Raw genomic sequence first — 141323 nt, forward strand, 5'->3', positions numbered from 1 at the left:
AATAAAAAAATGTGTATGTCTATCCATCCTATTACCCGGTCGTAAGGGGCTATATTTAACAAATGCATATAATTAGACTACCATCTGGAAACATCAGAGTTGTGTTCTAGTTAGATGAAATTATCTACTGATACTTTTGTTTTTATGGTGGAGCTTTTTTTTTATTTGTGTGACTATGCATTACTGCTTGATTTTATTTTGTTGATATATCTGTCCCAAGTTATAGGTACTGAATTGACTGATTCAGTGAAAATTTCAGGCAGTTACCTTTAATAGCTGTTTAGATATGCTGGAAGTCGATGAAAAATCTATCTTAAATAGTATTTTATACATCATATTGTATTTGTACCAAATTTCTGGGTAAATCCAAGATTGTCAAAAAGAAAATGTTCTAAAATTTTTGATGATTTAAGGTGTTGTGAGCCGATAAGCTCACATTAGTCTAAAGATATTTGTTTTATTGTGTCACAAAATAATTAATCCAAATATACTTAACGCTTAATAATGTGTCAGCTGTGTCATCTTATCATTGTAGGATGAACAAAACATATACTAACATACTAACACAACAAGGCATACAATATAAATCTTGCGATATATGTAAGGCAACAATATCAGCAAATTGCCCGTATAGAAAAAAAATGGACAAGCCTGCATCACAGTAGTAAGTTTTTTTGTTTTTCTTTGCACATTATGTAGAAAGTCGTCTCCTCCTCTATCTGTAACTGATTAATCCATTATTTGGTTAAGTCGCTGCTGCCCACTCCCTTCAGCCTCCCACCGGTGTTTTTCTCAGCTAACGGTGGGCCAGCTTGATGCTGCTGCTGCTGGGAGACTATTGGGATTAATGCTGCCGACTGACACTAATCTCATTGTGGTTAAGGCTTTGGAGAGACTGCATAGCCTACACCCACTTCACTCTCACTCCCAAACACGTATTTATGGCACCAATCCACTGGGATATTCATGCCCAGGGAGGGATTTGTGTAGTGGATTCTTTCACTCACTGCTCATCTAATGGATGGCTTGATTTAATTCCTAAATGACTGATTCTGAAGTCTTGAAAAACTAAACTTAAAAGATACAAAGAAACACAGAAATCACAAACCTATTGTGTGCTTTTATTATCAAACACTATGTCATGATTTTTACTCTTATTATTTATCACTACAGTAAAGCCTTGACTTTGAACTACATATCAAAAAATTCACCTGAGCGGTGAGTCCTTCCACTTATCTGAATAATTATTGAAAGCTCTTTGTTCATGGTGAATGATATCTGCTGCTTTTATCAACTTCAGGAGCTGCTGTCACTATATTTAGCTTATATAGCCTGTGTTTCCATGGCTACTACAGTTAAACTGTGGTGGTTAAAGGCAGGAAACCTATACAATCCACATCCTCGTAAATCATGTCAGCAATCACAGCGTTTGTATCAGAATACTAAATCATTTCCACCTGAGTCCTGTAGTAAACATTAACAGAACTTAAAATCATTAAGTCCATAACACTGGCATTGCTCTGTTATATGAATTCATGTACCCAATTTTTATGTTTGAAAAACTGTTTCAGTAAAAAAGTATTTTAGTTTGATTTTTCAGTTTCATCTTCACAAAAATTGTGCTGATTAAATTCTGCAAAGCTTGTCTTGAGTTAAGTTGGAGTAACGTGACATGCTCTTCCCTAGAAATGTAACTACACACTGCATCAACCCAACCCTAAACAATTACCATCTCAATATAAGGAATAATAATCATAGCATAATGACTCACAAATGTCTCACTCGAGGGACAAATATGACAAATATACCCCCACACCAAATTAAAAAAAAAAAAACCTGACCAGAACAAAGAACATAGAAAAAAGTCCCAGCATTTTATTTGTTTGTATCGGCTGGCACTGCATATAAAACATGACCACAATGTAACTGAACACATAACACACCAGGTAAAGGTGCTGGTTTACACACCGAACAAACGTAAGAAGCATGCCAGGAAGAGTAACTGGTGTAGAAAATGAGTAAATAAATCTACAAAATCAATCATGCAGCGCTACCTGCAGTGACAACCCATTGTGACTAAAAGAGGAACAGAAAGTACCTTTATGATGCTTTCTGCTTTTATTCCCTGTGAGATTATTATATTAGATTATTATATATCAATGCAATTATTGTGGTTTGTACTTCGAGCTATTCATTTTAAAGCTGTAGGTACTTTTTTTGCAGAATTGCAATATTAAAGACCAAACTTTATACCCATCAATCAATCAGTTATTACAATTGAGCAAATCTAAATATTTTTCATTATACAAAATATAACATAGCAGTTTTATTTATATAGCATATGTCATTATCATAAACCTTGGAGATTAAAAACATAAAAGTCTGTGTAGATTTTACAATGCCTCAAGGCAGTGAAAAGCATCAATTTAAAAAAAAAAAAAAACGCACACAGCTATTGACTGTAAGCCTGTGTGAACCAGACGGTTTTGAATCTGTTTTTGAATGTGAGCACAAATGCTTGTTACAAAGAACAGGACCACAGTAACTGAAAGCACCCTCAGCATACTTGAATCTGATTCTAGGAATATTCAAAAGATCTGCACCTGATGACCTGAGAGGTCTGATTTGGTTATAAACAGTGAGCTAAGTCAGAGATGTCCCAGGAGGGCCAAACCACTGAGAGCTTTGTGACCTAATAGAAGGATTTTAAAGGTAATTCTATATTGCACTGGGAGCCAATGAAGAGAGTTTAATACTGGGGTAATATGGTCAAATTTCCACGTACCTTTAAGGACTCCATCTGCTGCATATTGAATGAGTTGAAGTCACCCTACTGATGCAAACAGAGCATTACAATAATCTAACCGGCTTGATATGGGACACATTTCTCAGAGTCCGTATGAGATAAGCATTTTCACATCTTTTAAGGGATTTCAAAAACATTATTTATCAGAACATTATGTTTAAATTCTTTATGCAGACTACTTATAACATAATGAATGTGTAAACACAGGACTGCACATGAGCCTGAAAAACGTGTTTTCTATCCCAGGTTTCCACAATGATTTTATTTCTGTTTAAATATTAATTTGTCTGGGTTCTCCATCCTGTGCTCTCAGTCTCCTCTGTCTCACCTTATTTAAAAAAAAATCCTGGAAATACCCTTTGTTTTGAGTTGTTTCATGTTGGAAGTATTTCTTTTACGTAGTAAAATTTGATGTATGTTTTTGTGCTTTTTATGGTTTTTGGTCCATTATAACAATCAGAAGGCAGACATCTCTATAGTTCATTTTGTAAAAAGGGCAATTTGCACTGAAGCAATCTAGAAAATATCACATATGGGAGAAAAAAACATGTTTATTTGATTTTGTGTGACTTCTTCATTTAAATTATAAAACTCAAAGCTAACCTCAAACCTTAGTGTGTACTCCATTAAGATAAGGTAAAACTGACCTCGACCCCCTCCTTGAGATTATGATGTTCTCAGACAAGGTGAGTTTTGATGACGGCACATTCTCTGTAGTCTGCGGCATGCTAAACAACTCCAGATGGTTCATGTTGCCACTGTAATCGTCAAAAGGCCAAGTCAGTGCTGGTACAGTGCTGTTTGTAGTAAACACCATGAAGTCAGAGAAAGAAAAGACAGGTTCCAAAACAGAACATAAGGGAAAGCATTGTTAAGGTAGACAGATACGGGGCATTTTGCTCCAATGAAGTCCAAATTTCAAGAGTTGAATCAGATGTCTGAATTTTCCTTTCAACCAAATATCATGGATTATCTAAACTATGTTTCACCTTCTTTAATTAAAATAACTGGACTTTTATTAAATTGGTTTGTATGAAGAACTTCTTAAAATGTTAACCTATACATTCTTCAGGTTTCATTAAAGAAACACTTTTTTTTATAGCTTGACCTCTCGAGGTCATTTCCTTCACCTGCAACTGAAGAAAATGGAAAATCCAGAGAGACTCGCATCTGCTGACGGATTTTTTTCTGAATCACTTTTGTGCAGGTCACCCGTGACTTCCTTAAATGAGGTCTTTCAGGTGTGACTAAGAAGTATCCTGTATACAGCCAGGCAGTGAACCTGTACCTCTGAGGAGCAGGTCATAAATCTGCCGTCTTCTGGTGTAACTGTCGATGTCAATGTCAGTCTACTCCAACACACTGGCCTCCTTTCAATTAAATCAGGATTTATGATACATTTACGATAAAGCCCAGGTGGACGTCAAATATAAGCTTCGTTGAGTAGTAGATATGGTCCGGCCTTCCTGATCATCATCCAGCTAAACAGGATCAGACAAATATGACTGACTGCATACACATGTCGTATATAACGACTGAGTCATAGTATACAAAATGTGAAGTCCAAACCATTTCACCTGATGTACTCCCAGTTCTGTTATTTCTCTGCCTATAAGACAGGCTTGGTGTAGTGAAATGTAAAACTGTCAAGGCTTCAAATTACAGCATGTGTTACCTTAGACAATTAGTGGCTTCCTTTTCCTTCCTTCACTCTCTGTGGTCTAAAACAGTAAAAGTGGACACTTGATGACTTTACATCTTGTCCACAGAAGTTTAACCTGGGAAGAAAAAAGGAAGAAGCAGAAGAGATTTCTGATTCCACTTTGTTATCCAAACTATTCTACTTCAAAGATAACTCCAAAAATGTACGACCGGAGTTAAAATTGCTGTTATGGTCTGGTTGAACAAAGAAGCAGATTCCTGTCATAGCAAAATTATATTATGTCAATTTAGTTGAGTCTATATTTTTTTTAGATTAGCACCCATTGAAGTTTAAACCCACTTCATCTACCCACAAAAAGTTTAAAATATAAATAGTTTCAAGGTAGTACAAATGGTAGTGTGCATACTTATAACTCCCTTGTAAGAGATCTGCGGCCCTAAAAACTTTAATAGCCTTCTGTATGTTAAGCCATGTGTGGCAAATAAAACTGTATAAATTAATTTGATATAGAGTGACAAAGGAGCAGCATATTAGAAAAATATCTGTCTTCTCATATTTCCAAGTTTCAAGTATCATTACAGATGCGCCTATACTGTAGCGCTTGCCCTTCGTTTTCAGATTACTCGTGTGATAAATGGAGAGGCTGACATCATCTTGCTTGCTCCATTAATACAGCATTCTTCACATTCCACTGACAACAATAGATATTTTCTTGGCCGCTCTCTGACCGATCAACCTGTTTACACTTCCTTGTCAGATCACAATTATTCATGAGAATTGTCCAGAATGGTGAGAACAGGAAACGCGGTTTTCTCCGCAGCGTTCCTCAAATCCACAAACAGCCAGGAAAGCATCGCGGAACGATCTGAAGCGCACCAGCAAAACCCACGAGGGGGGTTTGCTCGCTGTGGAGTAGAGGGACGCAAGAGGAAGCAGAGGAGACATGAGCTTGTACGCTTTCTTCAGCTTCCACGACACCCACATACAAGCTCGTAGACACAGACACACACACATCCAAACATCAAAGCGCTCGGATGAAGGCTACAGCATGAACTGAAGCCTGGTCAGTCAGATCCTGCTGTGTTGCTGGAAAGCAGCGAGCTTTGATGCAACATCTTAATAAATGCAGGGTCCCAGCTTGTGGTTTAGAGAATGGGTCCAAATAGCTTAAGAATGAGCTGCACCAAAGCAGTTGGCTTGTTGTGGGCTCCAGTTGCTGCCTGGCATTGCATAAGAGCTCAAGAATACAATGGTTTTTCAGCAACGCATGTTATAAATAAAACCACAGAGAGCATTTGATGACAGCGGCTTAACTCTATCTCAGATCCTCTACTGGAAATGTTTCTGACTGCAGACATCGTGCGACGTGTTTTGATTTTTGCCTACCATGCTTTACAGCTTCAATGCTTTCCCTTTAAAGAGTTTTCAACTTTTGCCAAATATAATCAGTAAGTAAGCATGAATAGGCCATCTGCAAGTATATAAAAGTGTAATATCTGCTATCTTGTACAAGCACTATAATAAAAGAAAGGGTCTGATATTGCCGACATTAACAGTGTTGTATAAAAAAAGCAAAGCTGTTTGGTTTAGTTCAGCTTTATGAAAAAAAAAACAAAGCCCATATGGCATTGTCTTCATAGTAAAGACAGTTTTGTGTTATCAGCTGCACTCACCTGTTAAACTGCAACTGTCACACTTTTTATGGTGGTGACATTTTAGCTGGACTGGAGACATAGGGCCATAAAGCAGATAAGCGGGGGAATATTGAAGATGATTAGAAACCATTATTGGCAGAAAAACTGATGTGCTAATGTGGATCAGTAATCCTGAACCAACTCAAAATGCGTGAATTGAATAAATAGGTGCAGCTCCTATAGAGCGCACACACAGATTCTGTTTAAAAACACCTCATTAAATCAGAAAGAGTCATCAACATCGCAGTGTCAACAAGTTACAGAATTAGCATCCGAGAGTCAAAAAAAAGGGGGGGGGGAAGAGCTGCACGGCATATGGCTCAGTCAAGCCAATGCCATTGTGTCTCTGCGGACCCACTAGAGACACAACAGGTGTGTCAATATGACAAGCATTCAACCAATCCATCGTGTCTCCCTCATATAAACACTGAATAAATATAGATGCTCTCCATTTTCACTCTCAGCAGTGCACAGAAACAACAGATGAAATGCAAACACTTTGAGATCGTGCCGAGGTCAAGGGAAAATCACAGACTATTTAAGCGTGTCATCATCCGTTAAGTCATAAATATACACTTTTAGGAGGGGGGGAAAGCAGCTTTTGTTGATTCTAGGTGACTAAGATTTTAAGATTAATCAGACTCTAGTCACATGTACTTGGACACATTTGTTCCCTTTTCATAAGCATAGCATGCACACCTACAAGAAAAAAACGGGGGGGAAATAAAAGAGTTGATGGAGGAGTGCACAGTTCATATGCTCAGCACTGACTACAGTATTCAGTGTTTTGTCTTCAACAACCTGATTATCATATTTTCCAGAAGCCTCCTCCTCACGTGGGCAAATGGTGTTGCTGCACAGCAACAAGTTTTGTCATATCCCCAGCGTTCACGTAGGAAGTCATTTTATTACACTATTACTGTAGTTTCCTCTTAACAAACGCTCACATGATGCCAAACAGAATTTAGATGAACAGGTTGGAGAAAACTGGCTCGTGCCCTCCGCGAACAGACGATAGAAAAACGGTGCGTCGGACTGCCAGTCTCCCACCAGATGGTAAATGAGAGAGACACGGGCGATCGAACAACAAATACAACCGATGAGATTAATCAAAAAAACAGCCAATGGATATGAGGGGGGAAACTGAGGTAAAGAGTGGGTTCCAAAAATTCAAATAGGGATTCTTTTTCTTTTAAATATCCCCCGGAAGTCTTTTCAATACAAATTCAATAAATAACATGTATAAATTTTATGTGATTGACATTCTTTGTGCATTACACTGGCGTCTACGTCATCCTTAGTGGGTAAACCTGGAAGTTATTTATTTATTATTTGCGTCAAACGGATTTAAGATAAGACAAATTGTCAGTTTAATAGTTGGACGCATCACCGCTGCCAATTTCAGGCCATCAAATCAAATATTTTATCTCGAAAATGCGGGGCTCAGATTCCTATTAGATGTAAAAGGCCGCGTGGAGAATAAATCAGTTTTACGCACGCGGGTGAAACCACGCGCAGTCTCTCCGTGTGTGTTTGTAGGGTATCACAGAGAGAGAGAGAGAGAGAGAGAGAGAGAGCTCATTTGCATACAGCTGAATAGTTAAGTCCCCCAGTCCTGTACACCCGCATGAGGGCGAGAGAGGGACACGCGCCGCAACAATAGGAGGCACGCTGCCATTAACCGTAAAAATACTTGGGTGGGCATGAAGGGGCGCACGCGCTGCAACATTAAACACAACTAGAATAAGATGTTCAGAAAGGAGAAAAAACAGAATGGAAACATAATACGAAATGTAGGTGGGTGTGCGTAAAATACATTTTTTATTGGAGCTGAGCAAAGGCCCTTTTTCTAAATTAAAGCAAGCGTGCGTTTTAGTGGGATCATTTGGGTTTGGGAGTTGTAAGATATTGGCTCTTGTGCTTCTGGGTTTAGTCTGAAAAAAAGTAACATTCTGAAAACTCAAAAACAACTCAAAAGATTGTCTCCCCCCCTGTAATCGCATTTCTGCTTTCATTGTTTGTCTTACATCCCGAGGGAGGCGCACATGTGACCCCACAGAGAGTGGAGGGTCCTGGAAGGATAGCCCAAGTGTGCGAGGCTCCAGTGCTGCAGTAAGGGCTAATTAGGCGTGCAATTGAGTGGAACCGGGGGTTAAGGAAGGTACAAGGAGAGTAGGACAGTAATTGAATTTCTGCTCTCCATTCTCGAAGTTTCGGCTCTCCTGCGCTGTCCCCTCTCATTGTGCAAAAAAAAAAAAGTCTAAATGTGCGCCCCGCATATTGTGCGCTAAAAATAAGTCAGCAGATGTTGGGGGCTTGTTAATAATCGCCCGGTATCCATGGTGGTCAGTCATCTCTCTGCCAGTGGGTATTAAATCTGGATAATTGTTGGGGTGGAAAGAGAAGGGGGTTGAATATGTAAAGTGGGCGGTGCCAGTTGGGTGAGTGGCAGTTTATGTAATGAGCAGCGCAGTGGTAGTCTATATATCTGGGAGGAGACACACTAGGGTTCATTCAGTAGTAATAAGACGAGTGATGAACGTCCGTGGCGCACTGACGCACCGACTTGAGCACCAAAACAAGGTCTGAGCCGCGCGCACACAGAGGAGTTGACCATTGTGGAGTACAATATCATGCAAGGAGAGGACGCCTGCTGACGGAGTGGGACACAGCTGTGGATATTGGTCTTCCCTCACCTTTGGATAACTTGGAGATTGGAAACGCTTCCTCTGGACGCTTTTGACGCACGGCAACAAGGAGCTATTGAGGACTAATCGGGAGTGGAGGATTTATAGTGTTTCGTGGAAGGGTTTTTTTCAATACCCTATTTGTTTACCTCGGCGTCAATACTTCGGAATAAGAAGGTTTTGCTGCGTGAGTGGCTGGTGACGCGGCTGCCCTGGAGAAACAAGAAGGATGGCAGCCTGGTTCACCTTTACCATCGCATTTAGCACCACGTTAATATCACAGGTATGAAAGAGGATCTACATCTCCTTGGTGGTCCTGAGACCTCGGCGAAACCAGATGGAGAGCCGACTGTTTAATTTTTACCCCCCTCCTTTTTTTAAATAACAGAATAAGCTTCATGTAGCTGCACGGCGTTTTCTTAAATAATATTTCCTTCTCTTTTAGGTATTTGGATCCGGAGTTTTTGAGCTGGATCTCCACGAATTTAAAAACCACAAAGGTCTGCTTGCAAACGGAGATGCATGCAAACCCAACTGCAGGACTTATTTTAGAATTTGCTTGAAGAACTATCAGGCTGTGGTCTCTCCAGGTGACTGCATCTTTGGAAGTACAATGACACCAGTGCTGGGGACAAACTCTTTCAGCGCCAAGGACAGTGGCACTTTACCTACACCGATTCAAATACCCTTCAACTTTGGCTGGCCGGTAAGGGCGTGGAGCAGCACATCCACTTTATTTGTTTCACTACAGCGATTGCTATTATGTTGATTTCGGGGAACTGCTATGCATTTTGGGAGCGCACCAATTATTGGTCAGCTAGTCTAATCCATATCATTAGGTAATACTCTTTCGACTAACAGATTGGACTGCTGCCATGTCGTTCATTTCAAAATCCAGAAAGGCTCTCGTGATCACTGTGACACATATTTCCTCGTGCAGTCTTAAGTCTGATTTAAATTTCTCTTCTCAATTAGCAGGAGCCTATGAAATACAAAAATAAGCAAGATTTAGGCTCTCGTCTAAATTGCGAGCACTCTTTTTTTAATCGCTATAGTATTTGTAGCATGTATTAACGGCATATGTTTTCTCTTTAGGGGTCCTTTTCATTAATAATTGAAGCCTGGCATTCACCTTATGGAAACCTACCTGTAGGTAAGTGCAGCCTTTTTTGCCACAGGAGGGAGCTCTGTCTGTAGGTTTAACACACTCCAGTCGGTTTACAATTTTTGCACACTTAACATGCACGAAAGCAGAAAATAAATTGGGCTATTAAATGCAGTTTAGTCACTGAAGTGTTCCCCCTCCACCTCCCGTTAATTGTTCATCATTTCAGACAATTTTCACGCCTATTCATGCCTTTGTTATGAACTTCAGAACACCTTTTTCATTCTTATACCCAATACAATTGAACTTCCTCTAGTTTATTTTTGGCGTGGGAAAGAGCTGTGGGCTTTGGTGAGAATACTCAGTGCTTGCCAAAAGCCCCTGACTACATCTTCCTGTATTTTACACCTTACTCTGTTCTGCCCTTTGGAAGAGGGGACTGGGCCTGGGAATGTTTTTGCTGACGGAAAGAAAGAGGAAATTTCAACCTGAGTTTATCTTTCATCTAAGCTGTATGGGATTTGATAAGGGATGCAGCTTGGCACTGGGCAGATTATTAAAGCAAAAGTGGATGACTTTTGACCTCGCAAGCCATTTATGATGCATAAGTGACATAAAACCATAATCAATCCAGGACATGGGCAGGTTTAAACTCTAAACTTCCTCCATTAGTTCTGACTTCCTCTTCCTTCTCCTCTTTTTTCTTTTTCTTCATCTTCTTTCAGAAACCAACAACCAAGACGCTTTGATTAGCCTCTTTACCATCCAAAGACAACTTGGTGTAGGAACTGACTGGTCTCAGGATACACTGGCCAATGTGCAGACAGAGCTGAAGTATTCGTACCGATTCATCTGCAATGAAAGTTACTACGGAGAAAGTTGTTCCAAAAAGTGCACGCCCAGGGATGACCGATTCGGCCACTACACCTGTACCCGTGATGGACAGCTATCCTGTCTGCCCGGCTGGAAGGGGAAATACTGCGAAGAACGTAAGCAACCAGCTACATAATCTTTATGTTTTACAACTGTCTGGCTCACTTGCTATCAGTAGTCTATTCTTGGTGATCACAGTCTGTAGTTGCTTCAACTCAATCTGATTGTAATGAGTTTTTGGATAGTGTTCTGCAGGATTTGGTGGACAGGCCTTACCTTAAAGTGGTTAACTGTCCAATACTCTGATGAATCTGTTTCTGTACATCGTCCTTTGCTCTTCATAATCATTATAATGGTTTCTGCCTATAGAGAGAAATGCATAAGTTTGATATCAGCTGTTGCTAGTATGTGAGTTGTGTAACCCATAGGTCATCATCCTCAAGGCCACAGGATGTTTGAGTGCTATAACTAGACATGACCTCATGATATCTGGCAAGTCTGATAGGCAATTTTGGTGTGGAATGCATTTTTCATAGCTGTTTGCTTCATATAATTTGTAATCATGTAATTCTGACGTGCAATTGGTGGGTTTGTGGGTACTCATTGAATATGGGTTTTCTTGGCAGGGGCAGGCTTAGCACGACAACAGGCACATTATACTTGTGCAAACCCACTTGGCCAGATCGTGCACCAGCACTCCCAAGATTTGGAAAGTTCTGAATGAGCCTATGAGGAGGCTCGATGCCATTTGGCTCCACAATACCAAGGGCCCCCTTTCACCAAAACAAATTAATCAAAGAGTAGATTGGAAGGAGGCACCGTGAGAGTAATAGTTACCATGTGCTGGATATGTGGCCACACGGGTGACAGCGGATCTGTCATCCATGTCACTTGGCGGTGAAAGAGAAATTGGCATGTGCTATTTTGACTGTGGCGCCAAATTCTAACCAGATGGGCTCACGTGTTGCAATTACACACACATCAATCGCCACTGACTACAGAAAATATACATGAGAAAGACAGATTGGGCATCTTTCAGAGGCCATAATTTGCCTTCTCGCTCACACGCTCCCATACATAAATTTTAACAAGCCCGGCCGTTCGGGGCCATAGTGTAGAGTTTGAAGGAGCTTAGTAGCAAACACATTAATGCAGAAACACACACTGTGGACACTTGCGCACAGTGGTAGTAGTAGTAGTCACGTGACACAAATGGCTGGCTAACTTAAGCTAAATCTAGCGAACATTTACCTGCCGTTTCTGTCCAGGTAAGTTAAAGGAAGAGCTGTTAATTTCTGTTTACTACTGTACCTTCAGAAAGCGCGTGCCCGGTAACTTAATCTGCAGGAGAGAGGGGAGGGCGCGAGGGGGTGCGCGCGGGCATTGATAGAAGGAGCCCGGGCGACTGCACGCGCCAAGGTTAATCGCAGCATTATTATCCGCCACGCGCCACCGATGTTTAGTCCCCTTCCATTGTTGGGCGCGCGGTAGTGGCAGCTGCAAATATGGTTCTGGCAGACCACAAACAACAATAGTGACAGCTGTCTGCTATTGAGAGCGAGCATCTGTTCTGGACTAAACCGGCCGCTTACTGTCAGTCGCCTGATATGTTGCCCCGGCGAATCAGTGTCATGACCGGTACACTTAAAACAGGACAAACAAACTCTCACCCACACACACACACACACAAACGACCCACCCAGTGGCAGCTGTGGGTGTGGCGGACAGGTTTAGATCAAATGGAGGCTTCTGAGGAAAGTTGAGCCTCACCAAGGCCCCGTGTACTTTAATATACAGAGCTTACAGTTGGCTATTTCAAGGAAAGCCTTGGTTGTTGTGTGCCTAATGGCAGTGCAAGGGGCTTGTGTGACATTTTAGCTTATGGTTTATTTTTAACAGTATGGAAAATGTGAAATTGTCACACCTGATGTATTGTGTCAGGAGGAACAGGTGGACAACAGGCAAAGAACAGTAAAAGAGCAGCACCCTTACTGTAAGTTTCATTTTTTTTCTCTCTCTTCTTTCTGCTTGTAGCTATCTGTCTGGAGGGTTGCAGCGAGAGGAATGGAAACTGCACCAAACCTGGCGAGTGTGTGTAAGTATTAATAATTGCAAGTGTTGAAATATGCGTTGGCTGTTAGGAAAGGAGCACATATGGGCACAGCGTCAGCTCCTTTCATGTGGAAGGCCTGGGTTGTTTTTCACTCAGCTGCCTCCCAGTTTATGCGCAACAAAAGCACTTTTATCATCCGAGGATCCACATGAGCTGAAATATTTCCATATGATTCATTAAGTGAGGCTGAAGTTCACGTCAGCGTTTTGGTCCGCGCCCTCTCTTCACAGCATCACTCACTGAGTTCTCCGCTTCCCATGTTCCCTCCTTGTCACTGCCCTATCTCACTCACCAGCGTGGATAATTCACACACACACACACTCACCCACTTGCTGTGGGAAATTCCTCCTGATTTTTTATTTTTGCCCTCTTTTTAGGCACAAATCCACCGTTCCCACCACTAAAACCATTCCAGATTAAGGTTAAATCCTTTAGATACCAGTAAAGCTGCTCCCATGTCTCTGCGCACTAAGTAACAGAAAAATGTTTTAACCTTTAAAAGAGCATCTTAAGTCCCACGATCTTAGGAACCTTTAGGAAGCATCTTAATCTTTAAAAAATATTTTTGCTTGGGTATTATTATATTATAATTAGTAATCTTTAAACACAATAAAGATCCCTGCTTCCAGCCCCACTCTTAGCATTAACGTCTACACATGCTGTACATACATTGTATAACCTACCTGTACAAATAAAGTGCAGTTTCACTGAGTGATGAGCGATGAACTAACAAGATTTTACTACTACAAGATCTCACTTTTAGCCAAGTGAAAGTTTGTTTGTTTGTTTGTTTTTTTCAGATTTCTGTGATGCATTAATTAATCATCTAATGATTGTGTCCAACTGTGGTATGACGCAGTTACTGATGTTAACCGATTTCTTAATATTAACATCCAATTAATCTGTTACAGGGATATTTAATCTGAGTTATTTGATGGCTTAAGACTGCAATCACAACACTTTTAGCATGAGAAAAAAAACAAAGACTAATGTTTTAAATGTCTTTCGTTTTTGTTTTAATTTTTCAGATGCAGAGATGGCTGGCAGGGCACGTTCTGTGACGAGTGCAGGAAGTACCCGGCCTGCAAGCACGGTACCTGCCAGCTGCCGTGGCAGTGTAACTGTCAGGAGGGCTGGGGAGGCCTATTATGTGACCAAGGTACGCCAGACAACTTGGCTCACTGCTGCTATTCCTTTTTAAAAAGATGCTCTCATATTACTTGCACCCTGTTTTCATTTGAATTAACTTGAAAGCATTAGTAAATTAGGTTTCCTCTGAAGTGTTCTATTCATAGCTTTCTACACATCCGGGGGTAGATTGGTTGTGTGTGTGTGTCTCCTGCAGACACCCTGTAAACAAACACTCTTCTCCTCTCTCCCCCAATCCAGACCTGAACTTCTGCACCCATCACCATCCCTGCTTGAATGGCGCCACTTGCATGAACACTGGCCAGGGAAGCTATACGTGTACATGCTTGCCAGGCTTCACGGGGGTCAAATGTGAGCTGGAGATGAAGGAGTGTGACAGCAACCCCTGCAGGAATGGGGGGACATGCACAGTAAGTAGGAAACTGAGCGGTGCATGCCCACCTTTAGGTTTCAACATTCACTGCTGATCATACTTACTCACTGACTTGTTTTTATTTCCATTTCTCAAGAATCTGGAGAGTGGCTACATGTGCACCTGTCCCCAGGGCTTTGAGGGTTCCCACTGTGAGCACAGCCTGCTGACCTGTGCCGACTCTCCCTGCTTCCACAAGGGGAAATGTAAGGAAAAGGACAACGGGCGCAGCTACATGTGCGAGTGTCCCAGAGGCTACACCGGGCTCAACTGCGAGAAGAAAGTGGACAAGTGCACGTCGCTTCCCTGCGCTAATGGTACAGTCTTCCTTTCCTCTTTGCCCCCCCCCCCCCTTTTTTTCTGAACTTCCCTTTCCCCCCCCACTCCAATTCCTGCCACTGGAACAACAGGAATTGGTGGGAACTTGGTGTCTATTGTCCTCCATGTAAACACTCAGCAGCTTCGAGCAGCAGCTTGTAAATGTCACCACAGCTTGCTGTGGTTGTTGATGAAAGGGGACAAATAGCCAGCGCAGTTCAATTTCTGTCCTCATGTAAACACAGAGGGCTCTGGGATTGTTCTGCGCTGGGAGAACAATATGCAGCACTGCGGTCACACTGTGGATTCAGTGGAAATGTGTGAACTCAAGCAGCCTCGCGGGAGGGATTACGGAGATTGTGTTCTCTGTCTTTGATTTTGAAACGCCTCAGTGTCGAAACGTCTCTCACTCTGTTTGCTAATGGTAGCTTCTGAGTTTCCTCCGAACCTGTATTCGTTGATGCTTATGATCTACATCCGCTTTCTCTTTTTTTCATAGGAGGTCTGTGTCAGCTCCATGGTGGCATCCGTGTGTGCAGCTGCCGCGCAGGGTTTACCGGCCAGCGCTGCGAAATCAACATCAACGAGTGTGCTGGAAACCCCTGCCTTAATGGAGGCACCTGCCAGGACCGAATCAACGACTACACCTGCATCTGTCCTGCCGGCTACGGAGGGCGAAACTGCGACCGGATCCTGAACGAGTGTTCCCTTCGGGCCTGCCTCAATGGGGGTACTTGCAGTGGGGGAGGTGGGCCGGGCAAGTCTCCAGCAACTTGCAGCTGCCCCGCTGGATTCACTGGACCCCAATGCGAATATTTCGCCGTCACCTCTCCTGTGACCACCGGAGAGAACAAAGATGGTTTCCAGTGGGCGGCGGTTTCTCTGGCTGTTGGGCTGGTGGCACTACTGGTGGTGCTGTGCATGGTGGTCTTGGCCTTGAGGCACATCCACAGGCAAGCCCAGAGGCAGCGAAGAGAATCAGAGACTATGAACAACTTGTCCAGCAGTCAGAGGGATAACCTGATCCCAGTGTCCCAGCTCAAAAACACCAACCAGAAAATCAGCCTGGAAGTAGACTGTGACTCAGAGAAATCAAACTTTATTCATAAAAACTATCACTTGGACCCTTACAACTCGAAATCAAAGGAGTTCAAGGACGAAAAGTCACAAGAGGATAAAAGTCTTATTTATGACAAGGGTTTAGATGATAAAATGCCTTTGAGTAGAGTGTACAGGTAAGAGAAAACATCTTTGCATGTCTTTATACTCTCGTCTTGGCTGCGATAATGTCTGTTAAAGAACTATTTATTCCACTCACATAGATAGTGTGTATATATACAGGGCTCTGCTGAGTAGAAATGACTGTTATGTATGAGAAGCCTCTGTCATGTAATCCTCATTTGCACCCAACAGTGGGCCCCCAACCATACATTGCTCTTCATCCACAGAGTTTATATTGAACAAGTGCTTAGCTATGTACTCTTCTTTGCTGCTTCGCCGCATGTGTATACACCTAACGCATAGTTCTGCCATGTGCTTCTAGTTTGCATTAACACAAAGTGTGATTTGTGTTTTGCAGCGAAAAGCCAGAGTGTAGAATATCTACAATATGCTCCTCGAGAGACTCCATGTACCAGTCGGTATTTGTTATAGCGGAAGAGAGGAAGGAATGCGTCATAGCGACTGAGGTAAGGCAAATAAATAAATAAATGAAATGAAATAAAATCACGTCTTCATCAGCATTGCCTTAGATCCTCTATTTGACATCCATTAGGTTGTCTCAAGTGCACGATTCCTCACTAGTACACCAACATTCATAGGAGAAGATGAGACTTGCTGTTTTTCCCTGTTTTTTTTGGTATTCTGACCTAAGCTGGGGGGGAAACGCAATCACGTGCATTATTGGTTTCTATAAATTATGCTAGCTACACTTTATCTTGGCCATATGAAGACCTAAAGTGAGAACCTATAATGATTTCTCGCACATGTTTGGCTCTGCTCAGTCTCAAAGGTGCTATGTTTTAGTGCTGTGGCTTTTAGTGGAATTTTTAGGATGTTTACTTCCAAGCAAAACATAACAGTGATACCGGTGCGTTTGAGCTAAAGGAGTGCTTGGAAACTGTTTTTAATTTGCTGTTTTTATGTTGTTCAAATTATTTGGTGTAACTCCATTTTTTTCTCTCTTTTATCCCACAGGTATAAACTGTGAGTGTCAGAAGGCAAGGGAACGAGGGGGGGAGACACAATCAAGGCAGAATGTAATATTCTGGATTGTTTACAAATGCTGAGAAGAGACTGGAGATCATTTTAGATGTTCACTGCTGCTCTGGAACACTTGAGAACTGGAGAGGGCAGAAAAGTCTGCTCTGCAAAAAGGAAAGAAAAACAAAAACAACAAAAAAAAGGACAGAATTGAAAAACTTTGACCGAGTGTTTGTATGCAACACATGTACAGTGAAGGACCTCTCTCAGTCGCGACAATGGTTAAATGGACTGGCAAAAAAATAGACTGACTGCACGAGGTGTGACGACAGCATCAGTGAAATTATTAAACTTCTAACCTTGGCCATCCTGGACAGTAAAAAAAAAGAGAGAGAGATAAAGGGTGGATTGTCGCCCTGTGTATCTAACCTGGCCTTGTGTGATAATCATGATGACTTTGACAGCCAACCAATCAGTAAAAAAGAAAAGGTGCCTAAAGATTTGACCACTCCAAATCCGCCCCCCCACCTTTCTCCTTCTTTCCAGCCAGCTTCGCCTGCTATGCAAGACTCAGGGTCTAGACGAGTGAACTCACCCCGTGTCACAATCCAACCTCACCACTGCTGAGTTCTGAATGTCTGAAACTAATCTTCAGCCGTCAATCACGTGGAAAAAAGAAATTTGGGGGGGGTGGACACGTCATGCGCAAGGGTGAAGATCGTATGCAGCCCAAATTCACTAGAAGCCTTAAAAAAACGGGGTTTGAATGCTCAGTTGTGTGCCCCTGTCTATCCTTGGATCGATTTGCACTACCAAAATAAATAAACAAAAACAATGGGGGAAAAAAATACTTTGAAAATCAACAGAGATTTGAAGAGAAAACCACAGGAGCACAACTGTCAGTGCAGTGCCAGCACGATCCAAGAGAAAGGGAAAAGTTTGCGCATAGAAAAAAGGTGTTGGGTTTTTTTTTTTTTTTGTTCTTTTTAATGCAACTGAAAACAAGAGACTCAAAACGAGAAGAAAAAGACTGTCACACCACTGCCTGCCTATAATGAATTTCAAAAGTACAGAACCAATAATGTAATTTTTTTTAAATGAGTATTTCCAGAGTTTTAATTTAAATATGACACACTGCTCTTTATATGTTTTATAATGTTATTTTGTATATAATGCATATTTATAAGGACCAAACTTCTGTAGAATAAAAAATTCTGTGAAAATTTCTGGAAAGAAATTATTTATGAGGCCTTTTTTTTTTTCTTTTACATTATTGACCGTGTGTGTCTAGTATTTATTTATATCTGTTTAGCTTCATTTCAGCCAACAGCATTGGTTTAATCAGTGCTAACTGCTCTCCTGCAGTAACACAACATCACATATAATGTTTTGGACATTTGGTAAATGAAGGTCCTTGAATGTAGTATGTCTACCTCGAGTAATTCCTGGAAATGCTGTTGGCTCTGGCCCCACTCACTCAGCCACCCACCCACCCCCTTGTTTCTCTCTCTCCAGCCCTAAATTGGCTTGAAATTCAAATCCGTTTCCACGGATACCACCCCCTCAAGCTGGAAATGGTGAAACAAAGCCCGGTGCGGGGCAAAAGGGGGAATGCCTCCCCACCACCACTACTCTACTCTCTCTCACCCCTCCCTCCTCATAAAGCTCGTGCACGCAAACGTGCACACACGCGCAGCCGTCCAAGCAGATGCCGTGGGGGAGCGCGGTGTGAGTCTGCAGTGCCATAAAAACAGCAGCATATGCCAAGCCTCTCAGCCTGTGCGCACGACCCACAGAGACCTCCTCCCATAAAAAATACACTCAGGCACTTGCAGGCTCCCCAACTGCTCTTCCTCCCCTTCAGGGTTAAGAGCAATATTTCAATGCCCGGTTCCGTACCACCCACTCCTCTGCAAACAAAGCTGGAGAGAGGACCTGGCACCAGCAGAGAGGAGGGTGAAACCAGATGGAAGCCAGCGGATCTGTGAGGATTCCACATAAATAAATAAGTCAACTTTTCTAAAATAGAGATCTTTATCAGAGTACTCTTCTTCGTCTTGCTATCATTTACCATCCTCATCTATTTGGAAAATAGCCACTGTTCCATACAGTTTGGAAGAGCGCTTAAGGATCAGTGTTTTTATTATTATTTTTTTTATTTTCTCTTTTTTCCTTTCTCTCTCGCTCTCTTTCTCTCTCTGTGTGTGTGTGTGTGTGTGTGTCATGCACATTATCAGAATCTCTCCTGACTCCAATTAACACAAATGCTGCAACAGTCAACACCCCCCTAATCAGCAGCAATCAACACTCAGCAGAGAATCTGGATGGTTTTTCCCTCACACACACACTCATCCACACACACTCATCCTGTCAGCCCGTTGACCTAGGCATCCTCATCCTCAGCTAGGGTGTGTTCATTAAAAAAAAGGAAAAAAAGAAAAGAGTTTGGAAAGGGGAGCTTCCGCACATGCTCGGAAAAAACATACGTGCTATCACAGTGATGAATCACCCAGTTAAAGGCCTCTCGCGCTGTGGTCATCTGTTACCTGACCCAGCCTGATAGCGCTTCCCACCGTCCCCACACTCACACCTACGAGCAAGAGCGCTCTCTCATCCACACTCCATCGCACATGCTAAGGCTCTGCTCTTTGGCCTCTCGGTGTCCATAACACAGTCAGGCATTTTCATTGTGTTATAATCACAGCATCCTGTTTGTGACCCGGTGACATCAGTTCCTGTTTCCTCCCTGATTAAAAAAAAAGGGAAAAAAGCAGAACATGCCACTGCATGCTGACTGCTTTTCTCACGCATCGTTTTCATTTCGTTCTGTACTTAGCTCGCACACATGACTCGGGCTCTCAGGAAACATCCTCAAAACAAGCCAGGGCCCAGACAAACACACTAATCAGTGCTATTTATTCCCAATCTAGGAAAAGGGAAGAAAATAAAATGTATAAATTGATGTGTGAGCAAAGCAGATGTTGTGCCAGTCAGGAGTTGAAAGTTGCAGGTTGTCTTTCTTTTTATAGCTGGAGCTCTTGTGGTTTGTTAAAATCCTTAAGTGGCTTCAAACAGCATGAGTTTGTTATTGTTGGCCTATGTGTCCTTGCCCTGCCCTGTTGAGGTGAGCCTGATCCAAATATTGATAGTATCGATACCAACCCTGGTATCGGTATTTGTATTGGATCAATACTAGCACAATCCGGTTGTTCAGTGATGACGCAACGAATCCTACTTCCGGGTCTAAAGTAGTGTGCGTTTAATATGGCTTTTGTGTTGTTAACATGTTTAATGTTATGTATTTTCTTCTATTTGATCTCAAAAAGCTCCTAAAACAGTCAGTGATCCCTGTTGACCTCCCTCGGCTTTTATTACCGCTAATCATTTATTTAAGCTCAGTTTTTAAAACCCTAGGATGTAACTACAGCCCAGCCCATGCAGCAGTATATGAATGACTAACCTCGTATTGTGGATGGATTATCTCAGTTGTTCTCCTGGCTGAAGTTTGGTCCTTTTACAGCATCCTGCCATGCGATTACATTTGTTCCTGACCACCGAGAACACTCACATTAACTTTTATCGAGTGGAAAAAAAGTTAGCTTGTTTATATTATGCTAACGTAGCTGTGTCGCTAGCGGTCACGTAGCACATCATTATATACCAGCTAGCCCAACTTCAGTAACCCTACAAACGTCACTGCTGTTTAGTTTTCTGTCTTCATTTATGCTGGAAGTGATAGCAGAGCTGCACGTTTTAATTTGTTTCCAAAACCCCGCAGTCAGGACATGCTATATTGTATTTAGATAGAAGCTAGCGAGCTAACTCCTTGCTAACTTCTAACTCCGTTAAATGTCATAAATTCGGTTTTCATGGATGCCTGGATGTTAAACTCAATTGTTACACCTGGTAGAGCAGAACGCTGATCATTTTATTAAAGATGAAAGACTTTAGACAGTTTTTCAACTCTCAGTAATGCCATAGTGATCGTTTGATATATGGACCTGCAGCGGAGTTTAGACCCAGACACGGCTAGTGACGTTAGACTGAACAACCGGATAGGATTGATACTTTGTTGCACTATGAAAAATGTCTAAAACTTTTTCTGTTCAAACATCACGTTTATTCTAGTTATAGCCTACAGCACATTTAAACAACAGAAGCTGACGCAAAGTGCTTTAGAGACAGACATATGTACATTCAGGGTCTCCAAAAACAGTTTCAAAATACAGTTTCAAAAGCTGAAAGATGTGTTTTACTGTGTTAACTGAGTACTATGCAAAGTAAAAAGCACCACAGTGATTTAGTAGTTATTAAAATGTGTTAAGAAGTTAACAAATTGATGATGACTCAGCTCATAAATAGTGACACACACTGACACACACTCTCCCCCACTTAAGCTGCCTTTCTCGGTTATACTTATCAGCATCTGTATCTGTACTGGTACTGGTATCTGCAATGCTGGCCCTGTATTTACTTAACATCAGATTTGCAGTATGGAGCAGCACTACTGTCCTTGCCCTGCTATTATAGCTGTCTCATTATTTAACACTAGGTGTCAGTAAGAACCCCCCCCACACACACACACACACACACACCCCACACCCCCACACACAGGAAACAGGGGATCAGTACATGCCAACATAAAACCTGCAGGAACCCTTATGTTTAACTTAAATGCCACACTTCTAGAGCAATAAGCAGATCTGCTTTTACTTGATCTACAACCGACCTTTAATCAAAATGTAAACCAGTCAAACACACTGTACAGTTTATTAACACACACCCTCATCTAAGATAAACATGCACTGATCATAATTCCTTCATAGTTTACTTTTAGATCCAAATCATCTGTCCTAATTACCCCCTAACCTTTTATCTAACATTAGTAGAAGAATGCATACCCTGAGTCACTGCATATATGTGCGGGGAAAAAATAGGGGTCGGGAGGTTTTACTAGGATATCAGGACTAATTAAACATGTAGACTGTGTCAGCATGAGGCTTGAATGATGATCTTAGATTGGTTTGAAGGCAAAGACAAATGAATGTATGATAAACGGACGTGTGCAAACATCGGAGAAGTGGGTGCCACTGAAGTCCTTAGCAGGCTGTGGTGAGAGCAACACGAGATAATGTAGCAGAGAGCTTGAGAAGCGGATGGACATGAAGGCACAATGGGCTGGAAGCTCGTGCATGCAGTAGCTTTAGATTTATGAAGAGCTGATACTGGCCTGGCCTCTTATCAAGACAGGTAATGCCAGCTATTTATAGATAATCTATGTATTGAGCACAGATGAGCCTCTGCTATAACTGTATATCAGATCTAACAAGAGTGGTGAGCATTTTTGTGCGTTTGATCAGATCTGAGGCTGGATCTTTCTGTCCATCCCATGTCTTTTATTTTGTCTTGACTGAGTTCCATGTTTTAGCTGTGTTGGCACTTTGCCATTTTCTTTCTTATCTTTTTTAACAGGGTTTCAAATGCATTTTAAATCTTACATGAAGTAGAAACCCATACATGCTATTATTTTGCAGGAAATCCAAAGAAAACACACTTGATTATTACAATATATATGAGGGAACCTGTGTTTAAATAATTCAGAAAGATTATGCTTCCTGAGTATAACTGCAAGAAAAGCATTGAATCTGGTTACATTTTGGAGTTTAAGCTAGTAGGCTTTTTGGTGATTGTAACCTACAATCACCTGCTGTACCTACACAGACAGAAAGAGAATCAAAGCTCAAATTAACATGTTATGGTGTCGTAATGGGTCCCAATTAGATACATAATGCATGCAAAGACTGACTTGAAAAGATGAACGTAGCCACAGTGAAGTTATCCAGTGAATGGCCCACTTCCTTTTTGAAGGCTCGACTTGGGCTAAAGCCTATCTAGGGTGAAATACACCCTAGATACACCCTGGACAGGTTGCCAGTCCACTGCAGCGCTAACACAGGGAGACAGACAACCTTTTAGGCATACATACACACCTACAGCAAAATTTGGAATCTAACATGATCATTTTTGGACTGTAATAGGAAGTCGGAGTAGAGCCCACACAAGCAGAAAGAGAACATGCAATAAATCATATGTTTTCTCTCTTACACATGTACATCCATATAAGGTCCTGTGTAACTCCCTGCTATACCAGATGTGGTTTCCATCTCTCCTGTGTAAAGTCATATCTTTCAGTTAGAATAATTTATTTGTGGTTTGTATCAAAGTGAAGCAGTTGTTTATGTGCTCTTTTTACGTGGTTAAATAAAACGATTCCTATAGGGAATCTCCCATAGGAACATCTGATGCAATGCCTTGGTATGTTGCTTGGTTCCTGCTGAGGCCCTGAAACGCTTTGGGAAGTTGCATCAGCCGTATGAATCGCTAAAGCTTGTGAAGAGAGTGACAACGCATTGGAGCAATCACAGAGTTATTTGTTTTGAGTGACAGTTCATCGAGCAATCGCGTTAAAAGATGGCAATGCCGGGCAAGTCATTTTTAACCAATAGTGTAACGAATTTGTTTCCTAGTCCCGCCCTATTTGGCGCACCGAAATCTGTTTGGGCAAACGGGGTAATTTGGTAACGCCCCTTTAAATATGATTGGTGTTAAACGGTAGGAGAGGACCCGCCTACGTCCTGCGGACTCTATAAAAGTAAGATCCCTGCTTCGCCATGTTATCGAAGAAACGCGTCAGACAGACAGATACATCTTGGCGGGTATATTAATACCATCTGGGCGTTAAACGCGGTAACATCTGTAAATCCTCGAGCTTTTAATTCGGTTTTTTTTTTAAAGCCAACCATCACCAGCCGGCAAGCAGCTGGCAAAAGCGGGTTTTGTCTTTTTTCGACATTGAGCTAAGGGCCAAAGCGGCTGCCATGGATTTTTAAGGCATAATGCGGCATCTCTAATGCAATGGCAATGCACAGTGCAAGGCAAAACAAACAGCGAAATTCCATCTTCGCAACTGCCAAGCAGTTGGGCTCAAATACCGTCCGCGGTATACCTGCGAGCCAACCGGTGCCTCTGCTCCTGGACCGACGGAAGCTAACGCTAGCTAGCTAGTCATCTTAGCTGGTTTAAAACAAATCATTCAGGAAAAAAGATCCATTCATTCATTTGAACGTCGTCAAAACTAACGATCCAAAAACAATGAAGCCTCAAGATATCATCGCCGGGAAGACCAGCCTGTGGATTTTCGGGTACGGGTCGCTGGTGTGGAAGCCTGACTTCAAATATCAGAGGAGCAAGGTCGGTTACATTCAAGGCTACAAGAGACGCTTCTGGCACGGAGACAACTTCCATCGTGGGAACGATGAGTTGGTAAGATGGGGCATATGTTTACTTGTTAACGGGAACATCATTAGATTGCTTAGGGTGGCATGATATGTTGAACAGCTGGGCTCACACTGCATCAGGCGTTGTCCGTGACGTGATTTATTTTTTTCTTCTTCTCTGCAGCCCGGAAGAGTGGTGACGCTGATCGAAGATGATGACGTAAGTGGAACTTTCTGCTTCCTATTGGTTTACAGTAGAAAGTGCAGTGGAGTTTCCAGTCTACATCAGTTAATTGAATGATGACTTAATATGTTTTCATCTTCCTCCACAGGAGACTACTTGGGGTGTGGCGTTTGAGGTGGCAGGCTCACAGCTGGAGGAGTCCCTGAAGTACCTCAATGTGCGAGAGACGGTCTGCGGAGGCTACATGACCAAAATGGTGGATTTCTTCCCTGAGGGGAATGACCAGCCTCCGGTTCAGGCGCTGGTTTACATTGCCACCTCCGACAACCCTCTCTACCTGGGCCCGGCCACCTCGGAGGAGATCGGTGCCCAGATCGCAATGTCCAGAGGGAAGACGGGCCACAACTTGGAGTACCTTCTCCGGCTTGCGGAGTTCATGAGGAGCAGTTGCCCACATGTGGAGGACCATCACCTGTTCTCCATCGAGGCCACAGCATTGACCATGGTGTCTTACCTGTTAGCAGCACAGTAGCTCGTACCCTTTGTTTCACTAGCATGTAATGGAAAGAATACACTACACATGAGGCTTTGATCTGCCATGTTCTACCTGTGTTTTACATTCTGTAGCTTCACATCCTCATCACCATCCATTGTACTTGAAAAAGTGGAAAAAAAGAAGGGTAGCTTAATACAATCCCTACAATGTTCACTGTAAACACTGTTTTTCTTCACTAACTGTTTTGATTTGTACGGTGCAACTTCCGTCCAATTCAGAAGGTACTGCTGTCGCTCGTGGTTGAGTGCGTTGATGTGTCAAAGAATAAATCTGACTCTGAAAAGTTGCTTGTGACAACTGAGTGTCAAGTAAAATAAATACCAATTTAAAAAAGTGGAAAATGACTGTTTTTGTGTGTTATTGCTGCAACAGAAACTGTTTGTTTAAATGAGCTGTGGCTCATTTAAAAGAAAAAGGCTCTGTTCTTGGTCAGGAAAATCTGGAGGTATCAAAAGTGGCAGTTTAATGAGTGCACAGCAAAGAGATGTATTCTAGAGAACTGATTTAACCAGAAATCCTAAAATAAAGTACACTAAAGGAGAAAATGTTTTTGTACTGCATTTTCCCAAGGAGTATTTTGTGGGGTTTTTGTTTTTTTTTTCCCCCCCTCCTGTTTAAAAACAAAAACACTAAGCACTCAGTGTGAAGATTGCAATTGAACCAGCTGACAGAACTTTTTCACACCAGCTAATAACCTGTGGTGAGGGAGGCTTTCAAGGTGTTTGTGTGCATGTCATAAGAACACAGACCATGAGGGTCTTCTCTTGCCAAGAAGCAGCTTTTCTGACATGCTCTTGGAATAAAAACAAAAAACAGACGTGCTGGTTCACATCTGGTTTGCAGACTAACTCAACAGCAATGTTCTAAGAAGTCAGTAAAGCTTTTTGAACAGGTCTCCTGAGTGCACATATACAAACATACGTCAGACACACCCAAACATTGGCCGGAGCAGCTTGTACCCTGGATGTGATTCAAGTCCAAGAGTCTATCTAGGTGAAAAGGCTTATATAACTGCTGACCGGGAACAAGTCCAGACCTGGAAGTCCTGTGTTTACAAGTCTGCCCCGTGGTCGTGTCAAGAGTGCACCAGGAAGAACACACTGCAGATGCGTTCACTGAGATGAAATCTCAGCAGGGTGACATGAAAACGGCGACATGGGTCTCAGGTGCATCTTTGTCAGTTTGATCGCCTCTCAAATGGGTTGTTTTTCTGTCATTTCCTTACATCAAGGCTAAGTTCTTCCAAATGATTTTTCATAAACAGACCTTACAGATAGTTTCTATTTTAAGTGCCAGAGGTTTTGAATATCTTATCTCTGAGATATACGTTTCCCTCCCAGTGCAACGAAGCTCAAAGCTCCCTGTAGCACAAAAAAACCCTACATTTGGCAATCTTTATACAGTCGACTTCTTTAATAGTTACTCCAACAAAAACTGCCCATGGCCAGGTCTGCCTATTATTCTGAGCAACAGAGATCTAATTTCTTGGAACGACTACAGTAGAATAGATTAAATGTAATTTTAAGATTGCTGTAAGGACCACCCATTAAATTAGGGTTGAATGTGACCCTTGGCTGTATAAGGATGTCTTACTAATGAGATTACAGGTATAAAGTTTAGTTTTTCTCTGTAGAGTTGTTAATCGTACCTTTATCTTTTTTTTAAATCAAAAACATGTGAATTTTGGTTTCTGGTCTCTGAAGTCCCAGTTTCCAGGGGTTTTGGTGAGTTTATGAATCTATGATTGTGGGATTGTCAGGAGATGCCGTAAAATCACTTTCTGGCTGAAGGAAGAATACAGAGAACCTTACAAGGGTAAACAAGCAGAGACATAACAAGAGGGGTGCCAAACAAAATGGTTTTAAGAAAAAGGTGAGAAAACATTTGTGTGATAACAGAAACTGCTGTTTCTGAGCTTCAGATGTTATATTTAAATAAAGGGCTGAAATGAATATTGTTTGTATCTATAGCCACGAGGGAAATAAAGCGTGCAACTACTGAGAAACTGACATGAAGATGTCAGTGTTCTATCACTGTTGTGCTGCACACAGATGTTTTAGTTTTCTGAGAGATGGCAAGGCATGTTTCTCAGCTGGCAAAGTGATGTTTCCACCTGGCAGTAGTCTACTAATATGTGACCACCCATTTGTGGAAGATATTAAGTAATATGAAGCTTTTATGAAATTTGTGGCCTTCCAAATCTCATTAAGCCCCCATTCAGCTGTACTTTTTAAACCTAGTACTTCTACAAGCAGAATTATTACATTCTTGGTCCTTTATTCCATTTCTTTTCTTTGCCAGTGCAGATTCCCTCCACTGTTGCAGACCTGAAGTCCACAACAGCCTCATAGATTGAGAGGCAGGGTACACTCTGGACGGGTCACATGGCTAACACAGAGAAAGGCATCCTTTCACGGTCACATTCATAGTTAAAATCTATTTAGAATCGCCAATTAATGTAACATGGATGTCTTTGGATTGCTGGAGGAAGCCAGGGTACCTGGAGAGAACATGCAAACTCCAAACAGAAAAGCCACGGCTGGCTGGTGGGTTTGAAGCAAGTAAGCAAGCAAAAATTAAAAAATTAAAAAAATGGAGGAAAAAAAAGGGCTTTTTACATAAGAGTGTGTACTTTTTATAAAGTTTCACTTGGTGACCACTTTAATATAACTGTGATAATTAATTAATATCAATAATTATTGATAGTTATCATTTTTTACCTTACAGCCTATTTATATTTTTCCAGGATATCATACAGTGAGTTAACCCTCGTGAAGCAATGGGTTCAAACCCAGGACAGTGCTAATGTAAAAACCAACAAACAAACAAGCAGCAGAATCAAACTGCTCAGATTTCGCCATCTTTTATTTTCAGTTGACTCCTGTTAGTAAAATGACAGATGCATTTCTTCATATGTACATGTGACTTATAAAAATAGTCAGGCAAATGAGAGAAAAAGCCAGAGGAAATGTCGCTTTCATTCATCATTATGTACAATCGATATAGAACATTGCATTTTATTCACGCTATAAACACAAAAACAAACCCATTAGAACAGATGTAGTGCTCAACTCAGGACACTGGTGCACACCTTTTTTTTTTCCTGTTTTTTGTTTCTGAAACATGAATGACATCAAAGAGAACCACAGATTTGTCATCACAGAAAACAATTTTGGAAAAAGTAAGAAAAAAAAATGGCTCTAGAATTCGCAATTTACAGTTTACAGGTGAAGATTTTTCTGCAATTTTTGTGAATCGCCTGTTTTTAACTTAAATAACTTAAAACAACCAAAATAAATGTGAATCGATTCATACGTTTAACATTAGCAGCATTGCTCTATCAATCAGTACCCCTTATTTTAGTAGACCTTTTCTTTCTTTTTTTGTTTTTACATTATTTTCCCCATTGGACACAAAAAATAATCAGAAATTTTCCATTTCCACCTATACATGAACACATTTTATGGATACAGTTTTACCTGCCTGCCTGTTGGTTTCAGTACATCTTTCATTACAAAAATAGGAGCTTTAGTACAAAAGCTGTTTGGTATGGTGGGTTCACATTAAGCTTTGTAAAATGCAGACTTGTCCACCAGCTTTGCGCTGAACATATCTACAGAACAATTAAATAACCAAATGTGCATGTAGGAGAATCAGTAACACAGAACAAAAATCTAAATAAAATAACAATTAAAAATAAAAAATAAGGGAAGACGTGGCTCAGTGCATTTGACAGGAACTCCTTTTTCTCGCTACCCGGGCAAATCCAAGGATCTGAAAAGCCCTTTGAGCTACACGCCTTTGGGTTTCCTGTCGTCAATAGTAGAATACAGCTTGTCTTCTCAAAAAAGCACTTAGAAATACTTCTGTCAAAATTCAAATTAAAATGCTCAAGGCAGTGTTTTTGTCCACTGCTCTGGACAAACAAAAAAAAACAAAAAAAAACTAAATGAATATAAATGAACTAATGCAGAGGCTGGTTGAGGCTGTACCTTTAAATTGTTGTGGTTACTCTAGCTTCTATTTAGTTGCTGAGCCAGAAGGGAGAGCGTGGTCCTCCAGGTAGTGAGCCTCAGTTACTATAAATACTCTTGTTTATTAGTTTAGGTGGGCGGGGAGGGGGGCGGGGGGTATCTCTGGGAATCACAGTGAAGAGCAGGTCAGTTATCTGTCAGGGCATATTAATACGAATATGCGTACACATGTATCATCGAGCCCCAGGACCGCCAGGACCCTTTCCTTTCCTGACTGCTCCGTGGCTGCTGTGGTGGTGGCTGTGGGCCAGCTGTTTGTGGGGGCTCGGCGTGGAGGTGCCTCCTTTGGTCTGGGGGGAGGAGCTTCTGCTGAGGCTAAAGGCAGGACTGGTACCAGACCGGCCCAGGGAGGTCTGCAGAGGGCTGGATGCAGAGAGGCCCGCTGAAATTAGGGACAGGAAAGGATGAGGTTATTTATCATGTTCAAACAGCCAGTTCAGTAGGACATAACTGGCTTGTGTTTGTTTTTTTGCAGTGATATGCATCGGCCTCAAAAAACCAAAACAAAAAAAGTCTCGATTAGACATCTCTGGGAGAAGTTCATAACAGTGTCAACTGTGTGGCACTGATTGGAATGTGAAATGATTATGGACTCTAACAATCTCCTCCTTTGTTACTTTCTTTTGGCTTAATGTATCCATAACAGGAACCAGTAAGGTATTCATTCAGTGCATTCATTGTGGCTTGAAAAGAGATGACAGGTCAGCACTCTGGCTTGAAACATTGGTGAAGCTGTAACGTTGTGCATGGGTAGTAGACGTTTAGCTTGCAGGGAAAAGGACAGATTTTAAAACAATATTTTTTAAAAAACTGAGTTACTCTTGAGTTAAGAGTGCTCATTTGAAAATATGGATGTATGAACATGAGAAACAGAACAAGCATGTTTGTTGTGACACACATATTCTTTTTGATTTCTGGACAGCCAGTGCCTGTGCATAAAGATCCGTACAATATTTACATACCTTTCGAAACACTGTAGCCATAAGCAGCATAAGCTGCTGCCGAAGCAGCTGCCGCGCCTGCCATCGCTCCTGCCATTGCTGCTGCACTACCTGCAGTTGACTTACGCCCGCGTCCTTTCCCTCCAGTCTTGGCACCGCCTCCAGAGCCTTTAGGCCGCCCACGACTCCGCCCGGACCTGCCTCTGCCTGGACTGATTGTGTCCGAGGCTGAAACACCTGAACACCACAGGCAATAAAAGGAAAAAATAGTAAAAAAAAAAACCTCTTCAGTATTTTACAGTCAGGCGGGAATCAACATCACTGTCAGAGACACTCAGTTTGGTTTGGCCTTGACCCTAGAGCTGGGCGATATATCGAGTTTTTAAAACATATCGATATATTTTTATACGAGATATAAGATGTGACAATATCCTTTATATCGATATAGTCTATGTTACGTTATAATTATAGTTGTGGAGCCGCAAGTTTGCCTCTTTCGTCCACTTTTGTCTCTACGCAACGTTACTCCGCCTCGCCTTCACTGAAGACAACTCCCCTTCCTCCCCCATCGCTTCACGTGCAGGCAGCGACAAGACGGACACGGCAAATCTCCGTTAACGAGTTACTGCGCATCGCCCCATGCGTGGGGCTGGACGGCGTCAACGTGCTAACGAGCTAACCGCGCTAACGAGCTAACAGCGCTAACCCTAAAATCCTTTCATTCTCTCAAAAGTTGATAGCGCGCCTTATGTATGAATTCTGGTTGTGCTTGATGGCCGCGAACCGATTTTATGTGGTACACGGCGCTCAGCAATCTGTCAAAAATGTTTGAGTACGACTTTGGTAAGCTACGGAGCTGCACCGCTTGATAGATTGTCGGCGCATTACGGCTACCGAGGAGCTTCGCGGAGTGATACGTACTGTGCATCAACGTAATATTACCGTATTGTGTGTGTATAAGGACCATAAATGGCACCTGTAAGAGAGGTGGTTATGAAGCGGATTTCAAACTCCAGGCTATCAGTCACACAGTAAAACTTGGGAACAGAGCAGCTGTGAAATCTGTCTTTGTTATTACGCTCAGCGTCTTTTAGTTTACATTTTGACTGCACAATTGTGAGCTCTTTGTTTAGCACAAAAACAACCTTGTTTTCTTTTATTTATGGAGCATTATTATTTAATGAATGCTCATAATTTAATTTTGAGTAATTTTTCATGTACATCTGTGCTGTATGTTAATAAAAGTGCCTGTGTGACATCTGGGACACAGCTTTGACTAAGAACTCTCTTTTTGTTCTTACTTTATGGCTTAAAAAAAAAATCGAGATATATATCTTATATCGCCATCCAGCTAAAAAATATCGAGATATGAATTTTGGGTCATATCGCCCAGCCCTACTTGACCCAGTCTTTCAGAGTCTACTGTGGTCATTTCTCTGCAACATTTAAGCGCAATTGCACATTAATCACGGCTCATCATTACTGTAAGTGCTGGCTCAAGCAAAAAAAGGAACACTCTTCTCATTTTCCATACTGTTTGCACAATCAGAGCCAGAGTGGTGATGTACCTAATCCTCCAGTACCTTGTCTTCTCCCTCTCTGACTCCCCACATCCCACCACTGGTCTGCATTTCTCTACACGTTTCACTCCAAATACTCTGGATTACAACCTCCCTATGTGGGGAAAAAGGCCCTACTCTATCACTAACACCAAAGCACACATGAAAACCTTTCATAAAATTCCCCACGCTTCCCCCGACCTTCAGGTCTAAATTTCACTCTTCTTTCCTTTCCCATTTTCAAGTTCACCAGTTGATTCTTGATTCTTTGCTTTCCATCTCATCTTCCAAACCTTTCATTTAAACATCATCTACATCTCTGAAGGAACCAACTTTCTCCCAGCTTGCTGGCTCTGGTTATCACTGCGCATCAATAATCTTGCTGGCAAGCACCTCTTAGCATGGCAGCAAAAATTCCCAACAGGTTTTAACGAAGAAGTATGGATTTAGGAGAGATTATCTTGCCGCAAAAATTCCAAAGTGAAGATAAAAGGAAAAAACATTCACCATGTATCTTGATTTCTGAGTGCGGCCGAGCCAAAATAAAACTGTTATAAATGTAAAACAAGCAAGAAACGAGCTGCATACAGCTTATGAGGTAAAAAGCCACTTGTCTCAATGGACCCCAGCCTATTAAAACACAAGGCGAGATAGCAGAGAGAACATAACAAGCCAGCCTTCTACGTGCAGCGATGACTTTCATGTAAGTCACACTAATTTGCTATTCTAGCAACAGTAGAACAAGATAATAGTCTCATGGAAAGGACAGATTAGGTTTTATTTGGCAACTCCACACTTGGAAGAGATTATATGTACTTAGATTATTTTTAGTTAGGACAAACCATTAGGTTTCTGATAGTGTATGAGATACGTTGCTGGGTGGGCTGGCTGTTTAACACTGCCAAAAATGCATTGGCTAAACAACCAGAGAGCAAGAGAGACCTCTAAAGCCTTTATATAGGAAGAACACAACTTTTAGCACCATTTACATACTTTGGGCTTAAGTGACTGTCTTTAATGCTACATATATGCTACATATTTATTTGGAAACTTTGAACTTTAGCTGCTGATATCACTCACTATACAAACGGATATGTCCTAAATTCAGAGGTGGGGAGTATCAGTAACAAGTCAAATCTGGTCTTGATCTACAGCAAATTTTCCAGGGACACCAACTGCAGAGCAAGTCTATGCAAAGTGCAGAAAAACATAAAGTATACTGCTCTACTCGCTCCATGAACGATGGCTAGACTGAAATTGTTTTCTCACCATTCATATTGTCAGAGACTGATCCAGACACAGAGGCGGGTGAGTTGGTGGCACGAGACTGAGGCGCGGAAGAAAGCGGATCATCCACGATGACGAGCATGTCGCTGCTGCTCTCATCCGCGTCGGCATCAGGAGGTAATGAGCCGGGCTGGAGCTCGCTACTTAAGGAGATCTGTCCATGCATAGGAGTACAAACAGACATACATACAGGCTGCGGGTCAGCACCACAAGGGAACGAGGAACCAGGTAAGTACAGTAAAGGGCAACAAGAGGAACAGTCCGAGGAACAGAGAGGAAAGGAAAGGAAAGGAAAGGAAAGATTCAATGTGCAGGGTATAAAAGTGACAAATGGTTGGGAAAAGGTAAGACGGACAGAAGAGTGGATCGAAAGAAGAGGAAAGCCGGAGAAGAGAATATAGGGGAAGAATTAATAACCCAAAAGAAACAAAAGATAAGAAAAGAAAAGGGGAGGAGGATTAATAGCACAGCATGCAAAGTAAGATTGTGAGTTTGTGGATGCAGGCCAAAGAAGCCTAATGGAGCAGCCACAAGTCATCACATTTAACATAAATCTCATCCCTTTCCCGCCTCATCTATGACCTACACTTTCACAAAAGCCTTTCTCTCTCTTTATCGCACACATGCACACACCATCCATCTCTTCTGTTTTTCCTCTGGATCCCTCACCTCGCTGAAAGGACTGGGCATGGCCGAGTCCATCTCGACGCTGATGAACGAGTCGTCTCCATCTGCCGACAAGTTAGAGTTGTCTGCTGAGGGGGCGTGGGAAATGACCAGGTTCACTTCCTTTTTCCTCTTGTTCTCCAGCTCCTCGTTCTTCTTCTGAAAGTTAACAACAGAAACGAGAACAGGAGAGGGTATTGATGAAATCAATTCTGCTGAAGTAGGGGTGTGAAATTATTTTTTCCTCTAAAACAGAATTAACCTAACTAGTATATATTAAACCAGTGGTTTAAGCCACTTATTGTTAGAAGGCTTTGCTATGCAGATGATACCCAGCTATATCTATCAATGAAGCCAGATGATACAAAATAACTACTTAAACTGATGATCTCTAAATTCAGATAAAACATAGGCTATTGTACTCTTATTATTATTTCTTATTATTAATTATTAATCTCTGACTCTCTTCCACAGTAGGTCTTTTGTCTTGTCCTATCCCTCCCCTTATCCCAGACCTGTCACAGCAGATGGCTGCCCTTTCCTCAGCTTGGTTTTCCTTCCTGGTTTCTTCCTGTTAAAAGGCGGTTTACCTTCCCACTGTCGCCACTTACATACAGGGGTTAGGTTTTCTCTTATTAACAGAAAGGTCTTTATCGTACATTGTAAAGTACCGTGAGATGACTGTTGTTGTGATTTGGTGCTATATAAATAAACCTGAATTGAGTTGAACTGAATGCGCTGACAGTCAGTTGCATGGCATATACATTTTCTGTTCAGCTCTTGAGTTCAGAGCAAGACAAAACTCAGCAGCCACTGACCAGATTGCCATGAAATCCAGTATGGATATGATCCCCAGAGGAAGATATTTAATGATTTTAGATGAACCTCTGACCTTCCATCTGACCCTACTTTAGTCACTGACTATCTCAAACTAGTGACCTGATTTCTGTCAGATTCACCAGCTATGTACTGTATAATATCTCAAAGGAATAAGTCATAATGATTTCAATGTCCCCTCGACCCTTCCTGCAGCTTCACTATCAGGTCAATGTTATATTATGTTAGACAGAAGAGAGTCTATCGTCTAACAGACAGACTACAGTTTTCACTCTTGAGCTGAACACAAAACTTTCTGTAAAAGTTTCTTCCAGGACTCTTGTCTCCTTATCTTCCTACCTTACAATTTCTTCCATTCCAACTTTCTCTCTAACATTTCACATGTGTTTCTACTCGAAGTATTCTACATATTCCACTCCACATCCAGGCAGCCACCAACTCAGTTAATCAGTTCCATACCTTCTCAGCATACTTCTCCCTCTTCCTCTTGCGCTCCTTCACCTTGCTGCTCTCCTCTTGCTGCCTCTTCTCCTCTTGCCTTTGGCGCACTACAGAAAGAGACACAATGTTTGTTTTCATATTTTCCTTCCCCTCACAGTGAAACTCTAACATCTGCCCAATCAAAACACTCACATTTCTTCTCCAGCTCGTCATCGTCCAAAAGCAGGCTGACCACCTCTTTGGGTTTGAGCGTGTCTGGCTTGAAGTTGCCTCCAGAGATCACTACCCTTTGGATCTTATTAAAGAAGACCATTAAAGCATTAATCACCTCTGTTATTAATATGACCATTATGCACTTGTGTTATTTTGTTGTTGTTGGTTTAAAAAGAATAGAGGATATTTTTGACACACCTCGCTCTTTTCCTTGGCCCGCTGCAGTATCCTCTCCTCGATGGTGCCCTGACAGATGAGGCGATAGACGGTGACCTGTTTGGTCTGACCCAGCCTGTGAGCCCTGTCCATGGCCTGTTGGTCCACTGTGGGGTTCCAGTCACTGTCATAGAAGATAACCTGCACAGGAAAAAATATATATGTCATAATATTTTTCTCTAAAATTAGGATATCCATGTTTACCACATTGTCTAATTTTTTTTTGTGAAGAAAGCCTGAGCGTGAAACAGACACTCCCTTCTCTGCAATTTCGGAGACTAATAACAATGACGTGTTTTCCCAAGTGAACTGCCTTTTAACGTGACAGATGTCCTGTGTTAACAATCGCTTCACGCTCATTGTCATGAAAGCTAATTTCACTCGAACAGGGCTACAGGGAGTTTATAGCGAGACATGTTAATAAACACTGACATTATCATTTTCAGAGGCGTGTTTAGCCCTACTGATTACATACACAATCATGCTCCTTAGTCATTATCCAAACGTATTTATTTATGCTGAAACTGTGTTTTACGACAGAGAATGTGTGCTGCCCTGGATATAGACCTTTAGTAAATGTTAGTGCTATTTAAACTATGATATGGTATCAATAAGGGGCTCACAGTGTCAGCAGCAGTCAGGTTAATGCCAAGCCCTCCGGCCCGTGTGCTCAGCAGAAAGACAAAGATATCCGTTCTGTGGAGGGCAGTGAGAGAGGAGTGGGGGGTGGAGGGAATAGAGGAGGGGGACAAAATCAGAAGATATCATTCCCAACTGCAGCTACAGCACAAATATCCACATATCATGCCATTAAATGAAGTTGCAATGTAAGTTAAGAATAAAAATGTCAAGCTTAAGTCCTGTATAGGATGTGAAATGTGCACCAGTAGTGAAAGCCTTGCAACATAAAGCAACTTCAATAAACTCCAATAAACTTCAAACTCTTTTGTCCTCCAAAAAGAGTAATGCTGGCGCCTGAGAGCTATGTACTAATGCAAACCAGAGAATGTGGACTAAACACACCCATATATATTTCGATGTATGGGTGACGTCTTATTTCATGCATGCACAACCACTTGCACTCTAGGTCGTATTTTATCTTTACCCACCGACTCTGGAAGTCAGCCACCATATCCCTGCGCTCAGAAATCTTGGAGGATCCATCGAGGCGCATGTAGGTGTGCTTGCGATAAACCATGTACTCCTGGAAAGATGGGACAAAGACAGTAAAGAAAATAATTACTAATAAATAAATAATGACTCCTCATTTATTCTGGTCTTTCACAGAGCAGAAGGTTGGCTTACTTCCAGTATGGAGGAATATGTAGATATAGAATAACTGATTCTAATTTTCACAACATCTTTTGCTTTATTTTCATAAAACCTATAACTAGAATAACTAGATCTGCATCAAGTTAATAAAAAAAACTAAAACTTAACTCTAGGATTAGCCAATATTTGGCATTCATAGATCGCTCTCACCACTGATTTCGAAACCAGCAAACCAAAGTTATCCAAACTTCAAATCCAAAACTCAAATCTCAAACTGTTCTTCAGCCTCTGCTCTGGGGATCGCAAGCAGCAACTACACACTGAATTTAATAAGCTCTCAAATATGAAATTCTATTCTTTCTCTGAGGAGTGGATAAAGCCTTCAGCCCTACTTGTTAAATTTCAAGGGTCAAGAAATATTCATCTGTGCTGTAAGAATTTCTTTCTGACAGCAATTTTGTGTCCAAAATCCCAAAATCCCACATTTCTTATGTGCATTCGCTGGAGTTGAAACCTCAATCCGAGCCCAGGGAGGCATTGAGAAATCAAGAGCTTGATATTCTATCCCCCCCAAAGTCTGCTAAGCTGCGCTGTGTGCGCCTGTGTGTGTGGGTTTGATGGGAGGAGCTCTGAAGTCAGAGCAACAGCAGTGATGAGGTGACTCGCTGAGCTTCCTTTGAGCGCTGCCCTGAACTCGCGACCTCCTCGATGAAACATGTCAGTCCCCCCTGAACCAGTTACAATAAATGGCCACACATAACAACTCCCCTCACACAGCCATTATCAATGATAACGATGATTTGAAGCTATGTTTTCTATGACCCCCTCCAAATCCCCTTTCACGACACCCGGGGCCCTCAGTCCCAGCAGGGCCTGCCCCCTCATCGCTCTGAGTGTCTGGCTCTGTTCCCAACAGCCCCATCTGCTCTAACCGAACACTACATTAGGGACCATTAGGGCAGCGCTCGCCAAAATGCTGCTAACCTTGTTGAATTGGGCTTTGGTATCTTGCCAGCACAACGCTGCTGTCTTTCTAATCTCCATCTAAATCAGCAGAATCAAAGTTTTAGAAAAGTTACACCTGAGAGATCAAATTCCTCTGCAGCCTTTTTGTGGTTTACACTTGGAGTCCTGGTTAGTTGCAGCATGCTTTCGATTTCTTCCAAGATGCCACACTGAAATATAAATCCCAACAGCTGGCAATTTTCTACAATATTCTGATCCAGTTTGTGCTAACCGTAGGTGAAAGTGTGATATTTCTGCAGTTTTTCACTCATTTTCTAATGTATTCCTTTACAAATGTTATAAATCAAGCACTATGTCGGGTTGGCCTGACTGGACAAAATGTTTACTTTTTTCATGCAACTATCATCGGCCCATTATGAACCACATATCGCCAAAAAAACCAAAAACCAAAAAAAACAAAACAAAACAAAACCCCCCAAACCCCTATGTTCCCTGAAGTTCACGACGCATGGGAACACGCAAATTTGTTTTAAGAATGCCCGATACTTTTGTATCCACTCCAATTACAATTTTGCTTTTTCTTTCAAAGTGGCTCTGGGAACACAGGCTGTTCCCAACTTCCTGTTAAAAATGAGTCCCCACAGTCAAGCAAATGCTGTTAGATTAGTGTGCGTGGTCACAGACTGTTCCTAACCCAACAGCTGTAATAACTGAAAAGAACATGCTGTGGCACGATAATAAAACAGAGTCCACTTCAGAACTGAGCTGGGCTTAAGACTGTTATGTCTGCTGTCAGTGACATGGTACATACAACACCTGCCCAAGACCACAGGAGCAGCAGAACTTCACTGACCTTAACTATTAAACAGTGTTTCCAATTTTAGGCATTAATACAGATGTGTGAAAAAACACTTTGTAAAACATCCTATGGTGTAGTCTATGCACATTTCTTTTTGCATGTGTGGCTGAATCATTCTGCAATTACAAAAATGCTATCTGGCATTGGCTCCTATGCCAGTCTGTCGAGTTTCTCCGTGTTCGGTTTCTCATGGTGACTGCAAAAGCAGATCGTGTTGGCTTTTTTTCCACTTAATAAATGTTTAGCCACAGTTATTTAGCATTAAATTAATGTAACACTGAAGAGAGAGTCTATACACAGATTGAAATAGCAAAGAAAATGAGAATAAATATATAAATGACCACATTTTGTTTCACAGACGCAAAGCATATTGCCACTGAGCGGACAAATCAGTGTGTGCGCGTGTCATTAAATGTCTGGGGAGGGTGTGTGTGGCAGGCTTCTGCAGGCTATATGAAAACTACATCATATCTTTGACAGGTATCAACACAGCAGTATAAATCACACCTTAGCAGAAAGCTCATTGGACCTTTCTATCCCCCTCTAGTACAGCATACTAAGAAGTGAGCGACCAAATTGCATTGAGGAGAATGAAATGCAGGAAAAATGCAATCTCTGGTTCACTACAACAGTTCAGATCATTTTGGCTTCAAAAATAGTTCCACAATATTACAGGAGCCAAATGACCGCAGTAAGTGTCAGCAAGCAAGAACATGGACTTTGATTAGCTACTGCTAAAAAGTCGCATGTATAAGCAGAAAACCAGTTCAGACAAGGACAAGGTGATGAAACCTGCAAAACTATTCATTCATCAAAACCACAGTGTTAACAAACACGGTAACTACAACTCCACTCTCTGGCTTTTCCTTCTGTGTCACAGGCCGTAGAGTTTCTATATTTGCAATCATAGTGTGCAGAAACGTACAAACAAACTGTCATAATTGTTCCACAAAAGAATCTATGCAGAAGCCGTGCTTTTCATTGAATAATAGGTCACTGTGTGTCACTCCAACACTCCAAGACAATTTCCCCTCACACCAAACTAGTGATGGCAGCTGGCCGCCCCACCCCGAGCCTGGTTTCTATTAAAAGGACGTTTTTCCTTCCCACTGTCGCCAAGTGCTTGCTCTTAGGGGGTCGTTTGATTGTTGAAAGGTTCTCTGTATTATTATAGGGTGTCTGCTTTACAATATCAAGTGCCTTGATGTGATTGCTGTTGTGATTTGGCACTATATAAATAAAACTAACCTGAATTGAATTGAATAATGAACAAGGCACACCTGAAAGGCAAATTGCATTACCGGTACTTCATTTACAGACAAAATTCTATTCTGGTTTGGCAGCAGTTCCAAGAGACTGTGGGCATTTCCCCTCATTCCTGCATTTTAAGCTTTGCAGACTTTGCAGTAAAATGATGTCTAAAAAAAACTCAGCTTAAATAGGAAGGCAGTGGCTCCGTGGTCCCGCTACACTATCAGCTGCTGCCAAAGAAAGCAAACAGTGTTATTTTTCTTTGGGCCACCCGAATCTTAATGATCCATCAACTGACCGCGTGATGTCACCAGAAGAACCGGCAGCCGACTGGTGATGATAACAATGATGATAATGACACAGATCAGCATCAACTTCTCCCGCACTCTCTCTCTTAGTCAGAGACTCACTTTCAGATAATGAACTCCATCTGCAGATTTATTTATTTTTTTAGCTATGACCAATGACAAACATGGAAAAGGAAAAAAAAAAACACTGAAGCCAAATTGGGTGAATGTATGATTTCATCCGTGATTGCCTTGAGCCCATTAGCAGAGGAGATGCTGTCATATACAACCTCCCCCTCAACCAACGCCCACCTCCCATTGCATTATGAGGTCACTTATACACAATGACTTCTGTGATACACAGGGCGCTGTAATCTTGTCTCATTAAATCATAGCTAGAGGGAACAACTATAGGTGGGGCAATCAGTGAGAAGAACACTAAAGCAGAATGACTAGCCAGCATTATCGAAGCCATCTTGAGCATTCTCATCACTGCCGTTTTCCAGTGGCCTTTAACACGAGGCATTCTTGCTGTTTTCCAGACACACAGGAAGACGGTCCTTAGCCACCTGGGCCAGGTCCATCTACCATCAAAGCATTTGGCTGTGGAACTGGCTCTGCACTGTGTGAATAGGGACAGAATGACATCATGCGAGAGGCTTTTGGCTCCATAGTGATGTTTGCAACAAATATGGAGGCAACAACAGAGTACACCGAGGCTGTCAACACATAATCACTGTCAGGGCTGTGTTTCAGCATTATATTCCTGTAGGGAGAGCAGTAATGCACTTCGATCTTCATCTTGGATTCCAAACTGACAGCCTCTGACCTTCCAATAAGATTATAACTAACTAAGAAGTTGAAAAGAAAAACATGCATGTGGGTAAAAGTAATACGGGTTCATTTATCAAGCTCAAACCGGGAAAAACGGATTTTGTGATCGTTTATTTGTTCCCACCTTTTCCTCATCCATCTACCTTTGTCTCGGTTTTCATGTTATTTCCTTCTCCTCTAACCCCAAAGACCCTGCCACTCCCATCACCCATTTCCCCTCCACTTCCCCGCTTTCCTTATTTCACCCAGTTATCCCTCCCATCTGGCTGCCTCCCCTGCAGATGAGACCCCTCTAATTAGTCCTGACCTGTTAATTAGCAGTCTAATGAGTGCACCAACGAGGGACAGGCAGGTGGTTTAGAGGTGCTGTAGCGCCACACCCCAACGGTTACACTGCTCGGGTGAGGAGCTTAAACAACTTACTTGGAAACTTGGAATTGATTTATGCAGATATCTAAAAGATTTAACTCACCTTCAGGTTACATATTACTGAATGGAATTCAGGACGTTACTTTTTCTACACTTAGCAATAGTGTGAGGGTAACTTATAAATAGAATAGATATGAATAGAGCGAGCAGAGCTGTAAAGGGGCAAAGGTAAGGAAAATGAGGAACAAACTGTTCTATTTATAGATGTATGCCGTGTATGTGTGCTTTTATACCTCAAGCAGGTCTATCATGCGAGTCATCTGAGAGTAGATGAGGACTCTGTGTCCCTGAGCCTTTAGTCGACTCAACAGGATATCCAAGGTGTGGAGCTTTCCACTTTCTGTAATCAGGCTTTCCTTATCTGAAAGAGGGAAAGAAAGTTTTACCACACAAACCACCCGGGTGGCAACACAGCAACTTTTCCATGTTACTCTCAGTAAGTAGCTGTGTGATGAAATCACATTAATCACTGAAAATATTTAGTGAGTTGACACAATAAAATATCTGCTTACTTACAAAGTTAAAAAAACAAACTCCAATCAATTCAGAAGTTAGATAAGACTCTTGAATAACCCTTTTCACCAGAACAGATAGAGCTGGGGGGGGGGGGGGGTGTCGATCCTCCTAGATCTGGCCCTAATTTAGTGACCGTTTAAATAAAGCCTGTGCCCTGATTGACTGTGCTGTTGCTGAGAGCAGAGAGAATAAGAGACAAAGTGAAACTCTGAGGAAAAAGTGATTTACACTCCATTTTAGACAAAAGCACAAAAGGTGAACAAACAGGCCTGGCAGTTGGTCACGTTTCTGTTGATACCACATCAGGTATTCGCTGGCCTTCAAATGATTTACCGACAAGAGCAATGGGAAAGAGGGGGGTGTTCTGACCCTGGGTCTGCTGCTGAAGTGGTTTCCTCGATGTCCAGCTGATGAGGAATTAACGTCATCTGACACAATGATAGAATAAGGAAAAAGCTGTGCCTGCATTCGACCCTGTGACAGGCACACGATGGTGTTTGACCGAGAGGTCGTGGCCCTGAGTAGGAAGAACCTAAGGCCAGGTCCAGGGTCAGGGGACAGGGTCAGGTCAGGATTAGAAGAGAGTCCCTATGGGAGAGTGAGGCTTGACCGTCTTACATAAGAGGTGGACTCCTGTCCCCCAAGCCCTTTTGTGCGCTGCAAACCTGGGCTTACAAATATTTCCCAGTGTTATTTCTTCACTTTGCTTCGGCCATTAATTCAAAACACATTCTCCAAAAAGCAAAAAACAGACTGGGATACCTTCAAAAAGAATAGCCTCCTGGAACATATTTGAAACATGCAAAAAAAATTGAAATATACACCTGTGTTAAAATGTACCACAGACCCACAATCTCACATAGATCTTTTTTTAAGGAGACCTTTCTATGCTAATTTGTACTTGGACTGAACCCTGACCTGTGACCTTTTAGTATAACCTTCTGAAAAGATGTCAGGCCTGGCAGAGGTGTTAAAGAGGAACTAATAGAACAGATGAATAGGTGAAATGCTCTGGGGAAGTATTGGAGAGCTCACCTACAGGTCACTGTGGAGTGGTGTCAGCCTGTCAAATACATCCAGTCCTGGTCTCACTCACACTCACAACCTACAGCTCCTGGGAATACGCTGGCAAAATTTGTTCTGGATTAAATTCATACATGTCTTTAATTTCGCTTGTTGTATTTTTCTTCTGGACAGCTGAAAAGCTGAAAAAGGTTAATGTTTTCTGAGGCGCGTAGCTTTTTTGTCAAGTATCCTGTATTTTTTTCCATTTGCAGAAAAGAGGATTATGCAAAGGTTTGTGTGTTGACCGGTCAAAAAGTTGGCTTGAACATGAAAGAGCGAGACCACAGTGGAGTTTGCCACGTAGAGGAAGAAGTGCAAAATATCAAAGAATCACGTAGGAGAAACGCAGACAATGGCTGCAGTGAATAGTTTTGTTTTAAACAGTTTCACTCCACTGCTAAGAATTTCATTGTATAACATGACTACTGTCTCCTTTGCAGCTAGAGCAAGCTTAAAGACGATCAACAGCACTTGCATAAATAAGAGTAGCCCACATTACTGGTTTTTCCATGCATGGCGTAGATAGCAACATGTAAATGTGGGTCTGCAAAGCTCTACGTAGCACCTACGCACTACTAACGCAGTATCACGCAAGTACTTTACGCCATTACAATAAACAAAGAAGTTCACCAACAACACCTGGAACCAGCTCAACTGAAAGGAAGGTCTTATAAAGAGACATTTTAAAGAAGGAGACATGGAAAAAAAAAATCTATAGGAGACTTCTCTAACAGTCAAACTGGAAAGCATGTGAGCCAACCGTGCTTTTGCTACACCCACAGTTTCAGCTTTGTAGAGGGCGCATCTAGTCATTATAGAAGAAAAGATGTATGTGTACTGCATGTTTTCACAGTTTATCATACAGGCTGAATTAGAATGGTACTTGTTCAGTGCTCTGGTAGAAAGAAGCTGATAGTTACTGCTCTGCTGGCTGAGCTGTTAAAAAGCTGTAATGTTATGAAGCTTTGCACATGCATGGTGTGTGTAATGGGTTTAGCTGAACATTTTAAATATACAGCTGTTATGTCCTGATATTAGGTACGCTCTCTCCTTATTCAGACAGAGGCTTCGAAATACCCAAATAGCTGCTTGGGGGCATTACCAAGATGGCTGCCAAAGGGCAAGACTTGCTAGAAAGATTTGGTTAGCAGGATGAGCGTTTTATCTCCTGTCATTATGTAAAATTAAAGGTGTAACAGGGGTCTACATTTAGTAAATGACATGCGTTCTTCCACATCAGTATCTTTTCTCATTATATTGTAAATACAAAAGAGAAAACACCTACAATGAATTGAGCTAACTCACAAAATATTGAAAAATTGTGAAATGACATAGGAAATGCTTTAAGGAGGATAATGAATGGCTTAAATAATACACCTATAGCTAAAGGCATTAAAGTACAACTGAAGCAGATTCGATGTGACACTTTATTTACTCTAAAATAGGCAGTTGTGCATTGCTGTGGTTCTATTCGGTTTGTACAAAGAGCCCAGTGCACCGCAAACCATGAGATACACAATGTACCCTTCCGTGAAAGGCCTGTAATTGGCCTTGGCGTCAAGAAAGTTAATGGACTGAGAAAGTAAAAGACAAGAGAGGCCGGCATGCAGCAGATTAGACATGCAGAACAGAAAAAAAAATGGTCCAGACAGAGAGGGACAGACGGAGAGGAAAGGGGGTCTGTGGTGGCTCCGGCTACAGCGAAGCTGGATTAGCCTGGTGGTGGTGGCGGTGATGTTGTGGCTGAGATCAGACAGGGCCTCCCGGCCGCAGGTGCCAGTCTAACCAGGGCCGCTGCTCAGTCAAGGGCACTGACTAACACTTGCGGGCCACGCTGCCAACCACCCAGGCGCAAAACCACCACTTGGCAGAGACACAAATACTCATATAAGACAACACTGCTAAACCCCTGCTACTGATCTGTTTCTGTTTAGGAGATTATATTTAAGCCTCCAGACTCCAGTGTCATGTTTTAAGACAGGTTAAAAGCCCCTATCTGAGGATTTTTCTGGCCAAAGAGGACTAAATGTTGCATGTACTTAAACTAAGTCTTGAATGGCATTAACAGGCAATGAGAAAATCCCATATTAAACAGTTGGATACTATTATTCTTGTATACAGAGACGTGTCAGTCACAATAATCCTTTTGTTTATGACTGGATTATGAGGGAGACCATTAATAGGGAAGCTGCTCTGCTCCTTAAGAAAGCAACCTTCTGGTGTTTGATGACACCGGTGACCATGATACAGCATTTGGTAGTTGCTTATCGGCATCACTTGATCATCACCATATTGAATTCTGAGTTGCATTCATACACAGAGAAATTATTAACACAAAGACAATAAAAAAGGAAAGAAAGAAAGGCAAGCAAGAAAACAGGCAGAAAAAAATCGTCCCACAGCAATGTGGCTTATAGAGAGGTTGCAGAGTTCAAGCATTTAGTACTGCATTGAGAAAACCCCAGTTTCATATTGCTGCTATACTCTATAAAAGGGAAGCCAAGAAAATGAATAATTACAATTTGGGAGGACTTTGGTGGTCTGTCTCATTCCAATGTAACACTTATGCTTACATTATAAGCTACATGTGGTGGCAATGAAATGCAGGACCACTGCCCTTAAGCGTGAGCAAACTGGATATAGTAACTACGCATGTACCATGAATTATGGACGGTTTGGAGGAATTTAAATGAAAAGGTCGATACAGCTAAAAAAAAAAACCAAACAGTGTGTTGGCTCGAAAGAGTCACTAAAATTCATTGACATAGCAACAGCAATATTATGTAGCTGATTGCAAACAAAGAGATCATGTCCAAATATGTTGTGGTGTGTAGATCAAAATGTGGAGTAAAACTGAAAGCAAGAAAAAAAAAAAAAGGGGGGGGGGCACAAAACAACTTTAAAATCATGGCCTGACAGGGATGAGGACTGCGATAAGACCACACCCCAAAACACGAGCAAATCCCATGTGGTGTCACACCACTCTGCCGTTGCTATGGATACACATATCAAGCTTCACCACCTGCCCTGCCCCCCTTTCACAGCACCCCCCTCCTCGCCACCACCACCCGCTTCAATCCAATCCAGTCTAACAGAGGTATTCACCCAGCCAGGCCCTCCCCATCTCCTTCATGCTTACCGCCTGCTGGCAGATTAAGCTGCACTCCCTTGTCCCTCCTCACACCCCCATTCTACTACATCCACTGTAGCACCCTCCAGCAGCCTCTCCATCCTTCCCTCCTCCACTTCTACACTCACCCTCCCACTCCACGATACACACCCTCTCTCGCTCGCCCCTTTCCTCCCCCTGCTGTCTGTCCCCCGACGTTGTAATCCAATCCCTGCAGGGCCAGAGCCAGGGGTCTGACATGGTCCTGACCCAATTAGAGGCCTGCTGCCAGCTAATTAACCCCGGCCCAGCCCTGGTGCCTGGCGCCTGATACTCCCAAACCAACTATGGCGCTAATTTCATTAATATGCCGCTACAATCTTCTATGCTGTCCTCTGTTTCCTTCCCCTCTGCTGCTGTTGTCTGCCAAAGCCAAGTGGGGAGCTGCCCTGAACACGGAGGGAAGTGAGCCAGATGTGATGAAGAACAGCAATTTTGCAGAAAAGGAGTTAGTGAAGGAAGATGGATGAATGGTTATGTGAGAAAGAGAGACAGATGGGAGGCCACAGAACAGGTCGAATCAACGATCGAACCAAGCACCAGCCCCTCACTGTACAATGATACATTACACTGGGCAATCAATAAGTCAATGAGCAACACTTGTTCAGCAGCGCTGATGATGGAAATATTAGCCTGACACTACTTTGCTGCTTCTGCATATATTGACAAAAATCAGAGTGAAACTTAATTTTCTTACAGCGACAGCATCAGTACAGCTAAGAGCCAGATGCCAGTGGGAGGATTTGAAAGCTAGGAAGTGAGAAGCCCGACAGAAAACAGGAGAATTTAGTGAAGATTTACAACCCCCCCAAACAAAGTCTGTCTGCATCCAGAAAGCAGCATCTCTGCTCTGGAGCCTGAAAGAGAGTCATTAAAAAAAAAAAGAAGAACATAAATTCCCTTAAAAGAAAAAAATATGCTTGCACAACTAAGTGTGGCTGAGTCTGAGCGATGGAGGAGCATATATGGAACATGTTCACACATACACCACCGCCTCCCCTCAAACATGCAAGAGGAACGCTTCTTTTGGTTCTCTAGGAGTCGTTAAAGCAGCGGAAGAGACAGACAGTCTGATGAAGACTCCCAAGTTTCGCTGGGGAACCTCACCGCACCACACCACAGTGGCCCACTCTGAACTCTGTCATTAAGACAGATTACTGCTAGTTACCCTTGGCTGGCATTGACTCAGAACTTACCACAGATCAAAGCACAAAGATTACTTGGCTTCCATGTTTAAAGATCCCAGCATAGAAAAATAATGTGGCTAATGTCTCCCCCTTCAGTCTACACTGGATTTTTTTTTTTAAATTTGCTCTTTCTTGTGGACACATTTATAGCCATAAATTGGACTAGGAAATCACAATCCCTTTACACACTTGGCTGTATGTTTTGTTTTTCATTGCTAGCAAAAAAAAAAGAAAAAAGCTGAATTCCACAGACGGACACCGGTGCCAGCTTAATGCAGATTAAAAGGGGCAGAGTCAGACGGTGATGTGGTGAGGCTGGCAGTCTGTGTTGTTTTGTGCCTGTCTATCAGAGGGCCGGGGAAGCTTCCTGCCATTTTGGTGGAGAGCAGAGTTTCTTTGAAGGGACAGGAAGGCAGAACTGCATTTCCCACAGCCTAATGTGAACGGCAGGGCCAGAACTTTACTGATGGATATGGAAGTACGCGCACACAGACTCCTGTGTGCTCTCTAATGCAGCTAAAAAAAAACCCCAACAACAACCAAAAAACAGCTCCACAACCTGCCAACCATCTCCTTCAGAGATTCCTTCACGGCAGCAACAGTCGTTTAACAGTACACAATAAAGCTAGAAAAAGAGTTAAAGAGTCGGTGCTATAGTGAGAAGCCCGTTATTTTGTGGAGTGGCTGCTTCTAATTAATGCGAGGGAGACAGAGGCCACACAGACAGCAAGGAAAGCTATTTCTGTGGAACTTAAAGTTTCTTTTAAACTTCAAATCTGTCTCCATTTGAATTTTTTTTTTTTTTTTAAATTGAGTGGTTGCGAGGAGTAGAATTTTCACAAAGCAAACTAAACTAATTTGGCAAGAAAACAAGCCCAGAATTTCTCTGTAACTAGAGTCCAATCTTCTTTTTCTGCCATGTCTCCGTGGAGAAGACAGTGTGGCTGCTTGGGCTTCATTTTTGAGCCGATAATACATGTTGCTTTCTTTCAGAGACATACAGAAGCATCGTGTCATCATCGGTGTTAACATTTTTACATGTAATTAATTCTCTCTCTTTTTTCTTTCAAGGAAATAATACAATTACAATGACATCAAAACAAATAAACAAACAAACAAAAAATAATGTACGGTCCAAAATGTTACAGCCCATTGTTTTTTCCTCCTCTATGGCCTGATTCCTAATAAGTCCTCTGATTAGATTCCTCCATCGATATCAGTGGGCAGCTGTACTCACGCCATGGCGCTCAAAACAAACAGTTATTCAGCTCTGCCATTTGTTCTAAAGGTGTGGGGCTGGGAGTGCGGAGGAGACGGAGGGTGGGAAACTTCAGCTGAGCTACTGTACATATCTGAGCCTTGATGTGGCAACAATGTGTTCAGCGGAGGACGGGTGCCTGAGTGTTGGGTCATTTCCTTCCTACTGAGGCTGAGAAAGAAGTGGGAGACCAGACGGACTGAGAGCCCGTGGCCAGATACTGATTTCAGCCCAGCGCACCGTCCTGTCTGTTAGTGAAGGAGAGACAGAGGTAAAAGCTTGTCCCCCTGAGCGTGGGAGAGTGTGTGCGGAGGGCTGAGAGACACCTCGGTCCCCGTGTGAGCACCGCACACGTCACTTAATGGGCTCGACTGTACATAAACAACACACATATACACACACTCACTCGCACACAGGCAGACCATCTATTAGTGTTACCTAACTGAGCACTTGAACAATGACCAGTAGCTAAACTTCCTCGCTTTGTCTGCCTCCGTATAACTTCACAAGAGCTTTCAGGCTGTTCTCACACAGACAAACAAATACTTGTTGTGTTTCTCACTTTTACACAGAAACGCTCTCACAAGCACATGTATACACAGGAGCTTAAAAAAAGGACTAAGCTTTATTATTATTTATCTGACAGGATCTAAAGGACCTATTATGATTTTTAGAGAAGCTGTTGTTTTACAGTGCACCTCAGAAAGTACTAAAGGTTGTTAAATGAGCGCACTGCAGGCTTATCAAACAAGGTATCCAGTGTCTGCTGCGCTGGGACAATTTGACAAAACAGTCATCATAATCCATAACAGAGTTTATCAGAGACCCCTTCATTAGGTCACTGAGAACGGATGTGCTTTCTGTAAGAAGGTAGCGGCCTCTCTCACCTTAGACATCCATCAGTCATCTGAAGCCTGGTGGTGAATCACCTTTTAGTGTGCTGCAGCTAACCCTTTGCTCAACAAGCCAATCTTTTCTGATAAAGGTCTGCTAAGCAATAAATTCACTTGGACAAACCCCCCCCAAAACAAAACACAATCTTTCCATTGAATCTCATAATTCAATGGAAATTGCTGGTATGTGTTGTGAACCTCTGCAGAAGCCCTTTATCTCAGCAGTTCCCTGGGAAGTCACTGTGTGACCTACAGGTAGAGATAGTGGAGGGTGATGTTGCTTGCCCTGCCCTCCTGACCCAGGACTAAGATCTATGGATTCTCCCACGGGCCTCTATTACTCACTATTCTATAAAAGAGGATATCCACTATTTACTGTTATTGGTCACCTCTGTGTGGAGCTAAACTTACCTCATTTACTGCCCTAAACAAGCTCTGTATCTCTCTCCACATAAGCAAACTTTCTTCAGATTAGCTGCCCCTTGAACAGTCATTGCTGTTACATGCTACATCTAATACATCTATTTGTTAGACTGCAAATTGTGGGACATTTACTTATGGGATTTGATAGCCTAGTGTGAAAAGCTGTGCATGAGACCAGGGGGACTCATTTGAATGTTCAGTAGTAACACACACACACACACACACACACACACACACACACACACACACACAGAGACAGGACTTACCAGGTATCCGTATAAAGGACCATCCATGGCGGGGATAGAGAGCCATCACACCCCCAGGGCATTGTGGGTGAAAGGCATTAGCCCTCACACGCCATTCTGATGCCAGTTCAGGAGAGCCGTACAGGAAACACTGTTTAAAAATCGGGCCTCCTCCGCTGCGTGTCACCTGCCACTCGTATTCAGCACTGCGGTCGTTACAATAGCGCTCCATGGGTACTGCTGTCACCTTGGAAACAAAAGACAGCATTGCATGATGGATAGAAACAACATTTTACGATGGCAAAGCACAAATACTGTACGCTGACATAGGCTCGGTTTTTAAGACTTCTTTTTTTTTTTTCTTTAACAAACTGATAACTTTGCTCCAGAGAGATTCAAGCTGTAGATGGAGAGATGTCGATGCATGCAGTCCTGGTTTCACTGAATCAGCAACTTCTGCATCTGCGTATGTTTGTGTGTGTAGGGGGAGGAGGAGGTGAGGGGGCAAGAGGAAGCTGAACAACTACTGAATAACCTGAGCAAGAAGCCCTTTTTTGGAGACTCCGTTTGTTTTAAGTGCAGCTGGGAGTCACAGTGTTGACCTCCTGTACCCCAACCACACACAGTCATACAAACATTTCACAGATAAGAGCTTCTCATTGTTAAAAAGCCACAAAAGCATTGTTCACAGCGCTTCCCTCTTCCACGACCACCCAAATGCTTAGCTGTTTTAAGCGCGCCAGCACACAACCCCGACTGTCATCACATACAGACAGGCAGGACTTCCAAGTGTGTCCTCCTCAGTCTGTTTGTTGCTCTTATACACATACCCTGGGTGTGGCGGCTAGCAGGAACTTAGGTGGCAGCGTGGGCTGGCAGGATTGGATTGTAAAGGTGCCCAATTTTCTGCAGTGGACCTTCACATCTGTGTGCCCCACCACGCCGGGCCTGGAGGCCGTGAACACCAAATCCTGAAAAGCATATACAGAAATCACCACAATGAATCAATGATTTTGTTTAAGCAGAAAAGAGAGGAACTGCAAACAGAAGTAAACAAAGTAGGATCATACAAAGCTCACTGAGTTCAGTGCTCATCGTTTTATAAGCTGTTTTCACATTATATTTAAGTTTATCTGGCTTTTATCCAAAGATATTACATAACATTTCAACTTAAGGCTGAAATTGCTATGTGAAATGTAAGATTACTGCAGCCTATATGGTTTAAACTCCACATGTCACAGCATGTGGGCATCAGGATAAAACACTGTGGTAAACACAAACATTCATTTGGAACAAAGTATAGTAGAGTATTACAGAATGGTAGGTTTTTAAAGGAATATGGTAATGTCTGCTTTTGTGTGACGTGTGTGAGATTATGGGTACACAGTGCCATCTAATGGCAGATAAAAAAATAAATAAATCAACTATCAGTGTCAGACCAACTCAGGCAGTGCTTAGCAACTACAATTTTTTCTTCATTTTCTTTGTTGAAGGCCATAATGCTTTGTGTGTGTTTCACAAAAGCAATGCACCAAGGAAGATGTTAGTTTTTCAAACCCAGCAAGAACAGATTATTTTCACATTGAGCACTGAAAGCTTCATCCTCTTTGAACATACAGGAGGATGTTACGATTGTTAGCAGATTGCAGTTAAGACCAAAAAAAAAAAAAAAAAAAAAAAAAATACAGTTTAAAAATGTGCTGACAATATGCAAAAATCATATCAGCACATCTTTATGGTTGTGAAACATAATTATGATGTCAGATACAAACAAAAGCAGAGTTTCATATGGTAGATATGGATGACATTAAGAGAAAGACAACATGCTGTTTGTATATTACGACTGTTTCAGCACTGAGATGGAACAGAGATGGAGTGAGAGTGAAACAGAGGGACAGACAGCCAATCCAAAGCTCCCCCACAGCTTTCTGGGTATAATAGTGCGCGTCTTGGTTCTCTCGGTTTTCTCAATTCCTTGATAGAAGCAAAAGGAAAGCTGAAAGCAATACTGGCCACACTGTCAAGTACACAGCCAGAGAGAGATGAGCCAAGCAGAAAGAAGTGCCACTGTGTGCCAGCTCCATGCAGTTTTAAAAGAAAAATGAGGAGTTAAAAGAAGTTGGCAAGAACTGCGGGAGTGAGTCATTTCTACAAGTAGGAGTTTGGGGTCAGCGTGGTCATAAAGCACACATACAGTAAAAACTCTCCAGGTGTCTGCGAGTTTCTATTCCTTGCTCATATTTGAAGTTGCATCTAATATTCTTATTCTCATATGTTGAGAAGCTCCAGGGGGGAACCTAAGATGCTAGACAGCTGCCTAACCCAGCATGATGAGGCCGGGAAAGGAAGAGGAGGATGGAATTACCCCCGGCAGCATTTACTCCTGAGTATTTTCCACCCAACAAGTTAAGCTAGAATTGGTGGAAGGGTGGAAATGTGATACAGAAAGTATCTGCCAATGGCTAGAAGTTTGCTGAGTGAAATCTTGATGATTTTTTTAGGCTTTTCAGTTAAGCAGATAAGTGAAGGAGCAGGAATTTTAAGCAGTGACAGTGTAGAGCTTTTATTATTATATATTTTTTACTATTCTTTGTATTTGAACTGGCATTGCACCACTTCTGTACTAACAATAAGATTTCCATATTGCCAAATAATACAAAGAAAAAAAAAGTCAAAGCAATAATGTGCTGTCTCAGCAGTACCCATGAAACTATTTGCGTGTAGAGAAAAGGCTTTGCTGTATGTATTACATTTATCATCTTTACCGACGAACATTACACATCACTAATCATATTTTGTCATAAAACACCAGCAACACACTGGTCATGTATACTAATCCACACAGACAGACCTCACAACCAGCTAAAAGTCTGTACTAAAAGCAGATCAATATGTTTTAATTATTAATACAAGACTTTGTATATATATTTTTGAAATGGTGTTCAATGATTTGAGGAGATTTCCTCTACACATCTGATGTAAGAGTGAAGCTAGATGGTGTGCTGCGAGGTCATAGAAACATATACCAGGAGGGAAATCGACATTAATGGGTCACAGGGCTACAAAGGGATTAGGTTCCACATTGCGTCCCTGTGGACGGAGAGGAAGCTTGGGGCAGAGAGCATGATGTGTGGCCAAACACCGGCTGATGCTCTGGAGAGAATTTCAGCACTGTCAGCAGGACATGAATCCTTTACTGGCGTTTCTCATTTCTGCCACACATTAATGTGTACTGCAGATGGCTACTCAGGAATTTCTTGCGTATAGCTTGCCATCAGCATGCATGCACCTTGATGTTTCTTACCTGCAAAACAGGACTGTTGTGCATGTTGGGGAAGGAAATGGGTCGGTTCAGCCACAGAATCAGGTCCTTGCGAGACAGACACTTAATCCCTGGCTGTAACTTTCCTCTGCAAGCCTCCCCGTCTCCGGCTTCCTCCTGGCCCTGTTCTTCAAGGTCGAACAGGCGCTGATGATGGAGCCGGTATGCAGCTTTCAGAGACAGAAAAAGGGCTAACCACCTGTAAAGGCAGGAAATGAAGACTCAAGTTACAAATGGGAAAAAAACTGTAGAAATGGGTTTAAGTGATACATAAGCTCAGCCTCAATTAAGGTGGATTTACAACTTTTCAATGTTTAAAATTGGACTACAGTAATTTTGCTTACCCCTTTGGCTTTAAGGCAACCCACTGTTTAAGCCAACTTACTTCCCAAATCTTCACAAACAAAAGGATTTAACAGCAGGAGGATGGGGCTGTGCTTAAGATGACCATATAAGGTCACATAAGGTCATATATATCCACTCTCACTGACATCTTACTTAGCTAAGAGTAAAAATATCCGTCTGAAACAGAGCATTTAGAGCAGTCTAAAGCCTATTTGATGCCTACCTTACTAAGGTGCCTTGGAGGATAAGATTGGACAATTCAGCTGGTGACACGTCAATGAAACGCAAGAAGGAGAAACAGCTTCCTTTGTCATCACCTGAAAATGGCAAATAAAAAAAAAATTAAAATATTTGAAACATGACACTAAAGAAATCAAAAAAGGAGAAAATGTTAAGCATGGATTAATGGAAGTCAGGGATTAACCACTTTTGATTAATGGAGGCAAACACAGGTATTTAAAATGCCCCCTGTGCCCGTTTTTCTGACAATATTTCTGATTAAAAATAGCTGAACTGTGTTTCAGGTCTTCACCACACTGACTGAACATGTAGCCAACACCAAACTGGTGTGACAACAGGTTATCATCAGTCACTGCCATCATAAGTATCATTTTATTATCAGTGCATCCCTAATGGAAACATCAAATTAAGAAGACAGAAACTGAGGTTTGGATGTCAGGTCACGTCACAGGAGAAAACCAACTCCTGGTTTGAGCAAGAACTGTCTGTATTCTAGCTGAGAGCTTGACGTGTGCTCACCTTTCCTGTGAAAGAGAGACTGCTGTATGTGATTCGGGGAGAAGGGAGACAGCAGCACTTGAAGTAATCTGAGGACGACATGGAGAGAAAGACCAGGTTACACCAAAGTTTAAAAAAAAAAGGAGGGATAGCAGACCTGAACCTAAATTTGACATGATCATCTGATCTCAGTCCAACCCACACAAATTCTTATTTTCCTATCTATAATTGGGATAATAACCACTTGTGAGCCCCAAAGTCAGCTTATGTCCACAAGGCTGAATATTTGTTGAAGAAAAAAAACAGACAGTTTTCAAAGTGTTTACACAGTAATTTCAAATGTAAACGTAACCCTAAAACACTGTTAACAGAAACTCTGACAGATCGTCTATTATTGGATTAAGTGAATATTAGTGAAGATTACGTGATCCTGTGAATGTCTCTGTGTGTAAGAACTCACTTTTTCCTGGTCTGATTGTCCGTGTGAATGAGGCCATGACGGTAGAGGAACTTGCACATGACGTAGGGCTTGAGGGACATGTGGAAAGGTGAGCGGGTCTCCTGACGCTCAAACAAGTCAGGGTGGTTGCAGAGCTACGCACAAACATACGCACAGTTGGAGTTCAGGAATCAGCATGTTTGTTTTGTGCAGGCAAGTCATTGTTCGGATCAGACTAACATTCTCAACAAACGGTAAATGGACTGGTTCTTATAAAGCACTTCTACTCTACTTGAGCAATTAAACTGTTTTATACAACATATCTTTTTCACCAATTTCACACAAACACACGTTTAAGAGCTTCCTACCCAATAGTCACACATTCACACTCTGCAGAACGCATCAGCAGTTCAGTATTTTGCACAAGGACACTTTGGCATGCAGGTTGGAGCAGCCAGCCACCTTCTGATTAGCAGATGACCTGCTCTACCTCCTGAGCCACAGCCAACCAAAATATGAGAATTAATATAATTTATTTTTTAAACCCACTATACCTTAATAATAACTAAATAGGTTATGTTTACATCAGTGCTTGTCTGTTTTAGTGCCAAAAAGTAACAGGCCAATTTTCAGCAGCTGGAGCAGCATTACGGTGCTGATTTCACAATTACTTTAACAATCCTGTCACAAGCACATACGCCAGGGAACTGCTTAGGGTCCAAGGCTTTTAAAGGGCCCCTAAAGAACAATTTGTGATGGCATCTATGTGAAAATGGCCCCCTTTCTCTATGAATTATGCAATTTAGGTCATACTAAATAAAAGATTTGGTCCATTTTGTATATTTTGGTCATATCAGACAGAAAAGAAGATTACCTAGGGTCTGCTCATTGCACAATGACTTTGTGATTGGCAATTAGTTTGTATTGTTATGTGCTGTGCGATGTAACCAATTTATTGTTCAAACATCCAAACATATGCGTAGCCATAGTCTTATTTATTGTTCTTGAATATCTAGTTATTTGCTGAGCGTATAGGTCTCTTCAAGTGCCCTTCTAGTTTTCATACATTTTTAGCATTGAATACCATAAAGACAATAAAATATGGATCAGAGCTCATACCTTTCTAAACTGCATGACCAGATTCATGAGGGAGGAGGTGGTGCTGTGAGCCTGCTGGGCCGTGCCCATCGAGGACTGCAGCAGATCCTCGATAGAGATCTTGTTTCTCAGAGCCTGGTAGAGCAACCTTTGCCGGGAGGTCAGCTGACAGTAGGTCAGGATCTCAATCTGAAGAAGGTAAGGAGAGTTCAAACATTAAAAAAAAAAGAAATATAAGTCACATAACATACATGCAGAATAATGCCTTATTAAAACTGTGCTGCAGAATCATTGTTCTCAACGAAGGATGCTTCATCATGTGTAGTTCAAATTAACTTTACATTGTCCCCGCCCCTTTGGTCAGCCGAACAAAATGGTTTTGATTTTTCTGAGTCAGCATTTCTATCCCATTAGAACACACACAGTGTTTTCCTGTGAGCTTAGCCCAAACTGTTATGTGAGTATGGACTTCATGCCATTTGCCCAACAGTCTTTAAACAAACATTCAAATCTCTGGTTTTATCTTGTGCCACGCTTTGATGAAAGCCGTGAAACCCAACGGTAACAATCCATAAAACCATACCGTGAACCACCAGTGAACTTTCCTGGTTAGTATTGGCTTTCAGTGTTCTGACAAAACAAAGAGGAACCAGCGGAGAGCGGAGAAGTGAGGGAAGTGGGCTGGCAGGACTACATGTGGGTGCAAAGGAAAGTGAAAAAGACAGATGTGGGGGAGTGGTGAACTCTGCCATTCCTCGAGACTCCCACAGAGCATGAGCGACTGCGTGTGTGTGTGTGTGTGTGACCTCGGGTCCAACATCTGTCAGGAGGATCTGCCAGCACAAGCATCACTCATACCTTCATTACAATACTTTCTCTGTCAATGAGGTGTACAGAGAGACAGATGGAGGAAGGCTCCATGTTTAACCAGGAGAGGTGACAAGCATAATACCACAACACCTGCATTTATTCTAGCTTTAAGCTCTTTTATTGCATCATATTAGATTTCATTTATTGAGATCCTCACTTCTTTTTTGGACATATTTTCTATTCTATTTTTTTTTTTTTTTTTTAAACAGAGCATTGTGTTCTGCATCCTGATCGGCTGTAGACCATTTTCAATCAATCATCTCCGTGCCGTGTCTCCTGTCCGGTACAGAATGCGTTCAGCTTGTCAAATTTACATAAATCTTCGATCGCTAGCAATGTGACTCTGAGTGGTGTACTGTATGTTTGTAACTTTTCTCCCCAACAAACAACAATGTCGACGAAACATTTTGGACTGTCAAAGGCACCTGCAGGTTCCTTTGGTTTGATTCTATACTTCTGGACTTATTTTTCTACGAAGGTTTGAGCTTTGAGAGTGTTTAAACAAGACAGATTGTGGGAAATTGTTCACGCCTGTCTGAGAAAAGTGTATAAAGTGTGTAGTGAGGGGTTTTATAGCCTTAATAATAATTGTAAAAAATAATGTTGGCTACTTCACGGATTTCACCTATCGTGGGTTAGTTTTAGAACGTAACTACTGCGATAAAGGAGGGACCACTGTAAATCAAATATTTCTTATACTATCTTAGCAGAGTATAGGGATTAAAATATGGAGAGGGAATGTGGCATAACACGAAGGATACCACTTGGGGGGGAAGAAACCCATCTTTTTTTGCCCTTAGGAAAACTGAAAAATGAGATTGTCGTGTCACCCTTAATTGTTAATACACTCTTGGTTCTTCTACCTTGTCTGAGAGTTCATTTTCCACATCCTTCTTGATTCTGCGCAGCATAAAAGGCTTCAGGATCATATGCAATCTGGATAGTTGGTCTGAAAAACAACAACAAAAAAATTATGTTTACTTACAAATCATATCACACGCAAATAGAGCCAGGATAGAAGAACAGTGTTGGTACACCTATTTTCAAATAAGCTAAAAAGCATACATATAAAATAGGGGGAAAAAATAGTAGCCTTTGCTGTACTCACTCTCATCGATGGCAGACTTGTTTTCAGCATGGCTCTCTATGTCCTTGGAGAACCACTCGTTAAATTCTTCATGGGAATCGAACAACGTAGGCATGATGAAATGCAGCAGGGCCCACAGCTGAGAGGAAAACATGCAGTCTCTTACAGTTCTGCCCGGATGACCACACACTTGCCAACACACACACACACACACACACACACACACACACGTCGCTCACCTCAGCCATTGTGTTCTGAATGGGCGTCCCGGTTAGCAGAAGTCTGTTCCGACACTGGAACTGCAGGAGGATTTTCCACCGAACGCTGAAAAAGCACAGAAACCAGGACCGTCACCTGCTGTGACAGCTACAGATGTTTATCATCTGCATTTAACACTTCATTTAATGTAATCACTGGATGTACTACATTTTTTGGGATTATCGCTTGTGTGTGGCTGTACGTTTGGCCAGTCTATTGATTTTGGCTGGTCTCCAGTAGGAGCCGAGAAATGACACACACTAGTGAAACCGTAGAGACCGGTTACTGTATTTTTCCAGACATTTTTGTTGATTTACCAAATGATTTAAAGAACAGTTTCCCTTGTTCTGCATATTTTAGCTGATTTATTACAAACTTTTTTCACTTGCATTTCTCAAGACACTTATCCAAAGCATGCAGGGCTTTATTTGTTCTGACAAAAAAACAAGAAAACTTACAAATGGCCACAGCATTCTGTGCAAGTTAGAACTGCTGGGACTAGAAAAGAGTCATTTATTTTACAACACTTGTGTTTTGGCCAGAATGACATTATAATTGGTTAGTAAAGTTGTTAAAAGGCCGGTCTGCATTTAAAACATCTTAATAATGTTTGTATGCTCAGGCTAGTTATTGAGTTGCCAAAGAAGGGTAAGATAAAATCTTTAAATACAAAGTCTGATAAATCAGATATCACGCATCAACACATGAATCTGTGACCCTGTGATCACAAATATCAATGCCACCATGATAATGCTTTACCTTGTGCTGCTTTTCAGTGCCTGGGCTTCATCTAGAACCATGTACTGCCACTTGACCCTCTGAAAGTACTTGACATCTTGGACCACCAGCTGGTAGCTCGTGATGACCACGTGGAATGGTGCATTTTGCGTGTAAAGGGTTTTCTGTGTGACAAAACACAGCGTTAAGAGTTAAAAGGATAAAAAGTGCTGAGTTTACTGGCTGCAAAATGTACGGTGATGTATCCTTCAATGTTTACCTGGCTCCAAAATTTCCGAATCACTTTCCGATCGTGAGGATTTCCCCAGTACGGTAACACCTATGGGACATATCAGTAACACTGTTCTGTCAGAAAACCTTCATAGATCAAAATAATCCCCATGTGAACATGTTTAAAGCAAAAAAACAAAACCCTACAGTTAAGACTGAGCAATGCTGGAAAAACAGAGCCACAGTGATGTTCTCAGAGAAAATGTCTAGGCATAACATCGCACATGAATCACTGCCCCACTTGTTGAGATATAGAATGCGATGTGAAAAGATTTACACATCATTACGTCGCTCAACGCAAGCCGCTTTCCCATTGTTTTCAGTCAGTCTTGCTTTGAATGTTCAGGAAGCTTATCTTCAAATTGTGTAATGGGGTCTTTTCACACCTCATTAGCAAAACAAACTGCAATTGATTTATTTCCAAACTGGCTGAGAAAATGGGCAAAGCTGAATGTCGTACACAACAAAGAGTCATGTTTATCACTGACTGTGTGTGTGTGTGTGTTCAAGCATAGCTGACATATTGATGCATTTGATAATATTTTGGCTACGCACAGTCTTTCAAGAGCCAGTTATGGCATGCAAAATGATTTTTTTGAGATGTATCACTCAACAAAAATAAAAACAGCTATGTAGTTATGTGTCAATGCGAACAGTGCTACAATACTGCCCCCTAATGGACAGCTCCAGATAACATTTCATCTGGTAACCTGCGCTTGCTCTCAGAATGTCAAAACTAACAAACCACTGCATTAAGAAGCGGAGAGAGAAATGCATTGGCGGAAGAACAACAGAAATGACGAATCAGCAGTTCCTTTGGACGTGCTTCTGCAGATGTTTCAGTGTGTGTGTGCTCGCTTAGCCACGATGGGTTCTCACCTTGAATTTTGGCACAAAGCGGGTGAACTCCTGATGCCAGTTGTTGAGTGTAGACGCTGGAGAGATGATCAGGAATGGACCCCAGATGTTATCTCTCTGTTGCAGGAACAGAAAAGCAAATATAATGTCAACCACCGCAACAGGTGGTCTGCTGTGCTTGTGTGAGCAGCACCCAGAAAACAGGAAGTCCTGGAGGGCCTGTGAAGCCCACAGCATGCACCTTCCTGCCAACGACAGTTGACTGAAAAGCTCGCATTTCCACCTTTTTTTTTTTTTTTTTTGGCCTTTGGGGTTGTGAGACTAAAAAATGTAAAGAGCTGGCAAATCAGCTCTTCAGAGGAGTGAAGTCATATGACTAATTCATTGAAATGTTCCAGCACCTGCAAAAAGCCAGAAACTGGGGACCCTTTAAAGGATGCAGGTGCAAATAGGCTGCCTTTTAGATGTTTTATCACAAGTCGAAAACAATGGTGGAGTCAACTGAATATTCCGCAAAGTGTTTTGGAAGAGTGTGGTGAATGAAACCTTTTGGCCCCCCGTCCTCTCTCTCACCTCTGCTAAGTGTGCCAACAAAGCGATACTCTGAACTGTCTTTCCCAGTCCCATTTCATCTGCCAAGATTCCATTGATTCCCTGTGGAAATGAAGAGCAAAAGAGAAAAGGGAAGAAGAATTAAATCACTCAGTGGGGAGGAAAAAAAAATATTAGAAAACATCCTAAAACTGTACACATGTTGACAAAAAACAATGCTAACGAACCCTGAATCATGTTAGTGATGTTACACTAGAGATTCATAAATTTTCTTAACCAAAACACTAATAAAGATTTCTTTTATACTGTTGGCCATTAAAAACTGCCCAATTCATAGTAATGAAAACAAACTAAAGGAATACCGAGAGTTTCAGAAAAGCGCAGCATAAGTCAGAAAAAACAATAAAAAAAATAAAATAAGACACGTGTACCTGTTCATAAAGGTTAGCCAGCCAGTTCATGCCTTTGAGTTGGTAGCCCTTGAGTTTTCCGTTGAAGATGGTGGGTTGAGGAATGTCTTCATCTGCGCGGATGGATGGGTTTGAAAGGCTGTAGCTTTCTCCAAACCCAGAGCCGGCTCCTTTGGACAAGCTGCCAGCTGCATGCAGGGACGCACTGCGACTGTCTTTAGCCTCTTCATCGAACATTCGCGTCTAAAGGAGGAGATTTGGACATTACTGCCAGTTGCGCTGTGTGAATTAGGGCATCTAATAAAGGATGTGCGTGAATTACTCACTCTCTCCTGATGAATCTGGTAGGCCTCTTGGGCATTCCTCAAAGCCTGGGATTTGTAGTATTCGCTATCTGCAATCACATACAATCATCTTGTGCATAAATGCATTGCAAACCATTTAAATGTAATATTTCTTCTGACAGAGTATATAGTCAAAACACAGCTAGTCTAAACTGAAATTCTTAGTAATGTATTACCACAATTCTTTATACTTAATCAAATAAACTGCAAATTATTATCATTAGTAAACGGTATAATAGCAACAATCATGATAAAAACAAAGTACACACTCTTTAAATTTTAACGTTTTTGCCTTAAAATCTTGCAAATGTACAAAACACGACATGTTACACTGTCGTTATCTATTTACCGAAAAAGCAAAATGCAGACGAATTGAGTAAAAAAAAAAAAAAGTACATACTTACTGCTTCCCCATGAATTAGCAGGAGAAGCAGCAGTCAGCTGCTGCTAAGCAAATGCACTTGTTTACCTGATCATCAGCACATGTGTTCAACAGCAGACATTTTGGGAGTTTGCTGGCCTGGAGCATTCATGTGTGTGTTAACTTAATGTGTTAATTCACCCCAACGCCAGACCCAAGACCTATATCTCAGGCTCTGCAGGCCTCAGTTAGTATGCCAAATGTTAACATTTGTGACAGAACAATTAGAAAAAAGACTCATGCAACGGTGATGATTTGGGCTTGCTCTACAGTGACAGGACCTGGGCACCTTGCAGTCATTGAGTCAACCATGACTCAATGACTGCAAGCTGTATGCCAAAGTATTCTAGAGTCAAATATTAGGCCATCTGTCCAACAGCTAAAACCTGGACCAAACTGAGTCACGCAACATGACACTGATCACAAGCACAGCCACAAATTTATGACAGAATGACTGAAAAAGAAAAGAATCACGGTGTTGCAATAGCCAAGTCAAAGACCAGGCCTAACCCTGACCCAAATGCTGTGATAGAATACCATCCATCCATTCGCTTCCGCTTATCCTTTTCAGGGTCGCGGGGGGCGCTGGAGCCTATCCCAGCTGTCATCAGCTGTTCTTACTTTTCCACACAACGCTTTTGCATTTTGACTTAGGTTTTGTTAAATACATAATGACACAGTGTAACACATCATGTGCTTCGGTTCATTTGAGGTTAATTTTAAGACCTACTGAGGACTAGATCATTTTTATCATGCTTGTGAATAGATGGAGAGTGTACTTTTGTTTTACCATTGTAGAGGAAGAAAAAAAATCTAATCTACAAGTAGAAGATTAGACAGGAAACAAACAGAAATGAGTTTCGTCCCATTTAATTTCACACTGTTGTAGTTGATGAAGGGAGTCAATATATGTATAAATTTCAGCCATCAACGATGACTACTAATTTCTTCTGTAATACATTAAACTCGATTGAGTCGTTCATACCATAGTCCTCTTGTCCCATGTTGACCATTACTCCTCCTCCAATGTCTATCTGTCTCTGGGCTGCAGTGTCTTCAAGTTTTCTCAGAATTTCCTCCTGTGCTGCATCTGCACCTGGAGCCCCCACGCTAGCTTTACCACTCATAAAATGAGCATACAGCTCCGTCTGGGTAATGAGAAAATTCAGTTTGCGCTGCTGACGCTTGGCCTGAGAGAGTCAAAAAAAAAAAAAACCCAGGGAGAAAAATGTATCTATATTTAGGATTTTCAAAAAACCTGTAATGGCAAATTAAAAATGTCTCCATAATAACTTCCTTGTCACAGACCTCTCTCATTTCTTCATCAAGTTTACGTTGCTCCAGGGCTTCCTTCTCGGCTCTCTTTCTGTGCTCCTTTTCCACCTTGTCATATTTTTTCCAGTAGAGCATCATCTCCTTGGTAAGACGCCGGGCACGGGGTAATGTTTCTTTACAGTTCTTCTGAGCCTGAATAGCTGCACGCCGGACCTCTCGCATGCACTGGTGAGCCAGCTAAGAGGACATGAATCACACGTTAAAAGTTACTTTTGCAATATACAGACATGGAGAGTTACCAACACGCTGAACACGTGTGCAAAACCAAAAACATTTAACAAAATGCTTTAAATGTACCTAGCCATAGAGTGCTGTGTACACTTTACTCACCTTTTTTGCATTGGTTAATACCAGATTCTTAGCAGAAGTCTTCTGCTTGAAGGACTGAAAAAAGTAGAAATGGGACAGTTGGCATTAGAAAATGTTGGAAAAATGGGACCAACATCAAAACAAAACTGACTCTTTGCTTAACTAACCTTGGGGATTTCTTTTTTGGCAATGGTGAGCCAGACTTTGCGTCGGCGAGCATTCAGCTGCTCGACGGTGAGATGTTTTTTCTTCACCATGGGCAGCGGAGCATCATGGGAAAACTTAGCAAATATTTTGGTGACGAAGGGACGCTCCTCATCCACAAATTCTCCCTCTCCCCGTTTCTTCTTCTTCTTTACTTTTTTTAGTTTGGCTACAAAAAAAAGGAAAGACATTTAAATGAAAAGGTAGATCTTGTTTGCGGTTTTAAAATATGTTTTTCTTGTTTGTTTTTGTTTTCCTTAAAGGCACTGACACTGGCATGCCTTTTTTCTTCTTACCCTTAAATTTCTTTTCATCTTTGATTTTCTTTTTCTTTGGACCCAGCAGATGGCGTTGTTGCTCATAGAAGGGATCATGAGTAGATAAGAGTCCCGTGCTGTAGTACTGATATTGGTGAAGCTGAGCAAACACAAACACACAGAGGAGCATGATACATCTTAATTAATATGTCTGAAGAACTTTGTTTTAGGTGACGAGGCTCTGAATTGGCTGATTTTCATTTTTTTAAAGTAAATGTCTTGTCCTGTACTTCTTTATTTAGTGGGGTTCCCCAAGGTACTATTTTGAGTCCCCACTTATTTGCTTCTTATATATTATCCCTGAGGCAAATTGTGCATGGCCATGCCATTGATTTCACCCAATTATATATTTCACCACCTGTTCTGGCACCAGAGCCACATTTCGACAGCTAAATGACGCTAAACCAGAAGAAATTATGAGAAACCACTATGAATCAAGCACAAGCAGAGTTATCTGCTCTTTTTGTTTTGTAGCACTTATTGATTAAGAACTTAATTAAGAAGCTTATTATTACAATGACATTAAATTGACACAAAGTATTAGCAATTAGTGTTCTTTATTTATGTGTGTATTTGTACCTCCCGGTCAGAGTAGAAGTTGCTCTGATGCTGCCTCGTGTAACGATGGAGCCTCAGCATGTCATGTAGTTCTTCCCGAGACATGCTGAAGTTAGCGTCATCTGAGTCTGTATCTGAGTCTGTGGTGTCATCACTCAACAAGATACTCTACATGAGAAAAAAAGTAGGTACAGGCATGGTTAAAGGAAGCTGAGAGCATGTGACACACAAACATATCCTATGAGAAAGGAAGTACCTATAAAACTAAAATTCTTCAGATATGAAGGTCAGTATTAGCCAGTGTAAATACCTTCAGCCATTTCCTGTTCTTCTTCAGCTTAGAAAAATTGTAAAGGCTTGTTTTATTTGCCTTTTGGTCTGTGAAACAAACAAAAAAAGAAACAACACAGGATAAATATGCATGAAAAGATTCATTAAACCAATGAGTGTGGATGTGTAGCAACATGTCACTAACACATTTCTCAATACATCTTACCTTTACCTTGCGGAAGTACTCCATTAAGCGGCTTGCCATCTGCCAATCCATCTCCTTGATCACACGACTCATTCTTTATTGTCAAAGCCGTATCATGAGTGGTGGCATCCAGGGATATCCCTGGCTCCAGTCCACCCTCGCTGTCATCGCTATCATCACTGCAAGAGAAATGTATGGCCGTAAGCTCAACATTTGCATCCTATTTGTATATTATCCATTCTCTTCTTAGACAGTGTAATGTAAAGCAGATGACAAGAGGTGCAATCAGCCATGCAAAACATCTAAATTTGTATATATGTATGTATGTATGTATGTATATATATATATATATAAATAAATAAACACAATATACAGTTTAATTTTGATAAGATGGGAAGATTGCTGCAAACACTTCGTTTTTTTTTTTTATAGGTGGCCAAAACAAACCTTAGCCTGGAAGCAACAAGTGAATGCCCACTATCAGCACCTCTTTTTCTGTACCTGGTTATGTCTCTGTTGAAGATAGCAGCGGTTTGACGCAAAAAACTGTCCAACTTCAGGGATCTTTCTAAGCGCTGCAGGTAGAGAGGTTTGGCTAGGCTGGAGGCCCCTGATACCCCAACCTCCAGCTGGCCACCCTGCCCTGACGCCATACACCACAGACCACCTCTGCCCAGCAGGGCAGGACCTTTTACTGAAGAGAGAAGTATGGAAGAAATAGATGTGCAAATGGCACAAGGTAAGAATGAGCAGTACAGGAAAGTTACATCTATGTGAAGAAAAACATTTTAATGTTATTCACCTAAAGAGTAAAAATGGTCCAGACTAAAAGGAACTGTACATTGCTTCATTTTCTCAGCTAATCTGGTATAATGGGAGATAATCTCCTAGTATGTTTAAAGATTTCATAATTACTGCCTACATTTTTTTTTGTCAAGGTCAGAAAAAAGGCACTTACACCAAAAACAAAATACTTGCCTCCAAATGCACAGATATGAAGTATGATACTGTCCATTCTACAAAATGTTTATTCTATTATTTTATTTTTTTATTGGACATACCTTCTCAATAATGGATGGCATTGATTTTCGATTCCAACACTAATGATCAAGATGAAAAGCCTACAAAATAAGAAATGCAGTCACACACTGACAATTAAATGGCAAAAACAAAAGCTTTTATTAGAAGCTCATTTTACAGTGCTGTACTAACAGTGTTTATGCACGTGATTTCAAAACGATAAAGGAAAAGTTAGTTTATTTGGACATCTCTATCGGTTTAAAGTAAAAATAATTTGCTCCCATGTTTCAGTATAAATACGTCGTACACTAAATTGTGCTTTGAACTCAATTTTGAGAATTTATTTTATTTTCAATAAAAAATAAGTTATGATACGTTATAATCAGCCATATATTATGCTCGATAGTGTGTCTAAGTAATCTTGGTAATCATTTTCAGTACTTGCAGTTTATTAAAAAATAAAATTAAACTTTAGGCATAGTGTAATCAATTAAGTGTTATTATGCATTAGGTCCTTATGAAGAGTCAGGTGGTTGTTTTGAGAGTTTCCATGCTAAAGTTAACTCAGCTGTCCACAACAATACCCATAAACAACACTATGGTATTTATTCACTTCACTTTCTGTGAGTTCATTTCCTCAAATGTAGCAGGCTGCAAGGGACTAAAGTTTAAAAATAAATACTTTTTAAAATAGCATTGCTATCGCGTCGTTACGTTGTGCTTTGGTGGATAGCAAAACCAAGCTAGTGTTAGCCAGGGCTTGCTAGCTAACCTTCAGCAATACTGTAGCTTCAAAGCTAACGACCGTTAGCTGTCAGCAAAAGCAGCATTGCCTCGGATCAGTGACAGTAAAGAGGCTCAATGTGCTGCTACAGACGCTCACTGACGGCTTTGCCCACGCCAGTTCAATTAGGTAGCACAGGTAGTTTTACTATAGCTAGCCCCTCCTTGCTATCTTTGTAACTTAGCGTATCATTAACGTTAGCTAGTTAGCTTATCAAATACTAAGGCGTTTTGACACCATCGTCCTCTCACACCATTAATATGAAGTATTTAAATCGGCCCTGTCTCTTTAAGGCCACCACCTCCCTGCCTAAACAATGTATTAAGATATGAAATCGGTTTAATGACAACTCTTTAGCTTGCTTGCTGTCACCATGCAGCGACAGCTAGGGCCTCCGCCCGCGCCTCTTGGACCCTCGTTTCGGATACGAGCCGCGGCTCGGTTGCTTGGCGCACGCATGATCCCCATCTTTTAATTCTTTCTCCCTCCCGGCCATCTTCCCCATTGCTCCTTCGCCATAACAACCACCGCGGAGTCTCTCACCTCGGCCCCGTGTCCGCCTTTCAGTCTCTCTCGTCGCTGCTGCCGACTCTCGGTTCTCTGACTCCAAAATGGCGGTTTGAGACGCCGAGCGAGTCTGTGAGCTTTGAGTCGGCAGCAACAGCGGAGAGGCGGCCACTTTCTGTTACTGAGAGAGCAGAGACACGACGCCATGGCGAAGGTACAGCAAGGAGCAGGCATTTTAATCAATCCCAGAGAGAAGGAAGCCAACCTATCCACGTCTCCTAGGACATGACCATGACAAAATTTTCACCTGTATATTTCGCTAATAAAATACGAGACAGCGCTATCATGCCTTTGGGTTTGGAACGTGTCTTTGCAACTAACGTAAATGTATCGATGAATTTCCGATGTTGATTGATCGTGTCTGCTGGCTGCGAAGATTACCGAGCTACGTCTTACGTCACTAGAAGGGAACTCCGTTTTAGGTAAAGTGGACACCGTCACAAAATTTTGAAAAAATGTGAGTAAGTAATTGGCTTAAGATTCTCGGAGGACAAAAACAACGAAAAACATATTTTATAATCTAATTTACCAGTTATGGTCTCTGATAATGACTGAATTATATAATGACTACAGGCTCATGGAGTTGGTAGCAAGGTTTTTATAATTAAAACTAAGAATTGAAGTTACTTATAAACCAATTATTTCTGTAAACTGAAATAAAAATAAAAATTAGACTTCGGAGAAATTAAAACTAACAGAAACAATAATTCGTTTTTTGCAACAATAAAATTAAATATACAGGAAAATTCTTGCACATCTGTTTATTGAACATGGCAAGTCCACCACTCTAGGCACATTAGCTTCCTGTCATCTGTGTTTGGATTATAGTACCAGTTGTCAGCCTCTCAAATCTTGATCCTGTCCTGACAATTGTAACTTAAAAGAAAAGAAAAACTTACACAACATAATGCAGTTAACAGCTAGAAATGAGTGTAAAGCAGTTGTATCCTTATATATAATCTGAGGTTTAGGCACATGTATGCAGTATACAACTCTAGCACAAGCATAGATCAGGTTGGTTTATGTCTTCTCTATGTTCTTCACTACATACTCCTAGTGCAAATGTTCAGTTTCAAATACTGACAACAAAACAAGTGCAGTTTCTAGAGGACAGAAGCTGATTAAGTGTTCAGCAGTAGGCACTACCAACAGGATATCGGCATGTCTCCGCTTAATGTGTCTGTCCTGTGGATCATCCACTTTCGCTGACAGATAGTGAGTTTGTAACGAAGAGAAAAAAAAGTCTTTGTTCACAGCCAGCTGGATTTCTCCTCCTCAAATTTCTGCGGATCGATGAAAGGCTTGTCGATAGATTTGATCATCAGTTCGCCGCAGTATACGCACTCGGATGCGACGATGTCATCAATGTCTGATTTTATCTGCTCACGGCTTGTGCCCGCAGTGGCCTTGCCCAAGCTTGATGTGTCACCCTCATCCTTTGGTGCTGGACGGTGGCGCGATTTGGATGATTGCGTGGTTGCTGCCAGCTTTTTATGAAGATCCTCCAGGCGATTCTGCTTGAAGGCCGACAAATGAGGAGTCACTTCCTAAAAAAAAACGTAGAAGGAGAAAAAAAAAGGTCAGAGGACATATTCAGATTGATTACTGACTGAATTAAATAAAAAGTGAAATATTCCTGTGTGCAGCAAGTTACCTGCAACAGGCAGTCATTGTGGAACATGTGCCCACAGAGGAACAGATAGAAGGGCCTGTTGAGCAATGGGAAGTCACAAGCAGCACACTTTTCTTGGGAATCCACTACACCATACTTGTTCCTCATTTCCTGTATGTCTTCCCTAATACGTTTTGCGCTCTCTGTGGCCTCTTCCATTTCCTGCTTCAGCTCTTCAATGTGCTGGTTGTACTCCTCCAGCGAAAGGCAGATGGCCTCCTGAGAAACCATGATGAACAGAGCATTAAGAACCTTCATTTGAAATAGTACACTATTTTGTGTCTTTGTGAATGCAGATGCCAGCCAGTATCACCCAATCTGGATATTCATCACCTACTACAAATAGAAAGAAAAAAGTGCCTAAAACCTTGCCCACTGCTTAAAGATTCTACTTATGAATACACAGAATGTGATTACTGAGATCAGGTCTCACCCGACCGCTCAATTTACTGTAAAAACACACACACTGAGGGAAAAAAAAAAAGACAGGAAAGAACATCCTACTTATTACAGACCTTAAAGTGGTCGATGGTGACAAAGTCTGGAAAGAAAGGAAGGATGTCTTCAATTTTGAGCAGGTTGCAGCTGGACAGACAGTTCATGGCTTTCTTAACATCTTCTTCCTTCTGCACCACATGCTTGGCGATTTTCAGCCAAAGCTTTTTCCTCAACTCCTCATCATCCTCTGGGAGGTCAGCGCAGGACTTGGCCAAGTCCACGTCTACCTGCGGACAATTAAAAAAACGACAAAAAACAGTGCAACAATTGAAATCGCCAACTGCTGTCTATAATTTTGATAATCTGGAAAAAAGAAAAAAAGTGACACAACATTTCAATGATTTACATATGTTCACCACTTCTTTACAAGCACTGCTGATCCATTAATATACATTACTTACTTCTAAAGCAAGATCCACTGCCTCCTCATACAGTTCCATAATCCTATAAACCAGCACACAGGCCTGCCTGTAGCCATGCTCCGCACACAGCCTGAGAGCATACTTGAGGTCGTAGTGGATCTCTGAGGCGTGTGTGCCTGCCTGCTCTAGATACCACAGCAGAGAGTCTGGTTTGTACTTTGCATAAAGCGACAGCAAGTAGTTATGGATGGCCTCCTCTGTTACCATCAGCTCATAAACGCAGAACTCCATGTAGCGGATGGTCTCATTGATCTGCTGCGTGCTGCCCATCTGGCTGTAGTTCATCAGAGCTGGGATGAGCTTCTTTGGGTCCAGCCTCTTGCCCATCTGAATCCACGCGTCCACCACGTTTTTGGGAATGTGCTGCATGAGCACCGGGGAGAACTTGTAAAAAAGCTTTTCGTCACAGTGCTTGGAGAGCACATCCAGAGCAGCACTGTACTCGTCGTGCTGGCAGTAGTGGGATATCACTCTCTCGTAGTCCTGCATGACGACTGAGAAGTAAACCATGTCGTCCACGTTGCCGTGGCTGGCCAGCAGATCGTAGATGGTGGAGCGGTTGTTGTACAGGCAGTCTCTGTGCTTGGAGCTGCCAAGGAACTGACGAAACTCGTCACGGGTTTCTTTGAAAATGACGCTGTTGCCATCACTCTCCAGCTGGCCGAGGCGATTCAAGTAGAGCTCAGCTAACCAGGTGACCAACAAGGTGATCTGAGTTCTCTCACTGGGTTTGAGATTGTTTAACTTCTTCAGTAAGAACTCCTTTAAGGCCTCCTCTTGTTTGGCTTCTATGAACTTGAGAGCAATCTCTTCAAAATAGTTCTGTGTTTGTGCATAGCACATGGCGCTCTCCAGATAGCGTTTATTCTGGAAACAGTGCTCAGCCTCCTTTGCCAGCACCATGTCCATACACTCAGGCCGATCGCGACAGTACTCCTTGGCCAGATCAAATTTATTCATGCTCATGTACATCTGCCAGACATCCCTGGACTCCCGCTGGATGTGATATCGAAAAACTGCCCGCTCAGTGTAGATCCACACCAACCCGCCAACTGGGTCTTTGATCATTTTCTTGAGGCTGCCAAATTTATCTGGGAACAAGTCCTCGTAAACCACTTGCCCGTTCAGAGTGCAGATGGCCTTAACTCGGTCATGAAGCAAGAGCAGGAAGTGGAACTGTGTCAGCACAATGGAGATAGGCTTGTTTTGATTAAGGTCAATGTCTGGAGTGTATTCCCACACCTGTTTGTGAAAGAGGAGATGTGGAGATAGTATATGACACATAAACACAGCAAGGATGAGATATTACTAAGAAAAATGTTAAAAAGTTTTCACACACGCTGACTGACATTTACCTGCACATCACTCAGCAGGGAATCAGGCCTGACGTAGTCAAGCTGACCATAAAGAACTCCATTACCCATCATCCAGGCGAACGCCTTGGGGGACGTTCGCAGCTTAGGGGTGTAGAAGGTGATCTCGCTGTGTCCCATATTGACTGGGAACTCCTGGAAACTGGGCAGCAAGTCCTGATTTTGATTGAAGATGGAACTGAAGCCTTGCTGCTCCGACCCCTCGGCTACCTTACCCACAAACTGGAACAGGCGTTTGCGTGTGGTAGCTATGATAAAGTACTTGTTCTCCAGGCCCCGCTCGACCTCCAAACAGCAGACTGGAGCAGGTTTGCCATCCTCCTCCACAGAGTGGACCTACATCAGGATGTTATCAATTATATCAAGAGGAAGAAATGAACTACATCAGGATTTTCTTCTGTTTCCACAAGTGCATTAAATGTATATGCTTATAATACAGTTTGAACAGTTAAAACTTACAAAGCAGATGTGGCTATCATGTGCTAAATAGCAGACGTAATCACTTTCTCACCTGTCTAAAGTATTGATCTGGATTGGTGTTAAACAAGCTGCCCTCATTCGCAGAGATCTCTGCCTCAAAAATGATGCCTTGACTTGTGCCAACCAGGATAGGTCCTGTGCTGGTCTCGTTGCCCAGCAGCTTGTTCCAGCCCACACTCTCGATGAGGTGGCCTCTCCAGCGGGACAAACTGCGCACCTTCTGGGTGTTCCTGTTGAGGTACAGACACTCACTGGTGTTCAAGCTGATCAGCAGATGGGAGCCTGTAACGGAAAATATGGAGGAGGTTATAGCTGTTGTTAAGCAGTCATAACTGTGACATAGCATTTATATATGATGATGATGATGATTTATAGATTGATGCACTGCCAGACATTTTTGTCTAATTGTTTTATCATATGAAACTGTTGTCTTTATCCAAGTTCAGACTCGCTGTGCATTGAGGTTTGTGGCTGCTAATATTACAGCACTTATGTATGAATGCTGAATCACCTCAGAATACACAATGACTAATCAAAATCAATTATTTCTCCAATTATACAACAATATATAATATCTGCATAAACAAGAATGTTCGATAGTAATTAGCAGTCCATTTATGATGTATAAACAATATTTTGAAAACTATTATGGTTTATCTCACCTGTTGGGTCCAAGAACAGTCTGTGCACTTTACTGTCATCTTTCCTTCCTAATTCAGTCTGGTTTGGTTGATCTGGTTTTGCTAAGTCAATCCTACACAAAAGAACAAAATATCTTGAAACTGATGTGCTGAATAATACAGCTGTCTTAACAACAAAGTTAGAACGCTGTGTAAAAATGTGAATAAAAACAGAATACAGCTAAACTAAAGCAAGCGTAAACACAACCTGACAAATGTTTAAAACTAGGAAGATTGTGCCCATTGTGAATTTGAGGTCTGAAAAAAACAGAAATGCTCTATCCATCTATTTTCTTCTGCATATCCAATTCACAGTTGTGATCGGACTGGGGCCTATTCTGGCTGTCACAGGGCAAATGATGGAGCACACTTTGGACAGGTGACCAGTCTATCTCTGGGCTGTTGCAGAGAGACATTCAGTTTAGGGTCCAACATATTAACCATACAGTATCTTCTAAACTTAGGCCTTAACTCTTTCAGGAAGACAATGCTAAGCATGCCAAACGTCATTGTTCACATATTCCACGGGCATAGCTGTGTAGTGACAGTGTGTGGGAGATTAAAAACACTTTTCAAACGAGAAGTCCATGAGCTGCTGTATGCAGATGAAATTCAATGCCGAGCACAGATGGGAAAACGTTTTTGATTTCCCAACAGCATCAGCTCCTCTCCCACACTGGCAGACAGTTGTTTAAATGAAAGATAATACAGCAGTGTGGTAAACACGTCCCTGATCCAAAACATTTTTGATTTACATTTTAAACTGCACCTCCATGTTTTTACAAAAAGGGTTAATGACGGTAAATTACAAAATAAAATAACAAAACCCAATGAAACTAATCAAAGCCATACAAACAGCAGTGAGCGTTTGAACTGCATGTCATTGTGCTATTTGCCTTAGCAGGGTGTCCTTTCCCAGACTCATGCACAGCTGATTGTTGCAGACAGCCAGATGATTTATCTTCTCAGGTGGGGTGAAATCAATCCTCTGCTTGTTGAATATCGGCTTCTCTTCTTCAAGCCTCGCGTTGACAAAGCCTAACGTTGAGAATATAAATGTCTGTATCAGCCAAATATTCCCCACTGCATCTTAGCAAGGAGCTTTAAAAAAAACGAAGAGGGCGACCTACCAGAATGGGTTATCCCGATGTTGGTGCTTGACAGGCGGCTGTGCTGCTGCGCACTTTGCCGGATGTTTTGAGAATCCTCGTACTCATCGAGAATTGAAGCCATGGTTAAAAGTGCCTCAGCTCACTTATTGAATGGATTAACAATACAGGACAGGAGCCAACCCTAAACCAACATGGGGTGGGAAAGAAAACCTGCTAGCAGGTAGCTAGCCAGCTAGCACAAATTTACCCGTTAAAGCTGCAGTAACGTATTTCCTTTCTCCGCGTGTGTCTAAGTTAAGAAACAAAAAAGCACAACAGACGCGTTTATTCTGCAGCATTAACACACGAAGAGAGGAAATTTCAATCATTCGTTTTCTCACACCAGCTAACTTAGCTTCCGCGTACAGAACGCAGGGTAGACCGTGATAATCAGGTGACACATGGAATCATGTGACCACTTTGGATGCAATGCTATCTTGTAAACACCAGGGAGCGTAGTTCGTCCAAAAGTGATTATATTTAGACGCTTAGAAAAAATATAAATAAATCCTGAGCGCTTTTGTCATTTACATGTTGTTCAAGTATCGGATACTTTTCATTTTTAACTTACAGACGGCAAAGAATTTGTATATAATATTTTCTCCTCAATGAATGTCTAATATATATGGGCTTTATTAAAACAAGCTAATCTATATATCTAGCTAATAGAGAGAAAAGCTGAGAGAAAGCTGTTGTTATTCTTCTGTCAGTGGGCGTGTCTATGCAAATCACAACCTGTCTGAGCACAGTAGTTACCCTAAATACGTCCCACCCCGCACATGTTGCTCCTCAGTCGTACTTCTACAGTCAGTCTGGTGGTATGTGTCAGAGAGAGAGGCAACCTACGGTATCTAGTGTCGCTGCGACCGGGACGGAGAAGAGTTTGCATTCAGAGGTTTAATGTTCGGCTCGACATGCCACCTCACATGGATTACTTTTACCACGAGTCCCGAGTCCCATCTGCGTGCGGGCTGACCCGGGAGGATGAGCTCGATCCCGCTGTCATCAGCTGTATGCTGGTCGGAGACGGAGCCGTCGGGAAGACCAGCATGATCATCAGCTACACCTCCAACGGATATCCGACAGAGTACAAGCAGACGGGCTTTGATGTCTTCTCCGGTGAGTGATGATTTTTAGTTTTTAATGACAGCACAGATTTACATTGAGTGGCAAGTTATGTTGGAAGTGGAATGGCACCAGAGTGCACGAGCTGCATGTTCTGATGTTTGAATTGGTTACTGTGTTTACTGTAAATTGACTGACTGATGTGGTTTTTAACAGGTCAGGTCCAAATTGACGGATCTCCTGTCAAAGTTCAGCTTGTGGACACTGCTGGCCAGGTATGGATGCCTTTACACTTGAATCAAGAGTTTCATTTAAGGCTGACACAAAATACCAAATTATCCACTGATGAGACCCTTTTGAATTTAATGATATGAGCTATGAAAGTACAGACCGTCACATCCTTGCTTAACCCACTGTGTGACTCACTGACAGGATTTCAAACTGAATGTTAATGGCGTATCTTTTTTTAGTGACTCAGACTTGGTACTCACTTTGATCGGCATTAACCCTCGCTCTGTCTCCACACAGGAGGAGTTTGACGAATTCCGTGCTATGTCCTACGCCCACACGGATGTCTTCCTCCTGTGCTTCAGCATGGTCAACCCCACCTCGTTTCACAACATCACCAAGAAGTGGGTACCAGAGATCCGTTCTAACAACCCGACTGCTCCCATCATTCTCATAGGGACTCAGTCCGACCTGCTGCTGGACGTAAACGTCCTCATCAACCTGGACCGATCCAACGTCAAGCCGGTTCTGAGCTCCCGGGCCCGGAGCATGGCGGAGAAGATCAGAGCCACGGAGTACATAGAGTGCTCGTCGCTCACGCAGAAGAACTTAAAGGAGGCCTTTGACTCCGCCATCTTCGCTGCCATAAAGAACAAAACGCGTAAAACCAAGAAGAGGAGGTTTTCTGACAGGCGAACCAAAGCGTTCTCCAGGTGTAGCTGGAAGAAGTTCTTCTGCTTCATCTGAACTCCTTGTGATTGTCGACCCTGTGGGTTGTGGACAGAACCTTGTTATTTATTTGATTCTCCTACTTTCACTTCGATCACATATTCAGTATGTGGCCACATAGCACTGTTTCCTTTTTTTTAAATGATTTGGCTTATTTTCAGTGGGATGCCAAATGGGGAAACAAAAGACACGATTGAGAGCACTGAGCTAACATCAGCAGTGACTACAGAGAGGATTCTGGGTCGTTCTCACATTGACCCGGGACAACAGTATTGTTTACATTACATTTACATGTTTGATTTGGTTCACATAGCCTGCGCCCCCTTGAGAGGATAGGACGGTGTGAGCTGACACTTCAGTGTGGGGAGATGAAGAGATCAAGCTCGGGCAGGCACAGGGAGAGAAAAGAGAAAAGACCAGGTCTTCATGTAAAGCTGTGAATTTGCATGGTGCTCTGCCTTTTAATGTAGGCTTGTGAGAGAGATAGAGAAACGGAAAGTGTCGGGTCTGTGTTTGAGCAGATGGGCGTTAGCCACTTAGCTGCTGTGTTCCCACTGCCTGACTGCACCAGCGATTTATATGAAGCAGCTGTGAGTTCACCTTGCTGTGTGAGCTGCCGCATTCTTACCTGCGTGCAAATCTCCCCAGGCTGGTTTTTCTGTTGCTATTTTCTGTCCTCCCCATTTAAGGTCAGCTGACACTTCTAATCAAGCCGGTGTTTATTTCCTGATTCACAATTGATAAAGAAAACACAGAGGGAGATTTTGTTTGTGACACATCGAGTCGGGCCGAGGAGCTAGTTTGTAAATCTCCTCGTCTTCAGGTAAAAGGTTGCAAGAGACCAGTGACCTTTGGCTTTTTATTCCCCTCTCCTCATCAATCTGCATCTGTGAAAGCTAGCACTGCAGGGATCCCGACTTCCTACCACCAACCATCTTCATCCCGGCTTTCTTATTTGCCTCTTCTTTGTTTTGTTGGCTCAATACGCTGCTTAAATCCTCCCGTGTGTACAGTTAGGGGTTGCTAAACAGCCTATGTGTGAATGCAAGTGTAAGGTAAATACACTTTAAAAAGACAAGCTTGTACCTGTGACAAATGTGTAAGAATGAAAACAACTTACATTTGCACTCCAGTGTTTTGTTATCTGGTGGGTGTAAACTTTTGTATATTTTGTTATGCTTCTCGTGGAAGTCAACTAAATGTTTAAACTGTTCTGTTTGTTAAAAACAGGTCTTATCATCGCGCGTAGGTTTATGAAATATCACACGAGGCACAAGTTTTAACAGGATTAATGTACTCTACAGATTTGTTATATTTTGTATCATTACCAAATCACCATTAATCTTAACCACCTTCTGATCTAAAGCTGTGTGTCCTTTACATGGAGTGATGTGATGCCAATAAATGAAGTGAAGCTCATCTATCTTCTGTGTTATGTATATATTTTTTAAAAGTAGTCTGCATTTGCAATTCACAGTTGTTTATGTGGTGTGATGCGAAGGAAAACTTTGTAAAAAGCCGAAGCACTGCTCTCTGCAGGGTGCCCGAAAGGTCCCCAGGATCACACCGGGTAGTTTTCCTGAACCACCCTCAGCCCAAACATATGATAAACAACCTCTGGGCTCCAGCTGTGCGTCGGCTCGATCAGTTCCAATGCAATCCAAATGACTGTTAATGGGTACTGGCAGTGCCATGCTGTGACTTGATTAGGCCTTTTTCCAAAATGACACAGGAGAGTGACATTCGGGGGAGAATGACTGAATCAAATGCACTGATTGAGAATAAACACTAGCGGTGGAGCACAGAACATTGATTACAGACTTTAAAGCATGCTTTTGTCTGAAAGGAATCTCTTGTACTCGTTTTTAAGCCCGAGCTGCAGAAAAATAAACGTGGACGGAGTGTCGCCGAGCAAACTGAGGGTGAACATGACAGAGGAAAGCATGAGAAGTGCCTTTGTTCAGAGCAGTGAGCGAGAGCATATGAAAACGCGTTCACCCCAATACTTCAGAAATCTGTTTGCCATTAGTCAGTGGGCAGTCCATCATGTGGAAATCTGTCAGGGTTCTGTTTGAACGTCTGTTATTGATAGGGAAGCACGGGACATCTCACTCTTGGCCTACTGACCTCATGCAGTGGAGAGGTCACAGAAGGGAGCTGGTGTTTTGCAATCTGACAGCGTGACAGCGCTTTCACACATGAACTCTCAGTAACCAGCTGGTGTTAGCCATGACCACTGACAACAGTCACAGAGGTCCATAGAAAGATTAAAGCTGCTCTTACAAATAATTCCATATGAGCAATGGTTTAAATGATGATCTTGTACAGTGTGGGTGCTTTTCAGTGACAAACACAAAGCTTTATCATCCAAATCAGTGTTCACTATTTCCACCTCCCACAGTTTAATATTATGTATGGCGCTAAAGACTCTAAAAGGTGACCGCATGCTACCTGCCCAGCTTCAAACAGCAGCTAAGGGCAGCAGCTGCTGGAAAACATAGCAGAGCATTTATATTAGCATGGCGAGAGATACTGCCAGAAATTGGCACCTAATAAGAAGTGTGATCAAAACATTGGGACGACTGGTCCATAAACCTCAAAAGCCTTACCTGATACAGGTGTGACCAATCCCACATTTAAGGTTCTTACAGTCTCAGTCTTACGCTACGATATTTGATTATATCACTATATCACAGTCTAAAACCTTCAGTGTGCGCACATGGCACTTTTACTTCAACCATGTTGTTTATTTATTTTAGACTGTATTGTTTGTTTTCTTTATTAAGGTGCTGTAACATGATCATTTCCCTTGTGGGACCAATAAAGTTTCTGCCTACCTACCTGCCTGCCTAACTACCCCTTTATCTGAAAAAATAGATCTAGGATCTTGTGCACATCTTTACCATTTTCAGTATTTGTACTTGTGCGCTTCTGGGCTCTGAATCTTTTCCAGTGTGTCAAAACTGCAATCAATAAAACATGATTTTCATTTTCAGGAAGTGGATCAAATTGCAGGCAAATCTGTCGGTCAACAAAGATTGCGTTGATATGGCTAACAAAAAAGGAAAAAAAGACAAACCCAATACAAAATCCCTCCTGTGCTATTGCGATTGCAAGCTGACACAAACTACAGATATTATTATTAAATCCTTTATTTAAACAGGTGTTTTCATTGAGATTGAGATCTCTTTTTTGAGAGACACCTGTGTACAAAGACATATGCAAAAATGAATAAAACAGGCGTTACACATGATCACAGTTTAAGAAAAACTTGCAAGAGATATAACCTTTTTAAAATCAGAGAATGTAGCTTTATAGCTTTTCATGGCCTGTTGCATTTAGACGACATCATTTTTATATAAGCTGCAAAGGTGAGTCAGAAACTAACAGTAAGAAACTATGAATGAGAATTTGTTTATCTATACAAATCCAAATTTGGGTCTCAATGTTCTTGAGAAAGTGGTTTTTAGAAGTGAGTTCAGATGGTTTCCGGAATGTTCTCCCTCACGCACTTCAGGATGTTAATGTAAGACGTTTGTGCTGACATCCTTACCCTGATGAATGTTGAAATAACGACAAGTGAGCTCCCGCTCGTGCACCTCACCTGTGGGGCTGTTTTGGAGCTCCTGCTGTTTTTGAATAAAAATTGGTTGTAACAGGACACCCAGCTCTCATGGCCGGGCGGTTACCCTTCGTATGAACCTTCGGGTCAGTTTGAAGCAGATTTTGACACTGCCTCTGTCTTCAGACACTGCTTTGTGATCACACCTCGTGAACGAGAAATACATAAAGCCTTCTGAAATACATCATTATATACTGGCACTGTAATATCAAAGATCTGTGACACTTAACTTGTAGAATAGCTAATGGAAAGGAAATGTACTGATATGCAGTGGCCTAGATATTAATCAGTCCTCTTTGAGTCATCGAATCTATTAGATAAATGACAGATAATTTTTTTTAAGATGGACATGTGTATTCTTTATAGCAGTTAAAGTAAGAATTACTGCACAGTGATTACGATCCAAATAGAAAGTCAGCAGGAAGAAGCAGAAGTTGAAAAGTGAATGGAAAGCCCAGAAAAGCCTGTTTGCAGTATGACTAATCTCACTATTGTGAGGGTTATCTTAATATCCACCAAGGTTTTTCCTTCTTTTTGTCCAGTATCAGATTTTGTCAAGTACAGCACATTTTGAAATGATTTTATTCAGATGTCTGCAGTAGATCTTGCTGTTGCCGTTTCAAAGCTGCATGCTTTGCCTCATGTCGTTCAGTAATTGTTAATTATTTTATTCCTTAGATTTTGATACGTCTGTGATATTTGTAAGACTGAGGAGCCCATAGAGTCGTCGCTGGAGGATCTGTGCTCTAACGCTTGCGTGTAATAATGAGAATCGTGTTATGCGCTGAAGATGAGACACAAAAGGAAGGCGTGAGACTGAATAGGAACATTAGAAGGCATTGTGATGGGAGAGTGTGTGTGTGAGAGTGTGTGTGTGTGCGTGTGTGTGTGTGTGTGTGTGTGAGAGTGTGTGTGTGTGTGTGTGTGTGTGTGTGTGTGTGTGTGTGCGTGTGTGTGTGTGCGTGTGTGTGTAAGGGCAGCTGTAGGTCAGAAGCACTATGGGTTTTAACATCTTGAAGGGTAGCAGACCTCAGTCGAGGCAGGCCGTGAGACTCCTTATCTCATCCAGTGTTATTTATCACTCGTTCTTTCTTTCTTTTCTTCTTCAAAAAGCTATGATTGCTTTCCAGTCAGTCATTAAAAGTGAAAAATGTTCTGCAAAGTCCTTCACTATAATACAAAAAACATGTCAGAAGTTTCATCCGCTCGCCTATGATGCAAACAGAAACACTTAAGAGGTTGTGTAGTATTGATTGAGCAATCGTCAAGGCCATGCCGGACAGGTTCCAGGTTCCCAGGAGATCATTGAACTGTACCCTTCTTCTTCTCCGCCCTCTTCTCTCTTCTCATGGTTAGTCATCTTTTTTTTTTTTCTCGTCCTGTCAGTGAGGGCTGGTCCACCTTCCAGGATCCCCTGCTTTTAGCGATTGTGTCAACAGTAGTCAACCAGCTCTTCCTCTGGCACTGAGCCAGTTTCACTCAGGTTGGTTTCACTGTAGTCAAAGCCTGGCAAGGAGGCCTGGGAATCAGCAGGTGCACCAACAGGTCTGCCTAGCTGGGGACAAAGCCTATTGGCTCACCGCTGCTCTTCCTCGGTCATCCAAATTGGCAGTTTGAACTTGGCAGTGCTTGTAGTTTCTCTTTCACACAGACAGAAAACTGACTGTTGTGATTATAATTGTTTTCTTCTTCTTTTTTTTTTTTGCTCCTGTTATTGTTGCCTTTGGTCTAAATTTTGAGACATGTGCATGACAGAGTTGCAGCGTTCTTAAACTAAACAAGCTATTAAATGCTTAAATTACTATGGTAATCATTGTTTTCCGTGCAGTATCTATATTGATGTGTTTTGTAGAGCAAAAACAACCTGTCAGTCACATTCAGTGTGCAGAACACTGCATTGAAAAAAACACAACTGCCAGTTTCGATGTCAAGCAAAGCCAATAAGGAAAGGTCCCAGTTCTCGACTCTGGCTTTGCCTGGAGGCAGCAACGATAATTTCTGTCCCACAGTCAACAGCATAAGTTCTTCTCCATGCATATGCATGTGCTGGGCTTAATATTCATGTTGGATAGTTGAGTTATACATGGATAATAATACATCACCACGGCCACGTGAGCATTGCTCCTTTTGCACTTGTCATTTCTATGGGCACGTGAGCCATTCAGCTTGTTATCAAATGCAACTCTTTCTTTTTGTTCATGCTGAGTTTTAACCTGCAAGTGAATCTGCAGCTATCAAGAGGGACAAAATGACTTCAGAGTGACCATCAACAATCACATATGATCAAAGGAGTGTGCATATAAAGGTGCACGCTGCTTTCGAAATGAGATGATTAGCACTTCAAATGGGCCTCATCACAAGGCTCGTTATTACCACAGATGACCCTCAAACACCCAGACACTATCGCCCCTTCACAGCTCAGGACAACAGCAGGACACTTAAGCTGTGACAAAGTAGCAAAATCAGTATTTTTATTGATTTTTTTTATGTAGTGTAAAAGAAGAAAGGCCTGCATGTAATGTGATGCTGTTTGTTCACTGCATCCACATCCATGTTGTGACATTTATTCTTTATCATTATTAAGCAAAAGGGATTTTCTTGACTGATAGCAAATATTCATCATGAAACAAAAACTACAGCAGATAATATAAGGCTCCGAGCTGCAGTGCTCACATGGAAACATGGCATGAAAATCAACTCGTAGATGAATAATTAATGCTACAATAAGCAGAGCACACTATGTGAAATTCTCAGTGCCAAGGTGCTCAAAGCTGAAGTTTGCACACAAATTTATGTGAATCATCTTATGTGATACTACTATGCTGTTGAAATAGCACATGCTAATGTTACACCCTAATAAATGTGTTATATTTGTGTGTATATTAGAGCTGCAATAAAGAAATATCAGCAGCTCTGTATCAATCCAAAAAAGGTGCCAAAGTAAGTATTTTCATATAATACTCAATTACAGGCAACAACAGTCTGACCAAACTATGACTCACATACAGTACAAGTGTAGTTTTCATGAACAGAATGAGTAATCATTCACAGTATAAACTGAAAAAAAGCAGAGGAAGTCTTTACTTTAGTAACTTTCACAACCTCCTTCAGCAGGAACTGCCTTCATCTCAGGTTTTATGCTTCCAATCTAGTCACCACTTGGATAAAAACATTATTTTAAATCTTTTCTTTGCTTGTTTTCATGAACTTGTTGCATATACCAGAGGGCAACAGCCACCGTCCTCTAAGCTTCAGGTCATGGTGGGCTGTCCCGACACTCTTCTGTAAAATGTTTTGATAAAAATCAGAATTCAATTTTGTTCTCGGTGATTCCCGGGCATTCGAGGTAAAGCAGCCGCAAACCATGATGCTCCCTCCACCATGCTGAACAGTTCACAGGAAAGTGCTGTTAAACACATTTGATTGGACAATATAGTGAGAAACTGGGACTGTTTTTTTTTTTTCTTTTTTTTTTTGGGCCTGTCCCGTTTGGCTCTTTTGCCATCAGAATTGTTGTCTAAAGGCAAAGAAAGATGCCCAACGGATTTACTTTACCAAACTGACCATCCCAGCCTTGCCGTAATGGTCCATTTGATTCACCTTTTATTGTTTATTTTATTTTCACTTACTGAATACGGGACAGACTTGACTGGGGGAAAGAAGGGGAGAAAGAAAGAGGGAAAGAGAAACAGCTGAGAAGAGGGACGGGGGAGAAGGGCAAAAGACAAAAACCAACAGAACGGGCAGAGAAAAAAAATGCATATATCAATCACCTGGATCACCTGCTGAGAAAGAAAAAAGAAAGCAAGCAGAAGAGAACAAGAGTAATAGAATAAACAACATCACAATGATATATGGGAATATGACATTAAATACTAAATGTTAAACATTATTGTGCAGCACATAAGATCAACAGAACACAGTGTGCTTTGAGGTAGGAGCCAAAAAGGGTGTAGTTTGTGGGTGTGATCACCCGTGTGTACACCTGTGAGCATGGACGCGCTTGTTTTTTGTTTTTTTAAAAGGTTCCTTCATGTAATAATCTGCTAGAGGGTGTGGGGGGGCCACAGCCCCGTCCTCCAGGGCGTGAAGCAGGTGTGGAGGAGATCAAAACTCCAGACATCCAGAGGCCCCCAGAACACAAGAGACCAAGGAAGACCAACAGAGGGGCAGCTGCGCCACTGTCCCGGAAAGAGCTGAGGAGAGTCCCAGATGAGGGCTCACTCAGCAGCCGCGGAGCAGAAGCCAGGGGGAGTTGCAGTGACGTGCCCGTGAGCTCCGCCGGCAGCCAGCTGCGCCTGAGTGACCGAGCCCCAGGCCTGAGTGACCGAGCCCCAGGCCCCAGCCCCGGGGGCACCCCACCTCCGAAGTGGCCCGAGCGAGCCCCAGGCTCCAGGCCCCGATAAGCGGCCGCCAAGGAGTGAGCCGGTGTGTACCTGGACGCCCATCCCCGGACACAAAGAACCACCAACGCACCGATGTCTGAGGGGGTCCGCCACTGGCAGGGGAAGTGGTGGTAGGGGGAGATAGGCCTCCAAACCTTGGAGGGCCTGAGATGTCCCCAGAGAGGTGACGCCTGACACCCAACCTGACACATAGACACAGATATACAGGCACACACAGATACAAACATCCATTCCCACCCTCATGCTCTCATATGCACTTACTCCACACTCAACCAACGTGGAGACAGACATAAAGAGACGTTGTACACACGATCACACTCCCCAAGCGTACTCTACAAACCGGGTCTAGGTGCCCTCGCCCCTGGAGGGGGGAACTGCACCCAGACCCAGGTGGTGTTTCCCTTTTCCCTGCGGTGGGGGGAGGCAGACCGCCCCGACTCCGCAGCAGCAGGAAGGCTCCACACTCCAGACCGCAGTCGGACGGCCAACTCCTCCTCCTAGCCCCCCTGCTCCAGCAGGTCGCAGAGAACGGGGGTGAGAGAAGACTCCAAACCTCCCTCCACCCGCTCATTGTAATGTTGATGCATGTGTGTTCTAAGGTGCATTTAAAACCCAGGAGGGCATGGAGCTACCTGCCAGAGAGCAGCAGGTAAGCGTATGGTCCCTCCTGCTAGCCCTCAATGTCTACGTGTATTTAAAATTGAGAGGTGGGCAACGATGCCAGGGGTGGGGTGTACACCCTGATGGTACTTTGGACTCCGTGTATCGTGCCCACCCCCAAGATCCTATATGTATGTGTAATGAGAGTGTGAGTAATGTGAATGTCTAAGTTGTGGGATAAAATTGAGGCAGAGGCAGCCAGAAGGGGACAGAGGGAAGGGGGACAGAAACTGGGACTGTTATGGAGGACCACTCCAATAAGCTGAACTATATTCTGCTTAATAATAATAATAATAATAATAATAATAATAATAATGATAATAATAATAATAATGATTGGCAGCAGTTTGTTACACACTAAAAGAAGAGTGCAACAACCACACTGAATAATAATACTGAGAAGAAGTGAAATCAGCTTATTGGTGTGGACTTCCACAATAGTCCCAGTTTCTCATGTGGCCCTTTGGAAAAATCAAGTACCCGTCCCCGAATTAAGTTTTTTGTTTATTTGTTTATTTTTCCACACTTAAGATATGCTGAAATGTGTTTTTGTCATTTTTCAAGAGAAGTTTGGGTTTCTTTTATTCACGCCATTTAATTCAGTGTATTCAGTCTTTCGTAGGACAGAGAATTAGACAAAGAAGAAGCTGGATGCAGAAAGACCCACCTCAGAGAAGCCACAGCCCTGCCTTTTTTGTGTTATGGACACACAAATATTCAGGTCTAGCTTTTGTAGGATATTCCATTTTGAATTGTCACTTTAATGCTTCTTTGAAGATCCTCTTAAAATTGCTGTGATTGAGGCATGGTTTGCATCAACACGTCTTTCTTGCGAAAGAAAACTTAATATACGAGAAAGGTCATGCTTTGTTTACAGGGAGGGCCAAGCTTCACAAAACATTCTAGCTTGCACTCGAAGTGATCACTCAGTGTGAACAACAATCACATGAGAAGTTTGAGCACAAACCTTGTATGTTATTAGTTTAGTCACTCTACCATTGTCTACACTTTGGACTTGCACAGATCTTAATCAGAAGTTAGAGGGGGGTGGGGGGCTGGAGGCATCAGTGACACAAAGAGGGGATCAAAAAAATAATTCACTTTTTAACTGTATTGTTAATAAGTGCTTATTCTGTCTATGTATGGGTCTTATTTATCTCAATCAAAACAAGTATAATGATTCTGTTACCTTTCCATGTTACTTTTGGGCTAGTAGAAACTAGTCCAAAAGTACTGGGACACGTTATCTAAATCTTCAGTGAAACCACACACTTTTCTTAACTGTTCCCATGAACCCAGAGAAATATGAGTCAGTCAAGTTACATCAAAACTTAGCCAACTTAAATGAAAATTAAACCAGATTTTATGAATAATCGATGGTGAAACCCTTGTAATTACAAATGGTTCACAAGGTGCTTCCCGGGGGAGACACACTGAATACTGACAGCAGGAAGGCGTCCTAAATTGTAAATTTTAAATCATTTTGTTTTTTGTGCGTAAAGATGAGCTCATGTGTTGTATGTGAAACCAGTCTCCAGTGCCTAAACTTGTATCTGTGATGAAATACACATGCATTCGAACCAAAGTCTTCACTGAGTAATCATTTACTCAGTGCCACACTCAACTGAATAGAGACTGAAGATGAGTGAGCCTAACGCCTGCTTTCCAATTTGAATTAAAAGAGTCTGTGGTTGTATGTGAGACTGATCGTCTTGCTCAGCGACTGTGACTACATGAATCATTATAAAGTGTGAATACACACTGGATGTGTATTAAACCAGCCACCAAAGTGTTTTCCAAACTTTTCTGACAAACTTATAGAAAAGGCAACATACAGAGTGATGGAAATGTGATGATCTTGCCAGCGTATTAAACAGTATTGAGTAATATAGTGTCAAATGAATTATAAGTAACTGATACTAACGCGAGTTTGTTTTTATCTTGCTTATCGAGTCGCATCTTAATCTGTAGCAAAGCTGGAGATGGAGCAGACAGATAAATAGAGGCAGGACTACATCAGTGTTTTAGATTCAAATCCTTAAAAAAGTGACAGTTAACTTTAGGAGGGAATATGATAGTCATTTGCATATGGGAACTAGGCAATTTGATTGGATGTGAGTCTGTGAATTGGGTGTGTGCGCGTCTGGGAATCAAGGGGGTGAGGTGTTCTCACAGTGGCGTTGGGGGATGAGGAGAGGAGGGAGGGGGTGTTGTGACATCCACATATGATGGCAGTGAAGCAAGTGAGAGTGTGATGCAAGTCAACACAACCCTCATTGTCCCAAGCCCCCTTGTTGACAAGTATATTGATTCGCACAAACAGACACGCGTGTACAGATACCACTATGTGCACATGTAGTGTTAATAGAAATGCAAGAATATAAACAAAAATATAGGTAAACCTACATGTAAACGCTCACAGTCCCCAGACTTGTAAGGACAGGTTTGACAAGACGTGATGTGGTCTGGAAGGTCAAGGACAATAGATAAATAGCTAGATTGTGTGTTTCAGTCACTCTTTTTGTGAGAGCAATATGCCGTGCCTGGACTTGTTCAGCAGAGAGTGACGGATTACTCACAGAAAGTAAATCGGCTTACTCAAGATGTTTTTGTGTCACCACCGCCATCACAAAAGCGCGTCTACGTGTTTGGGGCATCTTTACAATGAAGGTGAAAAAGAGATGTCAGAAAACAGTGTATCAGTTTCTTTCTGCCTAATTGGCTGGTGTAACCTCAAGTGTTTGCATATTTTTGGAGTAAAAGTGGTAACACTAGAAGAACTATTTTATACTGATTCCAACTTGAGATTTTTTGTTTTGTTTTTAACTAAATAATGCCTCTGTTATATATATATAGAATATTATTTAAAAAAATTGTCCTTCTACATGCCATGAGTGCTGCAAACTGCAGTTCCTGGAATGGCCACTTGTGGCTGCTTCTTAAAGCAAACAAGTAATGTTAATTTATGAAATCGCCTTTTGGTCACACAGTACTGGATATAAAACAAAGTAAACTAAAAATGAAATGCCATAAAAAAAAGTTGTAGATAAAAAATAATTAAATTAGTGCAAGTATCTAGAAAAAAGACAGTTTAAACAGAAAGATTTTTAACAAAAGAAATGTTCGAATTCAAACTCTAAAAAAATGGTGAGGTCTCTGTGACTAATTCACCAATTCTGTCTTTTAACTCGCTTGAAATGTTTGTTTTTTTTGCCTCAGTAGGGGCGTGGCTGCCTTCCAGGTGGGTGTGGCCACATTTTGCTGTAGTCAGCATGCTTCAGCCCGACAAATTCAAATCACTGAGTAGGACCCATGTTTTTGCTTTTTGGGAAATTTTCAATGCAGTGATCAGACACATACTGTAATGTTTCCAGTTGCACTCACATCTTTCCCAGTAGAATAGAATAGCCCTGTAGAAACAGCAGGAATATAAAAAAACCCCAAGAGGAATATATATAATATGCTACTAAGTTTCCTGCTAAGTTTATTTTATCTATAATTACTTATCTATCTGTTACTTACCTAGTCATTCTATTTATTTATTGCTGTTTTTATCTTAAGAGAAAATTAAAACAAGTTTCATTGTACCATGTATAACAGATATGAGAAAGCATTAGTGTGTTTTGTTTTTTTACTGTGGAAAACTGACTTTTATTACCACTAACTGCTACTGCTGCACTGTAAATATGTTTCTTATTCCCTTGTCTTTGGATTTATTACTGTCATTGTGTTCTTGTTGACTTTTATTTCTCCTCATGTGTATACATGTATGCATCTGTTGGAATGACAATAGAAATACTTGAATCACTGAAAAGAGTAAAAACCTTTTTTTTGATCTTCCTAAAAAACCTACCTAAAAACACTGAAAAAGAAAGCAATTCAATTAAAGTGCAGTGACATGGAAAAGTATTTGTCCACTTCTTGGGTTAATTTTTTGGAATATTTGTCACACCCACATGTTTCAGATCATTAAATAAATGTTAATATTAGTCAAAGCTAACTCAAGTAAATTCAGTGCTGTTTTTAAATGATGAGTTCATCTATTAAGGGGGAAAAAAACCTATCCAACCTATCTGGGCCTGTGTGAAAAACTAATTGTCTCCTAATTCTAGTAACTGTTTTTCCTGCTAGGGAGCAGCACCAGACCTCCACACTAACACCACCATGTTTGCCTGTTGGTATGATATTCTTTTTATGAAACGTGTTCGTTTTATGCCATGTGTAATGGGACTGAAACCTTACAAAAAGTTCAGTTGTTGTCTCGGCAATCCACAGAATATTTTTCCCAAAAGTCTTAGTGATCATCAAGATGTTTTTTTGGTAAATGTGAGACGAGCCTTTGGTTCCTTCATGGTCAGCAGTGGTTTTCACCACACTTGGACAACATAATAGGTTGGATAGTTTTTTTCGCCTTTGATGAATAAAATGAACATTAAAAACCGGCATTTTTGCATTTACTTTGGTTATCTCTGTCTAGTATTAGAATTTGATTGATGAGCTGACAAGTGTAAGTGTGACAAATATGAAAAAAAGGAAGAAGAAAAAACCAAAAAGGGGCCAAATAGCCTACTTTCCACAGCACTGTATGTACGGTCACGTACAGATGATAATGTTTGAAAAACAATGCTAAATTATTCACGTCAACACGAGACCAGTTGTATAAAGCAGGTCTGTTGACAACAACTGTTTATGTCAAGAAAACAGGAGGAGGTGTAAGCTGTATTTTAACACTGACACAAAGACCCAGCAGAGCTAATCACAATGTCTCATCAGCTCCCTTAGCCGCTACGCTAACTGTGGTGGGGGTTGGTTTTATCATGTTTGAAGTCGTGGATCTCCTGCTAGCAAAGTTGTTTATATACAGACTCCAAGTCTCCCTTTTCAGATACACAAGTCTGTTGGGCCAGTGTGCATGTGTCATGTGTTCATGGTGACACAACAGAAATGTGCTGCGGGGCTTTCCAAGAACTGGCTCATGAGACAGCCTCCAGGATGAATCTTCTTAGTGTTGTCTCCAGAGGATGAGCAACAACATAAAACGTTTCAGGATCATTTTATTGGAATTTTGCTGTCTTGTTGTTAAACAGATATTAATCTTTCTATTTCTTTTGCTCAACAATATCTGAGCAGAAATGTTCTACAGTTTAAAAGCCAACCAGTCCATTTTCATTGTAACCTTAATAGTGTGGAAGTGAATAAGAAATTCCGATATTTTGTTTGAGGAAACTTTCAGTAGCTTCCTTTCTTCCCCTTAACTCCTCGTTCGCTCATCTCTTCTGTGTCTCAAGTCACTGTTATGTCACTTTTGCATGCCACTGCAGCACGATCACCGTGCGGGTATTTTGGAAGAAATGACGGAGTGTCTTCATAATTTGCATCTTTTTGCAGCAGCTGATTACAGAGCAAGCATACCTCTCAGCGTTACACAGTGATGGGCAAAGTGACACGCATATGCGCATGCCTATCTGGAATCGCACATGAGGGGAAGAGGCCCCGAGTATTTTTCATGCTGGGATGAGTCACAGTTAAGACTGATACAAAAGTTAGGGATGGAAATTAACACCAGGCTTTCAGATGAACAATAAAAGACGTACAGCTTGGTAGGGTTGTTTGCGGCCCGCTTTTTATTTGTTTTCAATTTATTGCTGTAATATTTTATGCAAACCACAATAGCTGTGACTGAATGACTGGTCACAGACAGCTCGGCACCACTGTAAGTGAAGATACTCAGCAGCTGTCATCGTACAGCAATGGTATATGACAGATGTGGGAGTAATGGAATGAGGATGCATACGCAATAGAAGGACAATCAGATCTCTTATTTCCAGACCACTAAAAGCACAAACCTACCCAGTGGATTTGAATACGGCAGTTTAGGCCTGCCTTTGTCCACACACACAGTATTACAGGCCTGTATGCACTCATAACAATGGTTGGCTCTTTTCAATAGAGAGCGAAAGGAAGAAAAAAAGGATGTGTGTTTTAGCAGGTAGCTCCCTGCTGTCAGCTCCCCCTGACAGACCTGTAGAGCAGGCTTGTCTTTCTTATCTGCTGCCAGCTGGTCTGACAAGAAGTTTGTCTCGCTTACCTCATGTACAGGTGACTCTGCAAGGGTGTGGCCTGAGAAGAGTCTCTTGCTTCATTGCAGATTTTAAAACAATGATTTTTTTTCTTTCTTTCTTTTAAACTGAGTGAATGGCAGATTACAAAAGCTCAAAAGAAGGGAGTCTTTTGGCTGTAACTGTGCCAAAAGACTCAATCGTCAGCTCATCAAGAACTACAGCTGCAGCAGTAGGCAGGCAGGTTGACTGAAGTGATAGAGTGAGCCTGAGGAAAGAAAGAAGGCAACACCAGACTTTCCTGTTCAAGAGGGAAACTAATCTCTGTGTCAATAAGAACTGAAAAGAAAAGTAATGACCATGATGGAAGCTGTCCAAACCTCCACCGCTGTCACACCTTAGGTTGGACTGGTGGATTACATGAATATCAGTGAACATGTATAAAATCATAAGACAGTGTCCCCATCACTTCTAGGGGATCATCATATTATTGAGGATCTCACTATAATTTTTACTTCAAAATATAAAGTGGCTTATATACATAAAACTGAGTTAAATAGAATGAATTAAAATTTAGAATAAAAAATATATATTGATGGGTTCTATTCAGTCAAAGTGGGCAGAATGTTATTTTTAAATAAAAGATCATTTGCATAGTTATCATATATTTATTTTAATCTAGTTTTTGTTTCATAAAATCACAGCAACAGTTGACTCAAGGCGCTTTATATTGTAAGGTAAAGACCTTCCAATAATACAGAGAAAAATCCCATCAATCAGAGTACCCCCTATGAGCAAGCACATCAGCCACAGTGGAAAAGAAAAACTACGTTTTAACAGGAAGGACCTTCTGGCAGAACCAGGCACAGGGAGGGGCAGCAATCTGTTGCCCTGCTTGATGGTAAGGGGAGGGAGACAGGAAAGCCAGAGATTAGTAGTTTTTAAAGGATCTAACTTACATGTTGTTAAAAGTCAACACAATTAAATTCATTTGCTTTTCTTTCACTTCATGTTACCCCCAAGAAGGCAAGAAATTTCACAAATGGACAAGGCACACCTGTGAAGTGAAAACCAATTCAGGTGACTACATTATGAAGCTCATTGAGAGAAAGCCAAGGGTTTGCAGCAGTGTCAACAAAGCAAAGGGCGGTTACTTTAAGGAATCAAAAATATAAGACATATTTAGAGTCATTGTCATTTAACAATATATATATATATATATATATATATATATCCATAGGTCCCTCATCCTATTCATGTAGCCCCTTCCGCCGGGGTTACTTGCGTAGTAGCATTCCAACAACGCCCTGTTTTCATCTCTTGCCCACCGATGCCTTCTTGTTCCAGTAGCCCACTTTTCATCAGGGTGCCCTGGTTCCTCAACACCTGACGCGAACCTTGTTGATCCGGGCGACGTCCGAGCCGGCATGCCTTCATATTTATCTGTCTCACTCATGTCTGCGGTAGGCTTGCTTAGCATAGGGGGTCTAGCCTTAGGACCCTTACTGGATACAGACGCCCCAGGCAGGAATCGAACTTGCGATCCTCTGTTCCCGACGTCCCGGGGCTAGCGATCTTTTCAGTCGGGCTACCAAAATCTATCTCTTCCCTGCCCGTCGGGCTATTGTAGGAAAAATATATGTCAATGCTTTTGCATTCTTTCAGAAATGTAGCTGGGTAATTATGTCATTGGCATCGGTGAGCCACTGTCAATATGTGACATATTGAAATCGCGTTTGAATTTGCGCTTGTTTTTTTGCTTTCACTTTGCAATCGTGCGAACTGTGTATAGAGAGCGACAGCACTGATCTGTGAGTGATGATAATTTGTGCACCAATTCCTCTGACATCGTCTTATTAATTGTTAGCTTACTATGCAAACATGACAAGTGAAATCTCCCGCAGCAAGCTTAAACATGTGAGAGGTTGATCGCGCAGAGAATCGCTGAGCTTATGTGAGTGCGCGTGTAAAAGCAGCAGGATATATATTTGACTACGATGACCTGGATGACTGAGAACCTTCACAGACAGATATATATTTTAGTTCTGCTGAGCCAAATAAGACAGGTCAGGGTGAAGAAGTGACAGCCAAAGAAAAGCTTACCACAAAACGGAGAAGTTATGACAAATCAGACTATAAGGCAAAAAGAAAGTGCAGCTTTATGGTTTTATGGACAAAAGAATTTCTGTGGCTGCAATATGATGAGCTAAATAACCAGGGCTGCACATAAGTGGTCCGCAGGTGCGCATTCGCTGTCAAAATAAAAAACACGCACAAGGGTTAGGGTTAAATTTAAAAACTGTACTTTTGAGTTAAAATATATATTTATAATTTTAATAAATGACAAATTAAAAAGGCATGAACATTTTTTTGTATCGAAAAAATATCGAACCGTGACACCAAAGTATCGAACCGAACCGTGAATTTTGTGTATCGTTGCACCCCTAATATATATATATATACTGTATATATGTAAATTCAAACGTGCCCCTGGTACACTTCGCAGAAACACTTTGCCACACACACACACACACTCCTCGTGCCTATGGTACGACAACTTTTCTCCGTGCCCCTGGTACACTGCGCAGAAAAACTTTGCCACACACACACTGCTCGTGCTTATGGTACGACAACTTTTCTCGTGCCTATGGTACGACAACTTTTCTCCGTGCCCCTTCGATACCCAACATCCACAATGACGGCGAAACAACTAGTAGCTCAGTGTTCCAACATTCGAAAGAAGGGACTGCTCTCACAGCTAGAGATTGACGAGGTACAACACAAATGCTACGGCAAGGAGGAGTCAGGACGCCAGGTCAGGGGGGAGATATCATCACCCCCACCCGAGATTGGGTACATAGCCCCAAGTGCGATAGGAGAAGGATCGTTGAGTGCGAGAGGAACTGACCTGAAAAATAGGATCATGGCCAAGCTTGAAACCTGGATCCCCCGTAGCCGGTTACCAAGATTACGTGAAGTACCCTCAGAAGGTCTGCTAGATGATGTTAATGCAGCACTACGGACAATACCTACAACCACAATTACCGACACTAACAAGCTGATCTACAATATGGCAGCAGTGATCAGTGAGATGCTTGGCTACAAGTTGAACAGCGACAAGGGGCAGTACCCTCCATGGAGAAGGAGGCTAGAGGGCAAGATCAAAGTAGCACGGAGGGAGGTTAGCCAACTAACGGAGTTGCAGAAAGGTGCGACAAAGAAGGTGCATAAGAAATACAGCAAGCTGTCCATACCTGAGGCCTTGGAAACTGCCAAGCAAAGACTCACAGCCTTGGCCAGCCGCTTGAGGAGGTACATCAGAGAGATAGAAGGCAGGAGAATAAACCAGCTGTTCTCCATAGAACCAGCAAAGGTGTACTCTCAGTGGCAAGGGAACAATAATAATAAGAGAACAGCACCACCAAGGCTGGAGACGGAGCAATACTGGAAGAGCATATGGGAGAAGAACGCAACCCATAACGGCAATGCTCAGTGGCTCGTGGATCTGAGGGCAGACCACAGCGACCTCCCTGAACAAGGTCCAGTAACCATCACAGTGGCAGATATCCAAGAAAGGGTCTCCAGTATGAAGAGTTGGACAGCACCAGGGCCCGACATGGTTCACGCCTACTGGCTGAAGAAGCTGACTGCACTCCACGAGCGTCTGGCAGCACAAATGAACCAGCTACTAGTTAACGAGAGACACCCGGAATGGCTAACTGAAGGCCGGACGGTCCTGATCCCCAAGGACCCCAAGAAGGGACCGGTCCCCTCCAACTACCGACCAATAACCTGCCTCAGTACTACATGGAAGCTCCTGTCAGGCATCATATCGGCTAAGATGAACAGGCACATGGGTCAATACATGAGCGGGACACAGAAAGGAATTGGCAAGAATACCAGAGGTGCAAAACACCAGCTACTGGTAGACAGAACAATCAGCCGAGACTGCAAGACCAGACTGACCAACCTGTGCACTGCCTGGATTGATTACAAGAAGGCCTATGACTCAATGCCCCACAGCTGGATACTGGAATGCCTAGAATTGTACAAGATCAATGGGACCCTAAGAGCCTTCATCAGGAACTCAATGGGGATGTGGCGTACAACACTAGAGGCCAACTCCAAGCCCATAGCACAAGTTACCATCAAGTGCGGGATCTACCAAGGAGATGCTCTGTCCCCACTGCTGTTCTGCATAGGCCTGAACCCCCTCAGTGAGATCATTAACAAGACTGGCTACGGATACCGACTACAGAACGGAGCAGTTGTCAGCCACCTCCTGTACATGGATGACATCAAGCTGTATGCCAAGAGTGAACGAGACATCGATTCACTGATCCACACTACCAGGCTATACAGCAATGACATTGGAATGTCGTTCGGACTGGAGAAGTGTAGTCGGATGGTAACAAAGAGAGGGAAGGTAGTCAGAACTGAGGGGATTGAACTACCAGAAGGCAACATTGCAGACATAGAGGACAGTTACAAGTACTTGGGGATCCCACAGGCGAATGGGAACCATGAAGAGGCCGCTAGAAAAGCTGCAACCACCAAGTACCTGCAGAGGGTCAGGCAAGTCCTGAGGAGTCAGCTGAATGGTAAGAACAAGATCCGGGCCATCAACACGTACGCCCTGCCCGTGATCAGGTACCCTGCTGGGGTAATAGGCTGGCCAAAGGAGGAGATAGAAGCCACTGACATAAAGACAAGAATATATATGTGTGTGTATATATATATATATATATATATATATATATATATATATATATATATATATATATATACACACATATACATATATATATATATATATATATATATATATATATATATATATATATATATACACACACATATACATATATATATATATATATACACACACACACATATATATATATATATATATATATATATATATATATATATATATATATATATATATATATATATATATATATATATACATATACATATATATATATATACACATATATATATACACATATATATAGGTCCCTCATGTTTGTATTGTTAATACGTAGCTGGAGCAAGCTCCCAGGCCTCAGGACCTGAGCTTGAAGGATTGACCGCCCGCAGGGGCGAGTGGGGAATTTATATATATATATATTAAATTCATATATTTAATGTGTTCTGTATGTATCTACAACGTAGGAAGTAGTAAAAAATAAAGAAAAAACATTAAATTAGAAGGTGTGTTTCTCTTTAGCCTGCCCTTGGCCCTTGGAAGCACACTATAAAGACAAAGGCTTGTTTTGAGTGAGGCTTGATCAAGCACATTTTTAGCGTTGAACTGAAGAACAATGAGGCTCTGCAGCTGGAGTCAGGGGTGGGAGGCCAGCCAGGTGGAGCTCCAGTGCCAAGAAGTTTTTTTCCTAAGCTTTCCATGTCAGGCAGATTAAAACTATCCGTGGATAAAAACGCCCCCCGAGGGAGACATGTAAATGCGAGTCCCACCGGAAAAATACACTTTTACACTTCTACCAAAGCACTGTAGGCAGTGTTCAACATGGAGGAGAGATAAGTGACCGGTAAAAGCCCCTGTGACGTTGCCAGTGAGGTGGGGAAGGTTTTTTTTTTTTCTTTTTGAGATTCAAATCCAAACTGACATCATGTTGCTCCTGCCTGTTTGAACTGGTAGATAAAGAAGATAAACTGACACATTTTAAACAATACAATAACGTTTTCTTCCTGCACCTGTCAGCCAGGAACTGGTGCGCATACACACACAGCACAACAATACAAGGACAGAACATTGTGAATACAAAGAGTAGCTTATATCCAACAAATGAAAAACCGCAGCACACAATTAATTTCAGTGGACTGCCCTAACATGTGTGTTCTGTGCAGTTCATTCATTTTGATTTTTTAGCATAAAGCTCCGAACATTACATGTAAAACATGGAGTGGAAGTAAAGCGAATGAATTTGAGTGTGTTGACTTTTAACAACAAGTACCTTGGATCCTTTATAAAATGTATATATTATTATTAGATTATCGATCTTGGAAAGAGATGAGAATACCATCATGTAAATGTTTGTATCGTTAATACGTAGCTGGAGCTAGCCTTCGGTTGGCTTGGCATAAATACTAGAATTAAAGGTATAAGGAAAGGGCAACATCGCCTCAGGACAAGAAGGTCCTGGTTTTGGGTTCTTTCCAGGTACTCCAGTTTCCGCCCACAGTCCCACAGCACGTTAGGTTAATGGCTGACTTAACTGACCGTAGTACCGGTTGTACCCAGCCTCCTGCTGGGGTACGGGATAGGCTCATGCCCAACCATAGCCATGAGTTGGATAAGTGGAGCAAAATGGATGGGTGGTGGTATAGTGTACAGTCTAATGTAAAGCGTCTTAGATCCTCCCCTCAAACCTGGTTAAATGACTCTATATATACGAGATTTACGTCTTATCTGTCATCAATTTGAGAGGAGGTGGAAAAAAGATAAGCTTCGGGTATCCCTCTACATTTTACGTAGCTGCCGCACTATATATCAGGACGCTTTTTTGTCCGACATCATTGCGACTAATAGCCATAACCCCCGGGCCCTGTTTAAAATGTTCAATTCTGCCATCAATCCTTGCCCTGATAAACTAGACTTTGCATCCCCAGCTCTCTGTGAGCAATTTTTCAATTATTTTATGAGGAAAATCTCACTTCTAAAAACCCCACTCTCTCATCTGTTGTGGTGAATCCTCTTCCTCCTGGTGGATCTCCGTCCAACTTCTACCAGTTTGAACCAATCTCACTTTCTGCTTTTAAAAGTTTAATTAATCGAGAAGTTCGAACTCTGCTCGGCTCACCGAGGTGACCGTAGTGCGAAGAGTGAAAAAGAGCCACAATCGTGCCTATCCCTGAGATCTCCACTACAGCTCAGATGGTGAGGTGGGTGGGCATGGTTGGGGTGGGGGTTGTGTTTGTGAAAAGATTTCGTATTAATTCAAAATTAAAGTTCATCCCCTCACTCGCTAGATCTATTTGTTTAATCCAAAGTTTGCATATGTATTGCATATGAACACTGAACATTTTCAGAATGCACTAAAAGAAACGATTTTGAGTGTCTTATTATCAGTAGTTATTATATATTATTAGGCATGGATTTTAGTGCTCGTATTTGAATGATCTTTAATTGCTTTGATATTCCTGGTTTAATCTGCTTTACACTGGTGTAATTACCTCAGTCTTTTATTGTCTGAAAGCAGTCAAGACTCAGAGTTTCTGTTTGTGCTTTAGTGTTTGTGAGATTTGACCCGGCCAATAATAATTTATAAATTTGTGTATTTTCGCAGTGCATTTAGGAAGGTGGGGTTATTATTTCAGAGTCCCCTGTCTTCATGCTAAGTTAAGCTGCTGCTGATCAGCCTTAAGAGTGGTGCTGTCTCTTCCATGAAGAAAATTATTATGACTATTGGGGAAAACGTTGAATTATACCTCAAATCTACTTTAGAGTGTTTGGAAAGTGTGGGAATTCTGTTTTAATGTCTCAGAAACAAAAAAAACAAATGTGTGCAGGCGTGTGGGTGTAAGTGTGTATGTGTGTGCGCACTGCAGGAGGTAAAGGGGTTAACGCCTCTCCTCTCCCACTGAAGCACAAGATTCTCACACCCAAAACATTCAGCTGATCTTAAGCATCTGCCATCTGCTTAGATAACAGAAATACAGTCTTTATATAAAAAACACATTTGACTGAATTCATACATTACAATACGTGAGTCCACAACATACACAGAAGGGGAGGCACAATCGTCACAGCCCTGCTGCTATCATGGGCAATTAACGGTCCACAGCTCTAGCTCACAGGGTTTTTGCTGTTTCAAATCTTTCCCCTACTTAGGTGGAGGGGGTGGGGGGGGGGGGGGGGGGGGGGGGGGTGGTGTTCCTCCTGCTTTATGGGGCCTATTTAAAAGCCCAGAGGTGCCACTCCTGGTCACTCCCAGGTTTTCTTCTTGAATTGGCTCCTGGCTGTTTTACACCTCCAGGAGGGACTATTATCCTGTCAAGGGGCTACTTCTCACAGCAGTGCGATGCTTCACCCCGTGAAAATCACACCCTTCTGCTTTTTTTGTTTTTTGGGGGGTTTTTTTTTGGTCTGTACCACATGGAGTTCACACACGGGTCTGACTTGAATTTACTGAGTCGCCATGAAAAGGCCCTACAAAAATAAGGCCTAAAAAGAGGAAACAGAAGTGAAAGGTGGCGATGACTTGTGAGTGGCCTAGGCATTAATCTGATAGGCAGTTAGACAGTTATTGGTGTATTAACATTTATAATGTCACACTTTAAAAAAAAAAATTCACACTGTAATAGGTAGACACTTTACTGATGCCACAAGGGTTATTATAGTAATTATAGTGTTACAGCTGCAGGATAAAAAGAATACAATTACTGCAATAACAATATATTGATTGTCATTCTGTTGATGAGGTAACCTTGAAAAACAGTTCTGAAAACAGGTCTGGTATGCCAACAGTGATATTTCAGACTTCAGTGGTAAACGTGACCTACTGTTCCTAAGAGATGAAGGTGCAAGTAGATATGAGGAAGTGAAAATACTTTTAGGAAAAGGGTGTAGATCTTTATTTTACACACACACACACACACACACACACACACACACACACACACACACACACACACACACACACACACACACACACACACACACACACACACACACACACACAGTCCATCTTATACACATATACAACTGTTGCCTTATAGGCTTTTGTTTTCTCACAGAGATTATATTCAAAAGCAGTTCATGGAAAAAAAAAAACGATGAGCCAACAAAGAACAGGACATGGTGTACATTTGAATCACTTGTAGAAACTGATGCGTGGACCCAAAAGTTTGTGAGTAGTGCTGCCCCCTAGTGGTAAAACTAAACAACTAAAACTTTTAAAGATGAGCAAATGCTACCAATATCTATGTAATTAATGAATATTGGTTTGTTATATTCTATTAATTATTTTTTTTTGGGGGGGGGGCAAAAACAAATACACAAAAGAGTGTGCTAATGGCGCCAAAATACACAAACTTGTATCATTTGTGGAATTCTAAGTGTATAAAAAAACTATAAGGTTAAATATTATTTTTATGATCTTACATTACAAGTTACATTTCAAGTTAAAGAATTTGACTTTTTAGGTTTAAACAAGTAGTCAAGACCAGTGTTTTATTTATTTTAAATTAATCATGTAACACAGTACAACATTATGACACCATTATCCTTGAAAGCAAAACATTAAGAAATGCAATGTATATAAAATACACCTAAGATGTATTAACACAAACAAGGAAGAGGCTAAAAGAAAAACATGGTGAATGACCTCAGGTGTTCCTGTATGACATGTGCTTCATTGGCACTTTGAAAGAATCTCCTGACAGCTTTTGTAGACTTTCACCAAGCAGTTCAGCCTTGGCTTTGAACTCTAAAGGGAAAAAAATAGAGTTAATTAAAAACAGGTTCCTATGAATGACACCACATCAACAGCCCTGCAGGTAATCAAGTCACTAAACAGGCTCTTGAGATATGTTCATCCTCACCTGAAACAATGGCACAACACTTGACACTGCATCGGGCTCTGAGGGGTCCTTCAACAGTACACAGAGGTAGTAGATGATCTGATGCTGAAATAAAAGCATTAGACGTTAATCCAATCTTCCGTGGCAAACTGTAGAATAACTACATGAGAAAATGTCAACATGTCACACAAGTACAGAGGCACAGGTTCACCAACACACCATGTAAATAGCTTCATTGATGACAATATCCTTGATCTTGCTCATCTCAATGAAAGTGGTTATCTCGCGGCCCGAGGCATAGCTGGAGGACACCTGGATGCCTAAGGAGCCAATGACGAGAAGGGACTCGTGGTCTACCTTCACAAAGTGGATGTGAAGCATCATGCCAACAAGGGTGACAAGAATAGCGCCAGACAGAACGGCAGTGTTCTGCAAGAGAGGAAAAGTATTAAATTAAAAATAATCATTGTAAATTAAAATTTTTTTGCATGATGCCAATTTGCAGGATACTAATGGTGTGGCATCCAGTCTATTCTGAGTCCAACAGAAGAGGAAGAGGAAATGCTGATAGAGAGATATCCTAGTGAATGGATCAGCAAACAATGGCCGATGCACCTGAAAAGTGACTTTTATCACCCACTCCCGGAAAGAAACCACGCTCAGTTGGAAAGAACAGAAATGATGTGAAACAAAACAACAGTAAACATCCAACTACTTTTTCATCACTGGAAAAGTCTCAAAGTGTATATATATTTATTCTTATTCTTACTCTTCCTACATTTATTGTTGTTATTTTGCACTGAATGGAACTGGAGCCTCGTCATCTCGTCTCTCTATATACTGTACTGTAAATAGCAGAGATGACAATAAAGTTTACTTTAAATGATCACACTGGACGCTCACGTAACAAGCACAGCTTTGAACACAAAGAACCCAGAGCCATTTAAAAAAAATGCTGCAAAATTACTGCACTAACTAAAAAAGTGCATCGTCTCGATCTTAGACAGGGCGACTAGATTGAGACTTTCTTGTAAAATACTGGCCCCTTGTGGTGGGAATTAGTGTTCAATTTTACAAATTCTGATTACAACAAGTATCTTTAAGAAAGAAAGAAAGAAAGAAAGAACTGTATTCTGCCTTCTTTTTGCTGCTCCGTTTAGGGGTCACCATAGCAGATCATCTGTCTCTATCAAACCCTATCCCGCCTATGTCACACCAATCCTCTTCATGTAAATCCATTAATCTTCTCTATGGTCTTCCTCATTTCCTCCTGCCTGCCAGCTCCATATTCAACATCCTTTATCTGATATATATGGTGGTGGTGGTGGTTACCACTGTTCTCTTACAGCAAGAGGGTACCACCACCCTCCATCTGGAGGGGGCCTTACTGTGTGGAGTATGAATGTTCTCCCCATATCAGCGTGGGTTCTCTCCGGGTACTCAGACTTCCTCCCACAGTCCAAAAACATGCAATTAGTTGGGTTAGGTTAATTGGTGATTCTAAATTGCTCAGAGGTGTGAATATGAGAGCGAGTGGTTGTCTGTCTGTCTGTGTTAGCCCTACGACAGACTGCGGACCTATCCAGCACCCCCTGCGGCACTGAATTGGAAAAGTGGAAGCGAATGAATGGATTGATTGATGGATGCGTCCGGGTCATGGTAGTCAAGGTAGCTTGGAAATATCACAGTGTCTCTGTAAACATCAGTCTATGGACACTCCTGCCTGACCGTCATCATCGCAAACAAGAAGGGGCTCAGAGCAGATCCCTGATGCAATCCCACTCCACCTTGAAGCCACCTACGGCTCCTACTGCACACCTCACCACTGTCTCGCTGTCCTCAGAAACTTTGCACCTCAACCCCACAGTGAGAAGGATTTGTCAGTAAATCTGCATCACTTTGGTCTCGCCTTCATCATCTTACCTGGGTGAAGAAGAACACTGCATATGCCAGAAGCCACACGGAGCAGGTGTATACCATCACTTTGCCCATGGACACTTTTGGGGAGCTGATAATGAACTCCCTGCAAAAGCTGGAGTGACTCTGACAGTCCAGAGAGATTGGTTTACCGCTAATGTCAGTGAAGGCTTCGTCTTCCATGACGACTGAACAGCGAAACGAGGTGAATGAGCATAAAAGACGAGTGATGACCTTTGTATGGTGTCAACGCGGTTACCCTGTCAAGTTAGCATCGAGCTAGCATTAGTTGTTAACTGCAAATAGACAGGGTCAGCAGCACATTAAGACAGGCGGTGATAAATTTATAATGATGACGAAAAAAGAAAGCTCCTTAAAGTAATATGCTTTAAATGAATTAAAAGGGAAAAATAGCTAAAGAGCTGAATTAAAGAGTCAACTACAACTGTAGTGGTGCCACAATCCATCCCCACTCATGTGGCTGCACTGTTTTTCTACACCGGGGTGTCCAGAAAGGGTGGGGGGCTCTCGCATACACAAAAGCAAAAGACCGCGAAAAAACTCGTTCATAAAACAACTAAATGTACTTTAATGCATAGAACAACTTGTAAGTGTAACATTTATTATTCTTCGTTTGATATCAACGAGATGCGTGTCAGTTTCAGCTTCTGTCTCCGTCTCAGCTTGTGCCTACGGCCCACGCTGGTGTAGAACAAAAGCAGACCCTATAGTCGCTGGAAAAAGCAAAGCATTCTGGGCAACGATTGATTTTTCGTCGATATCTCCGTCAATAACTCAAGCTGGTCCACAGCTTTCGTCAAACAGTCTGTAAAAGTCAAATACGGGGTATACGTTGGTGTATGTGCCATAAACAGGTTACAAACAGCTCGTCTTTAGTAAGCGCTTTTCCATGTCACTTGCAAGGCCTTCGTTTCCCAAAATGCTTTGTGCTTCCGTGACTTTTGACCTCTGGATAAAAACAAGCCGATCAGCTGATGTAAAAGCAGCAACATCTACAGGGGTCTGACACAATAACAGCTTGCTAACTTTGCCCCCCCTCCAGCGTCAGCTCTCCGTGGCATTCGGCGGTATGGTGTTAGGTAGTGTACGTGTCCACTTTTAGACTGTGTCGATTCAGCAGGTTATTTAACGAGACAGCCGTCGGACTGGTAGCAACTGTTAGGTCAGTCGACTCAAAAGAAGGTTGTTTGTTTCAGGAGTGTCTCTTTGTGTGAATGCTGTTAGCTAATGACTCTTTACTACTGAGTTTGAATGCCTGTTTTTAGGCATTTTTAATGTATAGAACAGTGTGGGATACTCTCATGTAGAAAGTTAGCGTTACCAGAACAAGAAAACAGATGCCGGCCAGCTATTGTTAGCTACAGAGCTGTTGTGTCAAAAGGTAAACAAACTAGTCCGAGTTTTGTGTGTTTAATTTTGCTGTTTTAATAAACTGAATATCCCCATTAAAAAGTAAGGAGAGAGAAAAGGGGCATGGATTGCTATCGTTTTGTTGACAGTACTGCTCATGAGTGAATTTGTTTTTGGTTTTTTTTCAGTATTTCAACAAAACAGGTTATCTGACATCTGGTTATATAGATTCACAAGACGGTGCCATAACCTTGTGCCCTCTCCTGCAGTGCTTTTGCCGTCCCAATTACCCACAGTAATCCTTTATACTTGTTTTCACACCAGGGGATTCCTGACCTCACAGGTTTGAGATGAGTGGTCAAGGTCCAGCTGTAAACAAAGGAATGAGCACCATCCTGGTCTGTCAGGAGAGCTATGCCTGTGGGGGCTCGGACGAGGCTGTGTTTGAATGCGATGAGTGTGGCAGCTTGCAGTGTGCCCGCTGTGAACTGGAGCTACATCGGCAGGAGCGCATGAGGAATCACGACCGGGTTCGGGTCGCCTCGGGCCACGTTCCTTTCTGTGACTCCTGCAAAGGGGATGGCAGCTGCTCTGGGAGACTCAGAGCGGTGGTCCGCTGCCAGGGCTGTAAGATCAACCTGTGTTTGGATTGCCAAAAACGCACCCACGGGGGAGTCAACAAGAGGAAACACCCTCTGGTATCTTACCCACCTGCCAAAGCTCCTCAAGAGAACAGTGTCAGTGCTGGGGAGAGTGAAATGGAAATCCTCAAATCTAAACTGGAGAAGGTGCGCAGCTTCCTGCTAGTGGATGAGAAGGAGGAAATGCAGGTAAGCACTTGTTGAGGTACTCGGCGTTTGATGGTGTTTTATTAATGATGCGTTACAACGATTGAGCTGATCTTGTCTGCATTCTCAGGTGAAGGATGAGGAGGACTTTGTCAGCAGACTGGGTTGTAGTCCAGATGAGCTCCTCAAGGTGGTCTCCATTTTTGGGAACACTGGTGAGGGAAAATCCTACACCCTGAACCATACGTTCTTTCTTGGGAGAGAAGTGTTCAAGACGTCTCCCACTCAGGAGTCCTGCACTGTGGGTGTTTGGGCAGCTATGGACCCTCTGCATCGGCTTGTAGTCATCGATACAGAGGGACTGCTTGGAGCTGGTATGAAATTATTGATTTACTTAATATTATGAAACAAACGGGGGTAGAAGCAGGCAGGCATTCATGATTCTTTTTTTTCTTTTTTTTAAACTCATCAGGGGCTAATCAGGGTCAGAGAACTCGGCTGCTCCTCAAGGTCCTGGCTATCTCTGATGTGGTAATCTACCGGACACACGCTGACCGTCTCCATGACGATCTCTTCAAGTTCCTTGGTGATGCATCAGATGCCTACCTGAAACATTTCACTAGAGAATTAAAGGCAACTACCAATCGCTGTGGTCTTGATGTACCGTTGTCCACCCTGGGCCCGGCGGTGATCATCTTCCACGAGACTGTCCACACCAATCTACTAGGATCAGGTACATCAAAGAAGTTTGTCTCATCTCAGTGTTTTTCAAAGATAAGCACACAAACCACTGCCTCAATACTTTGTCTCCATCTGTATGTGTACCCCGAATTTAGACGCGCCCTCAGAATCTGCTGAGCGCCTTATCCAGGAGCGTTTCAGGAAGCTGGGCTTATTTCCGGAAGCATTCAGCTCCATCCAGTACCGTGGGACTCGAACCTACAACCCTCCCACGGACTTCAGTGGTTTGCTCCGCAGCCTGGAGCAGCAGCTGGACAACAATACGACACGCTCGCCACGATCTGCCAGTGTCATCTTCAAGGCCCTGCAGGTAGCTGTGCTTACATTTAAGTATGTTTTGGCATAGCCAATGGAAATGTTTATACCTTTCCCATCTCCACCTGGGGCCTTCTTTCAGGCCCTGAGTGAGCGCTTCAGTGGGGAGATTCCAGATGAACATATGACCAGTAACTCCTTCTTTCCAGATGAATACTTTACCTGCTCCAGCATCTGCCTCAGTTGTGGGTGCGTGTCCCTGCTTTGCTAAAAAAAATATCAAAAATACTTTAAATCAGATTTCTACAGCATCATCACTGCCAGTACCTTTTACTTTTACTTATTTATAAAACTTGCTGACTTGCTGGGAACCAACTTTCAGGTCAGGCTGTAAGAGGAGCATGAATCACCTAAAGGAAGGTCTTGACCATGAAGCCAAACATCGCTGCCGGTACTCTGCACAGTACGACAACCGCATCTACACATGCAAGGCAAGTACAAATATACATCTACGCCACATTTGAAGTATACCTGCTTGACAAGGTTCTGAGCAACTGTGCTGAACTTCTCAGGCCTGCTACGAAAGGGGAAAGGAAGTCATAGTGGTTCCCAAAACGACGGCCTCGTCTGACTCGCCGTGGTTTGGCTTGGCCATCTACGCTTGGTCAGGGTGAGTCCTGCGAGTATAGAATGATTTTTCATAAATATCTTCATATGTCCCTTTAAAGTTTATGGAAAATTGAGCACAGTTGATATAAAAAGTGTGTGGCACCTCTGGAATCTTTCCTCCCTGTGTTGAAACTGAGATGGTTTTGTCTTTTTACAGGTATGTCATTGAGTGTCCCAACTGTTCAGTGATCTACAGAAGCAGGCAGTACTGGTATGGAAACCAGGACCCAGTGGAAACAGTGGTCAGAACAGAAATCCAGCACATCTGGCCTGGGGTAAGGCCACGGTGAATTCACTTAAACCACTGAAATCTAAAAGCTCAGTTTTTGTTTTCTTTGAGTCATATGAATTTGGCCACTATGAGGCGAGTGGCTTATACTTTATGTAAATATCCAGAAAAGTAACGTCGCATGTTCTCCTGGAACATGTTGATCTAAGCATAATTAGTCACAAGTCTGAATATAGCAGTGCAAACGCCAGCTGGTAAGGCAGGCATTGTATTTCTGTCAGCACTGTTGTCAGTATTTAGTGATAATTGTGAGGGACGCTTGTATAAAACACAACTTCTATGGCGTACTGTAATTATGTGTTTTTACACCGTTCTTTGCAGTCTGATGGCTTTTTGAAAGACAACAACAACGCTGCTCAGAGGTTGTTGGACGGAGTCAAATACATTTCTCAGTCTGTGTCTGAACTCAGCGTCAAGCCTGCCAAAGCGGTCACTTCCTGGCTCACTGACCAAATTGCTCCTGCCTACTGGAAACCCAATTCCCTCATCCTGGTATGCAACCAATATTTAGCTAACTATATATAAGGAATCACAGGCCCAGAATGTGTAGTTGTGAATGAAACATCACTTGTGTAACTAAAACATTTTCTTGGTGATAGCCCATGTTACTGTTATGTTACTGTTATGTTACTGTTATGTTACTGTTATGTTACTGTTATGTTACTGTTATGCCGATAAATCGCATTACTTATTATTGTGCCGTAGAAATGTCATAAATGTGGGGAGGAGTTCCAGCCCAACGACACCAAGCACCACTGCCGTGCCTGCGGAGAGGGCTTCTGTGACGCCTGCTCCTCCAAAACCCGGCCGGTCCCTGAGAGGGGCTGGGGTCTTGCGCCTGTTAGGGTCTGTGATGCGTGTTTCCACAACAGAGGAATTCCAACTGGTACACAAATGAGTCTCTCTGTGGGAGTTTAAGAGTGCGGTATTGTTTGCCGGGCTGGTTCAGGCGGTTTTAATGTTCACAACATGATATGATTTGATGTGTGCATGTTGTAGAGTTGCTGGACGCTGCGTTGGAGGAGGAGGGAGGCACCCTGATAGCGAGGAAGGTTGGAGAGGCTGTCCAGAACACTTTGGGGGCTGTAGTTGGTGCCATCGATATACCTCTTGGTAAGCATAGGATCTAAAAAATAATATAGCGAGCAAGAGAAACAACTTTAAAAAAAAAAAAGAGTGAGAGAAATAAAAACTTTTTTTCCAGGCCTAGTGAAGGACGCAGCTCGGCCGGCCTACTGGGTGCCAGATCAGGACATCCACTCTTGTTGCGAGTGCCAAAGGGAGTTCTCACCACGTCTCTCCATCCACCACTGTCGCGCCTGTGGGCAGGGCGTGTGCGATGACTGCTCCCAGGAGCGGCGCCCCGTGCCGTCCCGTGGATGGGACCACCCCGTGAGGGTCTGCAACGGCTGCAACCAGAAAACAGGGGAACTCTAGCAGGACTCAATGGAGCAATTAAAGATGCCAGCGTTTGTGGAAACTGGAATCTGCGACATCTTGAGTCTAACAGGTTTCATTGGGGGTATTTTTGTTTTTCTGGATGCCTCTAGACTGTACAGGTGGGACTCGTTTATTATTTGTTAGTGCTGGCCTCATGTAACATCAGTCCATCGATCGCTTTTCTCTTTAATATGCCTATAATTTACACTGTGAAGACAGGCCAGAGCAAGGCTTGAATATTATAAGGACAGGAGAGAAAAAGAACAGAGAGATGATCAAAGTGAGTTTTGTACAAGCTTGCTTACAAATGACTTCAGGTAAATTTCCATGTTGCTCTGTAGATCCGTTCAGATTTGTATTCTTGTACACTAATCCCTGCACACCCTCTACGTGATATGCTAGTACCATTAGCTCCCTTTTGCCTGGTTTGGAGCTACATATTTAAGCCTTTTAAAAAATACAAGTACTGACCTGTTTTTTTTCTTTTTCATAGCATTTCCAGGTAATCATGTCTTATTAGTTCTAAAATGGTTTGTGCAGGTGACCTGGATGTAATATTTAGGACCAGCTTTAGATAGAACATCTCAAAAGTCATCAACCACATTGAATTCTGATCCCTTTCTTTTGAAATACTGAGGTAGATTACCTCTAATTCACCCCTGCTAGAGCTACTTTTCTTTCGTTTTGGCTTCACAGGGACTATATTAGATCATTATATCGGAAGCCACTGATGTACTGTAGCAGCAAGATGCATTCCAACATATATAATTCGTAATTACTACTTAAATAGTCCCATTGATTATTTGTGGTTGTTTGTGAATTTGAATGGGCAGATTTAAAACAAACAAAAACAAGAACAGCCTTAATAATGCTGTCCATGTTAACTGTTTGAATTCTACTTAGTATGCACAGTACATATATGGGAAAAATGTTTACTTTAATAGGGAATTTTTTTTTTAATTGCCTCATTTTATTTTTAAATGTCATAACTGCGTATCAGGACAAATCTGACTAAGGTGGGATTCAATGCAACAGAAACTGCTTTATAGTGGCTGGATCACAGTAGGGACTTAACACAGTTGAGGTTTCAAACCATGTTTGGGGCTGGCCCCTCAAAACAGAGATCATTAGTAAGAGTAGTCTTTTACTGTCAGCTCAGGCTGCGTCGCTCTTCTTTGTCAGCAACTATCAAGGTTGCTTGTATTTCAACAGGACTGTACAGAGTATCTGACTCGATTACTATTAAATGAAGATGACACTTGATGCATTCAGGCTTTCTAATGAATATCTTGGTATTATGAGATTTGACTGTGTAAGATTTTTTTTTTTTGTTTGTTTCTTGTTAACGAACTGGAAGAGTTGGTTTGCTTGTGATCAATCAGATAAGCTGAAATAACAGACTTCAACATGAATAATAGATTTATCCTGTCTCAAACAGAGATCAATGACTATAGATATCACATGGAACCAATCAATACCTTGTATTTATGTATGCTCATACATATGTATTAAACAGTGGAATCTTAAGGTGTCTGTGTATGGGTTGAATACAATGCAGTGGGATAAGGTTTTTAATAAACTTTACTGGGAATCAACAAAGACTATAAAACATGTTGATTTAGTAAACAAAAAGTGTCATCATTTTCAAATTTCAATCCCAGCACCCTTATTTCCAGTAACAATCAAGGTTAGCTGTGTTTAAAATAAGTGCACTTCTTCTGTAAAAAGAACAGTAAGGAAAACCGAACTGTACCGGTGTGCACATGTGAATGCAGCACTTCCATTTCCTTTTGGCACAAAAACACGATCATGTGTATGATGAGGCAACTCCCATGAAATTTAAAAGCAGTTCTTTGAGGTCACCACTTCAGTCTAAATTTAGTGTAAATGGTTGTCACATAACATCTTTACCCAGCCACACTCTCAAATACACAGTGATACAGCTGGCCTCAGCACTCCTCATTCTTGGTAGTCAGTGTTGTATGGGAAGTAATAGAGGTCGTGTTTGACAGCCATGAGCAGCCCGGGGAGGCCCCTGCTGCCACCCAGGTTAGATGAAAACACAACACTTGGGATCAAGTCGTTTGCGGCCGGGTGGGGTGATGGGATGGTTCTCAATAGATGACCGTCCTTAAGGCTCCATAACCTTGTGTAGCAATCCTGACCCACTGTAGAAAGGATGGTAAACATTGAAACTGCACGCAAAAAAGGTTTATACCAGTGAGAGTATTGAGTGTTGAGAGTGTTTTATCCTCTCCTACCTGCTAGCAAAAGCCCTTCACACTCATTGACATGGATGGGAAGGTAGGCATGCTCGTTATGATGACCTTTGTACTCCTGCACTGGCTTTGTGCCTCGCACATCCCACAGCTTAATCTGCAAAGAAATTAGAAAACACACAAAGGCTCAACAGAACTATCCTTGAATTATTACCTTTTTCAAATTATTCCTTTCTGATATTTTCTACCACAGTTTGTCAGTATGGCCTGATGGTTCTGTGTTTACCAAGTCTTTCCGCATGAGGCTAAAACATAAGTAAAATACCTGTAATTAAGAACCTGAAAGTATTATCTGCTGTAAAAAAAAAAAAAAAAGAAAATTAAAGAGTCAAGTCAAGAACCTGACCTGGCCCAGCATGTCAGCAGCCAGCAGGTAGTTCTCATCCTGCAGGACGCGTACAGAGGTGATGGCTGACTCTTGATGGAAGCGACTGGCCTTCCAGCTGTGATCTCTGCGGCCGCGCTGTCGGAGGTCGATGCTGAAGATCTCCCCCGATCTGCAACCGTTAAACAGGACAGGAACCTGTGGACGGAAAGGTGTTCTTTTGCTTGGTGTTCTTACAGAGTGCTTCAACAACTTTAAAGTTACAAATGCCTCACCCTAAGGGCAAACTGCTGAGCCAGGACATCACTGCCGACGCTGTACGTCTGTGTTCTGCCCGTCTCTGCATCCTTCACAATCACTCTACGAGACAGGCCTGTCAACACACACATAAACATGATTATTTTAGATGTGTAATTTTCTCCTTTCTATAACGACAAAAATGTTTAGCTGCACTACTAACCAGTGCTGAACGTCTTGTCAAACTGGGGGTTGAGGCACCAAGCACAAGACCAGGCTGAGGATATCTTAAAGCTGCACAGCATCCCAGGCTGATCTGAAGGAGTACAAGAAGTAAGAGGAGAAGGGTGTTGAGGGTAATGGGGAGGTACACAACAACAGCAAAACTGCTTTCAAAACATATTTCAAAATAAAAGTCTTCTAGAATAATAATTCCAAGACTGAAGAAGCTTCTTTGAATAGTATGTTTTACCATACTGCTACCTGGGTCCTTCACAAATGAACTACAGAAGGGCAATGTGACTGCTGCATATTGCGCAAGAACCCTGACAAACCTGGGTTGGAGTTGCTGAAGAGGGAAGCAGGAAGTAAACTCACGCAGCCAGGGGTGTCTGCTACTCCCACCAGACACAGCCTGATAGTTACTTCAGTCAAGGACATACAAGTTTCACCAAAACAGTGAAGAGATGACACGCTGTGACACAGGTGTGCACTTTATAGAGCTAAAATGTTACCATTTTGATGATAGTCACCAAGTGTATTCTTTTAGAAACAACAGCAGTATGAATCCACAAATAATGCAAATGAAAAGGACAACTTATAAGTGATCTTTGTTGCCAGGTTAAGCCCTTTATTTGAAGGTTAAGTGAACTAGAGTTAGAGCTCTAATTAAACTGTGGAAGGATACAACACATGAGAATCGGGGTAATTTACCGAAGCCCAGCAGATGGAATTGACCTGAAACATGTTAACCAGATCAGAGTGATTAATATTATTTAAACAGACCAAATGTTTGTAGACACATCATAAAAACAGGCTCCAAGATTAATGTGAGTTAATTAATTTTTATTTCCTGCAGTGTACTAAATAGAAACTACAAAAATGCAAACATATTCTTTGTATTCAGGGAGGGTCTTTTATCTCCAAAGAAATGCTCCTACCTTCCGATTAGTGAAGTAGAGGTTATCACACATTTCCACAGACAGAGACCCCTTGCTGCTGCTGCTGAAGTTCATGATGCCATACTTGCAGCCGCCATGAGAGACATCGTTGACTGTGAACACTCGCTCACACGCCGAATCCCCCTGAAAAAGAAATGGCAACAAAGAAACAAAGCATATGCACATCATCAAGTACAGATAGAGGCCATATTTAAAGGTAACCTACTGTGTTCATTTCCAGCAATTAAGAAAAAAAAAAGGACTCTAACGTCAATGTTTAACATTCAAAACAATCTTTTTTGTTGTTGTTGTTGTTGTTTTTTTTTTTTAAATCATACACAGGGCCTTGGTGGACCCAAATCATCCTCTGGATGAAGCAAACTGTTCTTACTCCCTCTCCCTCCCTTGAAACCAACTATAACAAACATTTATTCTATTGAAACATGTGTTTTGCACTGTGTTTGTGTGTGTTCTCACCACTATGAGTCTGAAGTTGTCGGTGTTTGAGATGCTGTTGTCTGTGCTCTGGATCTCTAGTTTGTGGCGTCTCATTTCACTGACCTTCACCTCATGGACGAGCCTGGAGACAAACAGTAAATGGCCTGTATTTGTATAGCGCTTTACTTAGTCCCTAAGGACCCCAAAGCGCTCTACACTACATTCAGTCATTCTCCCATTCACACACACAACAGTAACCATAGTAACAGACTAGCACTGTCTGCAGACAATCTACTAACCCAGGATAATTGATACACTTTTCTCTTAGCTTTCTGACAGTGTCTCTGTAGTAATTTATGTATTTATTTAGACAGTTTGCCTGTAGGATAAAAAGAACTAGAAACTTCCTCATATGCATTTCATTACTTTTTGTTTTTCCATTTATTCATATCATTCCCAGTGATGCAGAGTATTTTCTTTGACTGCATTTATGCATGTTTCTCCATCGTTTTATTACCATTTAAAATAACTTGTCTAAATAGATTAGCATCATTATTAGTGGCCAGCAAAGCTCAGAAGAAAAGTCACTCTACACATGCAGAACTGATTAGCGTTAAAGTTTCTCTTTGTTTCCCATAATCCGTTACAGCTGTGGCTAGGACACGGGAAAAACAGTGTTATGTTGAGTTTTGCGTGCCTGCAGGGCTGTGACACAGTACCTGCAATAGGAGTGCTCAGGTAATACACCTAGATGTCGTTTCTGAAGTAGCAGCGAAGTGTTTAGTCCTCTTCTTGGTGCTTTCTGTAAATGACAAGGAAAATGTGCGTACATGTTTACGACCAAGGTTTCTTTCTTTACAACTTCTTAAACATTTATGTCCCGGATTGCAGAAAAGCATGTGCTTCTGCTAAGATCAACTGTGATCTCAAGTGTTTTATTCCTACACAGTTTGCAGTTGTGCTCTAATGCTGTACTGTGATGATGTCATTACAGCTGCTGCCATAGCCATAATCCTTTAGTACACTGCAGGAGGTTTATGGTAAGCTTTCATCTAGAGGGCATAACTTTAGCATATCAGATGACTGTGTCTGTCTACAGCAACAGGAAAAAGCTTAATGGAATCTTAAAGAATAAATATGATAAAAATGCTAAAAGACAAAGAAGATTAAAAAGATTTGCCTACCACCCTTGATGACAGACTTACTTTTCTTGTGTTTTCATCTTCTGCCAACATCTTGTTCCTCTCCTTCTCTCTTTCTTTTTGTTGTAGTTGCTCTCTGGTTAGTGGGTTACAGTTGTTGTGCCCGGGCAACAGCCGGAAGTAACGGTTTTTCTCTGGGTCAAAATAGAAACCTGGCAGCTCTGGCAGGAGAAAAGGAGGCAAAAATTAGGCTTGTGCATCTTTCATTGCATCTATTTGATTTTCCAAGTGTACAACAAGAATTTTCCTGTCAATATCCTTCTACTTTAAGTGCTCCTGGACAAGACACTGCATGTAAAACTACTGTTTATGTACATATGTGTTCAATTTAAGTGTTGTGCTCTTCTGATACCTTTAATAATAAGAAATGGGGGCTTCCAACGCAAACGTGTACTTTCAATGCTGTACGTTACTGACCTGGTGCAGCACTGCTGGCGTTAGAAGAAGACGAGGAAGGCAAGGAAGAAGAGGAATGTGAGGCAGGTTGGTTAGCATGGTGCTTCTGAGATGGTCTGTGTGAGGGCCCTGCATCATCACGTTCATACCTTTGAACAGGAAACGCACACACACAACAATGATACTGACATACTGATCACTGTCATTACAAACACTGTATTCTAGTATGGCACATGCTCCATACTTTAACGTGATATAAGTGTCATTTAACGTAGCTACCACTGCTGTCGGTTTCCTCGGTGCCATCCACGGCGCTGACCAGCACCTTGTCGCGTGTGCGGTCGCTGTCCTTCTCGCCAGTTCCACTTCCTCATTTCTTATGGTTCGGTCTAGAAGTAAAATGGTCCTGACGGCGTGTTGCTTTTCATTCACTTCTCTGTGTTTGGCAGTCCAGGTGTTTACAGGCAGATTACCATCAACACCGTTGGGCTAACGTTAGCTGCACATCTTTCTACACACGTTTTGACACGTTTGCTGGACATTCACCATCGATTAAAGTAAACGACGTATTTATAGGTCGATAAACAAACTTTGAGTTGATACTGTGCTTGGTTTACCTTCTTAATAACATGGCACTAACGTGAAAGTAAGTAGTCACTAGCTAGCTAACTCCCGTGTAGTAACGTCCAGCCACGCCATCCCCGCCTCCACACGGCGTTCATTGGTCCATTGAGAACAATAATGTCTGACGTTCTAGACAGCTATTGGTGAGTTTCTCCGCGAGTAGAAAATTACTTTTATTTCACTGGATTCTCGGAAAAAGTTGGATATTGAAATACAAAATAAAGTGACTGTTTGACATATATACGCCCTTAACACTATATAATTTAAAGCGGCACTTACTTTAAATTACAAAAAAAAAAAAATAAAAAATTAATGTTTGACATGTCGTTGGATTTATTTTCCAACACCTCAACACCCCCCCCCCCCCAAAAAAAAAAACCAAAACAAAACAAAAACAAAAAAAAAACATTAGAAGTGAGACTGTAATAGTATCCCATGCTACATAGCATTCATGTTGTGGTTTTCACTGATAAGGCTAAATCAAGTTAATTTCATGGTGTTATTACAATCTGGGGTCTGGGGCATTCATTTTGACAGATTTATCTGAAGCCACGCCTAAAGTCCTGATGCTGGTGTTGTATTGGCAGGGAGCACAGCGCACAGGACCGCATTGGCTGTTTTTTTCTTCTTTTTTCTTTTTTTCATAAGGGTCCCAAACTACACCGAGATTTGGAATATTACGTTATAGTCCTACAGGAAGATGGCGACTGTCATTCATAATCCTTTGAAATCGTAAGTACATTTCTTTTTTGTTATTATTATTTTAACGAAATTACTGCATCGTGTAAGATGAATGTAACGAGCTATTATGACTGTATGGGGATTACACGCGCTTTTAAATAAGTCTAACATTTAACACCTTTAGTATATACTTGGGCAGTCTCCGTATCTTCAGGTACCGTTGCCTAGTTGCTGTATTGTGCAATACGAATATAAAAGCATGCACTTATGCACGGTGTGCGAACGGAAAACATCACCAGTCCGCGCGCAAATGACTACATTCAGTTTCATTTATGCATAAAGTTGCGGACATTCCACTTTTAAAAATAAATAGAATTAAAAAAAACCTCGTCTGTCAGAAGTTTGCCTGCGCTCCTTGTCGGGGATATTTGTGTAGTTAATATAATGCATGTACTGACACAAAGCTCCCACTGCGCGACTCGTGCTTGTCTGAGCCTGACAAGCTCACGCACAGCAGGTTATTACATTAACTTTAATTTGTGTGCGTGGAGGAATAAACTGCTTAAAGCCGATCTTGGCGGTTTGAAAATGCATTTGTAGAAAAATAATGTATATGAGCATGGGTTTAAAAAAAGGTTAATGGGATGTGATCCTAAGTAGAGTAAAGATTTAGGGGATAAAACCAACTTTCATTATATCACAGAATGCATGTCCCCCCCGCCCCTGCTGCTGGCTGACGGCAGATGTTTACCACTGGTCATGTGGAATGCGCAGTGTTTGACAGTTTCTTGTGCAAGAGGCAAGTGTTTTATTAATTTGAACGGAATGCTGCTGCGGGTCCCTTAAAATAGATTCTGAAATGATGCTCTTATTTTGTAGAGCTCTTTATTGTTGTTGTTTTTGTTGTTGTTGACAACCAGAAACATGTCATACATGGTTACTGTGTGGAGGAGGGGGGGGGGGGGGGGGGGGGGGACTTAATGCTTCTGTGTTGTACCGAAACAGATTAGGCTGTAGGGAATGAAGGTATATGTGTTTGCTTTTGTGTGCATGTAGAGCAGCAGATTAGAGAGCGTCCCAGTATTTCAGTGTTTCGCTGGGTCCATCTGTTAACGGAGGTACACGTAAAAAAAAAAAAAAAGAAAAAGAAAAAGACAGGCTGATGCTGGGGCAGAGGGAGGGAGGGAGTCCCATCTGCCCTTTGCATGCAGCAGGGCTTTCTCAGATAGACACCCCCCACCAATCTAATATCTGCAAAAAAGGGAAAGCGATATGCATATGGACACAGGACCCCACCTACCACAACAGACATACTAGTATAAGCTCAGAGCAAAATATGAGAGGCAACTGTAATGAAAAGTGTATGTGAAGTGTAATGTGTTGGAATGTAAGACCCAATATCAAGTAACATGTGAGTTACAACCTTGGGAAGTAAAGTCGCGGTCTACGTTTTAGACAGAGTCTACTGTGTTTGAAACAAAAGGCCTTACTTCTGAGTCGTACTCAGGATGTGGCACGTTAATAATGCGCGCTCAGTGAGGACGTGGTAATAATCTAGCCTGCTCTCTTGTCAGTGCCCAGCTCTGACAGATGAATTATAACCATAAGGAACATGGCAGTAAATATGTCTGGCTTTGTGGACTCGCTCGCTCATGTTTAGCAATGCATATTTTCCTCGACTGACTCAAATTCTCATTTTCAAAAAGACTTTTGGTAATTGAATCCTGGGAGGCCGGGTGGGATAATGAGAAGCCGACATGAGAAGTATTCAAATAAGCGCTGCGATTCATATGTAGAGATGTGCATATCGCGCCTGTTACCTTCTTTCATTAGAGTTGGATTTGTAAATAAAAACCAAAGAGCTCAGGTGGGATGTGGATTGGTTGTGTTTGCACAAGGATTGAGAGAACTTGAACTCAGATTAGAGGAAATGTAAGAGAGATGTAGGGTTGTCAGTGTGTTTGGGGTCGTGGATTTTTATTGTGGGGTTTTTGGTTTTTTTTGCATGTCTGCGTAGACGTGCGCCCCTCCCCCAGTTCTTGTGAGAGGGAGCGTGAGTGAGTGATGGAGGTGGGTGGAGGGGTGTCTGTCTGGCTGCATTTAGTCCTGCTGCATACATTTATACTACACTCTGAGCGCTGGGTTGAACCCTGGCCTTTGTCTATCCGAGCTCAGGGAATGGGAATAGAATGGTTTCCAGGCACAGACAATTAAATGGACAGGAACATTTTTTTTTAAATGGAAACCTCCAAGCAGTGATCAATGCTTTATCTTTTTTTCCATGTTCTGCACATGGAAACATTTTTCTCTCTCTATGGGTATATGTGAGACTTTGGAGAGCTAAGAGATAAGCATGTGGTATCCTTTACAATACAAAATAGAATCTTTTATGTTGGACAAACATTTTATCCTCCACATTTCCTCCAGTAATGCTCATGCTGAGTTGAAATGACGTATGGGTCAAGCCATGTCTACACCTTCCACTCCTTCACCTCTCCTGACTTCTGGTGTCTCTGGTCCTCCACCCATCCCTCAGCAAAACAACAGCAAGAGCATCTAATTCAGGGTTTCCCCCCTTCTGCAACACCCTTTCCTCTTCAGCTGTTTGCCCTGCCTCTCTCCTTCTTCCCTCCACCTCAGACTGCACTTTGCACCTTTCCCTTTTACTCCCTTTGTGTGTCTGTTTGCGTACAGGCAGGAGTGTGTGAGTGTGTGTGCATGAATGTGCTCGTGTGTACGGTCATTTGTGTGTTTGGGAGAAAAATGAGTGTGACAGGATTTGAAAGGGAACACGTGTGCCCCAGGACATATCGAATCCCCACCCTGTACCCCGCCACCCCCTTTCCCTCCCATTCTGCCTCCTTGGCCCCTCCTCCTCCGTCTCCCTTCTCTATGCTTCACACTGCTCGACCTACAAAGTGCTACACAAAGAAGCCGATCAGTACCCACATGCTGTTGCCCCGCTTCACACATCCCCCTAGGGCTCCTACTTACTCCTATACTGGATTTGATCTCCTCTGACCATCTTTTGCTCAATATGTGGTTAACCTCCAGCATTCCCTAATGCTATTAACTTTCCTTCGAGATGCTGTGTATATGTTGTACTGTCCAGCACAGTCTATTAGAAAGATGCATCTGTGTAATGTTACAGAGATCATCCTAATTACTGTATTGTGAAAGCATTGCCCATACAGCTTTCCATTACCTCTGACTTGCGTCCAGGCACACAACATTTAAACAGTTCTGCATGTTAATGTCAGATAAGGTCTGAAACTCTGAATTTACTGAGTGAGCAGATTGTTGGTAACTTATGAGCCTCATCAGTCGATGACCTCGCTCTGTAACATTACATCAGGGGTCGGCAACCTTTCTGATGATGAGTGCCATCTAAAATCTCCTCAGAAGTCAATGTGCCATATGATTGCATTAGCAATAAATTTAATAACGCTCTATATTAACAGTTACAGACTATATAGAAAAACTTTATAGAATGATATTTGTTCGCAGATGTTTGCAGCTATCAGCAAAAAGTTATCAGCTATTTTGAAACAAAAAAAAGACACTTTTTTTTATCCATAACAAGAATTCAAATGAACTGTAAAACAGAAAATGCAAATGCTATTTATGGTCTCCTCACAACAATGATAAGAAAAATAACATGTGTATCTCTGTTAATACAGAGACACACATGTTAATGTGATCTATCCTCTCCCACTCAGAGGCACAGGTCCCCGAGTGTCCAGCATTCAGATGGCTACCTGAGGACACTCTTCGTGTGAGAGAAAATCTGCTCACACAGATATGTAGAGCCAAATACTGTCAATAAGGCCTCTGTAATTTTCTAAAGACAGTTAAACTTGTCAGGTAGTGATGTCCAGCAGGTGAAAATGCAAGCTCCATGAACACGCACAGCTGTGGATTCCAGTATTGTTGGTATATGTATGATTTCTATACATTTTACGTCAGATAAAAACTTTGGTTGTAAGATTCAGATAATTATTTAATAAAAGCCAGACACTTTAAATGAGAATAAGAAAGAAAAGTATTTCTTTGTGCCCCACTTTCCCTGTTTGTGCCCTACCTGGAGCCCTGGCAAAACTTTTCTAGACCCGCCCCTGCACAGTTACCAGCTGTCAGCTAAATAGAAAAGGATCCTGGTGTTATTTGTCTCTCAGAAACAGTTCATAACTTCCCTTCAACTCATTCATGTCACCTAAAAGGTAAACCTGTTTCTCCATCACCTGTCCAGCTCTGATGATTCAGTAAGGACATCTCCTGGTTTCATCTTCATGTTTCCCTCTCACCACATATCCAAACCGATATCATGACCAGAAGCTTTACGGCTGTGGCTCCAACAAACATCAGCTGATACTAGAAATTAATATTAAATCAATTCTAACAACAGCTGATCAAGCTTAAACGTGCTGCTGAAAAGACACAGAATAACTCCAGCTTTGTGTCTTTTCTTTCATTCTAGCTGAAGTCCAGGACAAACTGTGTTCCTTTTCAGCTCAATACGAAATGCGTAATATTTTCTCTGAATATGTGACGATTCTGTTTTTTACAGGACGGTTGGCAACTCTACTAACTAACCTTATGAATAAAATAAAGTTCACTATCAGTAACATCATAGCACCCACCCAGCTGTATAGAAACTCCGTCATGCTAGCTAGCACACAGTACGAGTTATTGTAACTGACTGTAAAGTCAGCACAACGAAAATAAACTACACCTAAACTTGGTGTATATCTGACCCAGATAGACTGCAGGTCATAACTTCTTACCCAAAGTTCAGTTCACCTGACACTCGGACCTGCCTCCCATTTCCCCTCATCCACTTGCTGGCCTCTGGGAGCTGCGCCATAGCCACCACCAAACAACTGAGTTATTTTTACACACCGGCCAGCATCTGGCCAATCCACCACCTTTCATTGTTTATACCATTACCGTTACATCTTGCCTGATGGCCAGTCCAGCTTGTGCCATCAGTTAACCCTTGGCGTGTCAGCTGTGGCAGGCGTGCAGGGTTGCCGACCCCTGCTTTACATGGTCTGCCACTTCATGCTGTGGTTGAGTTGCTGTGTTCCTTAACACTTCCACTTTGCAATGTTACATGCTACTACAGCACCACGCTCAGATTCAGTAAACTCTTTATTCTTTCAGTAATGTTTGTGGATAGGTGTGTGATTTTATACCTGTGGCAACTGGACTGAAAATGCCAGAAATCAAAGATTAAAAGGTGTAGCCCAATACTTTTGTCCATATAGTGTGTACTAAAAACCTGGCCTTGATGGCCTTGATGACTGATATCCGCCCAGTTTATAAACTAGTGTGATAAAGAGCTGCCTACATCTCAAAATTCCAAATAACTGTAGTGAAAGAGCAACAGTTTAATCTGCTATGCATTCACACCTGCAAACATGCCTGCCCCCAGACACACAAATGCTCCGTCCAAAAGCAGGCTCAGACAGTTTAATATGCTGTAATTAGGGTCTCATTTTGTGGTTAAGAATTGGAACTATATTAGTCGGTGCTTGCTGGAGTTCACCTACAAAAATAATTTTTGCATGTTAGCAGATGCAATAATTTCTCATATTTGTGTTCAGAAGAAAATCAGCCCATTAATTTTACCATCCATTTTCTTCCACCTGTCCAAAACAGAATTGCCGGAAGGGGGCCTATCCCAGCTGTCATAGGGCAAGAGGTGGGGTACACCCTGGACAGACTGTCAGTCTATGGCACATGACACTTTTCTTATTTTATGTGACCATTCATAATGTCGTTTTGTGAGTTTATTTATTGCGAAAAATTGTTAAACTAAGCACTAAAGTGCTTTTAACTTTTACAAGCCAGTATAACTCACCCTTGTTAAATTAATGCAACTTAACAATTAAGCTTAAAGTTGAATCAGATGACCCTGAACCATCCCGTAGTTATGCTGCAGGGGCATAGGCCTAGGCTGTTGGGGGCTTCCCATGATGCACTGAGCACTTCTTCTTCGCTTATCTGTTTTCACTCTCTGTGTGTTTATATACCACTACTGCATTTAATCATTAGTTATTATTAAACTCTTGCTCTGTTTCTCATAGTGTGTCTTTTGTCCTGTCTCTCTGCTGTCTTCTCTTTCCCCTCACCACCAAGTGGTCGCGGCAGATGGTTGCCCATCCCTGAGCCACGAGTTTCTTCCTGTTAAAAGGGAGTTTTTCCTTCTCGCTGTCACCAAGTGCTTCCTCATAGGTGGTCGTGTGATTGTTGTTGTGAATTGGCACCATATAAATAAAATAGAATAGAATTTATTTTTTCAAGTCAACAGGTTTGGATAATAAGTAAAGGCAGTTTATCACACATGGGAACGAAAGTGTTAAATGTTCACATTTGAGAACACAGGTCTAAATTTTGGGGGCCAATTTTTTTTCTTTTTGTGTTAAAAATGCAAAGACTATTAAAAACAAAGCAAATAATCGGCTGTGAGATACAGTAGCACATTATAGCAAACTGAGATGGGATCAAAACACCAAGAAAACAGAGAGTCTTGAGAGATTAACACAAATGTGAAGAGACGGATGACAGTGATTTATTTTGCTGTTGATGAGTTCTTTCAGTGGCTAAATATTCAATTCACCGAGGAGGAAGAGAAAGTGACAGATACGAGTAAGACTGATGAAGAGAAATGACAGGAGATATCCAAACACAAAGGCTGATTAATGGAGCCTCCACTCCCCTTGGCTAAGGACTGAGTACCACATTAAATATTCATAACGTTCATTAGCCCTTTTTGGACTTCCTTCTCTAGCATGTGTGCGTGTCAGACCCTGTTTGCTCGCCTTGAGCTGAATGCAAATGAAATTAGCCCCTCAACTGTTCAATGATGTCTCCCTTTAACTGTGATACATCATTAATGGGTACCTGTGAGGGCAATAGCCCCTGATGTCCAAACACAGAACAAAGGATGGGATTGAAATGTTCTTTACCTCTGTAAGCTTTTACCGATAGACCTACCTGCGCCTATAGGTATAGAATGAAATAGTGATCCAAGACCACTGAAACCTATACTGACTGTTGTATACACAGCTCTTTTGTGCCAGCATGGAATGAGCTGAAACAGTCGTAGTGGTGCACACAGACACAAAAACACACTTAACAACTGCAGATTCCATCAGTATCCAGGAAGCTGGTGTCCAAGAGGAATGCGTTCCCTGACATGCAAAACTCGCCTTACATAAGCTCCATCACTGCACTCAGCCATACAGTTAACTCACGGTTGGGGCACAGAGCAATTGAGGATAGTCAAATCAAGTTTGGGTAAGAATGTCTCAGGACACGCAAGCCGCAGACAGAAGTCTCGGAGGCATCCTCATACACTATTTACTCTCACGTAATGAATACAACACACAGACAAATGCACAGCAGGCAAACGAGCTGTGCACGAACACTCACTTACGTAAGAGTTTATGAAGCCGCCCGGGGAGGTTATGCAGACGCTTTGTTGTCGGAAACGGGACAGAAACGTACAGGCAATATGGGATGACACGGGGGAGGGAAAAAAATGAGGGAGGAAGGATGAGGAGAAATACCCGTAGGCAGGCACACACACACACACACACACACACACACACACACACACACACACACACACACACACAATTCAATCTAGCCAACTGATAGTGACAGCAGAGATAACACTTTACCTCTGGGAACATGAGTTATGTGACAGGAAGTCTCTTCTGGAGATTTGGATTTGAGTGGATCACTGTGACTGCTGGTCTCATACTGTAAAAACACGTGTCACAAAAAGCACCAGCTGCATCCCTCATTTCTGGAGGTCTCTGCACAAAAACCTTAGTCAACATGAAGAGAATTATTCCTGATATAAACGAATTCCAGTCCACAGTCACCAGCAGATTTGAGTTAGAGAAATCTATAACACAAACAGCAGTTTGACTTATATTTGTGGACTTATGGGTATCACTTGTTGGACTGTTTATTGCCTGGTAGCAATCTTGGAGTTTCTGCTGGCTGCCTGTTTCTGAAAGGAGCTGCTTCTCTCTGACATTAATCCAAAGTCATTTTTGTAGCACTGTGGATTAGATTAAATATACTTTTGATAACAATTAATTCTCTGTCAGTGCGCCCCAGGGTGGCTGTGGCTACAATGTAGCTTGCCATCACCAGTGTGTGAATGTGTGTGTGAATGGGTGGATGACTGGATGTGTAAAGCGCTTTGGGGTCCTTAGGGACTAGTAAAGCGCTATACAAATACAGGCCATTTTACAATTCACAGTGAGCTTTGATGGGATTTCAGTGGCATTTCTGCAATTATCATTCCTTAATAACACGAATAACTAGAGTTAAATGTGATGATTTACCTGAAGTGCGTGTGTCAGGCAGTGCTGTGCATCCAGATATAGGACACAACAGTCCTTTGTATGTTTCCAGACATGTGATATGTTTTCCACTAGGACTTTTTGCCTCCCATAAAAAGCCATTTCTGTTACTGCATTTACATTCTACAAAACTATACCCTCTAAAGCTAATTGTTGGGCTAAATTTTGAGAGCCAAAAAGGTCACCAAGCAATTAAAGGTACAGATTTGCATGATTCCTTCTACACTGTGACGTGTGGTCAAACCCAGTAAAGAGGGTTCTGGGTTTAGACGAGCCTTTGTTCTCCCTGCAGATGCAACATGTGGGGAGTAAAACAAGGAAAACATCCTTGTCCAGATGCACCAGTATAGCCAAAGTTGAGGTTCACATTTAACAAATATGAAAAACATGCAGCTGCCATTTGTTCTACACATGTCCGATTGTTCAGTTTTCTCTCTTCCTATTCCTATTTATGTCCTCTTTGCTCTTACAAAGTAGGCACCCCCTTCTTACTTCTTATGTGACACTCACCCCCTCTTTTCCTTCATCTTATGCATGCACTACCTGGTTCACGCTCCACTGCTAGTCACTCCACTTCTTACCCTTCTCCCTTCCCACTATCCATCCCTCCTTCCTTCACCCTCTGCAACCTCCATCTCCAAACACTGCACATCTTTGTGAGATTCAGTGTGACCAGAGAGCTGGTCTTTGTCCAGCTTGGCATTCTTTACATATCTGTGCGCAGTATCCACAGACCGCCCGTCTTAGCTTGGCCAGTCAGAGAGACGGGTGATAGGCAGCCAGATAGACTATGATATGTAAATAAACAGAAAAACTGACGCTGTTCTGCTGCTTTCGATATGTTCCAGCCTAGCAACAGAAAGTCCTTGTGGCATTATGGAAAACAACCTCCTTGACACTAATTATGCTGCATTGGATTAAATGATCAGGGATTTCATGCTAAACAGAAAAGTCTCTTTTACATGTGTCTCATTTAAGAAAGACTTAATCATTAAGGGAAGCAAATAAATCTTGGTTTGTTCTCTCTGACTCTAATGATCTTAGCTGCAGAAATCCTGCTGTGAGACTGGGACTGTGTAGGTTATTGATGGTTCACATCCTGATTTGTATCCTCTTATCAGTCGATGCACATCTGTTTATAGCACATCTGTTGTGTGGACTTCATTGTGGCACACTTAGTCATCTACAAATTTGACAGCATGAAACATCTCATCTCCTAATCATTTCCTGTTATATTTGTCCTCACTGTTCTAATGCCAATCACTTTCAGTTCAGCTGCCTTTATGCTGTAAAGCCAGAACAAGTTTTTGTATTATACTAACACCCAGCTGATATCCAATTTATACTAGTGGCGTTAAAGATCCACAAATGTTAGCATTTAGTTAATAAGATATAAACAGTTGTTGTGAGTGACTCAGTAGCCACATATAATGCATTTAATTCAGATGTTGAATGAATGGGGCAGTTGATGTAGAAGTTAATGCTAACAAACCTGATGGATTACACTGGAATCAAAGCTGTGTGTGCCTGTTTTCCTAACATGTTCTTCGTGTTTCTCTGTGGACAGGCTTGGCGACCAGTTCTACAAGGAGGCCATCGAACACTGTAGGAACTACAATGCCCGACTCTGTGCAGAGCGCAGCGTGCGCATGCCCTTCTTGGACTCACAAACCGGTGTGGCACAGAACAACTGTTACATCTGGATGGAAAAGCACCAACGTCAGCCAGGTGAGAAACACCGCAAAGGTTGAAAAATGTAGCAAAAGTTATTCATTCATTAAGTCTGCATTTGGAGATATCTGCATTTTTTTGCTTCAGGGAGATGATTGATGTCACTCTCGTTTAAAAATTCAACATAAGGCTACAGCTACTGGCTGCAGCACTGAATGCAAACAGTAGTAAAAATGTAAACTTCTAATCTGTACTGCCACTAGTGTGGATTTTTTTAGTCACTAAATACAGTATGTCATATGTAAAGACCTGATCAGGCTCTATTCACGAATAAAAAAATAAAAATCATTCTTGAGTAGGTGCACCATTTAACTCACTGGGTTAAACAAATAACCCATATGCCATGAGGCTAACGCAGCAGCCCAGACTTGAAACCGCCCCAGGCCATTTGGTGCATGTCTTCCTCTTACTAAAATAAATCAACTAAAAAAATATCTTGAATAAAGTACCTGGGCTATGGTTATACCTCTATAGCTACAAGTTGGCAGATATTAGAGCCCAACCAATTTATCAATGAGCCAATATTTTCGGCTGATATTAGCCTTGGTCTGATCTATCAGTACTGACATTTTTACCATCTGATAAATGAATACTTCAAAAAGTGAACAGACAGGAGAAACGGCTTTTATTTTGCATAGTTTGTCCAGAGGGCGCTCTGCAACATCCCTATCAGGCTCTCAGCAGACTGGGCAGTCACATTTCCCTAACAAATGTTAAGGAAATCTGTTCTTGTTTTGTGTGTCTGAAAGAAAAAAAATATCGACCAACATATCAGATTATTGGATTTTTAAATCACTAAATATCAGCATTAGTATTCGTCTTAAAAATCCTGTATCATCGGTGTCTAGGAGATATTACATATCAACTAACTGAACTTCATCAAATCTTGTGAGTGTAGTTTATGCTTTGTGTGACATGGCACACTATGTTTATAATAAACCTTTTTTTGGCCAATAAAGCTACAGTAACTCTTTTTGGAGCTGAAAGAACTTAAACTAAAAAAAAAGACTTTAAAAAGAACCACATTATTTGTTTGCTTTTGGGATCTGAATTATGATTTTGGCCAGAAAGAAGTTACTTTCTCAGATTTAAGAAAAGAAGGAAGAACAGCTCCCTTGACTTGACTATGAATATACAAACAGTCAGTCTACAACTCACTCACCGATACAGTATATCTGCTAACAAAAGTCAAAAGTCTGAATTACTGCTGGATTAATTTTTTGGCCAGAAACAATCACTCCTCAGGGAATATTGAAATGAGCCTGCCAGGAAACCAGTGCAGACTCCAGGAAATGACTGTGAAATATAGCATGTTAATTTGCGAGCTTTACAAGTTCTGGTAGGTGAATTTAGAGCTGGGCTAGCTATTAGCTTTTGCCTTCCAGTTTTTACGCTAAGCTAAGATGAACAGCCTCATGCTGGAGCTTCATCTTCACTGCACAGGCATGAGAGTGGTATCAATCTTCTTGCCCAACTCACTGCAGGAAAGTTAATAAACATATATCAGAAAACACTGATAAATATGAATTAATGGATTTCCTCCATCAGTAAAAAAAAGTCTGCCAGCTCATCTTTTGTATATTCCCCGAGTTACTGTTTGCTGATTTATCCTTAAGCAGTTAGAATGCATTGTGCACATCTGGTTCTTCTGTAAAGGCAAAGGGAACAATCTGCTATTTACTGGGAGCTGGACACAAATAGCCTGCTCTCCATCTTGTATGCAAAGCCCTTCAGGCCACACCCTATACTTTGTGGCAGACCTAAGTCACATTATATGCATTTATTCTAGGTTTATCCCTCCCCCTCCATCTCTTGATTTTTATTCACCGCTCATGCAGACTTAAAACCCCTGTTTTTCATCTCTCCCTCCTACGTGGCTATTGGTGGAATACGATTAGGGTTTGAGAACAAACAGCATTTGACTGGAAAAAAGTAAAACTGCATCTTCTCAACATTAGCATACTGATGTATCTTTTGGTACTTCTCAGATAAATGTCATTAAAAGTCTTCAAAGAGCTGCAATTTTAGCTTGCGAGTGATACATAGTCTCTAGAATTTGATCACAAGAGCTGGACCCCTCTGAATATATGGGGTAGTGCCTGAGCACTACTGAAATCATATTGCAACATATTAAGTGTCAGGAAAGACCAGGTCTCTGTGTGCATTACTGTGTTTGTGTGTTGCAGAGCTCAATGCAAGGTTTGTTAAAATGGTATGCTTGCCAGTGGTTGTTAAAATTCTTCCTGTGTGCCTGTGTGACTCTCTGTGTGTACATATATATGGATACATATGTGTGTGTGTGTGTGTATGTGTGTGTGTTTCCAGGCCAGGCAGCAGGACAGATGTATACCTACCCCGCTCGTTGCTGGAGAAAGAAGAGGCGACTCCACCCTCCCCTGGATCCCCAGCTCCGCCTGTGTGAGCTTCGACTAGGTGAGACAAACAGCACAGCCATGCAGTGAAAGTCAAGACCCACAGTTACGCAACGGAGCCTACTTTAATGCATTTTATTTTATTTATTCATGCCGTCACATAAATACATCTGTTTTATTTGTGGCCTCTGTGCTGCTGGGTATCTGCATGTAGCTATTGCGCACGCTTGCTGCCTGGCCATCTGGCTCGGGTTAGCTCGTCTCTCCTACCAGGTCTCCAGGTTCATTTTCTCCCTGGAATCAATGCCGCCTCTCTCTCTGTTCTGTGGCTATAGGCGCACATATGCATAGGCACACAAATACCCCCCCCACACACACACACACACGACTCTTGCTGCCCGTTGCACCACAGAAGCACCCTAACTGGGCCTCTATAATCATTTGTCCATGAGGCATAACAATGTAAGTGAGTCCTATGAGGTGGAAGTGTGTTCTCTCTTATGAGTGTGTGCATCCATGCATGCATACAGAGTGTGTGTTATAACGGGTGGGTTGGGATTTTAGCAAAAGGAATGCCCCCATCAGGAACCTGTGAAGGAGGGGAATGAAGGCAAGTCTTTGTTTCTGCTTTTCTACTCTATTGTTTCCCCTCTCGCTGTCTTCCAGATGCAATCTAATACTCTGGAGCTTTCCGCTAAGAATGACTTGCTTTGCTTTCAAGATGAGGACAGAGAGTCCTTCTGATGAGGAAAAAAAAACAACAAGAAAAAAACAAAAAAACAAAAGCTACAGCTAACCAGCTCATCAACCAACAAGCTTGCATAAAAACAGAAGAAATTAGAGAAGGTAACACTGTAGTTAAAGAGGCATGCAAAACTTTCGGACGCCGAGAGTAGAAGTGCAGAATTCTTGTCTTTTGTTTTTGAGATATCCTATTGTGTAGTTTGGACCAGATGTCTATCATAACAAAACAGAAGAATGTGAATTCTCCCCTCGTGGGCTTTTGCAAAATGCTTTATGTTTATTTAATGCTTCCTGAGCAGAGAGGTTTGTCTCTGTGAATACACAGAAGCCATGCCACATATGAATTCCTTGTTCTTGTAGAGTTTCGCTTTTCCTTTTTCACGTCCCAGGTCATGTTAGGGTTTCAGGAACCATTTTTCTGTCCTCTCAACTAGTCTTCTATATAGCAGGTTAAAACAAAACACATGAGATCTGTGTAGGAGCAGCAGAAGCCAAGATATCCTGACTGTGAAGTCACTATCAAAATCTCACAAAGCAACTCAGCAGCATCTTTCATCGGGACCACTTCTTTCAAACATCCAGAAACCTCTTTCTGTCACCTATTTTGATCCTCCAGAGGGAAAAAAAGGTGTTGTGCAACTGCTTTCACAGGCTGAAGATGAGTAAACTGGACTTTACATGTGAAATTATTGATGCACACCTAAGAATTTAAATCCAGGCAACTTGTGCATGCATGTATTAAATGAGGCAATGTGTTCTTTAGCCCCAAAAAAGAAGGTAAAGACACGAATGAAGGACAATCTAGAGGAGGAAAGTGGGTTTCATGTACAGGAAGGAGGTTGTCAAAAGAGACCAAAGTAAAGGACAACATGTATGTGCTGGGGAGGGGAGGCAGAGTGGTGGTTGAATGAAGAAAACACAGAGGCAGTGCAAGCACAAAGTCATAGCATACAGAAAGACAAATGAGAGGAGGAGGAAGAGGAGGAGGGAAGACGCAGAGGTACAGAAGCTCTGTATTCAATAAGTGTCTTACATCCTCAGCAGCTGTGCTCGCTCCCTGCTTTTCTTATCATAGCCTTAGTTTCATTCGGCTCTCATCCTGGTATTAGAGATGAAAGGAGAGGACAAAGAGGCAGGGCTGCTGCAGCAAGTTCGTCTCTGTGGAAATGAACAGAGCAAAAGCAGGAACGATGAAGGAGATTAGATAGGGGGAGAAATAAAGAAGAATGAGATATATGAGAAATATTACAGGCTTAAAAGCAGTGAGTGTTTTTTAAAAATATATGTATTTGGCTAATTTCCTTCCCATAGCACGCTTGTCTTATCTTTTATTGATGTTGGATCTGGTAGCCTGCTTTTCATTATTCCCAAAGCTCCCGCCTTCCTCATAAAACCTCGTCCACCCCAATGACAATCATTAAACTCTGTCACCTACCATCTGTGCTAAATTACCACAACTGCACCTCACATAATAAAACGATAAATAAAATAAATGGACAAGACGACCTGTTAACGAATGACTTTGAGGCATTTAGGCAAAATGTAACTAAATACACGTGTAAGTAACCACAGAGCTTCTTTCTTCTTTCTTCTTCCTCTGTATTTATAGGAAGATATATTTACTTTTAAATGCCGTCACTCTATTTTTCTTTAATATCATCATTATATGATTTTATCTTACCAGCGGCAGCCTGGAGAGCACAGGCCGACATGAGCTGCATGGCTCACAGGCGACTTCTTATGGTGGAATATATGTTTTCAGTTTAGTAGCTTAATCTAGCATACTGCAATAAAAAATGTTTTTACATTTTTTACAGATAGATTTGAGCATCACTGTGGTTCTGTCAGGAGATTTATACTGTACAGTTGTACTTGTAAGTGTCGAGAAGCACGAGGTGCAGTGTGAAAGGATGCATTCACATAAGAGCTTTACTTATAGCAGCCTTACACCCCAAGTGCTCCTTTCTGCCTGACCACAGGTTAACAGCTTTTAGCCACTTTAGTACGAAATGCCGGGATGAAAAAGTGGGATTAAAACACACAGGTTGATGCACACTTGCCTTGCTATACACAGACACATACACATGCCACCTCAAGTGGTCTTTGTTTCCTTTTTGTCATTCCCTCCTTCGCCTTCTCTCTTCAGAAGCAGAACTGGCTCCAAAGCGTGAGGGGGCACCGGGGGAGGCCACAGCCCTGGAGGCCCTACTAAGGGGGGACAACCTGCTGGAGAAAAAAAACAACCTCAGTAAGGAAGATGAGACATTGCTAGAAATACAGGTATGGTTAATAAGATAAGGAAGATTAGTATATGTCACCAGTAGGGGTCCCTTTAACTTCATGTATGCGTCTCATTTGACATCTTATTTGGCCAATGCCCGAAGTCCACTCTTCTCTGAGGTGCAGCCAGTGTAAAGACATGGATTTTTTTTTCAATAAATCACAGCAGCATCTCAAGTTTTGTTTCTCCACCAACTTTCCCTGAAAATTGGCCAGGTAGATTTGATGTCTTCCTGCAACAAATGACAATGAAAACCCCCTGACAAGTAAATCAAACATTAACCAGGAGAATTGTAAATATGTCTGTATCTATATATTTCCAGCTTCCTGAGACCTAATGCTACCTCTGTCTAACCCCTGTCTTTCTGTTTGCGTTTGCACTCTGCAGAGAGTACTTGAGGCAGAGGAAAATGGGGATGGCTTCCATGACGATGAAGACTTTGAACTCGATACTCCGAAGAGAAAGAACAGAAACAGAGGCAAAGTGAGTGTCGAAAGCAAAAACAGGATTTATATATGACGGTGTGTGTTTTGAATTGTAATGCAATACAGAATACAATACAGAAAAATTGTCACATTAGTACAAAATCCAAATAAGTTAAGACTCAACACCACCATCAACCTGAAAGCAGAATACTTTACCAGCATTATAGGATACAGTAAGCTTTTTTTTTTAACTTGTGTTGGAGGAAATAAATGGATGATCACGAGTGTCTTGTGTATCCTTTCAGAACCGAGGCTCGAGCCGCAGAAGGGCAGAACCCGTTAACATCGAGGACCAGGATAAACCTTATGTCTGTGACAGTAAGGGCAAAGAAAACTTCATTCTTTGTACATGTACCATCCTGCAATCGGTGCGATTACAGTCACTGTGTTTTCTCAGAGCAGAGATACTGTGTTCTCCTGAGATCTGGCTGTTAAGAGAAAAAACACGTGTATCAATATATATATATATATATTTTAAAGCCCTCTCTCTGTTGCTAAGAGCAGTCCTCTGCAGCATGAAGAAAGAGTTTGCTGTTAATCCAGACCTGACCAGCATGCCACTTTCGTACTTGGACAGAATTCCTCAGTAATGGATTGCCGCGGGAATTGTGGCTAGAGATACTGACTGAGCCTCAGACAGATGAATTTCATCCTCGTTTTTGTGTCTTGTTCTGTCTTTCCGATATTGTTTGCTTTTGTGTCTTCTCTGTTCCAGATAGATACAAACAAAAGTATAACTCAAAAAAGGCTGAAGAAGGTATCTTAACCTGTCTCCATCTTGTCTTTCTAGGAGCTTCTTGAGCTGTCTTTATGAATGGCCTTTTTGCTAGTGGGCATTTGGCGTCCTTGACTGACTGAATGCTAATGCTCTGAATATGTGCAATGCTTTAATTGCTTTAAGGTAGTCTAGGCATCCCTGTGCAAGCACTGCATGATGCTAACAGTAAACCTAATGCCTCAATGCTTGCTTGTTGCAAAGCATGCGCCAACTGATGCTTAAACACCAGCTCATCTAAGGGGTGCATGCTTAATAGGTTTCTCTATAGCTGTGTGCGATTCTTAGATAAGTGTTAGCACTGGTTTGATTTATTTCTATATATTTGAAAATAGAATTGATTGGTTAATTGTTGTTAAGGCTGAAATAGCTGGATCAATAATGCACCAGAGAGCTGTGTAATGAGAAACGTCTATAATGGCTACAAGGCCAGTGTACCCATGTAAAAAATCCTAAATGAACATGAAAATATCATAACAAGTCTAGGTCAGCGTTAAAAGTTTCAATAAACTTGCTTATAAAATACTTCTATGTATATATAGAAATATAAATAAATGAGATGATTTTTCTTTTAAGTCTTTGTCTTTCTTTTAACTTTGCTATAGTTCCACTTATTTACCTTAGGAAACATTTTCTTAGCTACAAATAGTTGTAGTTATTTCGCAGATAGAGGTTCCGCCTTACCGTCTTCCACTGACTCTCTAGGTGTTCACAGCAACTAACTTAGACCAGTGTCATACACTGATGTTTTCACCTGACAGTGTGCAGTTTTCATGGTTTTAACTTTCCTGTGATCTAAAAAAAAAAATCTGTAGTGTGTGGAAAGCGCTACAAGAACCGGCCTGGCCTGAGCTACCATTACACACACACTCACCTGGCAGAGGAGGAGGGAGAAGAGGAGAAGGAACCAGAGATGGCTCCGTCTTCTCCTCAGAGTTCAGAGAACCATAAACGTAAGTTGCTGGCTGGTATTTAATCATACTGATTAACGGGATATTTCCAGGTCACAAAAACTTGCACTTACTTACGAAAGCTCAGACTGAATGGAAGCTCGTGGACCATTCCCCTTATTTCTCCTGCTAACAGCTCAAAAGGGCCCTGATGGTGCTGTTATCCCCAACGACTACTGTGACTTCTGCCTGGGAGACCAGGACTCCAACAGGAAAACAGGACAAGCAGAGGAGCTGGTGTCCTGCTCTGACTGCGGACGTTCTGGTGAGTCCTCACTTACTGGTCATAGATGGTTTATGTGAAAACCTGAGATTTTGTATTTGCCTAAGCACTAATTGATTGAATTGCAATAGTTATATAATCCCTCCAGTAGACTTAGTAGAAAAAAGTGAATGCCATATTAGTGATTTCAGTAGGACAGCAAGAAGGCGTACTAAGAATGTGCCCATTCACTTTTCTGCCAAGAGTGACATGAAAGTATTGATACAACTCATGTGTCTGTTCATATACAGTTTGCACCATCTAAGCTTAACACTAAGTTAATGGGGACCATTTGTGCTCATTTCCAGCTGTATATTTTTATTCATTGTCTGTACTAAAGTAGCTTTGTATCATTCGTATTTCAGAATGAAAATTGTTATCAAACACTGGGCCTTTATGCCACCTCTTAGTTCATCCTCTGCCTGAAACAACCCACATTATTCCTTTTACGACCATCGTTCCTTTAAGCCAACTTTCTTCCAGTTGGCTTGTGTTTTGTAACCTGAAGGTTTCAGCAACTTGTGGGAATGGCTACTGTGCTCACAGCCAGATTTGTGTGCCTGCTAATAAAGTTTCTAACGAATGTACGTAACTCTAAGAAAACTCTGTACGTATGTGACAACAACAGCTCAGTAACTGGAGTTTAACTGGCTTTCCTAGTTGTTTTCCAACTTTGTTCCCACTGACTTAAGTGGAAAGACAATAAAATTTCTCAAGTGGAAACTATTTTTTTTATTAGTTAAGCGTAAATACTGAAGTATGAGATTTGATACCATGCATAAGGTTAGGTTTTATGCATCTATTACATGGTGTCCCTGGTGGGTGATGAGCACTTGCTTCACCCCCTGAAAGTCCCATCTGTTCCAGCTTTGCCATTACTGTCCTCCACCTGGTGGTCTTAAGCCTGCCCCCCTCTCCATAAGCTTAGGCTGCCCATGTGCTGTTACCTTGCCATGGAGGGTAGGCATGAGCACTTGAAGCTATATTGTTGGGAGGGTTTAACCCTGGCAAGGCATGGCAAAAACAGCACATGACCCTTTGTGTTTGGGGCTAGGCATCGGCTAACACCTCCATCTCATAAAAACTCCAGCAAGTTACAGAAACTTTCATGAGAACACAGTACACTTAGGTTAGCTTAGTCCAATTTAAAAGGAACAGTTAGCCTCGTTTGGTTCAGAGATAACAAAATCTCCTTTTTGGTTTTTAAACAGATTTAAAAAACAAAACAAAATGTGAACTTTAGGTGTGCTGGTAAGTTGTTGTTACCTCATGAAAGAGCCTGTAACCCCACCGCTCCTGCCCGTTCTACATTTTTATGCTAAGCTAAGCTAACTGCCCTCTAGCTGTGTGTGAGTTGTATCAATCACTTCATTGATCAGAAATGTGTTGTCTGCTAGACTCATACTTTACTTTAAGTCTTACTACACATCTCATTTTTGTTTCTCTTTACTTCCTTTTTGTCCACGATCTTGTTCATGTGTATCTCTCGCTTTCTTGCGATGTTTATCTTTGCCACACGGATTTAAATTGTGTTTCTCTATCGGCCACAGATGTGATGCAGTTTAAAAGTTTGCATCAAATATAAAGGAATAAATTACACACATATATTTAGGAGGGAGATGAGGGGAGGTACATGTTGTTACCCAGTTTAATGTAGTCCTTCTATATTTCAGAACAAGTTCCCCAAAAATTCAAACAAATCTGTACCTTCAGGTGATAATGTAGATTTAGATGCTTTTGGTGTGCAATAAAAGCTTTCAAGTGTCTCTTCAATGGGGTTGTCAATGAGCCTTTCAGATCATAAGAACTGAGAGCCAACCACAGGAAAGAATCATACGAATTTGCAGAATCTGCCGCTTGCTTCCATCCTGCATGCTTCTCCATGTCAGCCTCGTTCATCAGTAAAGACCTCTGCCTTTAGACAACATGCTTTCACTCTTTTGTTGCTCAGTTTTCATGCATTATCCTTTGGCACATGTGGCTGCATTTTTCCCCCTTTTTTCCCCCCGTTTTGTTTCCCACACTAGCCGAAAACGGCATCTGCTGGATATCTCAGCAAAAAACCTTTGGTTGAATCATTTCAGCAAGCAAGATGTTGTCTTACTACGGTAGAGTGTGCTAGAACAACTGGGAGACTGTGTGGCCTTGTCTGTGTTGCTCTGATGCTGATGTTTTCATGGTAGCTGGAAGAGGAGGAGCGAAGAAGGATGGGAGGAAGCGGAGCACTCTCGAAGAATTGTTCGGCAGCGCGTCAGACAGCGAGGCCTCCACGTTTCATGGCTTTGAAGATGCAGAGCTGGAAGATATTTCGTTCTCAGACAGTGATGTAGTTGCTGACAGCTAATAATGGGACAACTTGACTAGCTGAGCCTTCTGCCATTAAAGTTTTAATTGAGGGAACAATGAAAGACTCATGAGGCACATAATGGACCGCAGAAAACCACAGTGAAGACATTTCTGGAAAGTGTCTTGGAAAGGATGCAGGATATATATTCACATATGCTTCTGCTTGGGAATTTGTTTCTCATGGACACACTAACATATATTTTTTTACCATCCTCGTGGATTTTTCAACAGTTGAGCCATTTTCCATTTTTCATAAACAAAAAAATAAATAAATAAAAATGTCCTTACATTTGACTTTGCTTGCATCAGATAATCAATATAACAAACTATACATCTTTGCTACATGCCACTTAAATCTGGACCAAAAACGTTGATAGCGCTGTGGACTACGGACTAAGGAATTAAAAACATGACTTTTCCATGGTAAAATGAACACGTGACATGGGGGAGGGAGGCACTTGGACTCTCAAGTCACTCCACTAGCTAAAGAGGACAGTGAGCAGCGAGGTAAGAGCCAGTCACCACTCCATTATCCATTTAAGCCAACAGGATGTCTGTTAAAAGTGTCTCAGCGGATTTCTTCTCAACTGCAATTCCTTAGAGTAATTTGTGAGGACGGCAGTAACTCAAATATCTACACAGGTCACATTCCTTGTTATTTTACCCATGAGGCTTAGAGGGATCAGTGCGATCAGTGTTTTGGGCTTCTTTCCCAGTCCAGATATATGTCAGTTCACCCTTGCATATGGCTCATTGATACCCCATTGACACCAGTGTACTTATGACTGTCCTCTCATAACTGTGATGATGTGGGCAGGCTACAAAAAACAATGTTATTAAGGCAGGCAACAAGAGGACCACTTTACATATTTCTTTTTGTGTTGTCATGGTTGTAGTTTTACCAGAAGAGGATAAAATATGTCTCGGCTGTGTTTAACTGTGCACACATGATTCCATGTGTTTTGTTTTCATGTCATATAATCACTTGCTGTATACACTGTCAACACTGTCATAGAAGACAAAGACAGAGAAACACGCAGCCATCTGGGTGAAGAGTCAAATCCTTTTTTTGTGTGTGAACTAGATCACATTAGAGGAAATATTTCACAATGTTAGCCAAGTCATTTTATATATATATAGCACATTTAAACACAGCAGACATTGGTCAATGTGCTACACAGCAAGCAGCTAAAACGAAATGTAACGCATTTGGATGAACTAAAAACAATTTAAAGGCAAATGAAATGAAAGTTAAAACATAAAAAGCAAAACCACCTGGAGAGCGGCAAAAGGACACACACTGGCTACTTTATTAGGTACACCTGGTCAACAACCCGGTCCAATATGTAAATGATAAAGGTTTTTATATAGGGATTTTCTAATCTACCTGAGTAGAGCAGAAACAACAACATGCTTTTCTATCTAACATTCATACTCTGTTGGATGCTTCAGAGAGCAACTCTGGGTTCATTATTTTGTCCAATTTGGCATGCAGACTGGAGCAGCCGGGAATCAAACCAAAAACCCTCCAATTAGTGGATGACTTGCTCTACCTGCTGAGCTACAGCCACTCCATTAACGTAGACAACACAACCAGCTAAAGTTCAGGAAGACAGGGGATTAAAGTGATCTTGAATGCGCCATGTTTGCTGGTGCCAAACATGGTGCATGGTGGGTATTTCAGAAAGTGCTGATCCACTGGGATTTTCCCACACAGCCGTCCTAGCCATCACACAAAGCATCAAACCATGAAACAGACAGATTACAACAGCAGAAGACCACACCAGGTGTTACTTCTGTCAGCTAAGAACAGGAGAGTTAGGGTAGAATTTACATGACTTTACCAAAATTGGAAAACAGAACCATTGAAAGAAACGCTGCCTGGTCTGATGAGTTGAATTCTGCTTGGACATTCAAATGGGATACTTTGGTCCCCTTAGTACAGTTGCCATCTTATTGCCAAACATGTTCATGCTTTTAAGACCACAGTGTACCCATCTACTGATCCAGAAGGATAATGTGCTGTCACAAATTGCTAATCAGTGATCGGAGTTTGTTTGAACATGACAATGAACTCACTGGCCTTCACAATCACCAGACAGATGGCCAGTGTTAAAATTAATTCAAAACACGTAACTGTTACTGGGCAAAGCTGCTAGGTGAGTCACAAAATAAGAGAATAAGAATATAAAGCTAGAAATCAGTTTAACAGATCCACTTTAAAATCACTCCAAAACAGTTTGTAAACTTTTTTTCGGCAATCCACTTCTCCTGCCCCTGCTTCCCTTTGTCTTTGTCTCATCGTCCCGACACAGGTCATCCGACATGTCTGCAGTTCACTGAGAACATGATGCAGGCCGTCAGGACATACCAGTGGCAGTGCATCGAGTGCAAGTCCTGCAGCCTCTGTGGCACCTCAGAAAATGATGTATGTATCACAGAGGAAAACCTTGTGCCAACCTTTGTGTCTCCAGAAATGTCGGCTCTCACTTTGAATTGGCTGTGAAGCTGTGGAATGACCTTTCACCAGCTTGTGTGCAGCCTATCAGAGAAATAATACATATTAAATTATCTGTGTGTAGATATAGAATTATATGGAGCCAAGTACGCAAAAAAATTTGAAAGTCTGTAAAAATTAATTAAGATTTTAATTTTATATGCAATGTGCAACCAGCAAGCCCCTGTTTTATAATGTATTGTATAAAATAATGACAGTGACTGTGTGTTCATGCAGGACCAGCTGCTGTTCTGCGATGACTGTGACAGAGGATACCACATGTACTGCCTGAAGCCACCGATGACCCAGCCTCCTGAAGGTACCGCAGCCGAAAGCCACTCTGACAGCTTTTAGTGTACATCAGTGGTGCTATATTATTATATTATATGTTTGAAAGCTGCTACAGGCAAAGTCTATATATGGAAAAGATTTCAACCTTTCCTTCTCTCCTCTCTGTACAGGAAGCTGGAGCTGTCACTTGTGTTTGGACTTGTTAAAAGACAAGGCCTCAGCCTATGGAGAAGCATAAAGGACACACATTTTTTAAAGCACATGTAAACACAATATATATATATTTGTACAGATGCACTTACTGTTTGACATATACTTTCTCCCAGATACAACCCAACACACACACACACACACACACACACACACAATACCCACAGATACACACTCCGGTGCATTAGCAGGCTCAGGGCTTAGTTTCCCGTGTGAGGCTCAGAGATCCTCTACCTCTCATAAAGCCAAGCAACACTCACAGATGCAAATGCCATACGCCATCTTAAGCGTAAGTCAGCTAACAGCAGATCTGCTGTTCCCTCATTTCTCTACCTCACCTCTCAGCAGACAGCAAAAAGCAAAAGCAAGATTGATAATGGCCAATACGGTGTAGAACATGTGCATGTGAAGTACACGTTTATTTTAACTGCATTTCTGCATGTTTTCCCCCCTGATTTGGATTTATTTGAGTATGATTTGGAAGGTGTTTCTCCTAAAGTATTTGCTGAAGCTGCATCACTTCCTTCCCTTGTAGCTTAAGTTCTCCAGTGGGGGAACCTTGAGTGAGTTTGACTAATGTTTGTTTAGATTTCTCCTTCCAGCTCTACTCCTCTGCTATGTTTAGACTTTACAGTGACATTCCCACTTTACATCTGGACAGACTCAGTATTAGTTATGCCATCTTTCACAGGTTTTGTCAAGCTTGGTGAAATTTATATCCTGCGTTAAGAGGAAATGGGGCGATAAAACAGCCTCCACTATCATTCCCTTTGGAGCGTAGTGACTTTATAGCCACGTCTGTTTTTCTGTATTCGTTCAGTTACCAGGATACTGTGGTGCTCAGTAGGACACCTTACTAATGGTGAAATACTTTAAAAAGTAGAATTAAAAAATTATTCATCTAAATTTCATCTGTAAATCTGTGGTTCCCAAACCTTTTCTATCACCTACTTCCCAGCCAAATTATAGACTGATTGCATTTTATTAAATAAATACCTGAAATTTCTCATTAAAAATAAAATTTTACATCTTCAGTGAGCTAAGAATACAACTTCATACTTTATTTGACTGACATGTCAATGAGCCAGAGCTACAGGTTTTCTTCTCAGTAAATTTTGACATTAACCTGAATATCGTTAGCCTTGCTAGCATCAGAGCGCACTTTTGTTCTTTAAACAATTCCTTATTAAGCCTTCTGTTTTTTATAGTTAATTTGAAGGGAACGCTTGCAGTGGTAGATTCACATATCACAGTTTAAACAATTTATTTTCCTACACTTTTGCTGAATTTGGTTTTTGTCTGAAAAAATAACTTCACTAGCAGCTGCTGCTAGCCAGCTATTTCATGCTAACTCCATGAGTTGATTGAACGTTTTAAGCTATTCAGCCCACTCATTTTAAAAGAAAAAACACCAAAAAAAGGGTTTAATCAATACCATCATGCCTACAAAGCCACAACTAAAACGCTGAAGCTAAGCTATCAATTTATTTTGACATAGAAGGTAAATGGATATGTTACTAATGACAATAATGAACATCTTCTATTTAGGAGCAAGGCTTAATTAAAAATGATTTCTGTGAAAAAGGTTCAATAACTAGCATTGTGATTTTAGCCTCTAACCATACATCATATCTTTAATTGGAGATTGATTATAACTCTTCATCAGACAGCAATCCAATCCATTTCTTATTATACTCAAGTCTTTCAGTGTTGCCTGTCCGGTTAAGTGCTTAGAAGTCCAATGCTGTGGACTGGTCAGCAGTAAGTAGTTGCTCTTTCTAAGCTTTGATGGAACAGCCTTTATTTTTTGAAAAATGTTCAGCTTTTATTGTTTCACTCTAACTACCCATACATACACAGGTATTTTGATAAACATAGCCTTTTCTATGCATTTTGACCTTTTATCCAAGGCACTGAAAATGGGAGCTTCGTCCAGGGTGAAGATTTTCAAAAAGTCACGTTTCTTAGTTTTTTTCCAGATTTTGTCCACTCTTATCATCTTTTTTTTTATATCAGACTTTGCTTTCTGCTAGTTTTTTTAGGCTCCATATTGTCTAACATTTCTATAAGGTCAGGTTTATACCATCACCTGTTGCTTTGGCAGCATGCTCTTTCATTTGGGTGAAGACATCTTTCAAAATGAACATCCATATAGAGGGCCTTTCCAACAGTTTGGGAACCACTCGTGTAAATTTTCCAATGCAACGTGTTTATAATGAAACCTTCATACATTATTATCTCTCAAGGAAGCAGCATATACTGTTGTGTCCTGTGTTTTGTATGCAGTTAAAAACAGAATATATTCTGGGAGTGCTGCATTTGTACAGCTGTGTGAATAAGGTTAATGTTTACTTGGTTCCATGTTAGACTGAGCACTAAAATCTGTGAAAACTGTTTATATTATGAAAAAAAGTTGACTCTCAAAAACGAAACACCTCAAGAGAAGAAATGAGAAAAAGAGAAAATGATCCTCAAAGTACACATAGTGTGCTTCTCCTGACAGGATATCACATTTTGCATTTGTGTTTTGTGTTATTATGTGTTTGTATTTGATAACACGTTTCCACTGACAATCATGAGGTAGCATAGACACATTATTAACACACTGAGGGTTTCACTGTGCTTTTCTCTGGTGAGTTTTCAATATCATTTGCGTCTTCCTTACACAAATGTCATGTACGGTGTTTTTGGGTGGGGAAGAGGGGGTGATGCCATCAACTACAGTGATCCAAATGTGTGATGTTTTGTTAAAATAAATGTTTCATTATTGTGTTAAAATAAAGAGCTTGATTCTTGTTTGCTTGTATATTAAGCATATAATGAAAATAGCCCAGTCAGTAGCAGACATGTTTCCAGTTTCTCCTGTGGGAATACTCTCTCATTCCAGTGAACTGTTTTACATAAACTGACAATTAGACATTGAAGTACTAGCCAAGATGACTGTGTCTAATATGAACATGTCCTCCCCATCACATACTGCTGCTTTCCTGTCTCTCACCCTCTGTGTATGAATACTCTACGGTGAGCAGTGACAGAAGAATAAACTCATTTTCCAGTAGTATCAAATGAATGCTCACCTTATGAAATCACTTTCCACTCTCATCAATGATTATATTATATAGATAGATAGTCATATATTATAGATCCGTATAGTCATTGCTAGAAATCTTACTTGGTAGTATTTACATTTTTTTTACCACTAGGTACCAGTATTGGTCTGGAGTTGAACTCTGGATTTACGCTGCAGTAGACTACTCATTGTTGAATTCATGGAACACTTATTTCTTTAGATTTAGGCATAGGTCAAAATCATTGAGAATTTGTTTTAAATGAGATCAGATCGTGAGATCATGCTTGAGCTAAACTATAAACCCATCTAGCAG

At 41.8% G+C, this 141323-nt stretch overlaps 9 protein-coding genes across 18 annotated transcripts; 5 read left to right on the plus strand and 4 right to left on the minus strand.

Moving 5' to 3' along the window:
• The first annotated feature begins 8691 nt into the window (after positions 1-8691).
• dll4 (delta-like 4 (Drosophila)) lies at positions 8692-18259 on the plus strand. Its single transcript, XM_085247099.1, has 11 exons — positions 8692-9133; positions 9296-9556; positions 9946-10003; positions 10681-10944; positions 12863-12923; positions 13970-14100; positions 14331-14500; positions 14600-14819; positions 15320-16055; positions 16400-16508; positions 17017-18259. Exons 1-11 carry the CDS (start codon positions 9080-9082, stop codon positions 17020-17022), a joined length of 2070 nt encoding a protein of 689 aa, XP_085103225.1. The 5' UTR covers positions 8692-9079; the 3' UTR covers positions 17023-18259.
• A 5425-nt stretch (positions 18260-23684) lies between these two features.
• chac1 (ChaC, cation transport regulator homolog 1 (E. coli)) lies at positions 23685-25380 on the plus strand. Its single transcript, XM_085247543.1, has 3 exons — positions 23685-24345; positions 24484-24519; positions 24632-25380. The coding sequence occupies exons 1-3, from the start codon at positions 24175-24177 to the stop codon at positions 25013-25015; spliced, it is 591 nt and encodes a 196-aa protein (XP_085103669.1). The 5' UTR covers positions 23685-24174; the 3' UTR covers positions 25016-25380.
• Positions 25381-27886: 2506 nt separating this feature from the next.
• Positions 27887-67367, minus strand: ino80 (INO80 complex ATPase subunit). 3 transcript variants are annotated; one of them, XM_085246600.1, is made up of 37 exons: positions 67183-67367; positions 65897-65956; positions 65337-65529; positions 64863-65014; positions 64671-64738; positions 64382-64528; positions 63782-63902; positions 63449-63654; positions 63303-63356; positions 62946-63149; positions 62623-62827; positions 61199-61266; positions 60894-61115; positions 60484-60564; positions 59932-60027; positions 59042-59101; positions 58804-58946; positions 58026-58110; positions 57808-57925; positions 57563-57648; positions 55851-56018; positions 54753-54886; positions 54314-54381; positions 53778-53871; positions 53192-53408; positions 50718-50858; positions 49909-50134; positions 41365-41492; positions 36343-36437; positions 35857-35929; positions 35216-35374; positions 34997-35099; positions 34823-34911; positions 33530-33685; positions 32843-33053; positions 30036-30251; positions 27887-29455 (listed from the first exon to the last, which is right to left on the minus strand). In XM_085246600.1, exons 3-37 carry the CDS (start codon positions 65486-65488, stop codon positions 29247-29249), a joined length of 4755 nt encoding a protein of 1584 aa, XP_085102726.1. In that variant the 5' UTR covers positions 65489-65529; positions 65897-65956; positions 67183-67367; the 3' UTR covers positions 27887-29246. The 3 variants fall into 3 exon arrangements, with proteins under 3 accessions (XP_085102726.1, XP_085102727.1, XP_085102725.1); XM_085246601.1 differs by having other exon boundaries at positions 32843-33014; positions 64857-65014; positions 67183-67366; XM_085246599.1 differs by having other exon boundaries at positions 64857-65014; positions 67183-67366.
• A 585-nt stretch (positions 67368-67952) lies between these two features.
• Positions 67953-73907, minus strand: vps18 (VPS18 core subunit of CORVET and HOPS complexes). Its single transcript, XM_085247486.1, has 9 exons — positions 73462-73907; positions 73228-73369; positions 72314-72405; positions 71683-71933; positions 71154-71507; positions 69778-71040; positions 69394-69603; positions 68861-69097; positions 67953-68753 (listed from the first exon to the last, which is right to left on the minus strand). The coding sequence occupies exons 1-9, from the start codon at positions 73562-73564 to the stop codon at positions 68457-68459; spliced, it is 2949 nt and encodes a 982-aa protein (XP_085103612.1). The 5' UTR covers positions 73565-73907; the 3' UTR covers positions 67953-68456.
• Positions 73908-74261: 354 nt separating this feature from the next.
• On the plus strand, positions 74262-76925 carry rhov (ras homolog family member V). Its single transcript, XM_085247630.1, has 3 exons — positions 74262-74601; positions 74764-74822; positions 75076-76925. The coding sequence occupies exons 1-3, from the start codon at positions 74262-74264 to the stop codon at positions 75520-75522; spliced, it is 846 nt and encodes a 281-aa protein (XP_085103756.1). The 3' UTR covers positions 75523-76925.
• A 21939-nt stretch (positions 76926-98864) lies between these two features.
• Positions 98865-102199, minus strand: pigh (phosphatidylinositol glycan anchor biosynthesis, class H). The gene is made up of 4 exons (XM_085246424.1): positions 101724-102199; positions 100020-100229; positions 99822-99905; positions 98865-99706 (listed from the first exon to the last, which is right to left on the minus strand). Exons 1-4 carry the CDS (start codon positions 101898-101900, stop codon positions 99632-99634), a joined length of 546 nt encoding a protein of 181 aa, XP_085102550.1. The 5' UTR covers positions 101901-102199; the 3' UTR covers positions 98865-99631.
• zfyve1 (zinc finger, FYVE domain containing 1) lies at positions 101792-108797 on the plus strand. 6 transcript variants are annotated; one of them, XM_085246421.1, is made up of 13 exons: positions 101792-101922; positions 103413-103918; positions 104007-104250; positions 104349-104609; positions 104713-104927; positions 105015-105121; positions 105255-105363; positions 105445-105542; positions 105699-105816; positions 106152-106322; positions 106536-106716; positions 106830-106943; positions 107035-108797. In XM_085246421.1, exons 2-13 carry the CDS (start codon positions 103439-103441, stop codon positions 107265-107267), a joined length of 2331 nt encoding a protein of 776 aa, XP_085102547.1. In that variant the 5' UTR covers positions 101792-101922; positions 103413-103438; the 3' UTR covers positions 107268-108797. The 6 variants fall into 6 exon arrangements, with proteins under 6 accessions (XP_085102547.1, XP_085102544.1, XP_085102543.1 ...); XM_085246418.1 differs by lacking the exon at positions 101792-101922 and adding an exon at positions 102569-103119; XM_085246417.1 differs by lacking the exon at positions 101792-101922 and adding an exon at positions 102569-102900.
• Positions 108798-108825: 28 nt separating this feature from the next.
• wdr21 (WD repeat domain 21) lies at positions 108826-114046 on the minus strand. Its single transcript, XM_085246423.1, has 13 exons — positions 113587-114046; positions 113329-113456; positions 112915-113072; positions 112429-112511; positions 111749-111851; positions 111272-111415; positions 111019-111068; positions 110666-110745; positions 110335-110427; positions 110150-110247; positions 109896-110072; positions 109532-109646; positions 108826-109438 (listed from the first exon to the last, which is right to left on the minus strand). The coding sequence occupies exons 1-13, from the start codon at positions 113679-113681 to the stop codon at positions 109230-109232; spliced, it is 1533 nt and encodes a 510-aa protein (XP_085102549.1). The 5' UTR covers positions 113682-114046; the 3' UTR covers positions 108826-109229.
• Positions 114047-114433: 387 nt separating this feature from the next.
• On the plus strand, positions 114434-140877 carry dpf3 (double PHD fingers 3). Of its 3 annotated transcripts, none has more exons than XR_014888513.1 (12): positions 114434-114663; positions 124564-124724; positions 127053-127160; positions 129990-130123; positions 130512-130607; positions 130855-130927; positions 131325-131366; positions 132200-132337; positions 132471-132599; positions 134780-135449; positions 137258-137370; positions 137677-137694. XR_014888513.1 is itself a non-coding variant. In XM_085246504.1 (12 exons), the coding sequence occupies exons 1-12, from the start codon at positions 114632-114634 to the stop codon at positions 137966-137968; spliced, it is 1176 nt and encodes a 391-aa protein (XP_085102630.1). In that variant the 5' UTR covers positions 114435-114631; the 3' UTR covers positions 137969-140877. The 3 variants fall into 3 exon arrangements, 2 of the variants coding, with proteins under 2 accessions (XP_085102630.1, XP_085102631.1); XM_085246504.1 differs by lacking the exon at positions 134780-135449 and adding an exon at positions 137901-140877 and having other exon boundaries at positions 114435-114663; positions 137677-137758; XM_085246505.1 differs by lacking the exons at positions 131325-131366; positions 134780-135449 and adding an exon at positions 137901-140877 and having other exon boundaries at positions 114436-114663; positions 137677-137758.
• Positions 140878-141323: the final 446 nt, after the last annotated feature.

This window comes from Mchenga conophoros, linkage group LG15 (genome assembly GCF_057382185.1).
Source record: "Mchenga conophoros isolate Kocher_MC1m ecotype Shallow Benthic linkage group LG15, M_conophoros_male_GT1.1, whole genome shotgun sequence".
In the NCBI taxonomy this organism is placed as follows: domain Eukaryota; kingdom Metazoa; phylum Chordata; class Actinopteri; order Cichliformes; family Cichlidae; genus Mchenga; species Mchenga conophoros.

Excerpts from the sequence above, each read along its gene's own strand:
- dll4 (XM_085247099.1), top strand. The coding sequence starts at position 9,080 with ATGGCAGCCTGGTTCACCTTTACCATCGCATTTAGCACCACGTTAATA. Across the intron at positions 14,501-14,599 it reads GGAATGGGGGGACATGCACA|AATCTGGAGAGTGGCTACAT; the intron begins GTAAGTAGGAAA and ends CCATTTCTCAAG. Across the intron at positions 16,056-16,399 it reads CCTTTGAGTAGAGTGTACAG|CGAAAAGCCAGAGTGTAGAA; the intron begins GTAAGAGAAAAC and ends TGTGTTTTGCAG.
- chac1 (XM_085247543.1), top strand. The coding sequence starts at position 24,175 with ATGAAGCCTCAAGATATCATCGCCGGGAAGACCAGCCTGTGGATTTTC. Across the intron at positions 24,346-24,483 it reads ATCGTGGGAACGATGAGTTG|CCCGGAAGAGTGGTGACGCT; the intron begins GTAAGATGGGGC and ends TCTTCTCTGCAG. Across the intron at positions 24,520-24,631 it reads CGCTGATCGAAGATGATGAC|GAGACTACTTGGGGTGTGGC; the intron begins GTAAGTGGAACT and ends CTTCCTCCACAG.
- ino80 (XM_085246599.1), bottom strand. The coding sequence starts at position 65,488 with ATGGCGTCAGGGCAGGGTGGCCAGCTGGAGGTTGGGGTATCAGGGGCC. Across the intron at positions 63,655-63,781 it reads AGATGAAAAGAAATTTAAGG|CCAAACTAAAAAAAGTAAAG; the intron begins GTAAGAAGAAAA and ends TTTTTTTTGTAG. Across the intron at positions 33,686-34,822 it reads GGGAGAAGTATGCTGAGAAG|AAGAAGAACGAGGAGCTGGA; the intron begins GTATGGAACTGA and ends GTTAACTTTCAG.
- vps18 (XM_085247486.1), bottom strand. The coding sequence starts at position 73,564 with ATGGCTTCAATTCTCGATGAGTACGAGGATTCTCAAAACATCCGGCAA. Across the intron at positions 72,406-73,227 it reads GGAAAGGACACCCTGCTAAG|GATTGACTTAGCAAAACCAG; the intron begins GCAAATAGCACA and ends TCTTTTGTGTAG. Across the intron at positions 69,604-69,777 it reads CAGTGGATCTTGCTTTAGAA|GTAGACGTGGACTTGGCCAA; the intron begins GTAAGTAATGTA and ends AATTGTCCGCAG.
- rhov (XM_085247630.1), top strand. The coding sequence starts at position 74,262 with ATGTTGCTCCTCAGTCGTACTTCTACAGTCAGTCTGGTGGTATGTGTC. Across the intron at positions 74,602-74,763 it reads GGGCTTTGATGTCTTCTCCG|GTCAGGTCCAAATTGACGGA; the intron begins GTGAGTGATGAT and ends GGTTTTTAACAG. Across the intron at positions 74,823-75,075 it reads TTGTGGACACTGCTGGCCAG|GAGGAGTTTGACGAATTCCG; the intron begins GTATGGATGCCT and ends GTCTCCACACAG.
- pigh (XM_085246424.1), bottom strand. The coding sequence starts at position 101,900 with ATGGAAGACGAAGCCTTCACTGACATTAGCGGTAAACCAATCTCTCTG. Across the intron at positions 99,906-100,019 it reads TCAATGAAGCTATTTACATG|CATCAGATCATCTACTACCT; the intron begins GTGTGTTGGTGA and ends CTTTTATTTCAG. Across the intron at positions 99,707-99,821 it reads GTGTTGTGCCATTGTTTCAG|AGTTCAAAGCCAAGGCTGAA; the intron begins GTGAGGATGAAC and ends TTTTCCCTTTAG.
- zfyve1 (XM_085246421.1), top strand. The coding sequence starts at position 103,439 with ATGAGTGGTCAAGGTCCAGCTGTAAACAAAGGAATGAGCACCATCCTG. Across the intron at positions 105,122-105,254 it reads AGCATCTGCCTCAGTTGTGG|GTCAGGCTGTAAGAGGAGCA; the intron begins GTGCGTGTCCCT and ends ACCAACTTTCAG. Across the intron at positions 106,323-106,535 it reads AACCCAATTCCCTCATCCTG|AAATGTCATAAATGTGGGGA; the intron begins GTATGCAACCAA and ends ATTGTGCCGTAG.
- wdr21 (XM_085246423.1), bottom strand. The coding sequence starts at position 113,681 with ATGAGGAAGTGGAACTGGCGAGAAGGACAGCGACCGCACACGCGACAA. Across the intron at positions 111,852-112,428 it reads CCTGAGCACTCCTATTGCAG|GCTCGTCCATGAGGTGAAGG; the intron begins GTACTGTGTCAC and ends GTTTGTCTCCAG. Across the intron at positions 110,746-111,018 it reads TACCCCGATTCTCATGTGTT|GCTGTGTCTGGTGGGAGTAG; the intron begins GTATCCTTCCAC and ends AGTAACTATCAG.
- dpf3 (XM_085246504.1), top strand. The coding sequence starts at position 114,632 with ATGGCGACTGTCATTCATAATCCTTTGAAATC. Across the intron at positions 130,608-130,854 it reads AGAACAGAAACAGAGGCAAA|AACCGAGGCTCGAGCCGCAG; the intron begins GTGAGTGTCGAA and ends GTATCCTTTCAG. Across the intron at positions 131,367-132,199 it reads CTCAAAAAAGGCTGAAGAAG|TGTGTGGAAAGCGCTACAAG; the intron begins GTATCTTAACCT and ends AAAAATCTGTAG.